Below are 127,485 nucleotides of genomic sequence, written 5' to 3' on the forward strand. Positions count from 1 at the left end.
TCCCCAGCTAGCATGTAGAATTCTGGGAGCTGAAGTCCACACATCTTAAAGTCGCCAAGGCTGAGAAACACTGATCTAGAACCAAGCCTTCACTGAACCACGGAGTTGATTCAGTAACATTGACCAGTCACCCTCTCTCACCTCAACATATCTCAAGAGGTTGGGACAGCTGGGATAAAAGCAAGAACCTCACATATGCTGACTTGAATTCCCAAAGGAAAGGCAGGCTATAAATGCAATACATTCCCATTATAGGCCATGCTGGGGCTATTAAAAGCTTCAGCAACTGAAGAGGCATTGCCCAGCCCTGAATCTTCAGGGTTCTTGTGTCAAATGTTAGACTTCATGCTCTTCAGGATAAGACTCCATGAGCCCTGATGTTCAGAAGCTGGGATGAGCATAGGCGCATTTTTCAAATGCAGTACAACTTTAATGTTCAGTAGTACAAAGGTGGGGACATTATCATCAATAACTTTGTGGCCCTTGGAGATAATTTGCTTTTCAGTAAAAATGTGGTCCCTGGCAAAGAAATTGCATTGTCTGGTCTGGATGACCAATAATCATGGATCTTCAGCCTTGTTCTTATCTCTTTGACAGGGAGATGTCAACAAATCCGACTGCCAATGGCTCCTCCTCCCATGTGCTCGTGGAGGAAAGCTCTGTGCGGGACATCATAAAGATTATCACAGGGGTGATTTTCAGCTTCATCTTTCTGGCTGGTGTGACTGGGAATGGGGTAGTCCTGTGGGTCACTGGGTGGAAGCTCCGATGGACCTCCAACACTGTCTGGTTCTTCAACCTTGCCTTAGCTGATTTAGCGTCCACCTCCCTCATACTTGTCACGGTACTCAACTTGGCTCTTGACCTGCACTGGCCTTTTGGCTCTGTGGCTTGCAAAGTGGCCAATTGCCTGTTTGGGCTGAGCGTATGCAGTGGTGTGCTGTTACTAAGCTCCATCAGTGTGGATCGCTGTGTGCTGGTGGTGGCCCCTGTCTGGTGCCAGAACTACCGCACCCCACGACTCACCTGGGCAGCTTGTGGATTCCTTTGGCTGCTGTCTTTGGCATTCTTCGTTCCCAGCTCATACTTCTTCACCCAGGTCTCTGTGGATAATAATAATCGGAGCTCCTGCAACAACCTGGACATCTTTCAGGACTGGCAGCAAGCTGAGGTCCTCACTATTTGTATTTTTCTCTATCAGTTCCTTCTTCCCTTACTGGTTATCTCCATCTCCTACACAATCCTGGTGGTGACCATGCGCAAGAAGAAGCTTAACAAATCCAGCAAACCCTTCCTGGTAGTCACCAGGGTGGTCTTCTGCTTCTTCCTCTGTTGGCTCCCCTACCATGCTTTGGCTCTGGCCAGGATCTCGATGGATCTTGTGCCAGAGACCATGCGTCTGGTGGCCATCCCGCTGTCCAAATGTCTGGCCATGTTCAACAGTTGCATCAACCCCCTGCTTTATGTCTTTGTAGGGCAAGAGTTCCAGGATGCAGTCAGGAGATCCTTGCTGCAGGTCTTCAAAACTGCTTTTGAGGAGGCACCTCTGGCAGCCAACGTCTGAGAAACGTGGCTGGTCTCAGGATTTCTCTGGCAAAAGGGGGCATTCTCAGACTACTACTGGGAGGAGCGGGGAGAGAGACAACGTGAAGGACTAAAAACTAGAGTTTTTTTTTTTAAGAACAGGAGGGAAGTGAAAATCACGAGATAATTAGTGCATTACTTTTGTGCAACGTAAGCATACAATTGCTGAAAGGACACAACCCTGCTAAATGAGGGTCTCTCCATTTTTGTCAATGCTGGCTTCCTCCTTTTCCTCACGAGTATATAGTGAAACTTACCTGTGTCTGCTCAAACTTCAATGTGGGGCTTACACTTTGGTAAGTGAAAAAAAATTGCTGCCTTACTTAACCTAGTACAGTTACACATCTGGCCTTTTTGCCATTTCTCAGCCTGACAGCTCCATCTTTGGAAAAGCTCTCCTGCTTATAAGCGTTCAAAAGAGGTCTCCCCTCCAAATTTTTTGGATCAGGCCAAAGACTCCTTGATACCTGTGGGAGGGTTGGGCGGGGGGAGGAATTGGAACATTCTCTACCTCCCTGCCTCCAAATGTAAAGCAAATGTAAAGCAAAACCTGCCAAAAAAAAAAAAATCCTACTGCCTGATGTATTTCTGTCATGGCTGTCAGTAGCTGGCCACCCAGCCACCTTTTCTAGGAGACTTCATTCCATTCCATCCATTCCCCTCCACCCCCTTCCGTTTTCCTTATAACAATACAAGGTTTCCCTCGAGCTGAGCCTGGGTCTGGGTGGCATAAATCCATCAAGGCTGTTTTCTGGGCATCAGATGGAAACGGTTTGCCACTGCTATCTCTGCAGATTTTTTTTTGGACTTCCCAGTCTAGCTAATAACCCTGGGATTCCCATAGGTAACAGCGTTTCTCAACCTCAGCAACTTTAAGATGTGTGGACTTCAACTCCCAGAATTCCCCAGATATGTGGACTTCAACTCCCAGAACTCCCCGAATTCTGCGAGTTGAAGTCCACACATCTTACCATTGCCAAGTTTGAAAAACACTGCTTTAGTGTGATGTCAGAGCTTTGGAACTGTAGAGTCAGAGCCCAAGGAATTATAAAAAAAAAAACCCTAAATGATCCCATTCTTTATCTAATTAATGCAAAGCATCCCTTCTCTGGGGATCCTCCCCCATGGCACCTCCTTTCTCTTATGTAGCATAGGAGTGTTTTTCTAAAGTGAAATTTTCAGGGGGCATTTTTAGGAAGCATTGATATATAATCAATCTTTTTTGAAGGCCTGCTGCAGGGTTCCTGCATGTACACCTATGGGGACTTTTTAGTTAAGCCATTTTTAATCAGTCGCTTCTATCAAATAAAATAGGGAACCCTTGTTTTGTGCTACTTGAGTAATTGTTCAGGGGAAAAACAGATAAATGCTCCTGGTTATTTTGAAGAAAGTCCTCTGATTGAGTTTAGTCTGAATGTTTCCCTTTGAGGCAAAGGTCTGAGCCCAGTGCATTATTTAATCAGAAACAGAGTTTCATCTGTTATCAAGGAAAGTTGCCTACCCTCTAAGTTAGAATTTAGATAGGATTATATTCCTGAAATGGTCAACTCTACTTTTAAGATAAATTAAGAGGATCCTTGCACCACCTTTTCCCTTTAAAAGAGTAGGAATTCTCCTTTGTTTCTTGAAGCTTCTTCTTGTCATGTTACTAGCAGAGGCTCTCACTTTCCCTGCCATGTTTTCTGGTTGTAAGGATCACCAACAAGAACCATGCAGTAGCCTGGCTATCATTATCCCATCTTTCACAAGGTCCTGGGGTGAATAACAGCCACTATTAATTAGTTAATTGAAAAGCAAGTGAATAGCCTTTCCCTAGAAAGGGTAGGACCACCTCTTCCTCCTGCTTTTGGGTGACCATCTAAAGACCACATCACCAAAATGAATTGGGTCAACTTTTTTTTTTTTTTACTTTTTGTAGAGTGTGGGGTGGGTGGGGGTTGGGGAGAGGTTTCACTTTTCTAATTTGCCTCTTGGAGAAAAACACCCATTGCACCACCAAGGTTGGGTGGCCTGTTCTTGAGGCTAGAGAAACAGGATTGGGAAGGTCAGTGTGACCCATCCAATGAGAAGAGCAGAATCTCAGATTTTTGAAGAAAACAGAGAAATATTGGTTTGTCTGGATTTTCTGCAGAAGCTGCAAGGAGGCTTCTAAGACCATTTATGGTCTAGAAAGATGGAGAGCATCTTTCCAGAGCTTTAAAGAAGAGTATTTGTTTTCTGGATGGCTACAGACTGGAGACTCTCCATTCAATTTTGTGGCTGATTTTAAGAGATCCATAATCTCCCTTACCCCAAATCAATTTTCCAGCTGGGGAAAGAATTGACATAGCGGTGCCATCTTCTATGAATAAGTTAGGAAAAGTAACTAAGTGGAAGTCTTGTATCCTTTGGAATGGATATATCACAGCAATTCCTGCGCCAGGAAAAATCTCAAGGCATTTACGTCACTTTTCATCAGTGATGAGGGCTGGAAATTTGATTTTTATGTAAGGATGGTGAGGACCTGCCCAGCTATCATGACATACAAGACTCTGATGCCCAAAATACTCTTTGGTCATTATACCTAGAAGTGTATTCCTAAATCTCAGTCCTCAGTATACAGCTTCCATCAACACCTTCACGAGGATCTGCAAGAGATTTTCTGTGGGCAAGGGAAAACTGTATGCCGATCAAATAAAACAGGTCTCTTAAAACACAAAACTTTTTTTTTTTTTTTTAAATCTGTAAGCGCTATTCCGCATAAATGGTCGAAAAACCCTACAAACATTTGATGAAATCCAGTTCTGACAGAATCTGTTTTGAACACCATGTCCGCTTCTGCAATTTGGAAAAGAGTATTAACCAGTTGAACATGTTGAGAAAAGAACCAGCACAGTGAGAAAGGATTCAAGATTCAACAAATACTTCAGAGAGTTGGATTTGCTTAGCTGGGAGACGTACAGTCTTCAAGTAATTGATAAGTTGCCACGAGCACAGAATTCCCCATTTTCCAGAGTGCATAACTAGAATCAACTGGACTGTGCAGGAAAGCTAATTCCAGCTAACCCACAACCAAACTGTCTAACAGTTAATGGTGCAGGATGTCTCAAGTGATGACTTCCTCTTCTCTGGAGTATTTCAGCAAAAACGTGGGTACATTTTGCATTAAGCAAGGACTCGGACTAAAAAGTGCCTATTCTACGGTCCCCCGACTCGCGATTGTGGTCCAGGCCCACAGCCAGCCCAGACCTCAGGGGTAGGCATAAAACAGGTAGAGAAGCTTATCTGCTGCTTGAGATGACTTTAAAAATTTAGAGATGGAGAATTTAGGGAGGGTAGCCCTCCCCTGCCATCAGCAAAGCTCCTACGTCTTACATCCTCATGTGCCTGGAGAAAATGAATCAAAATGCTGGGAGGAACCACATGGGTTTTTGGAAAAAGAATACACATTCACTTTTAAAAGGTTTTGTTTACCCACCACTTTTAACCAGACTGGTGTTAAGCCTAGCAGTGGCATTTGCCCAGCATGCAAAGCTGTTTATCGTCTTTGGCTAGTGTTTTATGGCTTAGTATGTTGTCTGAATTCAGTCTGTTCCGTTAGCTTGTGGTTTGATGTTTCATGCCAGCACAAATGTGTTTAGTTACCAGGGTCAGCGTAGCCTAAATGTAAAATTAAGTCATTTTGGGGTTGCCCTGACCTCATTCCTACACTTTTCTCAGAGTAGTTGTCAACAACTGCTTGAAGTCCAAGCACCATTCTGGACTCAGAAAAAAAGGGCATACCCTTGATTAAACCTCTTGTGTGACCTCTTCTAGCCCCATGTCAATGTTACCATGGACTAGAACTTCATCTGAGCAAATTCTGTAACTGGGCCAGTAAGCATCAACAGCAGGTATATTCTAAAGCAAGTCTTCTTGTGCTAGTTTAAAATATCATACCTCCCCCCCATTTATTTAGTGAAGAAAATGTTTTATCTGCTGTGCCCTTGTTTTCTTAACCAGGGGTATATTGCAGAGATTACACCTCTACATGTGGATTGTTCATCGTCCTTTGTATGTGATAATGTAGTTAGGGGCATTTTTCCAGGAAGAAAGCCTGAGATTTAGTGCAGAAAGGATGCTATTGAACTGGACTGTATCTATCTTGATTGGGTTCCAGGCATCACAGTGCTAAGCTTTTTAGATTGCCATGAGACAGAAGAAGAAAGGCAGGAAAAGGCACATTTTGTGGGGAAAAGGGCATTCACGTCCCTCAAAAGCAGTACCCCATGTGCTTTTTGGGGGACCTTTTCTGAATCAGCCAGGACGTTTCTGTGCTTGTGTTCCACAAAACATGGAGGTCTTTGTAACATGTCAAGACCTGACTGTCCAATCACAATCAGGCCGTCTGAACTGCTTTAGCAGAGCTTACATCAACCCACTGCAGCCTGAGGGGACTCCCTCCCCCCACTGTGAGAATTATAATCAAAATGGATCAACAGACAAGAAACCCCCCTCCCCCCAAAGCCAGACATTTTATCCTGTGTATCTATGGCTAAGTCCTCCTGGATTTTAGAAAAATGTAAGCATGCCTTCTCTAACCCATTTTCCATCCTTCAACTTATCAATATGTCGGTGTGGAGGGGGCAAGTATGCAGATTCCTTTCAATCACTCAGGAGCTTTGTCTGAGTCTATGGGGAGCAAAACTGGTGCCTCCAAACAAAAGGGACTTGCTGCCTGCCTTGGGAACAGCCAGCCTGGGATTCACGAACAGTAAGACACTCACTGATTGCCTAAAATACAGTAAAATTGTCTTGAGTGCAGGTTTAGGAAGAACAGATGGAGAATTCTAAAAGTGGTTGGTTGAAATCCAGTAGGAATCCCTGAAATGACCACACGATCACAGTTGTCGACACTGGGCTCTCTCTTCCGCAACTGAGGTCTATTGGCTGAAGCAGACCATTGGCACAGTCGAGGCTCATCTGATGTATATCTCAGCCATTGTATCTCCAGGCCTCTGGAAGGTCAATAGGACAAGGGTATCCCCTGCCAAATGCCTGTCCTGTCACTAGGGTCGCCAGTGCTGGACAGAAGCATCAGCATTGTCCAAGCAGAGTTTTAAACAGCAGTGATTTTGTGGCACTGCACATTTTAAATTTAGAGCTCTGCCTGATCTCTAGCAGACACTGGGAAAGATGTATAGGAAGGCCTGGGCAACTGCCACTGCCATTCTTTTACAAACCTAGCAGGGTCAGCCCTCTGCTGAGGCCCAGGAGACAGAGGGACTCATGGCCATCATCACGCTATTTCCCCTCCTTGGTGCTACTGGTTACTCAACTGCAGGGGAGAAGCAACGAGAGAGGAGAGGCACAGAGCCCCCATTCCCTTGCCTTGCCCAAGTTGCCTTCTTTTGACCTCTGAGCCCTTGCAGGCAGCAGCAAGAGGCACCAGGCAGATTCCAGGGATAGCTGTTCTTGGATGGTCTCCTTCTCCCATCATCTCTTGCTGCCACAGTGCCTCCCCAGGACAAGGAGTGAGGAACAACCAGCCTGATGTAAGTTCATCGTCAGTGCCGGCTCCAGAGAGGCACAATGTTCTCTGCAATGCAAAATCCTTTGATTAGCCCAGCGGCTGCCAATTGCACAGGAGGAACAAAGGACAGAGTCATTTTAGTAGCATCACCATTTGCAACTGAATTAGAGAAGCAGGCCAATCAAAAAAACCAGCACGGTAGCGAATTTTTTGAGGATGGACAGGAAGCTGCCAGAAAAGCAAAACAATGTTTTGTTTTGTTTAAAAAAAAAAAGACAAACTTAAAATCCTATTTCTGTAATGGACAGATTGTACATTAGCTTCCATTTCCAGATCTGGGGGGTGGGCGGTAGGGGGAATGGACACATGCCCAGACACCATTAGTTACCAGTTTTTAAAATTCAAGGGAAGAAAACTCTTAGGTTTTTTTTCCTCCTGGCACAACAGTATTCTGGCCCAACCTCACATCCTCAGAAAATATGTTCAGAGGGGGGGAAAAGCCCCAAACCATTGGATGATACCTGCCCTGTGTTTCAAACTTGGGTGTGGGGCTAGGTATGTTCAAAAAGCAGCAGTCAACATACTGTACAGATCAAATCCCATCCCTCTGCAGTTTTTTAGCTTGCAGCAAAGAGGATGATCAATACAGTCAATTAAGAAGATGGGTTGGGTTGCGGTCCTTCTCACAAGGGACATTAAGGGTTTCTTAATGGCTGTAGATGCTCCTGAGTGGGCAATTCAGGCACAAGAGGGAGGCACTGTGCATGGAAACCTTTGCAGCTGGAAGGAGCAGAGAAAAGAAAAACTGGCTATAAATAGCTAAGCTTGGATGGGGGTGGGATAGCTTTCTTGGACGACGTCTGCTTGCTTTGACTTATGCTGTTTGTATGTTTATAAATAAAGCAAATGCTATAAAGACATCACAAGTCTCCCATGCCCTCCCATCGAGAAAAACAAAAAGGCCTGGAATGGCTGGTGGGGACCTATTCAGTATGTTATTTCTTGAATAAAAATATGCCCAGGCTTCCGGCTGTTGATCCTGAAACCTTTGTCCTCCATATTGGTCATCAAAGGCACAAGTTAAGGGTTCTGTACACACCAGAAGTACCAATCGGTTCCAGGCAAACACCTGGGATATCCATTAAAAAAGCACCAGACCTTTTTGATTCAAGACCCTGTAAGGGCGGCACGCTAACTTTCACTGGTAACGCTAAGCCCCGCTCCCCTGCTACAAATCAAAGCCATTTTCTTCATTAGTCCAAGTCATTCCTACCTCTCCCAACCTCACCAGCCCAGCTGTTAGCACACTGTTAATTTTAACAACAGCTTTAGACCAATTAAACTCAACCACGTCGTAGGCAGATCCTTTGATTATCGCAAACAACGGAACGGGCAAAACATGCATTTTTTTGGTTTTGTTTTATCCTCTAAGCGTCTTGCCAAACGCATGACTGGAATAGAAAAAGCAGGCAGCATAAACAAATGCAGGCACTGAGGAATGCAAGTCCCGACTGAAATCCTTCCACAAGCTGGAGGAGCTGATCCAGCTCCCAGGCAGCTCAACTGTTCTCCAAGGAAACGCAAGACGCAAATTAGCCTTGGCGAGAGACCACAGCTGGACAGAACGCAGTGCTAGAGTTCCCCGGAAACACAAATGCTTGAAAACTAACATTTCAAATAGGAGCCAGAGGTTCAGCAAGAGAGCTAAACAGGAGCTGTAAAAACTACACAGGTGCCTGTGGAATGAGATAGAAAAGCAAGAAGTGCCCTGTTTATGCAGGCAGAGAAACCAATGAGGGAATCTGATGCTATTCAGGCACCCAAGTAATCTGTTTAAAAAGAGGAGAGGGATCCACTGTCTTTCTTAGACAAGGAACAACTGAACCTTAATCCAAACAATAGGTCATTGTTTAATGCAGTGTTTCTCAACCTTGACAACTTGAAGATGTGTGACTTCAACTCCCAGAACTCTGGAAGTTGAAGTCCACACATCTCCAAGCTGCCAAAGTTGAGAAACACTGGTTTAAGGAAAGGAGACCTTGCACAATCCTACCTATTACCTAGGCCTCCAGCAACCACCACTCCCTACTAAAGACAGGGAAGTGATAGTCCTCTAGATATTGCTGGATTATACGCTCCCTCATCTTTTGCTCCTGGTTGTACTAGCTAGGACTGAAGGAAGAGTGAGTGTCCAGGAATATCTGGGTGGCCACCAGTTCCCCACCCTACCCTCATCTCAAAAGACTCACCGACCCAGCTTCAATCTTACCAGCCTTGTTAAGTAACGACCGAGCATTTTATTAATCATAGAGAGGAGAAAAATAAAACAAGTGTACACAAAAAAAATTCTGACATTTTTAAAATGATGTTCCACTAATGCAGAGAGAGAGAGAGAGAGTGTGTGTGTGTGTTAGGGCATGTGTGGTTAGAATACACACTTCTTTCCCATGTCCAGTGCAAGAATTAGAGATGGCAGCAAGGAACTTGAAGGTGGAGAGGAGGAGGAAAACTGGGACATCATCAAGGCAAAGCTGGAAGGGAGGAGGAAGTTCTGCATCACAAAAACCAGAACTTCCATCAGTTAAGAGCCCATGGGATAATCCAAACATTGCTGGAGAAAGCCATCCACTGTCCCCTTTTCTTCCTGCCAACCGATGTGCCTTTCATTAAAGAGCATCCTTTCGTTTTGCACCATCAAAATTTGGGAAGGGTCCCAGTTTGGAAGTTCAGTGGGAATATGGGACTAAATCTAACCTGGAGGTAGCATCCCACTGTGAAGAGCCAAGCAACACATTTTCTATTTTTCAGTCCACGTCAACTGTTCAAGAGCTTTCTCTCTGATACACACACACTCACACACACTCACACACATACACACATACAGGTCCTCCGTGTGCCAAATAGCTACCTCCTTCCAGCAAAGGCCAGGGAAAGGAAACATATAGTGAACAGAAAGGGACACAAAAGAGAGTCATGCATAGGAACTGGGAAACACTGTATTACAAATCCTGATAAACCAAGAGATTTAGATCAAGGATTTAACTACCCTTCCACCTTCTCTGGAGCAAAAGAGAGGAAGACGCTGTGGGGCCTGATTTTGAGTCAAGGAAAACTTCTCATTGACTGATACTTAAACGCTAGATGGGGGAAAAGGTGGAGGCTTTAATCATTGGGATGGAAGAGGAATGGGAGCGACCGGGCTGAGCACGGATTGGGAGAAAGCTCAAATTGGTATCTCATGCACAGTTACACGCTGCACAGTGGTGGCATTCCCATGCAAACTGTGGCCAAGAAGTGACAGGAGGCCACAATGAACAGATTCTGCCCCCCTTCCCCCGTTCTGCCTCTCTTGCAAGCTTCACAGAACTGGGGCGGGCCACTTCTTGTCCCCTGATGGTGGAACAAAACAGTAAGTTGAACCTGACTAAGATGGGAAAGGGAGAAAATATCACAGCTGCCCAAGAAGGTGTGAAAACATGGAGCTAAGAGTAGAAGAGGGAGATGGGACTCCCGAGAGGACAACAGTCAGCCGTGGCTGATACCACCATGTACATCCAATAGGAGATGGGTGGGCTGGTCATACACATGCAGGGAAAAGGGAGAGAGAATGGTTGGCCCAACAGCATTCAAGTTGGAGAGACCACCGAACCAGTTCCTGGATTCAAGCTAGCGCCAACACTGTATGGGGAGAGAGGGAAAGAGAAAGTGTATTACATGTTAAGAGAAAGCTAATAATCTATTTCATTAACAACATTTGCTACAAATTTGGTTGTACAGTGCCCATTTGTAATTGTGTACACTATTACTCACAGCTGCTAGCACTAACTTGAAACGGAGTTCCAAGCCCAGGGCCTCCCACTGTACAGAGCTCATCAGTTGGTGCCTGCAGTATGCAAATGGGTCCTTCAGCTACAACTTCCACATCACCTCCAACATATAACTTGCCCTCAATCCCCAAATCCTGAGTAACTGTATACACTGTCCCCCTGTCCTTGAGAAGCTTGGTGTTCCAACAGTCCAGAGAAAGCCAACCTTAAATTACCAGGCAAGTGAGCTTTTGAGATGATGATAATGGTCTTTACACCTCAGCTGCTATGAAACTCAGCTCTGGCCTGAGGTTCTGCTCATGCACTTTCCACAAACATTTGGTTAGCTGCAAAGGGAAACTAGATGCTGACTATGAGTCCTTCTGAGCTGATCTTGGGAGGTAATTCTTACAGATAAATTAGCACACTTGTTGCTCAAGCTTGTGCCCAAGATCTCATATACCTCACAGATTTCCCTCTCTACAGTGGTTACTAAGGTGCTGATCAAAAAACTTCCCTTGGAGACAAGCATTCTGTTGGAAACAGCTCACAGCAGGAAAAACAAAGGTCTATGTGCATTCAAAGGTCAGGTTGAATGCCGAGTGAGCTTGAAGCCACCTTGGAAACAGAAATTCAAGGACAAAGCCTAAGAACAGAGAAGGTCGCCTTCCATCCTTCATAGGAGCTTCTCTAGTGGAGAACTAGGCAGAGGTCCAGCATGCAAGGGTTTCTCTTTAAAAAGAAGAAAGAAAAGGCAGGCTTGGCTCTTCTAGGGACAGCACGCTCACCAGTCAGCGCCTCCTGGGCAAAGTATTTGACATCCACATCAGGGTCCTGGGTGAGCTTCTCTAGCACTGGCTTCACCTCATTCTGAAGGGTGCTGGGGGGAAAAAGGAAAGGCAGGGAATGAGGGGGAAAAAGTAGGCAGAAGACAAAGCTAGTACTAAGATTCTCCAAAGCCTCAGTATTTCCACTGTCTCTTCCCTTCTCCCCCTTAACAACCAAGATAAGCCCCAAACACAGATGGCATCAACACAGTCATCATTCCCATTACCTATTATCCAAGATTGGTCCAATTTTCTGAAGTGACTTAGCTACATTGAAGCGGACGTTTGCTACTGCGTCGCCAGCCATCCGCAATACCGTGGGAAGCATGTGCTTGGTGGTGATTTCCTGCCCGCAGACCTCTGACAGCACCTAGCGAGGGAAGGACCATGGAAGCAGGTCAAGGACCCTGTGCCACTTGGATCTGAGGAGCTCTTAAGTGTTGTGGCTAGGCCTGCACTGACCTTGCAGCTCTTTGACTTAGCTGACTGGCAAGGCCCACTGCTCTCCCCAACAGAAAACCCCAAGTCCCACTAGGCAGGGCGAAGGATAAAGGACAATTCTTACTGATCACAGTTCATACACTGATCCTTCAATTTGTCCCACTGTTTCCTCTTGCTCCTCCCTTCCCCAACTCACATTGATGCAGAACAGCGTAGTCATGCGGTGTAAGTAGTTGGGGTCGTTGGACATGGCCAGCACCTTGGGGATGATGGTGGCATGAGCCCAGTCCTTGCCAAACTTCTCCACAAGCTTCTTAAGGTTACTGGTGGCTGCTTCTCGGATAGCATAGACTGAATGAGAGGAGTAGAGTGAGCCACAGAGCAGGGTAAAGCTAGCATAGCCTATTCCAGAATAGCACCCTATAGAAGCCTAAGGAAGCCAAATTCTGGTAGTTCTGCCACAATGCATAAGACTTGATTTGAGATATACCAGCAGTGATCACATGATATTTTGTTTGAATATGTGTCTTCTGCAGCACACAGAAATATTCAGGGATCTGGGAGAGTGTCAAAGGTCATGACAAAAAAAAAAAACCTAACCCGAACGGTTTTTTTTTTTTTTTAAATGCATGTCTCTGAAGTGGAGAGATACTTTGGGGCTGCAGAAATACTCTTAATCAGAGAAAGAGAGAGTCTGACTGATTGCACCGTATTATGATTTTGACACTGGCCAAATTACTGTTCTTTGGTGGAGTCCTATCTATACATTTTCTTGCAACACAGCATGGGAAACCAGTTTTATTTTATGCCACAGGCAGCACTACTAATTGAGCTGACTATACTCTTTTATAGTCTGTATTACCTATTTCCTATCCAACTGGAACTGATGGTAGATGAACCTGAAGTATAACTGTGAGAGCTCTGCTAGAGTTGGCTATTTATATCCTCATTTCATACAATATCTACTATATATACCTATCCCAGAAATAACTGAAATTGACAGTGAATTTCTAGGTTGAAAATGAGCTTTTAACCATGTTATATAATTATAAGTCAAAGCTTGATCTCATTGCTGGTAGCAAATTTTATTAGGCGAGGATGAGACTAAATAGCACAAATTCATTCTTACCATTAACATGCTCAAAATTGTACAAAATACAATAAAAATACTGAAAATATGTGAATGCCCCATGCTAAATAATCAAAGCTTAAAACAGGAAAAAAAAACCCAGATAAAAAAAGCTACACTGTTGCTAAGTTTTTCTAATGTGCTTGCATTAAACCTGAATTTAATTGCTCCATAGCTGGAAAAGATTATCCCATTAAACACAAAATTGTGACCCAACCTCTTTTACTTCAGCACTAAAAGCCTTCAATGATTCATTCTCTCAGCTGGAGAAAACTGCTGACACAATGGATCCCATTAATTCTGAAGTATACTTTCAGTGCTCTGGATTACTAATAGGGTAAAAGCACTCTGAATGTTTAAAATGTGACCCCAAAGCCAAATAACTACTTTAGCTTACATTCTCCCCTTCAGCTACAGCCCCCCTTTTTCTACAGATAATTGGGATGAATTGCATGAAACTCAACAATCAACTACAGTAGCTGAGATGAGGGAAAGAATGTTTCTATTCCTATACAGACATTTACATTTAAAAAAAAATCGGTTAGTAATTTCCAGTTGATACCTAAAAATAAGTTATAAACAATGAAATAGATCCACAAACTAAATGTCCTAGATCAGTGTTTCTCAGCTTGAAAAGTTTAACCTGTGTGGACTTCAACTCCCAGAATTCCCCAGCCAGGAATTCTGGGAGTTGAAGTCCACACAGGTTAAAGTTGCCAAGTTGAATAACACTGATCTAGGATGTTTAGAGAGGGTTTCCCTTGGCATGCGAAAGACCAGGAACAAGAAAGAAGAAAGCAACCTTTTCTAAATATATTATTCCAAAGCGTCAGTATCAAAAAGAACTTTATACTAAAGAGTTATCCACTGCATTGCACTTACTGGGAGCCAATGGAAGATGATTTCACAATTCAGTTTGGAACACATAAAAAGTGCTAAGCCTTCAAATATCCTACTCCATAATCTCATACAGAGTTTACCATATAATCCAGACCAGATTATATCCTCCACCCAGAGGATGGAGAATTGAGGAAATGCTTCCTGTCCAGGTAAGGCTGCAGCTGGCGTAATAGCAAAAACTAAAGATTCCCTGAGGCTACTAATGCTTCTAGTGATAAATGTAGAATTAATCACCACTCCAAATCCCAAAATTAGATGTTGGTAATTTCAACAGAAGTACACCCTCCTTCAGATTTGGTACTGAATCTTCCTTGACATCTACCAGGCTACTTAGAAGCGACGTGTACAATTATGGGCAAATGTTACAGGAGATGACAGGGAAAGGAGAACATCACCAAGATCAATCATCAGGTTCTGAGCCTTACCGTGATCCACCAGCCAGGCCATGCAAAGGGAGTTTAGCTTCTCATCAAAGAATTCCACACCCTGAAGACAGGGAACATGGCAGTGAGAGCAAGTTAATTTGCAAGATTACCAATTACAGAATTCCCAGAGTTAAACAAAACAAAACAAAAACAAACCAACAGAACAAAAACAGAAATCTGGAGAAATGGACTTTGTTCAATTAGCAGGCACTGCAGGGCAACCCAGTAGATCAGGGTTCCTCAACCTTGGCAACTTGAAGATGTGTGGACTGCAACTCCCAGAATTCCCCAGCCAGCCTGGCTGGGGAATTCTGGGAGTTGAAGTCCACACGTCTTCAAGTTGCCAAGGTTGAGGAACCCTGCAGTAGATGATCATTAAGCTGTGGAGATTTTGACCAAACAGCCCCAGCAGAATTAATCACAGGAACTCTACACTTTCACACAAGCACCCGCTGCTACCCAAGTTCTAACCGATTTAATAACATCCAGGTTGCTGAGTAAATACCTCAAACGTTTACCATTACTTTCAGAAGGCCAAAAACCCCACACTCACCAGCTGTCCAGCCAACAGGGGCATGTACTCAATAATAGCTAACCGCACACGCCACTTGGCATCTTCTGCCAACTCCACAATGGCTGGCAGCAGAGACTGGGACAATTGCCGGATGCCAATCACTTCATTCACACAGTCCAGGTTGGAGATTATGTTGAGTCGGACCTCAGGGCACTGCAGAAAAGGGACAGGTGAGAATGGAGAAGAGCCCCCCCCCCCCCAACAACTGCCATTTCTAAAATGGTGGTTCTTGTGCTAGTTTAAGGGGAATTTCCTAAGAATCTAGGTAAGATGAAAAAAAGGTACAGAAGTTAAATTTTCAACTTTCTGATTTGGTAAAAGATGGCAATACTACTGTAACTAGCCATAAAGCTTTGAAAAAAATCCTATGCCAAATATACTATACTATACTGTATAGCTGATACTATACAGGAAACTATTCATCCTAGTACTATGTGTTGGCTATGAATTATCCAAGATCATTTAACTAGAGGTGTACACACATGCCTTACCATTAACCAACTGGCTCTCTTTAGATAAATTCTTCTCACTCAACAATCTCAGGTTGACTTTACTGAGGAAAGCCCTGCAGTTAGGTTAACTGACATTTGCTGTGTTCAGAACTATCTCCCAACATTCAGGCTTCCCCAACATTAAATGAATGCTCCTCCAAAACACATTTGCTAGTTCTGTAATGGGGAGGTAGGGAAAGAATGAGCTGTGCTATGTAGCCATCTGGGCAGGCAACACTAGCTGCGCACCTCAACGAGTTAAAATGATCTCAAAAATTTAAAAAAAAAAAAGCAGGGGGAACACTCACCTCATCTTTGAGTTGAGCCAGGAAGAGAGGCAAAAGATGCTCAATTGTGTTGTCCTTGCCCAGAATAGGAGACAATCCCATGATCACGGATGCCAAAGCTGATTTCACATGTTGATTGGCATCTGATACCAGTTCCTAAATGACAAAAGAGCATATTTTAAAACATCACAAACTATTTATGCAATGCCTCCTATCTCACCGCCTCATACATACCACTGCTGCCATCTTATTTGTTGACTGTCTGCATAATAAACAACTGAAATATTGAAATATACCTCAATAAGCTAATGCATCCACACCTACCATAAAAGCACACATGCTCATAGAGGAAGTCAACCAAATTCCCTCTACATTTTGGCCACCTTGCGAACATCAATGTCTTGGAGGCAGAAGCAAGCAATCTCCTTCCCTGTACCATTCTGCTTCTTTAAGGATAACTCCTCCACACCTTCTTCAGCCTTACTGCAAGCAAGCTTCTGACTGGGCCAACTAAAACTATGAGCTGATGCTTACGAGACCTGCTCAAAAGTTACTAGAGAAGGTGGCTTTCTGGCACGTACCTTGATACAGGGCAAAATCTGGGTCATGATGATATTTTCACGACAATCAGGAGACAGATTCTCACAGAATTCTTGAGAAAGAAAGATGGAGAAATAAGAATGCACTGAATTTCACTGAACTAATAATTTCTTTTTTTCTGTTATTAACTAAGTACTTAAACTTCTCCAGCCCAACATCAGACTTGCTATACTAATCTGCAAAACTATACACAAAAATATTCCTGACCTTTGTTCTCAAAACGTATCTTCCTACAGCTGAACCCAAACAATTTTCTTATGTCACATCAAGTTACTTGGCTGCTTAAAACAGTTACAGAATGAGATTTATTTAACAAGTCAAATTCTTCTTTTCTCATCCCAGGTCCATCCCTTTCAGAAAGGCTTTATACAGGGAAATTCTACATAGTCATCCGCACAGGACTGACAGTGACTGAAACTCACCTTTGACTTTGCTGGAGGCAGCAGCCCGCACTTCAGCTTCACAGTCTTTCATGAGATTCTGGAAGGCCGGGACCAAGTCGGTTTTTGTGATTTCTGGCCCAACAGCTTTCTGGAGCTACAGCAAAGAAATGGCCCTAGAATTGACCATGCAAACATTCCAAACAGCAAAACATTCCTCCCCGCCAGAAAGAATTCTACCCCCAAAATGCCTGGTCTGCAGAAATAAAAGTGACAGGCAGAGGAACAAAACCACTCGTGCATTTTAAACATCTATTGTAACTTATACAATAAAAGAGAATATAATGTTCAAAATACACAAGCATTTATACAAACCTCTGTGAACTTCTCAGCCACCATGTAACGGACTCGCCAAGATTTGTCCTCTGCTGCTTGTCGTAACGTTGGCATCACCAAGGACTCCAAGTCCTCCTGAAGCAGGAGCTGAGCAATATTAACACAGGCCTCCACAGCCAACAAGCGCACAGAGTCCTGTATGTGACAGTAAAATGAAGATTTTCCTCACAAAGAGCAGATGGGGTAGAGAGCCCACCCCTCTGATTCAGCTAGCTCCCATCACCTCCCCAAATCCAACTTGCTGTCATACAGACCTGCTCATCAGAGGCCAGATTCGAAAACATGGGAATGATCTCACTTTTGACATTCTCCAGTTCCAAGACCTTGGCAAATTCACCCAGTTTGGAGGCTGCAGCTCGCCTCACCATTGGAGTATCATCTGAGCACAGGTTTCGGAAATATCTGCAAAAAAAAAAGGAAGAGTAGCAACTTATGAGTTGCAAAATACTGGGTCAGGGAGAATCCCTCCTCCTTTGATTTTTCACAACTTTACAACGGGTCCTAATCTTTACTGCAAGGCATCTAACTTACTGACGGAGGTCAGCTTTGACTGAACTGGAAACTCGGGGATAACAGACGCTGAAGAGGCCACAAGCAGAAGTGCGAGAGGTGAACCAGTCACCCCCCGCCAGGCGCTTTACCAGGGGCACAAAGTGAGCCTCAAGGTCAGATGGAGAATGTTCATTGGAGGTTGCTCTCAAGGACTCCACTGCCTTGTCCCGCACCACTGTCTCCTCAACTGTAGCGAGGCTTTCGAGTGGGGGCTGGAGAAAGAGGGAAGAAATGGCACTTCACATATGCATCTTGTACAAATCATCAGGAAGGAAAAAAAAAGAGCTTTCCAATAATTTAATCATTGCCTTGTTTGTTATAGATCACCATAAGAATTCAGATAATCCAGGTTTTTTTCAGGAAGAGAAGAAGGGAGGAAAGCCTACACGGGCAGCCAGAAATGTGCCAGAAAAGTGGGATTTGTGTGTTCAAACTGGGAAAGATTAAGTTCCAGTCATACTGTGCTATCTGGAGACAATTCACACATTCTGGAAAAAATTCCCATATACCACTAATCCACCTATGATATGGAGTCAAACAATGATCACCAAATATTTTAATGCTTTTATTAATTTGGTAGGGGAGAAACATTTTCTTTACTACTTAGCCAAACAATCTAGGATCCTAAGCCATCCAGGATAGAAGGCTGACTTCAAAGTAGCTTGGTCATCTCTGGGGATTTAACAACATGCCTACCCTAAATCCATCTTTTGGAAGAAACAAAAGTGTCTTTCATTTTCCCTCAGTGTTAGTCACTCTTCCCTAGTCCTTCACAGAAAGGGGCCTATAACTTACCAACAAGCAGTGGACATATTCAGGTCCCCCAACCAAAGCTGTAAAGGTTCCCAGCTGTTCTGCCAGAGCAAGTAACACCTCATCCTCATCATAAATAGTGTCTGCAAGAGGTAAATCAAACAAATAAAAAGTAAGACAAAGCCTGTATATTCTTAGAACAGAGAATGAGAAAGGGCCAACTGACAAATGATTTATTTTATTATCTTTCAATACGTATAGGGACAACTGAGAGGCAGCCAAACTGAGTCTCTGAATGGCTGTGACTGCCTTGCAGCTCCATAGAACAGATTCAGGCCTAATACAGAAAGATCCTGCTTAACACTCCATCTCTCATGGAAACCAAGCTGGCTCCCCCAAAGAGCAAGACAGTTTCTGTTATTGCTTTCAGACTCATGGAATACATGCCCACAGACAATCTGCATGGCCCCAGATTTCCAGAGAAAAGTTAAGACTTGTCTTTTTCACCAAATCCACAGTAACTGAAATCACTATTGTTCTTATTTGGGTAGCTCTGCAGAGTGATGGTTAGTATTAATACAGGACACACAATGTTAAAAAATGCCATCTTTATACCCCCTTGCAACAATATATCAAACCAATTAATGAATGGACAATAGTCAATTTCATTCATAGAATATAACTGTGGGCTAGGAACCCCTAGGGGGTCTCAAGCAGGAAAAGAGTGATATCATAATTTTTAGGAAAAAACCTGATCAGGCTTGTGTAAGGCAAAGTGGGAATACCGTCAAAACTTGCTCCTAACCTGCAGTGGGCAGTTGTGGTACCTCAAAATTTGAGAACCCTTTTGATATACACATTAAAAATTAGTTCTAAAAAGTGGTATGTTTATTCGCTCCAACCTGATGGAATGTCATACAAATTCACTTAGAGATTTACAACACCACCGTGTGAGAATCACTGCTGTAGAATACGATATTTCAAACACGAGGTTTCATTAAGAAAACAGCATGTTTATCTATCTGTTTATCAGAGCTGGCTTAATATTCAGCGAATTTCTTGAAATCAAATTGGTGCAGTAAACTGTATGTTAAAGAAGTTAATACTGTTTCACATTCTTCTACATTACTTGACAGTTGAAATGTTTTAAAAAGCAAATCCCCTGGAAAACACTATAAAGGTTTTTTACTATTACTAGAACTAACAAACTAACAAAGATAGTGTGGTGTAGTGGACACTTACTCTGGTTCAAGTAATTAGTGGTCAGATACAGAACTCATTGGTTGGGTTCATACAAGATGCCAAAACTTAAACCCTAGTTAATAAATCACTACTGTTATGTTCACACATGCCAAACAAATATACTATATTATAACTTAATAGGATGACCTGATTTATACAACATACCAAAACACTGTTTGGTTACCCATAACATCCTGAACAACAAACTACACAAATTAAAGCTTAGCCTCACATGTTATGCAAATCTAACATCCTTTTCAGCCTCTCCTCTCTTCCCAAAGTGTTCTAAAATTAGTTTGACTAGACAGGGTGACTGAGACTACAATCTTATATATGTTTATCTGAAAGCCTAAATTTACTCAGTGAGATTTACTTTTAAGTAGTCATAAATAAAACTGAGTTTAAATGCCTATAAGAGCATAGATTTTTAAGAGATCTAATGAGAGATTTGAAGCTACACTTGGAGAAGACCCTGATGCTGGGAAAGATTGAAGGCAAAAGGAGAAGAGGACGGCAGAGGATGAGATGGTTAGATAGCATCACTGAAGCAATGAGCATGAAACTGAGCAAACTCAGGGAGGCAGTGAAGGACAGGAAGGCCTGGCGCAATATGGTTCATGGGGTCACGAAGAGTCGGACACGACTTAACGACTAAACAACAACAACAAGAACCATGTCCTACCCAATATAACATCATCAATAGTTTCACATACTGTCCTGGGAATATTCAAGAATAATACTGGGCAGAATCTGAATACTTTGCTCTATGCAACTTCCAAGGGTAAAGCTCAGTGATTCACACACTGCTTACAGGATATGATTCCACACATTTTGGACTACAACTTCAATCAACCCCAGACCAGCATGATCAAGGGTCAAGAATGGAGCCATTGGGGAAAAAGGTCTGGAATGCCTCATGTTAGGTCTGGCATGATTTCATAGACTTGATTACTATCAGATACAGACACAGGTCCAGGAAAACTGTAACTAAAGTGCTAATCTTTCGGGTTTCACAAATCTGTCTTTTCTTGGGTGTATGAAGATGATTAACTTATTTAGATATTACTTGCTTCTAAAATTGCCAATGGCAATAGAAAGCTAAGGTGGGGAGGGGATTAATTGTTCATAAAGAGGAACATGTGACAATTGAAATACCCTTGAGTTAATAATGCAGCTCAGCAAAGAATTAGCCCCAGTGAAATTTCACTCTCTGCATTGCCTTTGGCAGATTCTATCAATGAGCATGGCACAAAGGATGTTACAGTACTCTGCAGGACTTTCATGCTCATGGAGCAGGCACACCGCAATCCTCAAAAAGGAATGACTGGAACAGAAATGTGGAATACAGCCTAAATTGTTTCTAGACTAGATCCAGATTCTATTTCCTATCTTACCAAGTATTGTCAATTACCTGTGAGAAAAGGCAAGAGCTCGCTGCGCGTCCTCTCAACGCCCAGGGCCAGTGCAATGGTAGAGAGTTTCTTGATGCTGTTCAGACGAAGCTGCATATGGGAGGGAGAAATTCCAGGAACAGATTCACACAGATGAACCATGAGAAGAAATCTGCCGGTTTTGCCTGAATGCTGGATACTGATTTTGCAGATAACTGAAACTATTAGTGTACTAATAAAGTACTCTATTTTTGTACTTATCTTCATAATCCACCCATCTGGCAGCAGGTCCCCTTTGTGTGTACTGATAAATTATACAAGCATACAAATCTATACTGCTCCATTTACCTACAATATATGATCACTCACACATACAGATAATAATGATATGTATGGCTAACATAAATCGAACTTTTAATACAAGGAATTAGTAGTCACCTCTTAGTACAAACTGCTAGAACTCCCCACCAGACTGAGTCTCAACCACAAAGCTACTCCTGCAGCGAGAGGGCCCTAGTCCTTTTTTTCTTTTTTGCACATCCGCAGGAGAGACAACGGTGGCTTTAGCAAAGGCTGTGCCAGCCTTCTCCCAAACGGGTACCAGAAAGCTGGGGACTGTGGGAGATGGAAGGGCCACATATCTGGAGCGCATCCATCCGGAAGCCAGAGGAGTGCGAGGGAAGCAAGGCTCCGCCCCTTCCTCAGCCCTCACGGACTACCTCCATCACGGCATCCTCTATTGACAGCCCCCCTCTTACCGCCTTTCATGGCCAGGGAAGGGGGGCTGGCTTAATACATCCCCAGCAAGAGAATGCCGGAATCAGAAACCCTCCCCAGCGGGCTGCCCCAGGCTCTTCACCGATTGGCCAGGAAGTCTCTGGGTCGGGCGAGGCACGACCCAATCAGAACCCTCCGTTCTCTTCCCTAAATACGCTTTGTAGAAAAGGACGAAGGGCCCCCCGCCCCCCCAGTTATCCCTACCAGAGAAATGGGCGGCCCAGCCAATCGCGCGGCTGCTTGCATTGCCGCAGGAGGGGGAACAGGTAACACGGACCCACTCATTAACCACCCCTTTCCTTTTTGTGTTCTTAAATGAGACCTCTCGCGACCAATCCGGCTCCGCTTCTGAGAGCTCCCATCCGGGTTTCTCAGATAAAAGACAGTCCCTGATTGGCCATCGTGCCGGGAACTGGGTTCTCGGGCCTCGAGGGCTCGAATATTCCCCCCATGGCTGTTTTCCTTCAGCTACAGCTGAGCGCCCGCCGAATCGGGCCGTACCTGAACGTCCTCGTTCCGCAGTTCATCGATCAACACAGCAATAGGATAAAGCGAGTCATCTCCGTCGGCGGCCGCCATCTTAGCTCCCGGCTTCTCTTCTGAAGGCTGCGCGGGGTTCACACTGCCGCCTTGCAGGGGCGGTTCTGATTCCATTGGTTCCTCAGGTTGTCACTCCCTCTTATATGAGAAGCTGATTGGATTCCTTCAGATGAGTCCCACCTTTCTGATCTTCTAATTTAGCATAGTTGTCTGTCTGTCATTGGCTTTGTTATTCTTCATTGGACGGATATTTCAGAACTGGACCACCCACAAAGAGATTTGGGAAAGTAGGTCGTCTACGCCCGCCTCTTTCTCATCTCTATTGGTTAGATGGACTATATTCCCGCCTTCTCCGACTCATAATAGGATCTTTATTCTCTATTCATTCTGTCACAGGGCTTACAAAGGACTATGGAATCGTCTCGCCCCCAGGGTGTAATCTTAACTCCGCCTCCCGATTTTGGAGAGGCGATTAGCCAGCGGTTTTGAGAGACAGCTCATAATATCCAATCCCAGAGTGGAAACGGCTTTTCTTTCAGCAGAAGAAGCAGAGGAGGGGGCGCGTGTGAATGGGTTGCCAAAGCAACTGTGCCTCTATTCTTGCCATTGGGGTGACGTCAGTACAACTTGTGACGCGAGCATACGACATAGATCTATGACCTCACCCCAGCGGGAAAGCTCGATGCAAAGGCATTTTAGTGCCCAGACATATGGTAATATGCAACGTTATGGCACCAAATCTCACTTTAATCCCTACATTTGCCAATCTTATTTTCTCCTAAAAGAGAATCACTGTAGATTGTGTGTGTGTATACATACATATATATGCAACTAAGAACTGGATACACACATGCAACCTTCATTGACTATTCATGGAATTACAAAGTTGGAGGGGGAGTTTAGGTCTTGACTCCAACTTTTTCCTTCCTGCAGGAATCCAGATTAAGGTTTTTCCTGTGGATGGAAATCCTGACTTGGCTTGGAAACATGCAAGGAAGGGAGCCCACCTCCTCTCTGGATCATCAATTCCATTATTAAATTGCTCTTACGATTAGAGCGTTTTTTCTGACGTTCCACAAGAATCCATCTTCCTGTTAAATGCAGTCCCATATTTCACGTCCTGCATCTGGAATGCAAGTGAACCAGTCCAACCTTTCTTGCTAGAAACTCATCACTGGAGAATTCAGTAAAGTTTGGCTTAAAGCTACTGTTGTGCTGTCAGTGCATACAGCAACCTGCAAGGTGTTTGTCCTGATAAAAGTATCATCATCTACTTCCCTTTTAGGACTGAATCTTTGCACAGAAAACTACACAGGAGATGTTGCATCCTTGTCATGGGAGAAGTGGGTCAGGTTCCCCCAACTGCTGACTGGCCCCTTCATCTATTTTCAGCCCCCTCTTCCCATTCCAACATGCACTCCTAGATCCTGTTTGTATCCCGCTTTCCCACCCAATAATCAAGTTCACAGATTATTTTAAGCAGCGTGTGTTTCCTTCAAAGGTTCCCAGTTGGAGAATGCAAGGTTTCGGCTGGCCAAGTTGGACCTTCGCATGGAAGTTGTCAACTCCTGCTTTATAGGGTGCGAAATTGAATTGCACCATCAAGAGTTCTGAGGATTCAGTCCGTTCCTGACATTTCTAAAATATCCTCCACCTGTTCAAAGCTTCCTGGCTGCTCCAGAAGAAACTAAGGTGCAGCAGCCAGTAGGGAAAAGAAGAGGTTAAGAGCTTGGGTCTTAGCAGGTTTCACGTTCAGAAAGTTCATAAATGGTGCTGGCTTGGTTCTTTCCTTCCTTCTGAATGAGTGAGAAAAAAAATCTTCATATCTGGGAAATACCCAGAGAGGCTTTTAAAATAGGAATTAGAAGTCACAATCCACAGACATTTCAGACATTTCTCCTTCAAGCCAGTTTAGACTTTTCAATTTCAAACTTCCCCATTCTTGATTTCTACTGTCTCTAGAGGAAACCACCCATCAGATGATTGTGCCTCTGCGGTATGCGGTTGGCTATCTTTCCATATAAATAAACCAGAACCTTTTAATCTTGTTTCTTGCTGATTTGTAATTCTGTGTAGAGGTGTTACCTTGTGTACAATCCAAATTCCAGCAAAACTCAGTTTTCTAGCATTCCTCTTTCTATGCTGACAGATAGGCTACGTGCCAAGAAAAAAAAAAGTGGGGGGAGCTTCTAATACCATTTTTTATTGTATGTGTTTGTAGGTTTCTAGCCCAGTTTCAATCATGTTATTCTGACAGCTTACAACCAGCAGGTAATAATGTAAGAAGCAGCTTCATACACGCACACATTTCCAATGGATGACTTTAGAGTGGTCATTCTTTCAAAGGCCAACCTACCTTACAGAACTGTAAAGTAAAAAAAAAGGATTAATTCCATATGCACCACTTTGGACTCTCAAGAGCAAAGCAAGCTATACGTGTTGTAAATGCAAATGCATAGTACTTCTGGATTCTTTTTTGCAAAAGTTTCTTCAGAAAAAGGAGAACTTCTACCCTATCTCAAGGGCAAGACTGAAGCACCATTACTGAAAAGTCCCATGGGATTTAATGGAAATACTGGAGACTTCTTGGTGGAGTAAGTACAAGAACAGTATGCTCCATCCTTACCATTTTCTCCAATGCGCTCTTCTCCTTTGATGACATTTCAGAAGCAAATGCTCTTTTCATTCCACTGAATGAGAACTGGTGGGAGAAAAAATGCAAGAACATTTCTCTAGTGAGCTTTGGCAGTGAGTGGTAGTCTCAAAGGTGATGGACAAAACTAGAACATGTTTCTCTGATTATAAACCTGCAAGGCAAACTGTCTTTGGAGCAAAGCATGTTTTCTGGCATACTTCGAAGGTGAAAGGAAGAAGGTGTCTGCAGCTGATTCTTGTCTGGACAATAAACAAGGCCGTGTTGGTCCCTCCCTTGCCATAATGCTTTATTCTGGGTGGCATGGAATGAGGTATCCTCCTGGGCCGTGACCGATCAGAAAATGTTTTCCTTCTGCTCTCCGGACCTCAAGCTGCTGAGTAACTAAACATCAGGCCTGCATTTTAAATTGTCAAACGAGGAGATTCTCAAGCCCCACATTTGACCAAGCAGAACAAACCATCAGCCAACCTCAAAGACTTTGTGTCCCACCTGACAAACATTGTCTCCCTCCACAAGGTGAAAGTAGAACCTTCATTTGAGTAGCCATGAATAACCTCACGCGTGGACTCCTTTTGGTTCTTAGCATTGCAAGCAGACTGCTCTTCTGTAGTCCCTGGGTTAAGAATGCCGGGGTTACGGACAACCTAGTTGAGAATGGAGCCCACTGTAGCAAAATGTGAGTTAAATATGCAGTGATTTGAGTTAAATACACAATGGTTCAAGTCCACAACATAATACTATTTGTACAGTATTATACAATAATACTGTTCGGGCTTACCTACAAATCCTTAAGGACAGCCTTGGGAACAGAGCTCATTTTTAAACTGGGGACTACCTGTATTTTGAGGAACTAAGAATTCTGCCGTCTGTCTTCTGTACCACACCTTCCACTTTCTTCTGTTTTATTCTCACAGGAAAAAAAAAAACCACATGCCCGTTATTTCTTAACGATGTGATGAGAAAGAAAAAAATCTGTGTCTTGTCAGCCATTTCATTTTCTCTCTGGTAGCACATCACTACGAGCATCTCAGGGAGGAACAGAACTACTGGTAGTTCTCAAAGCAGAGCTACTATAAGTGTTTTACTTCTGGAAACCCCCTGCATGCATATTGAATAGCTAACTGATTTCCCTGTAGCAGAAATACACGGCAGTGCAAAGCCTTTGCTTCTCTTTATTTACAGCTACTGAGCCCGGGTGGTCAGAAAATGCTTCTTTAACTGAACTTAGTTTGCTTGGATAATTGGTGCTACTTGGACTTAGAGTCCCTCATGTGCTCAGGTGGCTCCACGGACAAATGATTTGGTGGAACCTGAACAGACCAGTAGAATCAGTTTTTGCAGCTTGCATATGAATCTTCGGGCAGAATATGATTTCTGTGGAACGGACATAGTTTTCAGAATTAACCCTGGGAGAAGTTCGTTTCCGTCTTTAGGCTGAGCGTCCGTATCTGGAACAAGTCAAGAAACTGAAATGAATTAAAAGGGTAAGTTTGTAGATACCCATTGTCTCAACTGGTGCAACACATACAAGATTCTCATAGTTGCGTTCGTGCAACGTGCTAGGTTGGTTAATTTTAACTTTGTTTCATTTTTCTGTGCCTCAGTGTTCTGGGAATGCAGCCCATGTGGTTAAGCTGATGATTTGGTGGGTTGTGAGAAGTTCAAATGAAGATCCGTTCAGTAGCCAGGAACAGCCCATTTTGCCAACCCAAGTACAGTAGCAGCAGGGACGTCTGAACACCCCAATAATGATATTGTTATCGTTTGCATAATATCCAGTGTGAAATAATATTGTTGCAAATGCCTCAGTTCTCTAGTGAATAAATAGAAGGATGCAGCACTCATCCAGCTTTTCTTGGGAACGGGGTCAAAGGAAGCTTGCAAGAAGTTTGCAATATTTGCATTATTTTAAGATACATAGATTGAGCAATGGTTCTGTGTATCAATATTCAGCAGGTGTCTCCAAAATCCACTGTTTGTACATCAGATTTCTGGGGCAACAGTCAACTACCGCATTACTCTGCATTCTTCCAACAGATGCCATATATTGTCTAAAGCAGTGGAAAAAGGATGGATTTAAGGAGTATGTCTTAGCTACTCTGCCACCTTGATGTTCTGCTGCTCCTATTTTCAGCCCAAACTGGCCCGTATCCATACAATCAGTTTGTTCAGAACAAGGCTTGCATTATGAATCAGGGGTTAAGACAAAATCTGCGTCTCTGGCTCAGAAATTTCCTTCCAAACCTAGCCTCACTCAATGTCCCCCATGCTCTTCCCCAACAGCACACCAATCCATAATTATATGTGAAAGGCCCGTCCATCACATCTGAATTCTCTTGGCTCTGCTTTGTCTTATGATTTTCTGGCTCCTGGATGTTTCTCAGGGTCTGTTCATCGGGGTGATTATTTTCCTCAAGATCTGAAGCAGCCTGTCTCCCAAAGCCAGATGCTGTGGAACATGGATGAAAAAGTGCAACTGGAATTCTGACTCACCTTTTGCTCCCAAATGGCCCCCGAAGGTATGTTGTTCTCTTTGCTAAAATGTTTGGTGTTGTTTAGAAATTTATTGTACAAAGTGAAAGGAAGTAAGATCTAAGTTAAATGGAAGAGCATTAATATGTGGCCCCAATTTTCTGGATTTCTTTCACACACACAAACATACACACACACATTTTTCTTTGTCCACAATGACATCTACTATGATCCTCTTGCAAACAGGGGAATAGGTTGGGTTTTCTCACTACAAAGAAAGAATCAAGTAATTGAGAAAACTTCATCCCATCTTGCACATACAATTTTCACACACTTCTGCTTTTTCTGCACAACACTATCTCTTAATTTCAGCAAAAGTCTCCTTGCAGTTCAGTCTCACAGCTTCTGTCTCATAGCAGAATCAATTGATGGTGAGGAGAGAAAATAAAGTACTCAGCCAAAATAACAGAGAAAAGAACTAACGAAGGAAAGAAGGAAAGAAGGAAAGAAAGAAGGAAAGAAGGAAAGAAGGAAAGAAAGAAAGAAGGAAAGAAAGAAAGAAAGAAAGAAAGAAAGAAAGAAAGAAAGAAAGAAAGAAAGAAAGAAAGAAAGAAAGAAAGAAATCTGGAGCACGGAACCAAAATATAGTCTAGTGGTGAGTTTAAGTAACTTTTCTGAGGAACATCATGGTGTATTTTCATTTGAGTGCTGATCTTCTGGGTAACCACTGACTCAAAATAATTCAGAACATAAACCCTGATATTGGTATTAGAGAAAACTATTTTGTGTGTGTGTGTGTGTTTGTGTGCCTTTGAGTCATTGTTGATTCCTGGTGACTGCCTGAACTAGTTCCTGCAGTTTTCTTGGCAGGGTTTTTCAGATGTGATTTGCCACTGTGTTCTTCCTAGGGCTGAGAGAGGGTGATTGACCCAAGGTCACCCAGCCAGCTTTGTAGCTAGGGCAGGACTAGAATTCATGGTCTTCTGGTTTCTAGCCTGATGCCTTAATCACTACACCAAACTGGCTCTCAAAACTGGTTTTAGATGCTTTCTTTTGTGAACCAGAACTAAATCTGGATGTTAACTCCACCTTGAACCGGAAGCCAGGATTGCTGAACACAGTGGGGTCTTGTGTAAAAATAATACTGGCAATTGTCTTCTCACTCCTCAAATGTTTTCTTTTGCAATGCAAGAAGTCTTTGATTCTTCTACATCGTTCTAAGGATGCTTTCAATGTTTTTTTTATGAATTATTCCGCTGGTGTTTTAGAGGTTTACTGTCGAAGGTTTCAGAGCACGCAGCTGCTGCTGCATTCTATTATCTGTGTCTTCATCACTCTGCAAGCTTTTTGGCTCTTCTGGCTTCCTAATCTGAAAAAGATCCATGGAGGAATTCCCTTGGGACTTCATCCTTGGGTACTGAACCAAAGTACAGAGAGGCTGCAGCCTAGTTACAGGGTGAAAGAACATTCACATGGCCCTCTGCCACCTCATAACTGAGATAAGGGCGTAAGAGCTCCAGGGGAAGAGTTTCTTCTTCCCTTAGGACATGTCAGAGTTAGTTCTCATACAGCAACCAGACAGCAGCACAATCCACTGCCAAAATGAGGGACAGAGGGAAACCAGGCCTTGCACCCAAAAGGGAGTCTGTCCAATCTATTACATAGCTCATGCTAGAGAAAGAGGCACAGAAATATGATTACTATACCTCCACTATAAATAGGACTTGCTTTTGATACACAGCAGTTCCTGGGATTGTTTCTTAATGGCTTCTTAGTTTTCCTACAATAAATCACTTAACAGAAGTTCATAAATTCTGGTGCGCCTGTTTAATTGGTTTCAGCCCGGTTTTTCATGGACAAGCCTGACAGGGCAGCAGCACGGTCATGCCTTCTCTTGACAATGATTATGCTTGTCCTTGGAGTGGTATTCTGGGGCAACACTCCAAAAATAGTGGGTAACTGCAGAACAAAAATTAATTTAGATTTATTTTATTTATGTTTAATTAACCTTCAGCATAGTTTAAAGATTACTGTCCACATATGTGTAATCGTTTTTCCTTCTGTCATATTAAAAAAAAATGTAGTTCCATAACAACTTTGGGAACTTTCTGATGCACTGTAGATAGTCCTGAAGCTCCAAATCCTACACTTCTGCCTTAGATTTAGCTGGAAGCTCAAGAGGCACCAGATCTGAAGTTCTTGAAGGCTGCCTGACCTTCAAAGAAAGATTCTTTCAGAGTTTCTTTACCAAGAGGATATTGGAAGGAGATAGGATAAAGCTACAGAAGTCACAGCAATTGGATTGTTTTCTTTTCTAAAATTCAGTTGATTTCCCAAGTTCTTAGTCTCTTTTTAATGGCTACTGTATGAGTTGGTAAGTAGGCAGTTCTCTTAATTTAACTTATTATACAGGAAAATCAGTTACTTAAAATGTGAATCTCCAGTTGTAAACATACCATCACAAATTGCCTGGGAAGAGGATTGTACAATGACAAACAGGATACCCACACACCTTTCAGCCACTCTGCAAGTCAGTGGAAGAAGGTGCACCTTACCTATTAGAAGTTCACCCACATGATCTCCTTTGAGCAAACATTCAACAGCAGTTCCTTTTCCATGTAATTGGAAGAAATTGTTGAAAAAACACCCAAAGATATTTTGAATATAGCATTACTCAAATAATTCAGGAAGAAGTTCGAGAGTTTGTTTCGATGAAGTAAACCAATTGAGTCTATACTTCCTCTTTTTGGCAGTTATTTTGAAGAGAACCAGAATCTCACTAAGGGGAAGTGGGGAACCAAGGCTAAGCTGTGCTGTCTCTTTATTTTGCTTATCCACAGAACAAAATTTTCTCTGACCCTAAGGCTAACTGCTTCAAAGTTATTAATAGTAATTGCAGTTCAGTAAAACCCCTTTCCCAACTAAGTTACAGTAAGCTCTTGCTTAAGGTAAAAAAAGAAAAAAGAAAAGAACACATCACTTCTTCTGTAGACCAGAGTGTGGTATCCAGGTATGCCAAAATATCATGCAGACACAGGTTTGGAAGACAACAGTGTCAAATGATAATTGTGATCAGGGTTAATACAGGTAGTCCTCAACTTACAATCATTCATTTAATGATTGTTCAAAGTTATGACAGCACTGAAAAAAGTGATTTATGACAGGTCCTTGCACTTATGACCGTCGCAGTGTCCTGACGGTCATGTGATCAAAAGTCAGGCACTTGGCAACTGTCATGTATTTATGATGGTTGCAGCATCCCGGGGTCACATGATTGCCATTTGTGACCTTCCCAGGGGGCTTCCAACAAGCAAAGCAAAGGGGGAAGCTGGATTTGCTTAATGACCATGTGATTCGCTTAATGATCACAGCACAAAAGTTCATAAAATCAGGCGTGACTCAATGACCACATTGCTTAGCAACGGAAGTTCTGGTCCCAATTGTGGTCACAAGTTGAGGACTACCTGTAATTGTGACTATTGTTATTGTTTAGTATGGGATCGTACACAAAGTCACTTCTTAAATCGTCCATCTTACTACCAAAATACTTCAGGCTGTTAATGTGGCCCTGCATTGCTACCCCTTCTGGTTATGAGGTGGTCTGCTTAAGATCATTGAATGAGTTCTTCCTCTGGATGCACTTGTTCTTCAAAGATCTGTGGTCTCCAGGCATCTCTGTGACCCTTGCAATCAGGGAAGATATTTCTTTTGCTTCTTGTGAGCACACCAGATCACACTGCTTCTCTTTCTATTACAGAACTCATCCTTTCAAATAAATAACAGGTTAAAACAAGATGCCAGGAAATGGGAGTACTTCGTGGATGATGCTTCTTCCTTGTAAGAAAAAGAAACTGTTTCTTTCTTTGGCAATGCAGATCATCCTTATCCTGACCATTCTCTGCAGAGGTAGGTGCAACGTACTAAAATAAGAAAAAAATATGGAGTTAAATATTGTTTGTCCAGTTGACATTGGGGATGATAGGGTTCAATATATCCGTTGGACCCCAGGTTAGGGAAGGTCGCTCTACTTTGATTTCAGTTTCCTTTGGAACGGTGGTCTCCACTCTCCTCTCCTACTGGAGACCTATGATATTTCTATTCCGTTTGGTTTATTTACAAATGCCTAAGTTGAACAGAAGCACCTGGGCAAGCTTATTTTCAGAAGCTAAGAAAGATCAGGTTTGGTTAGTATTTGGATGAGAGACTTCCAGAGAATACTAGGGCTATAAGGTAGAATGGGAAACCAACATCTCAGAAGATGATGATGGCACACCAATACTGTATTGCCAACAAGAAAACCTCATGGACGTGAGCCACCAGGAGTTAGGTGCAGGTTGAGGGAGACCTTACGGAAGTTGAAAATAGGCAAGCAATAGCTCACCCGGGTACCTGCTCCCCTGCCTTTTACCCAGTCAACACCCGATTCCAAAAAGCAATAACTGAAAACAGCCAACATTCTACATGGATGAGCTGAGCAGAAACCAATACTGCAGGTGGAACCCCAACGGTGTGACCAAGGCACAAATGCAGAAGATTATGTTCTTTACTCCCAGGCAGGAAGATCAGAATATGGTCCATCAAGAAGGATAGTGAGAGATCCAGAGAATTCAGCACTTAGATAAATCTCCAAGAGCTGGATGCTGGATGCGTTTTGGCTTCAGTCTTTGTACACCTCTTGATTCTGCCTATCCTTTCCAACAGAGATGGTCCAACCATTCAGCAAAGTTCTCTTAGCTTTCTGCCTTATAAGGAAGTGACCAGTTATTTTTTTCCTTGCATTCTCTTAAACAACAGAGAATCCTTTCATTGTAGAGTTACATCTATTGTTTATTGTATTGGATACTATGCCTGTATCGGACATAACATACTTAACCCTAAACCTGGACTAATAACAGACAATTGCTGTGTTCCTGTTACATACAATTCCCAAACACCAAAACTACAGCATGGCTGAGCACAATGTTCTGGTCTCAATGTAGCCAGATAACTCCACAATGTAGAGAACCATAAACTGCTGAATCCCATTTTCTCTTTCAATCTCTTGAGCACACTGTTATTGTGGGGAGGGTGCACAGGGGATGCATGGTCTCATCTTCTTGGGGCTTGATAACTTGTGGTGCTCTCCACTTTATGAGGTAGTGCTGGAAGAAAGCTTAGGAGGGACTGTGTCTTCATTTAGGCATTGCGTGTATGCAGACTAATTTCGTTTTTCTTTCTTGGACCAGGAATCGGAAGTCAAGCAGGGGTGGATTATACTGTGACCGTGCCGTCTTCTGTCTCCGTGCAGCGCGGTCTCATTGTTCATATTCCTTGCCAGTTCACTTATGATAAGAACCACTTGTCCCGGAATGACTATGTTTTCGCTTATTGGTTTAAGTCTGAACTGCAATGGTTCTGTTTGGAAGCATTTGCTCAAGACTGCGTTCAAGGCCTTCTTGTAGCTACTAGTGACAAACGTCAGATAGTTCACAGTTCGGCCAAGGATCGCTTCTATTTCATAGGAGATTCGCATCAAGGAAGTTGCTCAGTCATCATCATAGATGCCCGAATAGAAGATGAAGGGCAATACTACTTGAGAATTCAGGGATCTGGTCGAATAAAATTCTCTTTTGTCCAAGAGAAGGGACATACCTCACCTCGTGTTTATGTGATAGGCAAGTAGTTTTCTGTTGATGGATTATTTATTCATTTTGCTCTTTTGGTCTCTTTTATTTGGGGAAGGGATGAGAAGAGATCTTTGAGAGCAACAATTGGGAGGCATCTATAGGTTGGGTCCAAAAGTCAAGATGGCAGGTGTGTGTGATTGAAGCCTCATTTCTTTTAAAAGTGCATTACATGTTATGAAAAGGTGAGGCTTCAATCACATGGTTGTGCCAACCATCTTGCTTTTTTTGACATTCCTCCTCCCCCCCCCCCCGTGTAGCCCTGTGCCTATAATGATGCGCAAAGGACTGCTTTCTGTCTTTCCAGTATCTTCCAATGTTAGCAGAGGAAATAAATTAGATTATATCCTGCCAACATTAAGAACCAAAACACAATCTGCTGTTGAGGTCTCCCTCGATGCTTTAAAGCAGGAATATACTACCTAGTGCCTTCCAGATGTTCTGGATTACAGTTCCCATCACATGTGTTGACTGGGAATTATGGGAGTTGCAGCCAGAACTATTTGGAGGACATCAGGGTGCCAAGCAAAGCATCCAAAGAGCAAATCAATCACTTTGCCTCTTAATGTGGAAAGGAGGGGGTGGTAATGATATCACTACGAAGGAAGAAAAAACCAAGCCAAGCTGAGCCAGAATTAAAATAGATTACTTTGAAAATGGCCACCAAAGGAAAGCAGTGACTGAGAAATCAGCCAGATAATATTCAACAGTGGAAAGAAAGAAAAGAAAGAAAAAGAAAGAAAGAAAGAAAGAAAGAAAGAAAGAAAGAAAGAAAGAAAGAAAGAAAGAAAGGTGGAGAAATAAGAATGTAGGGAAACAACAAACAATTCTCTTCCCCACCACACCATGATTCTCACAGAGTTGTAAGTACCCCTTTACTTAAGAACAAGCTTGCTACCTTGAGAAAGGAAAACTCTACTTCCTCTCTGAAGGAGGTAAGACAACACTTGCCCACATCCGTATCACCCAGTAAGATTAGTTATAGTCCTAGCTGCCAGCCACCGTGAAATATTGGAAAGGATGTCATCATATATTCTAGACTTCACCAGGAGAGGAACTGGTGGAGTAACTTTCTCCAACCAGTACTAACAAAGGACAGCACAATTTATTATCCTGTTTTTTGTTCAGTAATTCAGATGTACAAAGGCAAACCGATCTAAAGTAGTTTAAGAAGAGCAGTTGTTTTTAAATTAAATAGAAGTATTGTGGTGCTGGTTTTGAGATGTTTCTCTTGGGAAAAACAATACCACATACTTCTTCTGTTTTAAAATAATTAAATCCTTGAATCCATTACCTCTCTTCTTCCACATGAGAAAATAAGATTTTAGGAAGAAGCTGGATGGTGTGTATGTTCCAGCCAGATCTTTTCCACCTATAAAAGAGATTGTTGCTAACTTTTATTTTTAAGGACAGCATGCTTTATTCTGCCCAGCTAGGTCATAGCACCTAGCTGACCTCAGCTGATCTCAGAAAGCTAAGGGTTGAAGCTGTTTGGTACTAGCCTGGGAGACCAGTAAAGAACCCCAAGTTTTAGATTGGAAAATTGACAAAGCATTCATGAAGGAAGCAATGGCCAAACCTCTTCTATATCATTGCCCAGAAAACGTTATGCATATTTCTGTGATGTCACCAGGAATTGAGCTTGACTTATTCTTTATTCTAACCTCCTACAAAGCCATCAAGGTGGATAACAGTATAATCTAAATATTTATGCAGCAGTTAAACCTTCTGTTCCTCTCTCTTCCATGAGGTTGCTGACCCTTGAGCCTCTTGGTATGGAACTCTTACTTTTCCCCTTCCTATGTTTCAGAACCATCTCAGAAAGTCAACATCACAGTGGACATCACAAGCCCAGGACACTATGGTGAGATTTCAAATGCTGAATGTTTTTGCAGATCCCTCCAAGCACGGTGCGAGAGCCCTGATTCTCCGCTCTATTCCCAAGTGTTTTTGCAAGCTTGAAGAGTTCTCCCCCAGTTGGATTAAGCAATTTCATCCCATCTACAGCAACTTTGTTTTGGGCCAAAAGCCAATTCAGGAGCCAGGGTGACAGGGGCCGAACAAAAAATCAGTTTGAATTAATTTACATTTAAGTTGAATGAAAGTTGAATATAACTGTTTTGGATGAAGTGCTTTGGATAAAGTCTTCGAAAGGTGCTTCTGCAGGGGCAAAAGGAGGAAGTGGCTGCATTAAGGTGTTGTAGGCAGCTCCCGAGCTCTTTTGAGAGATCAATTCTGGGGCGTTGTCCAGCCTTAGTAACAAATGTGATCTTTCTCCTATCAGGGCGTTTAATAATTTCCTTCTTCTATTACATGGAAAATTACAATGTAGGAACAATTCTGGAGATTTCTAGGGGCTACAAAGCCTTGTGGGAGTAGCGGGAGAGGTGACATGCAAGTTTGGGACTCTAGATTGTGCACTCTTCTTTATCACAGCCATTATTCACATGCTCGGTTGACTTGAAAGCTAAACCAATATAAATCCATCACTACCACACATATTTTTGAGATATGTCCACAAGTGAACTGGAAATATATGGATTGTAGATGTTTAAAGCATCTTTTTTCTTGACTCTACTTTCTTTTGCCTCTAAATCCCATTCTGAAGATCTCATTTCTGTAACCTAGGATGTTACCGTCAAACAATTCCATGTAACCTACCCTCGTTAGGTTCCATCTGTCCAAAACAAGGAATCTGTGTCCTTGGAAAATAGTTGATGTCAAGCAATACAGAAAAAATAGCTTGGACTATATTTTACTAATTGTCATTATAACAATTTATTCATTGCATTCATCTCAAAGTCAAGCCATGTTTGGCTTTCAGACCAAATACATTTAAGCACCAAATAGAAGATTATTATATAAACCAGATCAGTTTGACCCAATCCAGCTACTATTGTTAATCTGGTTATGCAACTTTTTGTGAAACTGGCAGGCCAGGACTCCTGGCTAGTGGACTATGTTCCCCTTGCTACAAGGGTGAATGCCCTGAAGCTTTGGGGCTACAGAAGACTTCTAAAAGCCTTGGATTCAATCCCCAAAGCCTTTCTCAAAGATTCCATCAACCTATAAATTTTAATGTCTCAGAAAAAAGAAATTAGCCACACAGTCATATAAATTGTGTTTCATTTATCAAATTACTGCATTATCTGCATTAAACATAATATTAACTGTTTGCTTTAACCTCATCCATTTGGTTTCCCTGTTCCCACCATCTTTTTGGAGTGCCACTGGAAAGGGAAGAAGGAATGGCCTTGAAGGACAGGAGGAAGGGCCACTACCAAGACAACCATCAGATAAGAGTGGCTTGAGCCCAGGGCCAGGAAAGTAACTTGAGACGATGTCTCAGACCAGCCCCTCCCTACTTCATATGAAGATAAAGGGAGGGAAGGGGAAGCACATTCAGACTTGCAAGATTCTGTTACTAGAGCTGTTACAGTAAAAGTAATCCTGACCTACATGGCATTGGTTACTTAGACTGGTGTCCCTTGTACAGCTGACAGCAATACTTGGCAAGCCATAGGAAGTGTCAGCCCTTCCAGGTAAGCCTGGTCAAGGAACAGACATAGCAGGGACTCCAGGAATGCTCTTTGTGGTAATAAGGCAGAATAACTAAATCTTGAAAGCCTGCTGAGTTTCTCTCTGTCCCATCTTATACCAACAAAAACAAGGCAGAGTTATTGTATCTTTCTCATGCTTCCTTCTGTCTCAGGATTGTGTAATCTCTTCTGCAAATCCCTCCCCCTCCTTAATGGCTCATTCCTTCCTTCCCTACGCCCAACATCAACTCTACATTCCTTAGCAGAAAGACAAGTATTTCCTTCTGCACAAAGGGGGTGGGCACTCTTCTCAGATGTGCATCTCAGGATCCAGTACCAGTTCTCATACATTTTATTTTATTTTAGGCTTTCTCAGCCTATAACACAGCAATGAAAGTTATCACATTTCATTAATGAAGCCAAGCAACAAAATATTGAGTTATCTTGGTTTTCTGGAATTATGCCAATTTTTGGGAGGGGCTTCTAATGTGGGCTTCTGGGTAGTTGTCTGATTGTCACTCCTAAATGCTTGCAGACTCATCTGGACAGCAAAGGAAAGAGGCATTAGACCATGTTGTGGCCCAAGAAGGAGACACTGTCCACCTGCTCTGTACTGCTGATGGTAGACCACATCCCAACCTATCCTGGATGAAGGGGAACAAGACAATTGGTCAGTCCAAGAACAGCACGAAGAATTCCTTTCAACTGAGCAGAATTGGACCAGAGGATGCTGGAGAATATCAGTGCCTGGCAAATAATCAGCATGGCTCAGTCAAGACGATGGTTAAAGTGATTGTCCAGTGTAAGATTTTGATGTTGGGTTCTGTAACTGAAAACACTCATCCACTGTGGCTTGACTTGTGATGACCCCAGCAAACATTCCCACTTCATCTGGGGCAGTGCATGGTCAATACATCCTTACCCAGATGAATCTTCCATTAATGGGAGTCTCTGTAAATATGTATGGAAGTGAGCGCATGTTGGCCATCTAGCTGAAATATCAGAAGGTGTTCAAGCCTGCCCAATTAATTGTGGCATATCCCTTAATCTAGTGTTTTTCAGCCTTGGTGGTTTGAAGATGTATGGACTTCAACTCCCAGAATTCCCCAGCCAGCATGCTGATGCTGGCTGGGGAATTCTGGGAGTTGAAGTCCATACATCTTCAAACCACCAAGGCTGAGAAACACTGCCTTAATCCTTTGTAAACTACAGCTGCAATCTTACAACTACACAAAAGCTAACAAGTGATGAGAGCCCTTTAAGAATGTTGCTCAGAAGCATCAGTGGTAAAACTACATATTTCTTTTCTCAAAAATATTACAGCTGGATCTCCCTTTCACCACAAAAGGGCAGGATATATATGTTTGAGGGGAAGTAAAGATTATGTAAACCAAGCAAGGGAATATGGGTGGAGGGTCTAGTTTCTAAAATAAAAGTGGAGGAAGGAAAGCTGGACCCACCCCATGTTACATTTCTGTGGTCTGCTGGTTCAAATCCTTTTCTTTCAGCTTTTGGTGTGCTTCACTTGGAGGAACAACTATCCCAATCTATCCTATTAATCTTGCAGGCTGGGGATGATGGGAATTGTAATCCAAAGTATTGGTGTGGGGGGGGGGAGATACAAGATTAGAAGAGGCTGCCTCAGGGGAAATGAAGATGATTTTCCCCCCTAAAGCAGGTAAGAATTTCTTGCCAATAGAGCTTTTGTATTGAAATGCTACAGCTTGTACAGTTGCATCTGTAGAGTTGCTGTAAGAATACAGAATCTGATACTGGCTCATTTCTCTATGAGTTGTCACTTTTGATCCTTTAAAAAAAATCTAGATTCTTGGAATGCCAAAAGGAAGTATACTTTAGAAATTAGTCTACATCATTCTCTTTCCTCACTGTCCTCCTGCAATGCTAAGTCAACAATGATGTGAAAGGAATACATGATGTCCCATTCAGGAAATGTGTGCAATGCAGAATGCAGGAAATATATTCTGAAACTCAGAAATGGGTACTTTATTGTCAGGGTGCTGGGTTGAAGAGTACAGAATTCACACAGTCTGGATCCTTTATTTTGAACTTCTGACGCCCCACTCTGCTGTTGTTTAGAAGAGCCATGAAGACCTGGCTATTCACCCAGGCCTTTGATGAGGGAGAGAGAGACCTCTCACTTCATCATACTTGCCATCTTTTATCTTTTATTGATTTTATTGTAATTTCTTTGATTGTTGTGAGCTGCCCAGAGTTATTAAGAATCAGATGGCGTACAAATAATAATAATTGACAAAAATGACCGTCAATAGCAAAAGGCAGCTTTACTTGGAACAGCTTATATCCTGCGATGATACCTTTAACATCATCAAACAACATCTGCCTACCCCAGGTCCTTGGGAAGGACTTGATAGGTGGATAAAAATGCCAAATCCAGTCTAAACATCTGGCTGACTGAGCGACCAACAATAATAATTACAAACCAAAGTTGTATAGAATCTTGCCCTGACATGATGGAGATGGTTTCCATAGTGAGTCACTACTGACCATAAACTCTGAAACAATCTTTAAGAGATCCTGTCTTGCGGGCCAAAGGTTCTATCATTCTTCTCCATGACGGCTCCTTTCTCACGAAGGTTGGTTGTCTCTTTCAGATCGTCCAAGGACAGTGATTTTCAAGGTTACCCAAACTCATAGAAGAGGCTCCACACTCACTCAAGGTACTTTAGGATGCAACCATGAGCAGGATACCTCTTTTCTGGGATGCCACTGGCTGGCTCAAAGAAGGCTCTCTAGCTCTTTTATGGAAATGATGCTGCTTTACTCTGGTTTCAGGTTGCTCCAGGGATCTGGCCACTGACTCTGAGTTGACAGCCCAAGAAGGTGACTTACTGGGGCTGTTCTGCAAGGCAGATAGCAATCCTCCAGCTAAGACTAGTTGGGTGAAGAGTGGCAGCCACTTGCAGAACCCTTCAGAAGATAACCAGTTGGAACTGACCAATCTGACCATTGAAGATGAGGGTGTATATGCGTGCAAAGCTACAAACTCATTAGGCTTTGTTCAAGGGAACATCCGGCTCAACGTGGCATGTGAGTGAACCATGATCACTGTTAACCTCTGGCAGTCCCTTCTAGATGGAAGATATTAAAGCTGTTGACCCCTTGAGCTATAGGACATTACTCATCCTTGGCTGAAAGCTAGCCAAGATTCAGTTCTGCTGCACTGGTCACCAAGAGAGATTGCTTGCTACCACAAGCCAAGCAGGACATTCATAACAAGGGAGGCCAAATGAGGGTGGAAGGCTTATAATAGGACAGTGAGACTCTTATCAATGATACTTTTGCCACTATGGTAGCCCTATGATTGAAAAAACCATGGCACCTCATTTCGTTTCATTTAGAGAAGCTAAAGTCTTGTAAATTTGCTAGAAAGTCTATTCTTACTTTTGAATTATATGGCTCTTTTGCTCTTTTCCAGATGCCCCCAAGCTCAGCAGAAGCCCACAGAAAAATACAACATGCTGTTATCACAACCATGGTTTCCTGTGCAGTTGTTCCCTGCATGGTCAGCCTCCTCCCCAAATTGAGTGGGAGGTGGATGGGGAGAGGATAACCAAGGAGAGCAGCAGAAGACAAAACCTGGTAGTCCAAGCTTTGATCCAGAGGAATGAGGTTACCAGTACCTTAAACTGGACTGGCAGCCTAGATAGAGCTCATAATATTATCTGCTTCGGGAGCAATTCTTATGGAATCCATACCATGCAATTCCTGTTGAACGCCCTGAGAGACCCAACTTCAGAATCTTCTATAGGTAAGGGGCTCCACCAGGATGTGTATAATGGTACAGTATGTGGGAATGACCTTGGGAGACAGGAAGAGCTGCAACCTAGCAGTGGTCCTAAGGTGGTCCTAAGTGGTCCTAAGTGAAATCTGGGTCCTAAGGAGGGGTGGAGGTGGAGAAAGCAACTCCCTAGTTTTTGGGAGAGTAAAAGTAAGGGAGGGGAGAGGTACTTTCAGACTTGCAAGATTCTGTTACTGTAACCTTACAATAAAGATAGTGTTAGTACTCATGGTTGGTGCTTCTTGTCTGGATTTCCTTGAAGGGCTGACGGTGTGACATCTCATGCAACACCAAAAAAAATCCAAAGAGCTAGATTTGCACTTCATCTCTAGGAATAATTGACTTGTATCAGCCTCACTAGGTAAACCAGACCAGGAAATCAACTTCACAGGAAGGCTAAAACTACTTTTATTGAGTTTGACTATACCTGATTATGTTGTACCTCCTCCTCTTCTTATACTTTAACGAATCAGGAGGTGTCTGCCTGAACTGCTTCTAAATGTTATCTTGTAGTTCTGGACTTAAAAAATGTTTTAGCCCCTTTCGCCTAGGTAATGGGCCTTGCATATTTCCACCAAGGTCATCTTCTGTCAGTTTCCAGACTAGGAAACCAGTGTTAGGAATGCTAATACTACTTTTATTATAGGGTTATAGTAAACAGAATCTTGCAAGTCTGAATGCACCTGCCCCCTCCCTGCCTTTATCTCCAAGAGAACTAACTTTCTCAAACTACATTTCTGCCCCAGACTCAAATTTCTTTTATCTAACCATTGGCTAGGCTGTGGGCTCTTCCTCCTGTTCCTCAAGATTATTCTTATAGCCCATTACATCTTTCTTGCTCTCAACAAACCCAGGGTCAATTTTGAGCTAGGGAGGCCTTATAAATCAATGTTATAAATCAATTACAAATAAAGACTTTACCTCCACCCCCCACTCTAACTGCTTCTTCATCCTGGCAGAAAGGAAAGTCACTTAAGGAGATGTTTTATTATTTACATTCATGAAGATTACCGTGCACGCTCTTTCTCTCTTTTATTTTATTGCATATCGAACATTAAAGGAAGAGAATTCCTGTTATTCTTTGAAGCAGTGTAGACATATTGTCTCTGAGTTTTAAATGGCTAATTTGTGATCTTTTGTCAAATCTTGTTTATGAAATTTGCTGGAGGGCTCTTGCAGAGAAGTAGTAATGAGAGTGACTCTATGGACGAATAGGGCAAGAAAGATGCCCTCTCTGATCACCTCTTCCTGACATGTAGGGGTGCCCATAGAATGTGGTCAAAAAAGTCAAGTTGTGATGCACATAAAAAGCAGGTAGAGCTTCAATCACACCATTGTGACTGGTATTTTCACTTTTTTGACCATGCCCTGCTGACACCCCTGCTGATGTCTATCAGCTTCCTTCTTTTATCTCATCTTAGTTTTCACCATCAACTAAGGGGGAAGTCAAGATGGAAGTTGCTCCTTCATCTTGTATTTTCTGCTGCTTCATGGTTGCAAGAAAAGAGAAATGCGGAAAAGGAATGGCAGGACAAGGGGGTGAGCTTCAGAGGGAAAGAGTTGGAATGTGGGTCATGTAGGATACTCTCTGGCGTTAGCCACAAACTGCAGTGGGCCTGCCAGTTGAGCTCTTGAAATTTCTCATTCTGCTATTTGTACCTATCCATAATGTCCCCTGGGAAAAGCTGGGGGAGAAAGAGAAGAAAGCTCTCCAGAATTTGGGAAAATAAACACTTTACAATAGGAGCATTTTTTGAAAACTTTGCCATCTCAAAAGATGACAGGCTTATAGCAAAAGCAAAACAAAAAACAAGAATGGGCTTTGTCATCATAGCAGATCTGTTTTTGTAGAGAATCAAGGAGGTGACCTTGACGGAAATAGGCAAGAACTGTTACATATGCAAAGAGGGTTGAAACAGTCCTGACATCCCTTGAAACAAGATAATATTTGGAAGAGATTCAGGCAGGCTCCTCCTTGATTCACTGGGATATAAAAGGGAGGGGAGGTAATCAGGCTTGCAAAGATTTATGTCAGCCCTTTGGAGTAGATCCAATCAGGAAACTGACTCTAGAGGAAGACTTGAACTACACTTCATTGAGATTGGCTATAACAGAATCTTCCAAACCTGACTGTGTTTTACTTCCTTTCCTTATATCCCAGTGAATCAGGGAGAAGGCTGCCTGAGTCTCTTCTGAACACTTTCTTGTTTCCCAGAACTGAAGGATGGTTTCAGCCCTCGTTGTTTATATAATGGTTCTTGCCTGTTCCCTTCAAGGTCATCTCCTTGATTCTCTATAGTTTTGGGAACAGAGGAGCAGGAGGGTTACCTAAAATTTCCTAATTTTCTACCACACTGTTACCAGGCTTCCTAATTTCCAGGCCTGGTTTTCTCCAAAGTTCTTGGTTTATTGTTGCAGGAAGATCTAATACAGCTTTGTTCATTGCTGCACTATGTGGAACTTTGCTGGGAGCTGGAATCATGCTGGGCTTATACCTGATCAGGTGAGTTTCTCTCTCTCATTCTTTCCTTGGATCTCCTCTCTCCAGGCCATTATATTGTGGCATGATTAATAAAATCACAAATAACTAGCATCAATATATAAAACTCAGTATAAGTTGATCATAGCCAGCCCATCACAGATTTTACAGATCCTGCCCTGGTCCCACCTTCCAGATTCTAGGTTTTCAATACATAATGGTGAAATTCAGAAGCATAATTAAATGTGGACAATCATTATGTTTCAGATCTAGTTGATTTCAGCGGAGAGTTACGATGCTGAAAAAATTGCTAATTGTTCTATTGTCCACATGGTTGCAGAACTGGGCCAACATACTAATTACTATCATTTATGTGCATTGATACTTGACTGCAGAAAGATGAAAGGGGAATGTAAGTAGTGGAAAAGATAGGGAATACGTGTCGATGGATGTGTGTGTGTGTGTGTGTGCTTAAAAATGATTCAGATGAGGTATTTCAGTGCATGCAGCAGCATTGGTACAGCATCTCTTTAAAACAGCCACTTTTTCAGGCTTTGTCACAGAGCTGCTTTAATGATCCACATTAAATTTGCAGCTCCCTGAATCAATCACCTGCTTAAAGCAGCCACATCTCTCTTCAGGCTTGTGTAGAAGCCTGAAAAAAGATCCATACTTTTTCATGCATGGAGTAGATCCAGTAGAATAAATGACATCTGCCACTAATTTTAATGGGTCTACTTTAGACAGGACTAAAGTTTGGATCTACCCCAAAGTAGGTAGCAGCTAGGTTTGTATTGTTCGGGAATTTGTTTGAAATCTGATTGATATCACTGGGGCCTACTCCCAAGTAGGGGTATCTCCAATATGGTCATGTATGCTTGACTCCAGATGCTCAGCATAAACTACCCATCTGTCATTGTCACATTTGGGAACAGCCAAAGTATGATCCGCCCCACTATGGTGACACTATCTGAATCCTTAGAGTTTATGTAGTATATGCAAAGACAGTGAGCTTCCACCCAATATGATTAAAATTTCAATTTTAATGGAGTGTTACATCATTAATAAGAGAAAGAGACAGAAAAATAATGGATGTAAACATATTAGGGAATGGACATAAGCAAAAAGTTGGGGATTAAGACTTAGCACAAGAGATCAGCTTTAGGAGGAAAAAAAAAGAGAAGTTGGTGGCTTCATGTTCTGGAATAACTATTGCTGTAGTATTGGATTCCTGTAGTAGCAGAGGGTTGGACTAGATGAGGGGGTCCCCAAACTCTTCAGTTCATTGGCCTCTTCATGAAATTTCTGATTGTTCATTGACCCCCAAACATTTATTGTATGAAAATAATTTAATAAACACTACTATAATTAATAGCACTACAAATAATAATAATAATGACCCCTTGGATAATCCCATAGTGTTGTTAGTTAAAGTAGTATTTATTACCCCCTGGATCATCCCATTGACTCTTGGAGGTTGATACTGACCACTTTGGGGAACCCTGGACTAAATAGTCTCCCTGGTCCTTTCATCCCTTCCATTCTATGATTCCATGGATGTATAAGAGCCTAACATTCTCCCATTGACTTGCTGCCAGGGTTTATAAGCAGAAAGAAGCAATGTCAAAAGTAGAACCTGTCGAAGGAACCCTTTCTGAAATAGGACATCGTGAGAGACCCAAGAACCCCAGTCAGATCTACAGCAACATTTTCCCTATGGTAGGTTTCATATGTTGCTATTCTGTGCCCCCGCATCTGGAAAATGAAGGCAGTGGTCAGTTCAAGCTAGACCAAACCAGAATCAAGGCCTTTCTTCTCAAACTGGATTTCATTACCATCTTCCGGGACTCTGTTCCAAACCACGGATCCATCTTAAGAATGCAAAATGACTGTTCAAAGGTAGGTGCCAGGGATCCTGTCAAAATCAAACCTAACCAAAGCACATCTCATCTCTATGGCTGGATTTACTCTTCTGTTCATATAAAGTCAGTCCTTGCTGTCCTGGAAAGATCCTAGATGAGGGAGTTGCAAAAGGTAACCAAACGGTGCTTCTATTTTACCGTTATTATTGTAATCCTTTCAAAAGCCAACACTGCATGTCTTTAGGTCAAGCTGTAACCCTTCCTCTCACTGTAGCTGGCCAGAAAAGTGATCTTTGTTGCTTTTGTAAGAGAACCTTTATATCAGTGAAAAGAACCTTGCACAAAGATACATTAAAAAGCCAATGTATTGAAAAGTGACCCAAAATATTGAAAGCCTAGATCAGCCAGCCTATGTCCAATAGTCTTTTGGAAACCATCAAGCCCCTTCTGAAATCAGGCAGCTTCCTGGTATTTTAAAAATGTTTTCTAAATCCCTTCAGGTTTGGAAGCATTGCATTGAGGTAATTAAAAGAAAAAAAAAGTTTTTAAAAAAAATTCTAGACATTTCAGTTCTAACCTCACCCACTTTGGGGAAGGTGTCTCCTTTTATGCCACTGAAACTCCAGATGTGGCCCAATCTTCAGGAAAGTGAGGCATTGACACACATTAACATGTCAGGGAGTCAAGCGCAGTTATGCTTTTTTTCATTGCCATTTTAAATATGCTGCTGCCAAGCCACTCTCAGGAAGGGGTGATGATGATGATGATGATGATGATGATGGTGTAGTTGAACACCATCGACATTGACAAAATCACCATCAGTCAATTGCAAAAGGCAGCTTGACTTGGAACAGCTTCCATCCTGTGACGATGCCTTGAACACCATCAAACAACATCTGCCTATCCCAGGTCCTTGGGAAGGACTCGATAGGTGGATAAAACTGCCAAATCTAGTCTAAACCTCTGGCAGACTGTGCAACCAACAATCATGTATTAAAGTTATATGTTGCTCCACTCCCAGCGGCTCAAGTCATCAAGGAAGCAAGAATGACAGAGACTTCGATGAAGTGTTTTTAATGCAAGGATCTGTGGAAACTTCACACCCTCATTTATTAATGAGTTCATTAAGGCTGAGTGTCTTTAAATATTCTGAATTTCGTTTTGCAGCCTGGACTGAGCTGCTGTTTATGAGATATTAGCAAATTTCTCTCCTATCTCTTGGTTGTTTATGTCCAATAATCACTTAGAAAATAAGATGATAATAAGGAAAAGAACTGGTTTTTCTTCCTCTCTCCCAGAACGTTGTTCCTTTCTTTCAGGGTCCAAGATTACACCAGATCGATCAGCCAAAAGTTGCTGGAGAAAGGAAGCCAAATCCAGCCCAGGTTCCCAGTGTTCCAAGGAGAGCTGAGCCAGATGAATTGCAGTACGCAACCCTAGAGTTCAAGGTGAAAAGTAAAGAAGTTCCAGTCTCAAGAAGTGACAATGTAGAATATTCAGCAATCCAAAGAAAATAAAGTCCTTGGAAGTGAATGCTAGCCTTCAAAGAAGCAAGAGAGAAAAAAGATTGACATTTTTGAACTTTGGTGCTGGAGAAGACTCCTGAGGATACTGTGGATAGCCAAGAAAATGAACAAATGGATCAACAAACAAATCAACCTAGAGTTATCATTCAAGGTACAAGTGACCAGGCTCAAATTATCTATTTCAGACACATTATGAGAAGACCTAGCTCTCTGGAGAAGCCCGTAATGCTGGGGAAAGAGAAGGATGACCAGCAGCAAGGGGGAGGGACTCCGTTACAGCGGCAATGGGGGCACTGTTGAAAGACCTAAAGGACCAAGTTAGGGACAGATCATCCTAGAGAAAATCTACCTATGTGGTTGTTAAGAATCGACATGGACTTGATGGCACATAATCAGTCCTAAGAAACAGCACAGTGTAATGAAGATAGGGCTACTAGATCAGAACTGCAATAATCCAGATGATTACTAGATGGTAGAAAAGAAGATCAAGTCTCTGTCTGCTGCCACGTAGAGATATCCTAATCACCAGAATATGAATATGAATACACACACACATATACGTATATGCACATTCATACATACATTCATATACTAGAGAGAGAGAGAGAGAGAAATCTCTGGGCAACTTGGATTCTAAAGATGATGAAGCTGAAAATAAACTAAATAAGGGACCATTTTTTGTGGGAAACGTTCCATTTGGGTCATGAATCATGGCAGGTAATATACAAATTCATTAAAAGGCTCAGAAAGAAGAAAAGTGATGCTTATTTGGTGGAGAGCCAGTGTGATATGTGGAATAATGGTTAAAGGGTTGGGCTGGGACTGGAGAGATCCAGATTCAGGTCCCCACTCTATCATGGATCTGAATGGGTGACTTTGGGTCAGTCACTGTCTCATCCTAGCTATCTCACGGGGTTGCTCTTGTAAGGACAAAAGGGAGGAGACACTTCTCTCTCCCTCCCGCCGCCAATAAGCTAACCTGAAATTGTGATAGACATAGATATAATAAACCACAAAGCAACAGACATGAAGTATCGCTCAAAACATAACTTTTTATACCATCCTGTCAGTTGGTACACAACCATGGTCAGTTGTGTTTTACTAGAAACATTTGACAACAGGGCACTTTTACAGCAAACAATAAACTTTCAGGATGCCAAATTTCTCTCATCATAAAAGTTTCCATCTCAGCCAAGAATAAACCCATGACATTAAATAATCCACGGTGAGGTATATATTCTTTTAGATCACAAGCATCCTTTATTAATATTTAATAACATGGAAACAATTTAAAATTTTTTATGCCTCTTGTTTTAAAATAAAGCCCCCCCCCCCCGCCGAAACACTTAGGAATAAGGTGGGTTATAAATCTGATTCCATGGATCTTTCATGGAAGTGATGGCTAAATCCATTTTTTCCTTGTCAACCTTTCATTTGTTTGTGAAATCCTATCTCTCTCCACAAACATATGAAAGGTTGACAATGAAAAAATGGATTTAGCCATCACTTCCATGAAAGATCCATGGAATCATCTCTCTCTAAATGTTGGGTTTTCCTGTCCTCCTAGATGTCCCTCTGCAATCTCATAGAGTAGGGTTCCTCAACCCTGGCCACTTGAAGATGTGTGGACTTCAACTCCCAGAATTCCCCAGCCAGCATGGCTGGCTGGGGAATTCTGGGAGTTGAAGTCCACACATCTTCAAGTGGTCAAGGTTGAGGAACACTGTCATAGAGAACTTGCCAGAGACAAACATCCCAACCTTCGCAGGTGAAACCATGGCCATTCTCAAGCTCTCTTGTCCTAAAGAGAAGGACTCAGACTGAGGCCATTGCATATATTCCCCAGAAACCTTGAATGCAACCTATGGAGACCTGCTCAAGTAGTTATCAAACCGTAACAGAAGTAAAACCAATATTAACTCCATGGCTGGAGAATAAGCAAATGAGCTCAATTTTGATTTCATTAATTCTCAATGTAAACAAAATGCAATTTAAGTTTTGCCCTGGCTTTGCTCACTTGTTTTCAGAGTGTAACCTTTGATAGATTTTCCAAAGTCCAGAGAAATATTATTGCATCCATGGATTAAAGGTGCAGAGTTTCCCCAGCTACTAGAAGATGAATGGGACACTTTTGTCATGCCAAACACATTCTCTGTCCCTACGCTATAACAATTTTGTGCTATTTTTTCCATGCTTTAATGAATACAAGGAGACTTTAGAATACGAGCACTCTTGACTTCCACCTCTAGATCATGAGCAAGTTCTATTAAAGAAATTCCACATTACTGCCAGTAAAAAAAAATCTTTGGGTACAGTACTAAAACAGGAAGAAGCATCACATGGTGAGGCTATAAAAGCTACATCTTCTTTCAGGCTCCCATTGCTTTTTGAAGTGCAGTCTCTAGCCACTCAAAAGCCAAGTATGAACCTCATCCTGAAAAAAAAAGTTGTGTACCCCTGCTTGGTAGAATAAAGATAACTGAGGAGGAAAAGATAAAATAGTAGTACAATGTGTTTTGATGGATAACTCTGGGGACCACCCATCTGGAAACATCAAGTTCTGGTAGAAGAGGGCAAGATTGAGAGTAGAGTCAGTGTTAATAACAGAAGCCAAGAGCTTTGATTCCACTCAGAATCATCTTTGGATTTTCAGTGATAACCATCTTCTCTCAGCCTGTCACTTCAAAACATAACTGTGACTTAATGAGCAATGATCAAGATTACACAGCCAATGTCAGCTTATTCTCAGCACTAGCAGGAAGCTTTTTAAAATATTAGTCAGTTGACATAAGGTTCCTCTTTAGGTGAGCCTGGGTGGTGATGGGAAATGCTTTCAGCTGGGACATCCCCTACATTCCCCCGTTGGAATAAATTCAACCATTTCCAAATGAACAAAAATTGAGTTAAGGAGCTGGTTCAGGTTATTTCATACTGGGTCTTCAATATATCCAGGTGAGAGCTGAAATAAAGTGCTTCAGGATTTTAGAATCTCTGAGGAAAGGTGTGATCCAGATGTTCTCCTTCAGACACTGGGATTTGGGATATCCTCCTTATGCTTCCCTGAGCACAAAGCATCCTGAAGCAATACTATCCAAGTTCAGGTTTCCTTTGAAGGAGAGATCATCAGACACTTAAGGTGTCATAGTTCAAATTTATTTCATTCCCATTACGCAAGGAAAATGTAAGTGAAAGCAAACAATAACTTCACTTTAAGACAGCTGATTTGCTACCCTATAAAAGATTCCTGCACCTGCAGAATCATGGGCTATTGATGAAACCGTAGTTGGCTAATTACACCCAACTTCAGCTTACTGAATCAAAATCACATTACCTGTGTGATGGATATATGTATCTCAGTGTTGGCATATTGCTGGAGTTCTCCAAGCTTGGAGGGGTCCTTTTTTTTTTTTGAGGGGGAGTGTTGCAATGTAATGAAATGTCTGCAACCCAAAAACTGAGTTCAGAGAACTCCAGCAACAAACCATTTTATAGTCTTGCATGTCGTATGAACAAGGGCATGTTCTGAAGTTACTTGGCTGGTATTGATAGGACAGAAATGTGGTAGGAGCTCGAAATATTTCTCAGCAGTTCTTTGTTGTTGAACATTCTTATCTATCCCTTCCCTAATCTATATCATGAACCCTGACTCCACTGGTTTCTATTTAAGGAGAAATGTGTTCCATATTGGTCTGGTTCTTTCCTTCTGGCCATAGCACAAAAATGCCTCACTGACTACTTCTGAAGGACTTGTCTTCATGATATTGCCTCCATTTCATCTCCAGACCACTGTGAAGTCAGTCTAGAGCAGTGTTTCTCAAACTTGGCAACTTTAAGATGTGTGGATTTCAACTCCTGGCTGGCTGGGGAATTCTGGGAGCTGAAGTCCACACATCTTAAAGTTGCCAAGTTTGAGAAACAGTGCTCTAGAACATCTTTAGCTGTTCTAATCTGAAAGCGGTATTTTCCTTATTCTTCTAGCTCAAACCCTGCATGAACAACCTAGAGCATTTCATGGAATGAACCTGGGAATTAGATGGTCAGGGCCGGTGCTCTTCTCAGCTCCAGTTGGCCTGGTAGGATTGCTATAGAAATGACCCCTCCTTGCCCAGTCACAACAGACTGTGCCTCCATTGTGCCTCCTGCTTTGGCTGTGAGAGGGTTGGGACAGCCGGTCTTTTCCCTTTACACAGGAATAGCAAACTCCCAGAAGACTGATAGATCTATCAGCCAATTATCCTGCTATTGTGTGTGCACCTGTGTGCTGCGGAGATGGTACAGAAAACATGTGAGACACTCACACAAATCTGGAATGGGTGGGAGGTGTGAAAGAGAAGAGGCTTTTTGTCTGACCCAAAATGATTCATAGGGGAAACTGGATTCAGGAGGGAGAAAGGGAAGAAAGAATCAAAACAGTACTCTCTGATTCGGGGTTTTCTGTTTTGAATTCCAAATCAGCTCTTCTGAGCTCTCATACATCCTCTTGGGGACGTGGGGTGGAGGGAGACTGACATAGATATAATGATCTTCAGTTGCTCTGATGGGGATCATCATGCAGTAATCATCATGCAGTGATTTTGACATCCTCTAAGAAATTATTTCATTGGGGCAATGCTGGGAGATCAATGCTTCGGTCAGAAGATGCATGAAATTAACAAAAAATAAAATAAAAAATAAGGCTAAATAAATATATAAGGTAAGATATAAGGCTTGTTTTCCCACTGATAGGTGACGCTGGATGGCAGGGGAGAGGCAGGCAGGGAATTCACCAGTCCTTAAAGCCTTGTTGTTTCAATCCTGGTCAGCAAAAGTCCATTAAGGAGTTTTGTCCATTAAGGACAGAGAGAACTGCTCCTGCCTGTGCTCCTGCACTCTGAAGATGCTGGTCACAAGTGCTGGCGAAACGTTAGGAAACAAAACTTCAAGACCACGGCCACACAGCCCGGGAGACCCACACCAGCCATCCATTAAGGACTACTAGAGATAACAACATATCTATTTTAATCTTGATCAAATAAACCAACTTTATATTCCTTCCTTTTACTTTTAACAATCTTGATCTTTAATCTCTTCAAATGATGTTCTAAAACCTGATTTCTTTTCATTTTTTCTTTGTTCCTTCTCACAAAATTCTTCAAAACTTTAACAGGTCTCTTTTGTAAATCCAGTATAGGAAAGTTATCCAGGTCACTCTTTTGCTTTGTTATTTGTATATCCCTTTTAATTATTAAGACATCAACCAGCTTCATTTGTATATCTAGTATAGCATTTTTTCTCATATCATTCTTGTAGCCTGTCATTTTTAAATCCACTTTTAGATCAGTCTCAGTCCAGTAAAACGTGTTCCTCTTCCATAACATCTTTTAAACACAGTCCATCTATAATGGCAGACACTCTTAAAATTAACTTTTGGGTCCATTGTTCACAAATATCCCTCAATATATCCAATGTATTTTGGTCCATTCTATATTAGTAAGTCAAATTTAAGTGTTCTTCTCCTTTAATTGTAATCTTTAGTTCCTTCTGGTTCCCTCTAGTGTCCAACTTTCAAAGTCCCATCCTATCATTTTTTAAAAAATTCAAAATAACAGCATTTTCCCATGAGAAGGTTTTTTTATAATTAATTTCAAAATCTTATTTCAAATCCATCTGGACCCTTAGTCCATTTGTAACTTTCTAAAATCAATGTTCTAGTCACTCTTTTGCTGTTTATTCCCAAAAAAGATTTTTAAAAAGTCCTTAAACTTGTATTTAAAACTTCTTCACTAAGGACTGAAGGAAACTCACCTAGTGCTATAAAATTTGTCATTCCAAAGGTTCCTAATAGCTGAAAAGCAATTAACAAGCAATTTCCAAAAGTAATTATAAAAGGAAGTATGTGAACCCTGTGTCCATAAAGGCACTGACTGTGGTTTGAGTGAAGATGGCATTCCCTCATCTCCCAGAGCTCTAAACCTGCCAGAGACCACTGTCTTGCGGTTTCCTCATGAGGAGAAACTGTCTGGAGCACTTGTTGCTGATCCCAAGTTCTCTCCTTGTCCGGAGAGGAATCCTGAAGAACTGGTCCACTCGCCGGCTCTTCATTCCGCCGCGGTCGTTGGCTCGACTTCCAACAGAGCCATCTTCAGTTCGCCATTTCTTCCCCAAAAGTTGAAGTCCACACATCTAAAAGTTGTCAAGGCTGAGAAACACTGCACTAAGTCAAAATCAAACATTTTTATTGTTTAGGGCAATGTACAATTCATGCCTTTGTAATGTTGGTGTGCCAATACAAGATTTTGGAGACTTTGCATAACTGTTAATATTAGACAGATTTTGGACAATTGTGTTTTGGTTGCTTTGGCACCAGAGCCATCAGATGAGAGTGTATGATAGCCACTATGGGGCAGAAAAGTTGCCAACCGGAGCCAGATGTCTACTCCTTCAATGTGATCTTTTCCAAGGACTGAATTTCCCAAGACACATGACAGGTCTTTCCAAATATTGGAGTTGCCAAAATACCCACAAATGAGTCTTGAGGCCTAAGGGCGCATTTTTATTATCCCACAAACAAGGATAAATTCCTGCATCACCCAATCAAACCCCATATCTTTTTTAATTCATTGAGCAATGATGTTCCAATTGACTCATGAGAGCTATAACCACTTCTGCTTTTTGTGAGGATAGATTTCTGTCAAAAAGCCTTTTCTGGCACTGCTGACTGTTCAGAGAAGAGCACAGAAAAAACACAGGAACACAGAGGCTCCCCAAAGACCTAGAGAAAGGCAGCTTTCTACACTGAGAGGTGAGACGGTCCTTCTTTTCAATGAATGGGGATTTTAAGGGCCATCAACTTCAAACTACTGTTGCTGAGATCAAAAGGAGCTTTAAAGCATTTAATTTTAGCTTTATTGGTCATCAGCCACTTTCTTTGCAGTTACTGTATTTAGTTGACTCAGCTGGAGGACCACAGTAAGTTATTATTGCTTATTCTGGAATTTCTGGGTTATGTGGAACATTGTTCACCCTCTTAACACCATGACTGCGGCCAACTTTTCTTTCAGCTGGTGCTGCTGTTGTTCTTAGTATTTTGGTCCTGTCTTTTCAGTGGAAGAAATATTAAATAAGGTGATTTTCTCTACCGGATGCTTTTGCAGAGCTGGTCCAACCGCTAGGTAGAGTGTGGGAGCTGCCTGGGAGCACACATGTTTTTTCTTTGAAAAAAGAACTCTCTCTCACTCTCTCTCTTCATGTACATAGAAAGGACCCCAAATAAGTCATGCTTTATTTTTCACCCTCACCCAGCATGTACGCTTATAAGACTGGTATGTTATAAATTATATATTTAGAATGTTTATATATAATACGATTAGAATATGTAACAATATAAGTTGCAACAAAGAGGGCAAGCTTTGTTCCTTTAAAGAAATTTTCAAACCACTTATGAAATCTGGGCATACGTACAGGAAATGCCTCCCCCAAACAGACACCCAATTTGTAACATCGTAAGGAACTTCAACACAAGAACAAGTCAAGTTCTCCCTTGCAGTGTGTGAACGCAGAGCGCATGCCTCTACGTTCACTGGGGCTTGGCCTGCATCCAGCACGTTTGCCAGGGAGCAAGCCAAAGACAGTGGGTTTTTCATCCAAGTAGGTATGTTTAGAATAGCAATCGGCTTTAAAAAAAATCTAAATCATCATAATTTGATTGATCTTTGTTTTATGGCATATTACAATGACCACCAGTGACTCTGCTCCTCCTCCTCCTTCTCCTCCTCCTCAAAAAAGAGAAATTGTGTTCAGGAAGTTTGATGGTTATGACACCAAAACATCTGAGAGCAGCTTGCAACATGGTAGTGCTGGGAGATTCTGAGTTTATTCAGCAGGGTCTGCACATGGACGCATCTGACCGAAACGGTAGAGGTTCATAACATTTATCGTGGTGACTAGAGAGAAAGGAAGCTGAATGGTTCAAGGTGACAAAACCAAGCAGTCCATCACAAAGTATGGACTCACATTTTTGGATTCAGTGTTGCAAGATTGCACCAGATGTTGGTGAACCACAAATATCAGCTGCCCTAGAGATAAAGTATGTGGGGAGTTGCAGGTCTGCAGTGACGAGGTCCACAGATCCTTCACCCTTGACCCAAGAGGGCAGTTTTAAAAGGGGTTAGACAAACTCGTGAAGGAGAAAGCTACTAATGAAAACCACCATTTGACTTCTGATATGACGGGTTAAGTTAGGATCAGTAGCTGGGGACTAAAAGCAAGGAAGGATTATGACCCTCACGGCTTGCCTGCTGGCTTCCTGATTCCCCTGCGGGACTCCTCTGGAATCTGGATGAGGCTCGTGGCATGAACCAACAAGGGTCTTCCTACCATTTGTAAATGGGATAGATGATACCTCATCTGCCATTGTCAACCTTGTATCATTTATCATTCCTAAATCACACATTTAGTTCTGTCCCCAGTTCTGAAGAAGTAAGAGTCGAAAGAGCTCTTTGAGAACTACAGGTTTCTCCTGGGCTTGTTTCCTGAGTCACTCCACAAAATTTAGACACTGTGCAGCAGATGTGGACACAGGGCAGTCTTCATCGTGGCCATCTACACCTCAATTCCCTACTTTAGCAACAGTTCCTATCATATAAAGGGGGTAAGCGGGAGAGAAGAATGGAATTGTCTGAGATCTAACTTAAATGGTGGGATTTGGAAGAAAAAGCCTAATAGTGGTCAGCCGCTGTTCAGAAATCCATCCAGTCAAGTTCCTTATCCCCCCTTTGTTCACCCCTTCAAAGGCATTCGGAGGTGATTCTGCACACTCAGTCTTTGAGGCAACTATGGAATTCCCCCTAAAGTCCCTTATGCTTTTCCTCTTGTGACCAGAAGCTCTCATTCTGGCTACATAAAAATGGAATCCACCGTCTGCATATTGGAAGCAGAGTAAAGATTTGCATTTGGTGTTAGTTGCACCTCTCTGAAAATCCTTGAGTATGAAGAGTCTCTTAGATGAGTTGCTTAATCGGGCACCATTAAATCAGCTCTCTTACTTTCAGAAGGAATTGGTTGAAGGCGGGAAGGTGGCCCAAACACAAACAAATAGCTGACAGTGGTGATAATCATGCAATGAAAGAAACTTCTAATCTGATCCCAAACTTCATAGTAACAAACTTGGATTGCTGAAGAAAGTCTTACACATTCTAAGGCAAGATCGACTGATCCTCAGCAAGCCTCAGATCCCTTAATGGTGGTCTTTTGGTGGCCATTCCAGGTATTAAGAGCTTCTCCTCCTCAAAACGCTTTATCCCACCCTTTCCCACCTTTGGTTAGTTCTGCTGGATCCAGAATGTCTCTCTGCACTGCAGTAGGTATCTGTTCTGATCTACTTTATTTGGAGAAAAAAAAAAGTAATTACATAAACGAAACTCCAAAGTCTTTGCTCCAAAGTTTTGTTCTGAGTAGCCACAGTCTGCTAATGCCCTGGCTTCAACACTCTACCCAGAGAGAGCTCCTCATCTCGCTTTCTGTACCCAGGTTTGCCCCCTTAGGCTGCTTGGGATCCTGTTGCTGACCACAAAGTGCCGAAGAGGTGCAGTTTCAGGGACGGATGGAGAAAATGGACTGTCCCCTTCAGGTCTTGATCCTTGAGCTAATTTCAACACTGCTGTTCTGGGAAGGTAAGAGCTGCTGGGAAGGTTAGAGGCAGCCCTGGATTAATTTTTTTTTTTTTAGTTTTTTTTTATTCCGCCTTTCTTATTTTTATAAAAAACTCAGGGCGGCAAACATACCTAATACTCCTTCCTCCTCCTATTTTCACCACCACAACAACCCTGGGAGGTGCGTTGGGCTGAGAGAGAGTGCCGGGCCCAAAGTCACCCAGCCGGCTTTCATGCCTGATGCAGGACTCGAACTTACCGTCTCCTGCTTTCTAGCCTGGGGCCTCAAGCACTAGACCAAGCTGGCTCGGATTAGTTCATCTTTCCAGTGATGAAATGGGATGGGATGCCCATTACTTGGGTAGTTGAGCTTCTTCTCTTCCACTCTTTGCAGGTGCGTCACCTCTTAGACTCCCAGGATATGACCTGAGTGCTCCTGCCAATGTGGTCGTAGAGGAAGGGCTCTGCACTATTATCCCCTGCAATTTCACTTATGACCCATCAGATGCCAGGCAGACTGCACCATTGTATGGATTTTGGTTTGGGAAAAGAGGCTTTCCTGGGGAGCTTCCTTTAGTGGCCACCAACAGTGATGAAATGGTAGCAAGCTTTGCTGTCAATCGCTTTCATCTCATTGGGAATCTGAAAGAAGGAAACTGTTCCCTCCTCATCTTCACTGCCGAAAAAAATGATTCAGGGAGCTACGTTTTCAGAATGGAAAAAGGATACAGAGCAAAATTTACCTTTAAAGACGACTACCCCGAGCCATTCCTGAAGGTGACAGGTGAGTATCTGGAAAGAGGTTTGGCCTTTGGCTGAAGCTCCCAGTTTTCACAAGCCATTGGATTGCGTTGGGGCCGCAGAGAACAGCCATAAGATGCAGAAATAAACCCATGGCCAGATTAAAGAAACCCCCCCCCCGTCTCTCTCTCTCTCTCACACACACACACACACAAAGACAGAGATAAGGTTGCAAGCAATATGACCCACAGAGAGCCAGGGGCTTAAACCGAGAAGCAACTAGGGGTAGTGAAATGCTTCAGGACAGCATCCTTTAGGGACTGATGGATAAAGAGTTGGAAAAAACCCCATGGAACCTTGTTTTATATATGATCACAGCAGCGAGGATTTTATGTGCACAACGGTGGGTGGAAAGCTTTGACATTACCTACAGTGGAAGAACGGATGGTGAGGTCGATGGAGCCGGCTGAGATGGCAAAACTGACGGCTTTGATTAGAGAAAAGACACTGATTAATTTTCATGCTGATTGGAAAGCCCCTTTGGACTTTTTGGGTGAAATGGAAGAAAAGGAACTCATGATATATGGATTTGACGATTTGGAAATAATAGTAGACAATAGGAAAAATGAAAGTTACGTTGTAACCTTAGAGTAAGAGTTTAAAGCAAATTTATACTTATATCTGTTGTAAAAGAAAGTCAGAAGTCATTTGTCTTTTGTATTTCTTTTTCTTTCTTTTCCTCTCTGCACTTTTGATCTTGTTTTCTTTTTTATTCTTTACCTTTTTCTCTTTTCTACTTTCTCTTTTACTTATTAGTTCTTGTTAGCTTTTATTTATTTATTAGATTGTTATCCTACCTTTATTATTTTTTTATAAATAACTCAAGACGGTGAACATACATAATATTTCTTTACTTTAAAAACCTAATAAAGTTATTTTTTAAGAAAGGACAGCATCATTCGGATGTTTCCTCAGCAATAGACATGGATCCCACCTTGGCCTTGGCCTCACACATTCCATTAAGCCGTATTTTGGGTTCTTTCATTTTTCTAGTGGGACGTGTGAACCAAGTTGGCGTAATTTATAAACTACGATATAGGGATTTACAGTGTACGAAGCCAACCAGTTGTGGCTTATCCAATAAACCATGGTTAAACCAATTGTGACTTAGCATGAGTGGGGACCTGGTAGAAATCAGCAAAAGAAGAAAAGAAGCACTGAGCCTTTTGATCAACAGCCCACCACTGAGGATCCTCCTGAAGGGTCTTTAGTGATCTGCTTCCCTCGCTCCCTTTGCATTTCCTGGGCTGCTGGATCTCTAACTCTGCCCTTGTGGATGGAGACACCAACGTTCTCCTGACTCAGATGGGTCTTCAGAGGTGTTATAAATTCATGAGATGCTGGCAAACATGGGATTTATGCAGAGATTTTCCCCTGAGCTAAAATCCTAAAATTTTTCTCAAATGAAATGTTCAATGAAAAATAATGTATTGAGGAGTTTTTTGTTTTAGTGCCAAGTACCATTCACTGACAATCCTTAAAGGCAAGTAAAGCAATTCCCATTGAACAATCAGAACATCTTTAGTTCTGTTTCTTGGTCATATCCTATAGACCTCTGTTTTCTTACATGCAGAACAGAGAATTTAGAAAAGAAAATGTAACTTAAAATGAATGAACACAATGGATTAATATTGCATTGCAAAATTATATAGGGATTTCAGATCTGTCAGTTAAAGATGCTTGAAATATAGAACTTCTGTGGCCACATCCAGTTGCATAAAATCTTGCGCTTCAAGATAGGGATAAGATCTCGATGGGTCCATCTTGTTTGAAAGGGGAAGGAGTCTGGAGATGAAGCTGAGTGAAAGGGGGAGAATATAGGCCTGGACTAGCTTTCTCCTGACCCCTCCCTTCTCTTCGTAGACAGACAAGCACCAGAAATACAGATCCTGGGGAAGCTGCGTGTAGGACATCCAGCAAACATCACTTGTGCAACCTTCAGAAGCTGCAGTTGGCAGCCTCCAAAGTTCACCTGGAAAGCCTTTTCCAAAAACCTCAACTTTCATTTGTGGCTGAATGGGAGCCAGGTTTACAGCTCAGTGCTGGACTTCTTGCCTTCAGTAGCAGACCACAACCGGAATCTCACCTGCAAGGTCACCTACAGAAATGGGTCCAGTTCTGTGTCCAAGGAGAAAACTGTCCAGCTGGATGTTAACTGTGAGTGATTCGTTCTAGATCCGCATAGGATAGAATTAGCTCCAGCAGTGGGAATGAGTCCCCCGGCAATTCCAGCTCATTTCTGTTTTGAACAACTGAGAGTCATGTCATTGGTCCTTTGCATCAGAGAGCCGAGTCCCACAGTTGGCTGTTCTCTCGGCCACTCAATATGGCTGCCTTTCAGAGGTGTCTTTCTTCTCTAGCTTGTGGGGAGAAGGTGACGGAGACATTCTAGCGCATGTAGGGAATTGCTTCTCCTCACAAACAGGGGAACTGAGGGCAAAACTGGTGCAATGCCTTTAGCTCAGTTGGTCAGCCTACCTCTCCACATGTCCTTGAGGTGGTGAAGAAGTGCCTGCCCTTACCTGGAAGGAACAGGCCTTCCTTTGCTCCATGTGCTGCAGAAGCACCATAAAGCAACTTGCATGAAGCAGCAGCAAGAAAGATCGTATTTTATTTATTTATTTATTCATTTATTTAATCAAATTTCTCCCCCGCCCATCTCCTCCCAATGGGGGACTCCAGTAATGACGGCTGCTGCTGCCACAAAACGCAGCATTCATCCAGGGCTGGCACTTGTGACCCTTCAGCTAAGCAGGTGGATGTTATCGCATCAAAATGGCGGCCAATCCTTAGTATCTGCAGCAAAGAAATGTTATAGGAAAAAGAGGGGGGGCATTGAAGAGAAGAGGTTGGGGGATCAGCTCCAGGGAACAGACATACGTAATGTGGGATCTGATTCTCTCCCGATCTCTGTTGGAAAGGATTTCTCAGCTGGAGGATTTGCTTTTCTCTTACAGTCCCACCTCAGACCCCAGTGATCAGCGTGGCACGTCTTCGCCCAAATGAAAGTAAGTTGCGTGACCCTCCCAGCAGCCTCCGGTCAGGGAGGAGCCCCCAAAAGAGGAGGCAGATGAAGGGAAGGTCTTTGCTGACCACTTCACGGGACCCCCAGAGGCATTTCTACGCCATAAGGACGAGGCAGGATTAGAGGAGAGGATGTCAGTTAGTTCCAAGCTGATTTTGGCCAAAGACCAGTGCGGGGCAAGGCAACCAGTGCACTGTTTAAAAGGAAAAAGAGGAAGGCCAGAGATGTCAATACAATGTTGAATTCCATGCCAAAGCTTTGCAGTTTGACTGCTTATAAGGATTGTGGTTGTGTCGAGCATGGGGGTGGCTAAAAGAATTACATGAAGGAATTGGACAAGGGATATTATTCCAGATGTCAAGAATGGTTGTTGGAAATGTGTGATTTATCTGTTTTGAAAAAGGCCATATTTTCTACTAATCAAAGGGTGCGGCAATATGTGTGAGTATGGCAGAAATGTTGTGATACCTTAAGATGAAAGATTGTTTTGTTAATTGTGCGCATAGAAGCTAAACAAGTAAGCTAATTTTTTTTAAAAAAGAGGCTGGCTGGATATAAAGCACAGGCTAAAAGGATACTGCGGAATAGTGTTGCCACTACCGTTACCGGCATAAACTCTGCTTGTAAAGATAAGAAGCGGAGTGTTATTTATCGAAAACTAAGAAATAAAATAAAATTCTAAGACGGGGGATGTGTGCAGCATTAGGGTTGCCCAGAATTGTTCTGTGTGTGCCTTCGAGCCAATCTTTTTGACTCCTGGCGACTGCCTGGACCAGCCCCGGCGGTCGTCTTGGCACCATTCAGGAAGTGGCTTGCCGTCGCCTCCTGCAGAATTGTTACCTGGGACAATTTTCGTTGTGTGACAGAACGGCAAGGGGCATTGCAAACCTAGTATATGCGTGTACATACTTGTATAGATTAAGTCCACGGTATCTAAAGTATTGCCCTACATACCAACATCTCTTCATGTGACTCTGTTTTAGCTAAGCTATTAGTTTACCAGTTATCAAGCACGCATTATGAATTTTTGTAGTACACTGTTGAATTTCAGTGTGATGTACACCTCCTGAGTTTTAAATGCATCGTGCTTATGTTTAAATCATTCCTTGAGGCAATAGGACAGTTTTCTACCTTTTCTTGTGCATGTTAGTCTTATAGATTAAAACAGACTAACAAAACATGAAGAGATTACGGAAGTAGGCTGGCGTGGCATACCATTCACCTAACCAAATCCCTAACATTTTCTATATCAAGGTTTAGAAAAACAACTGGTTATAAAAAGCTTACAGGTAGTCCTCAACTTAAGACCATTTGTTCAGTGACCATCCAAAGTTACGGCAGCACTGAACAAATGGTACTTAGTCCCTGAACTTATGGCCATTGTAGTGCCCCCGTTCATGTGATCAAAATTTGGGTGCTTGGCAGTCTGCCCACACTTACGGTCGCAGGGGCGCTTCCACCCCCCCCCCACCTATCTTGCCCCTGATATCTGCCCTTTTGGCTGCCCTGCAACCTGCCTTGCGGGGTGGCAAGCAGTCTCAGAACCGCACAGCTCTGGGGCTGCTTGCCATACTGTGGCTCAGGGGCTTTTTGGTGTCCCGTGGCTCTGAGGCTGCAAGAAGTCCCTGAACCACAGCACAGCACAAAGCTGCTGCCACCCCAGCTTGCTCCAGCAAGTGCCAGCAAGCATTTGTTCACCCAGCTGCCTTCTTTCCCAGTTCCCCACACCAACCTTTGCCTTTTGCGCCCGGCGCCCATGCCTGAAGCAGAAGCACCTTGCTGCCTTTGCTGTCTGCTTTCCGGACCTGGCTTCTCCAGCAAATGTTTCCTACATGAGGCTCCTGGGGCCTTCGGAAAGCTGTGCTTTTGCCTAGATTTGCTTTTATACTTTTCCTAATCTAATTATTTATTTAGTAATTCGTGTCTCATGTTTAGGAGTTAGTTACAGACAAACAACATGAGATAACATTAGTTTCTTCTCCAAATTGCAAAATATCCTTACTTCAAGGCATGTTGATCTAAGTGTCCATTCTGGAAATAGATGTATGTTGGTAAGATCATCCGAGCGAATGGTGAGATCTCTCTGCATTATTTTCTGACTGTCCCTCTGGAACCTTGCAGATCTGAGAAACTTCACAAAAGCTTCCCGGATCATGATAGAAAAAGGGGATTCCATCGTGCTGCGCTGCAAGGTGAAAGGCAACCCTTTGCCCAATGTGACTTGGGTTAAGGGATCCCAAATCTTGGGGACACCTCTTCAGCCCAGTAATGCCCTGAACCTTTCTGATATGAAGGAGGAGGATGCAGGCGAATACCAGTGCCAGGCAGCCAACACAGAAGGCTCTGCTGAAGCATCCTTTGAAGTCTCTATGGCACGTAAGTGAGGCAACACTGACATTTGCTCAGAGGAATGCAGAACCTGGAATTATTGAGGGAACCTGAATGTAGAAAGCATCAGGAAGGATCCATGGAAATACGTTTACTTAAGCTGGAATTTGTTAACACAGGATATATTAGCAATAGCACCAGGTTTTGAAAGGGTGGCAAATATATTCACAGAGGGTGCTATTGTTGGCTGTTGGGTGCGTGTGCCGTCCAGTCAGCATTGACTCCTGGCGACTGCCTGGACTAGTCCTTGCATTTTTCTGGGCAAGATTTCCAGAAGTGGTTTGCCCTTGCCCTCTTCCTAGGGCTGAGAGAATGTGACTGGCCCAAAGTCACCCAGCTGGCTTTGTCCCTAAGGTGGGACTAGAACTCAGCAGTCTCTGGGTTTCTAGCCAGGTGTCTTAACCACTACATTACATTGGCTCTTTTTGACTGTTAGCTTGAATAAAAATGCCAGTCATTGGGTAACCAGAGGAAGAGAAGGCTATTGACCATTTGTCCTTGTGTAGAACACCAACTTAGACCAGCTACACTTTGGTTCAGATGCACTGATGGCCTTACTAAGCAAACTCTCATTTCAAGAGAGTTACTGGGAATGTTGGTATTTACACAAATGCTTCTTGCACCAATGGGCCATTCTGGTAATCCACAACAGTGGAGACTATTAGGGTTTGGCCTGACATATTACTACCTAGGATACCAGGTTTCACCCTGAAATTTCGAAATGCATGGGGAATATTACTGTTCCTTGTCTTCCTCAAGCAAAGATTTTAAAATGATCAGCTGCTCCTTTCTTCTCTTTCATAGCACTCACAGATCTGGGTTGCAATCATTAGAAGGTGACAAAGAGACAGAGAAAACTTTAATCGTTTGCTACAATTTAGTGGTCCCACCAATTTTTGCAGCTCGTATCTGGTAATCCGACTCCCATTAGACCATGCCATGTCTCCTGAAAACAAAGGGGTTATATTTTTTGTACTGCTGAATGTATTCTGGGTATTTTGCAGCCAAGCTAAGTTCTGGCTGGAATGAAGAGCCAAAATAGCTCTGTCTCTCCACAAATTTTAAAATTAGGATTTTTTAAAAATCCTTTTCTCTTGATTCTCTAAAAAATTCCCAGAGCTGTATGAGAGTGCATTTGAATAACTTTAATTTCAGAGATTAATAATAATACAGTGTTGGACTGTTAGAAGATTATTTTTCATATATAGTGTGTGTATGAATTATTAACATCAGTACTTCCATATATTTACTTTTCATTGTAGAAATATTTCTTTTTTAAGAAACCACCCCAGTAATCATTTCAATTGAGTAATATCTTAGAAATGACCACTCATTTGCAAGAAAAACCACTGGAAGATTGTCAATATTTGGAAAAGATATGTTGCCCTTCTTTAAACCTGGAAAAATTAGGTATAGTGTAATAGCAGAGGTTGCAGTTATCTCAGGGGAACTAAACCGACATGCTCAGAAACAATATTAACAACCTGTCTTCAGATTACAAATGCCCCTTTCACCCACTTAGTACAGTCAATATCGGTTGGCTAGACTGCACTTCAACTGTTAATTCTTTATCAGACGGACAGGAACGGTTGATGCCAGACTGCCACGTCTGGCTAGACAAATAGAAATCCAACAGCTAGATATCTAAAGAGGTTGATGAGAGCCATGGACTACTTTTGGAAGTGATGGGACCTCCTTGGCTGAAAACACTGAAGTATTAGTTAGGCTGATTGGAAATACTGTAGCTGTGTTCTGTATTGAAGTCCCTGCACTGAATGATAGATTTCTAAAGTATCTAAAACTTTAACATCAATTAATCTCCTGCTGATTCTCGGACTACAGCAGTAGTCTTTGAGGTTTGATAAATGGGGGAGGTGGTATAGATTCAGTCCCGGAGCAGCTTCTCTGATGGCAAGGAGCATGAGTTGGTTCCAACCTTTGCACCCCCTGAGTGGTATGTATCAGAGGAACACCAGAGCACTTATCTCTAGAGCAGAGAGAGAATGGATTTTCTTAAAATGTTGGGATAGGACTAGAAAAACAACAATATCTATTGAACTCTATCTGTTCTTCTATCCAGCGGAAGACAAAAATAATTGCCTGCTTAGCATGGTGACTGGTGCCCTCTTCATGCTTGCTGTTGTCATACTAATCACTGGGGTTATCCTTGTTTCTAAAAGGTAAGTAATTATGAGGATTTGTTTCTGGATTGATTGATGAAGGCCACGGTTGAAGATATAGGTTGGGAGATAAAGTCTTCTTCTGGGACTCCCAGTGTATCCTTGTTGGAAGGGATAGAGACCTTTATGGCCATTCATATCTCCTGCAGGATTCACACTCACTTAATGGTAACTGAAGACCAACCACTAACCATTCACTGCAACTGGTCCAGAATATAGCAGCTTGAGCAGTTATTGTTCTCAGCTGATTTGCCCATGTCATACCTCTGCTTTGGTATTGGTACCTTTGTATTGATTACCAGTCTCTTTCTGGGTGCAATTCAAGATGCTGGCTGCTCTTTAAAGCCCTTCATGGCTCAGGACTTGGATATCTGCAGGATCTTCTTCTTCATGTGGTCTCTGCCCCTCCACTGAGATCTGGCAGAGAGAGTTCCCTCTGGGTCCTGACCTTTAAGGAGGTTCTTCTGCAGGGATTCTGGAGTTGGACCTTCTCAGTTGCTGCCCCTCTTCTCTGGAACCACATTTCACTGATACCAGATGGGTCCTGACTCTGTTAGCATTTCATAAAGCTGTTCAGAACTGGCTATCTGAGCAGAGTTTGAGAGGCCGTTTTGTCTCTCCTAGAGAAGGATCAAGTATATAAGCTATGGTTGTTCTTTAGCACTTGCAAAACTATATAGTTATTCTGTTTATACTGTTACAGTGTTGAGTTTCATTTCAATCTTACTACTGTTTTGGAGGTCTTTAAGCTGCATGGAGCCACACATGACTTGAGGAGCATAGAAACCTTGTAAAATTGATTTAAATGATAGATAGATAGACAGACAGACACACATAGACACAGACACAGACAGACGATAGATTTGTTGAATAGCTTTTTTTCAGCTCCCTAGGGAAAATTTCTGCTTTTGCAGAAACATTTGCAAATTTGTACAGGCCATTTCTTAGAACCTTTCCAGACACTTGTTTTCTCCCAGGGAAATGTGTTCATCTAGATGGTGCACTCTAACAGCATCAGTGCTTTGATCAGAGGCATCAAGATATTGGTAGCACAAGACTCAACAGCTGGGAGCCTTGATGTGAGACCTCCTGCCAACTTTTATAGCCTCAGCTCTCTTGCATGATACTATTACTCTATGCATTGGTAATTCCTTCACCATCTCTCTATGCCATTAAGATAAGAACTGACTATAAAGATTCTCTCTCTCTCTCAAAAGTTGACCTACAAGAAAGATAGATAGATAGATACTGTATATATAATTTTCCTATTATATTTTAGAAGATTCTTAAATTTTTATTTTGTTCCTATGAGTTTATGTACTATTGTTGGTGTTTTATTGTCACTAATATATTTCTCTGTCTCTCTGGCTGTTCTTCTTTCACTCAGTCATGAAGAAATCTATTCATTCCCCCTTGTGTAGGCTTTATTAGTTTCTCACATGCTTAGTTGATTCATCTCTGGAGTATTATTAAGTCTGAATAATCTCCTCCATTCATAAGTACACAACCTTTCTTTTCTGACAATAACAAATTATTTAATTTTCTCAAGCAAAGTTGCACTTATTTATAATTGAACAAATTAAATATGCTACGTTAGAATCAAATTATACCAAGGAAGCTTAGATGGGGAAGAAGCCTATGAAATCTGCTCCTACAGACTGAGTTTTCACATTTGACTTTAAACCACAATTTGGTTTGTTTGGCTTGGTATAGTGCGGGTGTCGGCAACCTACGGCTCCAGCAGGGCCGATAGCGGGGGCGGCGGGGAGCTGTATCACTTACCTCCGCCGCCGCCCGGCCCTCCCGGCGCTCTGTGTGGCAGGTTGCCGGCGACTTGGCGTAGAACACGCCTTCTATCCGCCCAGCGCAGGCCACGCCCTCCTCCGCGTCGCATCCGCACCCGGCATCCTTGGGACTCACCCTACCTTGCCCCGCAGCATCCGCGGCCGAACGGGCCTGGAGCCGCATCGTCCTCCACAGGCAGCCGCAAATCAAGGCCCCGGCTTCGGCCTAGCTCCCGTCGGCGGCCCACGCGAATGCGATCCGGGTGCCCCGCTTTGCATCCTGCTTCCGCTGCCCCTGCTCTGTTGGGTGAGTCCTCATCTTGGGCTGGCCCCCTGTTTGGACTTTACTAAAGACTTATTGTACTTTAAAAGTGTTGGTCTTACATAAAATGCACACATTTACTTGTATTTAGTTTTAAACATATTGTATGGCTCTCACGGAATTACATTTTAATATATGTGGCGTTCATGGCTCTCTCAGACAAAAAGGTTCCCGACCCCTGGTATAGTGCATTTATGAAGCCAGGTTGTGCATTTCATAAAACATGATTAAAGACAAGACGGCTTATTCAACAGGTCATGCTCTCATTTACAATTCCTTTTTAAAAGGTTGGAATGACCAAAAAAAACCCCAAAACCCCAAACCCCAACTTCAAGGTATATTTTCTTCCACTGTGCTCTGTAAACTTGCACATCTGTTGACTGGGTCTCTAAAATAGTCAATATATTCATGATAGTCTGGAGTCTGTTGTTTTCAAGTATGAGTTAGCTCAGAAGCTGTATATATCTACCCTGAACGTTTTAGAGATTTATTTATTTATATTTATATTTATATTTTGAATTTAGACACCACCCATCTCATGAGGAAGATGGATATTTAAATACTGTAAGATTCAATCTGTCAAAATAAGCTATCCTCACTCCAGTGAAATATCAAGCAAGATTTTTGTAATATTTTTATTGGTGATTTATTGCTGCTGTGAGAAGGCAGGGAGAAGTGAGGGCCTCAAACGAACCATGTTTGCTAGGGGAGAGCGCGGTGCACCATGGGGCAGCCTTGGGGGGGGGCGGCAGGAGGGAGGATGGGCAGAAGGCACACTCGCACCAGAGTGAAGAAGGACGGCAGGGGGTGGCTGTCGGGTCAAGTGGGTATTGCAGTGTGCATTGCGCTGATTGGATTCGGAAAGTGGAATGTCTGCGGTTTTGCGGTTAATTAGCGGCGCTCCGGGGCGGTAAAAAAAGGTGAGATTGTGAGCCAAGCCCTCTTAGGAGGGGGAGGACAGATAGGGGGTATAAAAAAACCTGTCAGACCTTGTTTCGGGGTTCCTCCATTGCTGCGGGAGGGACCCACCTTTGCAAACGTGCCCAATAAAAAAACTTCTGTCTACTGGACAACCGAACCCGTGTCTGTCGTTTTCTGACACTGCCATTTACTCAATAATATTATTTTCCTGAAAGGAACAGGACTCTGTTATTAACATCCTCAACTCCTTATTACCGTATTTATGAAGCCATACAAAAACTAAGTGTGTTCATTTTTTCCATGTACATTATTTGATACAGTGGTAAATGGAGTCCTACAACAGGGCACTTTCCCTTTTTTGTAACGTTTCTGATAGTTTTGACTTAAATCAATGTATTTCCTGAAATGTGTTTTTGTTCCAGTCTTTCCATATTATTTGAAAAGATGATTTATTCTCTTTTATCACATTATAGGTAATCCTCAAGTTCTGACAGCAACTGGGACTGGAATTTCTGTCGCTAAGTGATGTGGTTGTTAGGTGAAATATCACGTGACTGCATCGTTTAGCAAATGCAATCCCAGAGCTCCCCATTGCTGTCGTTAACTGAATCCCACTGGTCATTAGGAAAGGACCCATCCGATCCAAGCCATTCCTGGCTTGGTCTCTCCCAGCCCCAAGCCTCAGTAGGGTAAGGGACTACCTCCTCTGCCTCCTCTTGAACTCCCCCCACCCACCTATCTCCCTCCATTGCTGCCTTTCTGGCCGCCCTGCACAGTGGCACTCCTCAGCGGTGCTGGTGGTGCTGGGGCTGAAGTAGAGGCCCAGGGCCTTCAGCAGTCTCAGCCAGCCACTACCACCCCCAGGCCTCTACTTCAGCCTCAGTGCCGTCACTGAAGAGTGCCGCTGTGCAGGGTGGCCAGAAGGGCAGAGATGGGGGAAGATAGGCGGGTGGGGGGAGTTGAAGTACCCCTGCGGTTGTAAGTGCAGGCAAGCTGCCAAGCACCTGAATTTTGATCATGTGACCGCAGGGGTGCTGCAATGGCCATAACTTTGGGGGGCCAGGCGTAAGTACTATTCATTCAGCACCACCATAACTTCGAACAGTTGCTGAATGAATGGTCATAACTCGAGGACTACCAGTATAGATCAGCACAGTTAGGATACTTTATTGCGGTTCTTAACTACAGGGAGTCCTTGTAGATCGCAGCAGTGTAGAAAAATAAATAAATGAACAAATAAATAAACGGGCCTTTCCACATCCCTGGACCCCATATTTGCAAGGAGTTTGTGTTCCTTGTGACAGTAGGGCTGCTGGGGGGCAGGGTGGTTCCTGGGATTGTTTTATTGATTTCCTGTTTTGAAAGATTGTGGTCATCCATCTAGAAAGCCTCGCTTACTGGGAGGGTTAGAAAGAGGCAATGGGGGGCGGTCCAGAAAGTCAAAATGGCAGCTATAACCAAACCCTGTAGGGCTTTGATTGCATGGATGTCTTGACTTTTTGGAGTTCCTCCCTGTGGATACCACAAAAGGCACAGAGGTTGTTCCAAGGCCTCCTGGTTGCAGTGCTGAAAAGAGGAGCGTGTGAAAGGCCTAGACCAGCATAGTATTTTTCAGGAAATCCTCAAGATTTTGAATTTTTTTTTTTTGAATCCATTCATCTCTAATCAGAATTTTTTAAAAAAACTATCATAGCATTTTGTTTCTCTTAGCTCTTTGGTTAAGATTTTTTTCTTCCCACAGATGCTAATCCCTACATTGATTCTTGTCACTGTCAATATGGGTCATCATCATTTTAGCCGGTATAACCCAAGAGGTCTCCATATGATAATACCATCAAAGTCAAGATGGAAGCTGCAACCTTGCGATCAAAGCCATGCCCCCTTTTAATATGCATCATGATGGGGTGCAGTTTGGATTGCTTGGCAGTAGCTACCATCTTGACTTTTTTGACCCCACCCTCCCGCAGAACCCCCTGCATCACAGCATTTTTGGATTTGTGGTTCTTAAACTAAACCCACATATACTTGGATGCATTATGTTTAAAGGAATATGCATTGATTTCAAATGTTGCTGATAGCGATAAGGTTTTCTACTGCAATAGGCAAATGGTTTTTCCAGTGTTTCTTCTAAAACTTCTCCTTCAACCTGCTCGCGTAAGCCTCTTCGTGCTTTGTTCTTCTGTGGTCTGAATCAGTGTTTCTCAATCTTGGCCACTTTAAGAAGTCTGGACTTCCACTCCCACTTGATTGGGAAACACTGGTCTAAAATACGATTGTTCTCTTTTCCTTCAGATGGTCTGTCTTCATTTCTTACCGTTTCAGCTATGTTCCTCTTCAAATCAGAAGAGTCAAATGATGCTTTTTCTTTTAATTATATGCTAGCTACATATCTAAGGCAGTATCCAGCGAATGACATCTTTGCATTATGCTCTTTTAAATTCAATGTTATTCACTTTTGAATTCACGCATGGGGTGAAACTTCTGTCTCCTTATCCTTGATCCCAGCTTTTCTAATTTTTTTTTCTCATCTTGCAATAAGTTCATTTCATTGTTTGCCTTTTATATACTCTTGGTGTTGAATGCTTTATACCTATTGTTCTTTTTAAAAACCAAGGTTTCTCCATCTCCTTTCTTATATGAAAATGAGAATATTGTGTCTTGTTTGTAGAATTAGTATAGGGATAGAATCATCTACTGGGGAAATTCTGAATGTCTGGAAAAGCCCTTATAATTCAGGTTTCTTAAGCAAGCACTTTCCATCATTGTATAGTGACTTGGCTTCCTTAATGCACATCCTGTTACCTCCCTGCAACTAATTCCAGTCCTATGAATCAACACTCTCGCTAGTGGTGTGTGTATGTGGATGAAAGGAATATCTGCAGATGCTTATATTAATTGCGATAAAGTACTTTAACTGAGCCCGGACCATCTGCTCTCTGATCATCATGTAAAAGAAATGATTTTTTTTTTTTTTGGCAGATGCCTGAGGAAGAGAAAAACGGTGACTAACTCGGAAACAGAACCAAAGGATTCTGCCTTGGCTCTGGGCAAAACTTCACCAAATCTCAAGGTTTGTAATGCCTCCTTTTCCATTCCCACTTGAAGCAAGGAGCAGTTGAAGCAGTTTGGTATCAGGCAGCCAAACTAGAACATCTCGGATGGATGACTGGACAGACAGGTGGGCCTAAATGACTCACTGTTTCTTTTCTCTCACTCCTCTCATGCAATTCAATGACTTGTCAGGGGTTGTTCAAAGCATGGGAGGTTCAGCTTTGCAACCCACTAGGCCACACAGCAAGATGTGCTCTTCCTTCAGCATTGGCTAGACTTTGGCTGAACCTCTCTTTAGCCAAAGCTATTGCCTCATTTCTTTCTGACCTGCCCTCAGGAAGTCATGAGATGTAAGGCATTTCCTCTACCAGTTGGGGACACTGTCATCTTGCTGGCAGTTAGGACATGGCCTGTGACTCTTGGCTTCTGCTTGGACCTATCACATGTCACAGGTTCATCTTTTGGTGAGATGAAGTTGATTTTGCATGATGGGACCAGCCCTGAATTGCAAGGGGTATCAGAAGAGAAGAGGGCTCCATTCTTGGCCCCAGAAGTTGCAATATCATGAGAGTCAATGGAAATTATTGGTGAGTTTGAAGATGGATAGTCAAGGCTATAATGGTTCCTCCTAACCTATGGGTGCTTTGGAGAGTGCTTATTCTTAGCTGATGGGGAAATTATTGGTTTCCATTGACCCTCCTGATGTTGTAACTACTGGGCCAATAGTGGAGAGAACTTTTCTGAGCCAGTTTCCAATTCAGGACTGATCCCATCATCCATATGTACAGACAGATAGATCAGTAGTTTTCCTATGATATAAGCAAAATCAAGTTTGCTTTTAAGTTCAAAGTTTCTAATATGTTAGGGGACAAAAACTCAGTAAGGATATGACTGAGATTGTAGTGAGTCAGATTTTCTTCCTGTAATCCTTTCTCAAAATTCCAGAACTCGATGGGATTGATTGCAAACAGAATTAATTCAGGGAACTCACTGCCACCAATACGTACTGAAACCCACTGACTTTGGAGATATAAAATGCGGGTAAAACAAATTCTGTGAAGGAGATATATCCACAATAGCTAAATTATTCCATATATTCAGAAGCAGTATATCTTTGAATACTAGATGCTAGGAACAAATAGTAGGGAAGGACAGTTGTCACGTTATGTTTGAGGCCTTCCTGAAACATCTGAATGGGCAGTCTTAGAAATAAGATGCTGGTATGGACTAGTAGACTCCAGCAAGATTCTTCCTATATTATTATTTTCTAAAAAGATTAACATTTGATAATGAAGCTCAAGCTCAGATACTTTGGTCACGTAATGCGAAGAGAGGACTCTTTGGAAAAGACCCTGATGCTGGGAAAGATGGAAGGCCAAAGGAGAAGAGGACGGCAGAGGATGAGAGGGTTAGATAGCATCACTGAAGCAATGAGCATGAAACTGAGCAAACTCAGGGAGGCAGTGAAGGACAGGAAGGCCTGGCGCGATATGGTTCATGGGGTCACGAAGAGTCAGACACAACTTAACGACTGAACAACAACAAAAAAGATTAAGACAGATACACTGCTAAAGGATCTCTCCAACACCTGTTCCCTCCCCTCCAGCCATTAGCCATGAAAGTAGGAGTTGCTGTGACCTGTAGCTTAGAAACATCTGGAGAGCTATGTTTTCTCCACTCCTGGATTAAGAAGTATGATTATACTTCTGTGCCCCAGTAAAATGCTTTAATCCCAATATGCAGGATTTTTAAAAAGCTCTTGATGACAAATCTCAAAAATGAACTTGGGGGAGGGGGAGGGAAATGAAATGCTCAAACCATCCGAGTTCAGTAGATTTTTTTGTTTATATAAAATGTTATCTCCAAAATAAGGCTAAACAAACTTTCTTCCCCCCAATTTGCAGAACTGATTTTCTTAGGGTGCAAAGGTGGCCTGTTTCTGCTTATTCTTAAAAAACTGCGGCCCTGTTTGTGGTAGACTGTAAAATAAACTCAAATTTTAACTTGTGTGTAATGGCGGCAGTTTCTCCTTCCATTCAACTCCTCTCTTCAAACAGAATCCCAGCACTTTGGACCTTGCTGTATGGCAAATGGACAGAATTTCCCTCAAACCAGAAAGCGCTGAGGAATCTGCTGGCAGAAACCCCAGAGACCCTGAAGAATTATATTATGCAACTCTTACATTCAATGCACCGAATCCTATACCAGATGCAACTTCAAAAGAAATCCAAACCGATTATGCTGAAATCAGACGTTACAATTCTCAGGGACAGCAAGACATGAAGATTTAAGGGGATTCTTCTATTCTGATTAGCAGCTAAGTCCTCGGAAGACGCTGGCTCCAGCATCTTGCCTGTTTCTGTTTCTGTATTTAGAGATATGGACTGCCTGTTGTTTTCTCCAGCTGTTAAGCCCTGAACAGCACAGCGTGACCAGAGAAGCAAGATTCACTTGGAATTTCATTATTCACATTTAATATCAAGACATAAAGTGCTAAGGTACAGACTCTTGGAAACCGAACAAGTAAAACTCCCACCCTCATTTATGAGTGGAGTCTCTGGGAGGTCTTTAGGCCTTTTTTTTTTTCTCCCAGAATGCAAAACTGAAGGACTCCATGCCCTTTTTTTCCAGACTAGCTTGGCACTCAAACATCCCTCTGCTCTTTGTTTCTGACATTTGAAATGCTCCCCCCTCTTTCTCAGCCTCAGTGAGTTCTCTTATCAAAGTGCTCCTATCCAACTTGAGACACAGTGGCCTTCCATCCACCTGAAAGCTGCTGAGAGTTTCTGGGAAGAGACACAGCTGCTTTAAGGAGCTACATTCCAGTTCCTGTGCCCTCTGAAGCCCCTTTTAGAGACTGAATCCAAAGCTCTGCCCTGGCCTAAAGGATATACCAGTGATGTCCACTGGTCAGCAGGAGACTAGATCTAATCCGTGAAATCTTTGCCTTGTAATGTTCTGATGTATCTTTGTGCCTTCGAGTCATCGTTGTCTCCTGGCAACTGCCTGGAGCAGTGGCCGCAGTGTTCTCGGCAACATTTTTGGAAATGGTTTGCCCTTGCCTTCTTCTTCCTAGAGCTGAGAGTGAGAGATTGGCTCAAGGTCACCCAGCAGGCTTCCTGCCTAAAGCAGGATTAGAACTCGTGGTCTTCTGGTCTCTAGCCTGGTGCCTTCACCCCTACACCAAGCTGGCTCTCAATGTTCTGACAGTACCTCCATTTTTTATTTTTTTTTATCTGCGCTCAGTCGTTACCGACTCTGCAGTGACTGCTTGGACGAGTCCTTGCAGTTTTCAAGGCAAGTGTTTCGGAAGTGGTTTGCCAGAGCCTCCTTCCTAGAGCAGAGCCCAGCTGGCGAGCGCAGGAGGCGGGGTTTCCGTTGCTTCGTGCCCTTTTTGGGTGCGCGTGGTTTTTTGCGCTTACCGGCAACTGCTCCCAACTCCTTTTTTGCAAGGCGCTGCCAGCATTTTTCCTCCCACCGGAGTGAGAGTACCCATTTATCTACTCACGTGAGTTTTCGACCTGTTGTGTTTACAGGAACTGGGGAGGAAACAGGAGCTCACCCTGTTTAACGCGAAGCCTGGACTTGAACCGCTGAAGCGTCAACCATTTCTGGCCGGCAACTTTCAGCGTCATTAAGCCGCTGCGCCACCGCATCCCCCTTTAGTACCTCCATAACCTCATTGTATTCTTAGTACATTTTTCTTCCCCCTAAGAAGTATTTTTATCATGTAATTTATGCATATCATCCATTCTTGGTTATTCTTTTTTAACAACTGTTTTTAGTAAAATTCCTAATATTGGGGCAAAAGAATAAAATGTATGTGCGCTTTGCAGGGGTGCATGTGTGTGTATGCCCAGACATAGACACTTCAACTGACGTGACTTCTGTGAAAGACTGATGCAATGGGGTATTGGGTAAGAGGGAGTAGAAAGATAGCAAAACAATAGTTTTTTTATACACCACTTCCTCCTTGCGCAGGAGAAGTTTCAGGATGAGGCACTTATTGGCCACACATTTCTATGAGCCACTCACAGTGTGAAACATCCAGGAGCAAAAGCACCCCCAAGTCTGGAGAATAAGTCCTCTGCCTCCTTCTGAAAATAAACAGCCACTCGCTGTTGATTCATCTGAAGGAACCTGCTTTGTATGCCCGCATGCTGTGACATGGCGCAAGAGATGCACAATGCCAACTGCCACAGCAAGATGCTTCTTTCAGAAACTGTGACAATAGCGTAAGTCGGTGGGAGAAAGCAAACGGCAACAGTGACATCAGCTGGCCGAGACAGGCAAGAGAACGCGTTGTCGGTGAATAGCGGCAATGGAAACGAAGCGAACATGATGGTCATTTGTGCTGAAGTAGACCCACCCTAGCAGTCATCCTTTTGTTTAAATTGGAGAGGCCAGATATCGAACTGGGGGCTTACTGTATGCAAGCCAGATGTTCTACCAGTGGCCAGGAATGTTTGTGGCTCTCTCTTGGGTAAATGGCTGTTTTCATTCCAGATGTATTGGAATTCTTCGAAGCAATACTAAGGCCGCTGTTTTGCAGGATCAGTGTCATCCCAGCCAAGGGTTTTCACATCATTGGCAGCCGCGTCAGCAAAGTCTCCGGGGCTGAATTCAGTCCATTGGATGCTCACGTCACAATCAGAACCAGAGATCAACATCCTGGCACATGCAGACAGAGTATTTCCAGCAGGCTGATGTAGTCAGAACAGGGCTGTCATACTCAACTAGGTAAGCAGATCAAAGCGAACTCCTTACAGAGGCAATATCCATAGCATTCAAATCTTCATGTTTCTCACAGCTAGGATGGCGCTACACATCTTGAGCATGAAAAGAGGTCGTTGTCAGATTGGGCGAGGCTATTAAAACATTGCTCCAGGAGACCAAGGAGCAGAATGCATGATATCATCTCAGTTTATGGGAGGGAACACTACTCTACAATACAACATTGCTCTAGGAAATGCAAATGAGATCAAATTCACGCCCGCTTGTACAAAGATTTAACTCTTCAAATATTCCTGCTTATAAATGAGCAAGATCAGGCGATCGAACGACAGATAACAAGTTCCCTCCTCTAGCACAAATTCTTTAACTCAGTGTTTCTCAACCTTTGCAACTTTAAGATGGGTGGACTTCAACTCCCAGGATTCCCCAGCCAGCTGGGGAATTCTGGGAGTTGAAGTCCACCCATCTTAAAGTTGCAGAGGTTGAGAAACACTGCTTTAACCTAACTTGCTGATGTTGCAACACACTCTCCATGTCCTAGAAAAATCATTCACCTATACACTGAATGTGTTTGTGAACTTTTTCGCCACGTATTTCTTCCCTCAGCACACATTTTTAAGTGTGGATCGTGGGTGAAAAGTACTTAACATGCAAGGTTTAAAAGCAGCCCTTAGAGAGCCATGGTGAATATGTAACCCAGTGTTATTATCAATAATACTGTGAACAGTGTTCAATTTCACCAGCTTTCAAAGCAAATAAATGCTGAGATTAAGCTGGATCTCTCTCTTCCTGTGGCTGTGAGTACAAACCTGTTCCTGTTTAGGGATTAAAAAAAAAATTTTTTTGGCATCAAATGTGCCCTAACCAAACACAGACTGCAATTTTAGGCATTCATACCTGAGAGTAAACTCCTTTGCACACACATTTTTGCAGACTGACGATACCTAGGATAGCTCTGGAGGTCTATCTAACCCTTTCTCCATTCCATCTGAAAATTACAATCAGTAAACCAGGACTTTCTCATCATGCCCAGGAATGCATTTTTTTTTTTCATTTTGTTTTCAACCACCCAACCTGATAAACAAATTTAATGAACTCAAGTTGTGGAATAGTGGTAAATCTGGAAGTTGGTGGAGATGGAGAGCTACAGGAAACAGGCTGATCACGTTCCAGTTGGTCATCTCCACCTATCATCTACTACCGGGGGTGGGGGAAGCAAAATGAGGATGGCTATCATCATAATTCACCTTTATACCCATCCTTCCCCATCTTAAAAAAAAAAAATCACTATTTGAAGCATGATAGTATCTAGCCAACCTTGGCTGATCTTAAACAGGCTAAGATAGAACTTAGATGGGAAACCAAGGAATCTCAGGGCTTGAGGTTAGCCTGGGAAATTGGGTGGGACTTGAAAAATAGTTCTGCATTGTGGCCAAGAAGAACATCTGGACAGGTACATGTAGTCATTAGGAATCAAGCTTAATGGGAGGACATCTTTACCTTTATTGGAAATCTGAGAGTTTATTGTGAAAGTCCACGCAAGACACCCAGTTCCATTATCAAGCCCAACCACTGGCAAAAATTTATTTCTTGAAAGAAGTAACTTTACTTCCCTGTGAAGAGAGCTAGATCTGTAAGATGAAGGTAACAATGATAATGATGGCCTCTTTGGGTTTTTTCTGCAGCAACTGTATATGATTGGCTTACTTACTTGTTCCACAACAGTGATTCTCAAACCTGGCAACTTTAAGATGTGTGGACTATAAGTACAATTATAAATTTACCTCTTACTCTCTGGTTACAACATGACTTTCTTTTTTCTATAATCTATCCTGTCTAATCATCAAAACCATAAATCATAAGTTTACTTTTTTTCTGTTTTATGCAAAAAGTCCATAAGGGGTTTCCAGTCAGCAATAAATGTAGATATCAAAGAAGTCAATTTAGCCATCCCAGCATGTTCCATCATCTTCCCCAACCATTCCTTCTTTGATATCTAATTTATTGCTGACTGGAAAGCTCTTATGGACTTTTTGCACAAAACAGGAAAAAAGTGAACTTATGACCTGAGATGTGGGTGGCACGGATAAAAATTTCTCAGCAGCACCCACTCTTTCATCCAAACCAAACAGCCAGCTGCAAAATACAATTTCAAATCAGGTAAACCCAATCCTCCTCTTTCCTTTACATCTTGTAATACTATATATTTAACTCGTGGTCTTTTTCCCCTGCTGCACAAATTTAGATATATCCTTCTGCCACTGTTTAAATGGAGCATCAGTTGTCCAGACAGGTATTGTCTGAAAGAAAAACATCATTCTAGGCAAGACATTCATTTTTATCAAACTCATTCTCCCCAGCAATGACGATTGTAGTTTCTCCTATCTTAACATGTCTTCGTTCCATGTCTTAACATCATTATTTTGAAATAACATACAATTCATATTTGTGCTATGTAGTGACATGCAGAACTTTTACCTGCATTTCTGAGTTTCTCAGGTCTAATAAATATATTTGGCAGTTTGGCAAAGATGGAGGGATCAACGTGGCACGTTTGGCAAACTTTAATCCTTTCTAATTATAAAGCAAGGAATACTCCAGCAGAGGGAGCTCTACACAAGTTTATGAAGTCCTGAGCACAGCTGTAGTAGCTACTACCTCCTTTTCTCCTCTCTTTCTGCTTCCTTCTGTGTGTGCCTGAAGCGTGCTTGCCAATCTATAAATGTTTCGTACGAAGACTGGGTTGGAAAGCATTTGATAGGAGAGTTGGGAACGCCTGGGGTTCCAGGCACAGAGCGAGCCTCAGGGTTTGACCTTTGCTTGCGTGTTCATTTTCTTTCTTTTTTAATGGAGAGGCCAAGAACATTTGACAGCTTCTCCAAACGTTCATGCTGCTCTTCGTATGAACGGAACTTTTTAAGCCTGCTTGGGATCCCAGAGCTCAGCTATTCACTCAACTACTGAAAGTATTAATCAGAAGTGCCCCCAAATGTTTACACAGGATGAATCCATCATAAACGAGGCCTCCATAATTCAAATATACACTGGCCTACAATCCTGGGCTTTTCCTATTGATTTGGCACGAACAAATTCATCCCCAGAAATCTTTTCCTGAGCTTCAGCATATCAGCTTGTCTTTGCAACTATGGTTCAAAGCACCAAAGAGGATAATTTTAAAATATGGAAGCCTTTCCAGAAGCACTCTTTGTTATCAAATCTCCAATTGCAACATAGGCTGTAAAGATCTGGACGATTACCAGAGTACAGCAAAGAGAAATTTCTGTATCTCTTCGTTGCCATCTAGTGCTGGTTCCCAGGTTTGAAGCCCAGATATCACGCATACAGAGCCTTCAAAAGTATTCAATTATCATCTAAGGAAGTTTATATCTTTTTTATATGGGGTGTGTGTGTTTATGTGCGTGCGTGTATAAAAACGATATAAACTATATAAAAAAGATATAAACATATAACTTGAGTAAATAAATATAAAGTTACCTCCAAGTTATTCAGAGATTCCTAATGCACAAGGCCTCACAAAAGAGCAAAAGAAGGTCTGTTTCTTCCATCCATGTGTCCTGTCTCATGGCCTCCAGTTAAGGTCCAGAGATGCTCTTTTGAGTTCTGAATTCGCTACTGAGTTTGGACCAAGCCCCTTCCACACACAAGGCTGCACAATCTGAGATGGGTACCATGGCCCTCTATCTCTATATGTAATGGTCTGTGGGAATGACCGTGGGAGACAGGAGGAAGAACCGTAGACTAGACAATAGTCAGATAAGAGACAGCTTAGTGGGCAAAGGACCTTCTCTAGTTTCTTGAACTGTATAGCCGAGGGGAAGAGATGCACTTTGAGACTTGCAGGATTCTGTTAATGTAACCTTACAATAAAGTTAGAGCTAGTCCTTCTGGGTATGCTTCTTGTCTGGACTACCTTGTAAGGCTAAAATAAATCTTGCAAGTCTGAAAGTACATCTTTTCTCCCCACTCACCTATACAGTCTAAGAAACTAGGGAGGGCCCCTTCTGAGTCGTTTGCCACGCTCCCATTCCTTTGCGGGTTCAGCTGCCTCTTATCTGACCATTGTCTAGCCTGTGGCTCTTCCTCCTGTCTCCCAAAGTCATTCCTGCACATCATTACACTATGACACCATGGCGTTACAAAGGTCTTCGCAAGGTGAGCCAGCAGTGCACCTGTTACTCCAGAGCAATCCTGGGGGAAGATAGTTTTGTAAGGTTTCCTTTGGGTCTGCAGATGGTCTTTCTCTATTGGCAGAAGCTCCTACCTCATCTCAGTTCTCAAAGTTCCCCACTATGGCCACCTGCCCACCTGTTTCTGATGAATTTGGCAGATGCCTCAAAGCCAACCCAGACTTACAAAAATGGTTTGCCGGACAAGGTCACCCTAAGCAGAGACCCTCATCATCATCTTCTGCCCCATGACTCTCAGGGAATGTCTTTGCCTGAAGCTCTGGTATCAGGAGTGTCGTGGGGTGATATACGTTGGCTCCTAGCCCAGTCTCTGGGTCGCAGTTTGTCCTTCTTCCTCATTTCAGTATGAAATAAACCGAGACCAGCATTTCTGTTCTATCCTTAAGGGCCCCAATTTGTCTTTTATTCCGTAGCTGCTCCAGGGGGAATGCTGCATCGTGGGGAAAAAGGGGAAACAGTTTGATCTGATGGCTACTAAGTTCTAATCGTGGTTCTTTCCCCTCTTTTTTTTTTTTTAAATTTGATCATTTATTCATGAAGGCATTAAAGCTGATGTATGACTCGCTCGGGATCCCTGCCTTCATTCCCCAAACAAAATCAAAAGCACGTCATCGGCAAATTTATTAGCCCTCGGTGCAGTCCCCAGAATTAGCCTCAGGGGAGCTGTAGCAAATTTGACTGGCTCCTAATACAAGAGTAAACTGGAGATCTGTCAGCCTGGATTTTCCTCAGAGACAAGCAGCCAGATGGGCAAATGTTAAGATATTTTAGGAGATTTCATGTTACGTTGCCCCTTCATTAAGCTGCATTATAGGACGACCTGCCCATGGGCGGAAGCTGACTTTGAAGGAGAATCCTTCCACTCAGGGACATCCTTGGGAGTGGTTGAAAAAGTCAAGATGGCAGCCATGGCCATGCCATTGAAGTCCCGCCCCTTTTAAGGCCCATTGTGGAGACTCTCTTGACTTTTTTGACCCCTGCCCTGCACAAATGTCCCTGCTTCAGTTCAAGGGATTCTTGAACCAGATCTTCATCCCACTGTGTGGAAATCGATGCTTGATGCTAGGTGGGGGGGTCACACTCCTTGCTAAGCCATCCTTTGGTTTCATTTTGGCTTAGTGTATCCTGCACTGTGATTTCTACACAACGTAAAACCTTCACGGTTTGATGAACCATAACTCTTAGAAGTACCAGACAGCAAAGCTGGTAATGAGAGAAGCTGGGAGATGTAGTTCATCTGAAAGGCTATACACTGTGTATCTCTGGATGGCGTAGTATGATTTGTGAAGCCTGCATTGCAGATTATTCAACAAATCACTGTTAAAACAAGCCATGGCTTAGCACCATGCATGAACCCAGTCACTGACTCAGGCCCTTGACCAATCTATTATTTTGATGGGGGGGCAAGCATTTGGGTATCTTCCAGATGTTTGAATGTTGACCTCCAGAATTCTTGCCGTTGTCCATGCTGGTTGGAACTCATACAATTTGTGATCCAGGACATTTCAAGAGTACCAGGTTACCCATCCTTGTCCAGACTAACTGACAGAAGTTCTTTAGGCAGATGTTTCCCCCCAATCCTGCTTGGAGATGCAGAGACTGAACTTGGATTTTGTCCATGCAAATCATCTGCTCTACTACCAAGCCCCAGCCATTTTCCACAAACAGCAAGGTGGTAGGAATCTGTGGTTGGCTTGGACTGGACAGCATAGAAGATCTCAAGACCTGGCTGCTGAACTGTGCAGTCTCTCCCAACTAACATTCTCTAGATGCCTTGGACTATAACTATCACAGCAATGCTGGCTGCCACTCAGGGGAACCATAATCTAATGCAAGGCTTCCCAGCCTGAACAGTTGTGTGAATTTCAACTACCAGAATTCTTATCCACCAGGCTAGAGAAGTCTGGTACTTGAAGGTTATCATAGCAGGATTTCAGGCACCCAGTTGGCAAACACTGATCTTAACACACTTGTACCTGACTGGGGAAAACTGGTATAGACAAGCAATCTGCATTCCTGTATACACTCCCACTTATACCACCCTTTTCTGGTTGACCTGGTTGATGGTGCTTCTAAGAGGCTTTTCCATGACAGCCCCAATATTTCTGATTTCCAATGAACAGGGTTACCTTCCTTCAGTGCTCAAGAGGTGGGACACGCGACGTAAAATCAAACCCAAAAGCAATCAGGTCCTGAGATGTGAAAAGTGTCTGGTTATCCTACATCCCACAAGCATGACTGTCTGAGTGGTGATTTGAAGGGTTCCCCCCCCCAAGTCACAACCATCTTTCCCCACCTCAAAGTGGCCTTGCCTGATGACAAAGCACACCTTCTATTTCTTCTTCACTACTTACTGCTGGCCTTCTGTCTGCCGCTCCTTCTTTCCCAACCTTCGACACCAATTTCACAGCAAGCTGATTCCATCATCTGGGGCCTTTCCAGGCCTGTTAATCATCCTTCCTGCCTCCCTGCGCTGCACGGTTTCTGGTCTTGGGCCAGGCCACCTGGGTCACCAGGGAAACTCCCAATGCCTGGGTATTGCAACAATCTGCTTTTGCTTTATTAGCCCGAGCCTCTTTTGTTGGCAATGGGATCCATGGAGTGATCAATTGGTTGGAAAAGAGAAAGCTCGGGAGGAGGGGGCGGTGCTAGGTAAAGACATGATTAGATTAGAATGGGTTTGTTTGATTAGATGATATGGATGGATGGATGGATGGATGGATGGATGGATGGATGGATGGATGGATGGATGATAGAGCCGTTCTGGCCAAAAAGAATGGGCTGGAGGCAGAAGCCATAATGACCACCAATCCCCTCACACACTATTCATCTCAGACATGGATCAAATGGAAGCAGCTTTTGGGCAGCTCCCATCCATTTGAATGGGAATCCCATCAGTGCATCTTGTTTAGCCAGGCAGGCAGCATAGAACAGCACAGTGGGCTTGCATCCATCTACCTGAGGCAGGTAAGCCTTGAAAAATACCCCTTAGGGATGGAGAGACATCTGAGGTTGAAAGTCTTCCTCCAAAGGTAATGGCACAACCCCTTGATACCCCAGCATGGCCAGAGCTACAATTGGACCCAAGGTTTATCCTCTCCCATGGTGGCTATTTTGTCTGTTCACAGAACTTTCCTCAAGCAGTCTCACCCATAAGTCATAGTGTGTTTAACCATGATATACTGAGCACACCTCTGGTAGCTGGTTACATACACCATGTTTGACTTAGCACAACACCAGAACACCAGACCCTCTGAGATTCAGTTGGGCCCAACTCTCCCAGCCAGCTTTCACAAAGCACCGAAGACATGGATGTCCTTTCAAGCATGGGGGTCAGGGAGTTATAGGGAGCCCATGTGCTTGTGGTTCTGAGTTGACTGTGGATTGGTTTTGACCTCAGCTGTCTATAGGGTTTTTTATGCTGTTTTGATATTATTTTGGATTGTGTTTTTATACGTTGTTGGCTGCCTCAAGTCACTCTGGCAAGACGGCCAGCCGTACAAATCAGTCGATCACAAACAAACATGGAAATGCTCCCTTCTTGTTGAAAGTGGATGTGGGGAGGAATGTGTAGCCTCAAAAAGGGGGTGAATTCTTCTTTTAGCTCCCCTCACTTAGTTGCATTAGGCGCAGTCTCCCAGACTGACTCATTTCTAATTTGGGAACTGCATTGAGGAAAGAAAAGGTTTGGGCATTGAGCCAGGATATATTTATTTGTATCTTCCTCTCAGTTATTTGTATACCTTTAAATTTATTTATGTAACACTTCAGTTATTTATATATGAAGAGCAAAACACTCTAGTTAAAAACTCCATAATGAAAAAAATTGACTTTCCAAGCAAACGTATAAACCAAAGTCTTAAAAAAAAATCCTTCTGATGCAACACTCTAGATGTGCACCTTTTGTTCCTGATGTTCAGGAACGGTTCAACACCTCTTTTCTAAAGAGCATCTGAGACGGTGAAGTGATGAGTGGATGGCCCCATTCACAGGGGTGTCAGAAAGTCAAGATAATGCATGTAAAAAGACATGGAACTTTGATCCCATGGTTGCAGCTGCCCTTTTGACTTCTTTGACACCCTCTCTCCCCCCGTGGATACTCTTGCAGCTTCTGATGTTGTGTGAATGTAGCAACTAGGTTTGTAAGTGACCTAGTAAGTTGTTGCCTGAACGCATCCTGCAATGGTATGCGGGAATGACCTTGGCAGCGGGGCAAAGAGACGCAGCCAGGGCAACGGTTGGATAAGAGGCGGCTTAGCCCGCAGCAGGAATGTGGGTGGGGCAAGAGGCTCAGAAGAGACACTCCCTAGTTTCTTGGGCTGTAAAGGCGAGGGGGAGAAATGTCCTTTCAGACTTGCAAGATTCTGTTGATCTAACCTTACAATAAAGTAGAGCTAGGTCATCTGAGCGTGCTTCTTACCTGGACTACCTCACAAGACTGACATATCCATTGCAACATCTTCTTCTCTCCGTCCATCGCTTTCCCTTTCCAGCGGCAATGCATCTTTTCAAAGCAACAGCAAAGAACACAGACTTAGGATTTCTACGCACCAGCACTTCACTCTCCTTCCGTTAAAGAAAATAAATAAATAAATAAAAAAGCCTAATTTCCAATTCCCCTCCCGTCTCACCAGCCTGCACAAATGCTTAACCACTAGACCTCACTTCTCCCTGCCAATTAAATTCTCCGGCTGCTGTAGACATTATGGGTTCTAAATTTTTATTTTCCTTCGGAAATTGCCCTGTAATCTGCTTTGTAATCGCCATGGTATTAATTATGCAAATTGGATGCAAACGATTGCGGGTTATAGGGGAATGTCAAAGAATTTGAAGGGCTGGGGAGCGGGGACAACAAGAGGCGATGTGCGAGGGTGAAGCCCTCCATCTTGTGAAGGTGTCAGAAGGTTCAGACGGGCAGGCCATGCAAGGAGACAACGTTCTATGGCTCTGCTGGTCCTTCTGCTCCATAACCAGCTGACCCCTAAGAAATATCAGAGGCGATAAAATTGACTTTGGAATGATGAGCGCCTTCTGCATGTGTATGTGTGTGTTAGTGCACAAAACACGTATCCAGGGCAGATTATTCCTAAATATGTAGGTAGACCCTTAAACAGGACTGCTGTCTGTCGGGAAGTAGGGGGAATAATAACAGAAGGGACAGAACATAAATCCAAGGTAACACTGAAAGTCTTTAATTACTTTTTAGAAGCAATGGGATTGAATGCAGAGTGTGCACTTTCCTTAATATTCCCTTCACTGTTTTTCCAGAAGAAAAAGGACTGATGCCTTGTCTCAGTAGAGATCTTGTGTCATTTAGGATTAAAAGTTCACCCTGTGGTCAATTTAAATCCCATTATTGAGAGGGGGAAATGACTAACTCTGGAATGTGTGGAAGTGGGCAACTGAAATATCTCAGGTGCCAACAATGAATGGCCACCATAGGATTTGCATGTGTAACTATTTATTTGTTCCATTTATTTATTTGTTCCATTTATTTATTTGTTCCATTTAAACCACTGCCCGTCTCACATAGTGTGACTCTGGGTGGCTTACAAAGTTAAAAACACAAAAAAAGTACAAAAAATAACCAGAAATGTAACAACAAAAATCCATTAAAAAACAATTAAACCCTCCCCCCCCCATTAAACCCTTAGAAAAACATAAACTGCAGGAGAGCATAATCAGTTTCACTAACAATACAGCCACTTTGCAGGTCCCGTACCCATGTTATGGGATACCCAGGCTAGATGGCACAGCCATGTCTTCAAGCCCTTCTGGAAGGCCAACAAGACTGGAGCCAGTCTGATCTTGGGGGGATGATGTTCCAGAGGGTGGGTGCCACGGCAGAAAAAGCTCTCTTCCTTGGTCCCATCAGATGATCTTCTTTCATAGATGGCACCTCAACTAGGTAATAATGATTTGTAAATCGTGACTGTAAGAGAGAACCATGGTGCTGGGTCATGGAGTCTTAGTATGGATAACCTACCAAAAGCTAATGAAATGTATGGAACAATGAGACTCTTCCGTGGAGTCTAATAGCTCAAACAGCTACCTTCCTTCATAGCTCTCCTTGCAGACTGAAGCGTAAGGATTTTCCATAAAAATCCTTTCTTCTTCCTCTGAATTAAGTGTGTCTGTACTCTTGGAATGTTCCAAACTGGGTGAGAATTCCTTTGTTTAAGGTTTTCCCTCCGTTGGCTTGTTCCAGAAGGAGACTTCTGAGAAATTGCAAAGCAAATGGTTGCACAACGTTCAACACAGAGCCTTATGCTCCAGCAAGGCTGTTTAACTATAATGTGGACACACTTGTGCATCCAGTTTAGTTTAGTTTAGTTTAGTTTAGTTTAGTTTAGTTTAGTTTAGTTTAGTTTAGTTTAGTTTAGTTTAGTTTAGTTTAGTTTAGTTTAGTTTAGTTGTTTAGGGTCAATGACCAGCAAAGTAGCTACAGCACTAAAACAACACATAAAAACAGGCTCAAATAAAATAAGAGCAATAAAACCACTATATAGACCTGCCGATTAAAATGTACATGTCTAAGAAGTAGACAAAAAAGAATGGCATAAAACAAAGCAAAACCAAAATAAAATGAAATAAAAGTAAAATTTAGATAAAATAATAAAATGAATTCCTTGGGACTTTGTTCCAAGTATAGGACATCTTCTGTTTTCTAATGGTAATAGCTGCCAGTAAGAACTTGGCAACTCTGTAATAGCAAGGATCTGTGTGAGAGTAGAAAACAAACCACCTCTCTCTCATTGAAAGCTTGATCTCTACTAGGAGGTGGTGTAGGTATACTAGCACGTAACTGCTTGTAGAATGGACAATGAAGAATTATGTGCAGGAAGGTGTCGTCTTCATTCTGGCCACAGGGAAGATGGCATCCTCTCAATTTCATGTCCCAAACCCAAAGTACATGAATTTTCAATTCCATTGAATTTCCTTCAGCACTGATGGTAAGATGTTGGTTTCTTCTGTACCTGAAAGCATCAGGTTAGTTCAGACAGGGTCTATAATACACAGCTCTCTGCTTTGCCACCTTGCATCCATCTTTCAAGGTCAACTACTCAACTCAATGCTAGAGCTGACTCTGCTACCTTATCCTGAGTCCATCCAGCAGCCTGCTTTACTTCGATTTTCAGCAGCTCCAACTGGAAGTGCCCAGAGCTGAGCTTCAAACCACCAGTATGCAAACTAGGAGCTTTCCAAGGAACCACAGCCAATCTCTGAACATACATATTATGGAACGCATCATGAATTTATCCATTATTCACTGTTATAGGGCCTCTAAATGGCTGAAGTGGAAATGGCAGGGTTTCAGCCAGAGTTGGCCTGAGACTTTCTGTTGCCCAAGGCACAAGAGAGGCCAAACAATAATACATAAATTGGAATAGTAATGATGTTAATGCTGCTGCTGGGCTGAACCTGTTTTTTGAAGTATCTGGTTTCACCCTGCCGAAATCAGCCTGGGGATGTTTAGTAGTTCTGCTTGTAAGGTGATGGTTAGATGGATTGTAGAGATCTAGGATCAACTTCTTGTTTTAACTAACAAAAATGACTGCTTTGGGTCAGCCGTTGAAGGTGGATCTATGCAACATGCTAAACTTCGATGTAGTTTGGGTGGTTATGGCTTAATCCGTCAGACAGACCCTGGAACTGAGATTTGTAGTCATATCTCAGGATTATGAACCCAAGTACGGTGATTTAACCCACACTTCATTTGCAAATTAGCCATAGGTTAATATGAGAGCCAGTTTGGTATAATGGTGAAAGCATCAGGCTAGAGACCAGGAGACCATGAGTTCTAGTCCCATCTTAGGCACAAAACTGGGTGACCTTGCGCCAGTCACTCTCTCTGAGCCCTAGGAAGGAGGTAATGGCAAACCACGTCTGAAAACCCTTGCCAAGAAAACTGCAGGGACTAGTTCAGACAGTCACCAGGAGTCAACACTGACTCAAAGGCACACACACATACAAAGGGTTAGTATAGAGGAAAAACCCTGTGTAGATCAGCTGGCCTTATAGGATTATTGTGAAGATAAAATGCATTTGTTTGAGAGGGAAGAACCATGTATGTCATCTCAACCTTCATGTAGCCTAGAAAGAATATAAACAACCCCTGCAATAGAAAAGAGGGGTAACAATGGTGCTTCTGAACATATACAGCACCCATTCTCCTTAATGCAGAACAGGGCGAGCCTGATGCTCAGCTATGGCAACTGATGCTTTACCGCATTCAGCTTTCTAAACCAGCAGACTTGGCAGTCAGCTTGGCTCCCCATCTCCCCGGTTTCCAGGAAACACAACAAACCACAGGATGGCTTCTTCTGCTCATTCAGTCATTGCTAGGAAATCTCCGGCAGCTGTCAATGAGCCCTTCCAGATGTTACATAAGCAGTTAGCCTCACTGTCAACACCTTTAAATTGGTTCAAGGCTTTCCCCAGTGAGTTTGGAGTCTTCTCCTTTGGGTGTGATCCAGCAAAATTTAGTTGGAGGAAGCCTAGCTGGCACACATGGAGCATGTGGGCGGGATGCATCAGTTCTGTTTGCCCTCTTCTGCGAGGCATCCATAATGTCAGCTCCATCCCTCTGCCATTCATTTACTACATTGATATTCTGCTCTTAATTCAAGATGCTAACAAAAATCTCTTCTGGTTTTAATTCCCCAACAATCCTGTGCGGTAAATTAAGTTTACATGGTGCTTTGTTCAACCATTGCTTGTTGACTAAACCACAGTTCTCTGGTTTCACAGATATGAAGCCATAAATCAAAGTTTAGAAACCACAGTGGCTGGGCTCATGTAACATGTTAAGCCAAAAGCAAACAAAGCACAGGATGGCTTAGCATGATGTGTGAACCCTGCCAAATGTGACTTCTCTAACAAGGTCACTAAGTTAATTTCACAGCTGATTGGGGATCTGATCTTGGATCTCCAGAAGCCTAATCTAACATGACATCCTGCTGCTTATATTGCTCACCCCAACTCCATCTGTAAGCAATAGGCCAGAATATCACAACTGACCCAAATCTGATTTCAGCAGTATATAGGTCTAGTTGATCTAACTATGTCATTTTGCATCATTTCAATTTTGGTCCAAAGCCCATATGACTGGATATATCCAAGTACAGAATGTTATCTATGGAGCTGAAGCACTGGTAAGAATCTGCTTTTTGCACAATACTCTAGGCTAAAACCTGGTAAGCTAAATTGGATCTTGGTGTGTTCCGCAAACCCAACCAGCATCATAGCTTATACTCTGATATGTCATGTGAGCCCAGAAAATTGGGTTAATTGAGTCATTGTGGTTCAGAGAGAAGACAACAGCCTTGCTCAAAGGCTACTTTGGATGGGAGGCTGAGAAGTACATTCCAGCATATTTGAAGACCATGTTTTGATCCCAGTAGCTAAAATAGAATAAGCAAAGATATATGGTGATTTGCAATATAATTTAGGGATTCTTAAATACTCTGTTTACCCTCTTTCTTAAATTGCCCAGAGCTACAGCTATGCTGGTCAGAAAGGCCACAAATCCTCCCAAGCTAGAAAGTAGTCATGCCTGAAAGATAAGTGCATTACAAGGCAGGTAATGTAGGTTTTTGAGACAGAACGTCTGTACTTAAGAGTAGGGAAGAGAAAACAGAAAAACTTCTCCATTACATGCACACAATACCCAGGATAATCATGCCACAAGAAAATGCACTTGTCTGCATTCATAGCCATCTTTTCAAGTGAAATGGCTCCAGGTATCTCTGAAAGCCAATTAATTAGTTGACAAATGAGTGTCTAATCCAATTAAGACCCATTTTCCAAGGTGTAATGAAAAGGGTTTCAACACAGGGAACGGTAGCAGTGGAGTTAATTTTTTAAATGGTCAATTTGGCCTCTGAACAGGAAAAATAATCATAACATCTTAAAAAGTGTTTATTCACAAATTGGTCACCCACCACCGAGAGGCAGCTGTTCTTGAGAAGAACGGCACAGAGACCCAAATGTGAGATCTTGTAGACTCTGAGTCATAGGCATCAGGGTCAATGACTGATGTGGGGAGCTGTGGAAGATATTTACCCTCCACATTTCAGTTCAGATAAAATGTGTGTGCCATTTTTACACAGCATTTGTGGTTTTACTGGGGGTATAACCCACAATAATGTGGCTAGGGTTTCCTTTGTGCTTGGAGACAGGGATGCAAGGGAATGTAGACTTGGCCTTGGGAATGGGGAAAGAATCAGCAAATAATTTGGGGGGGGGGGCTTTCTGAATAAAATTACTCAATCCTGAGTAAGAGGAAAGGGTGAAAAGGAACCTCAAAAATGACTCTGTCTTGATTTTGTTTGGTATAAGATGGAGTAGAGAAAAACTTCAACAGGTTTTCAAGAGCCTTGTTTTTCTATCCTTCCACAAAAAAGAGTATTCTTGATCTTGCCTACCTTGAAGAGCTGACAACAAGCTTGAAAGCCTGTTGGATTTTCTTTACTCCATCTTATACCAAACAAAATCAAGGCAGAGTTCTTTGGAATTTCTTTCTTGCACTTTCTACTTTCTCAGGACAGAGTAAACTTTTATGACACCCCCGCCTTAACAGTTCATACTTTCCTTCCCCTTTCCTATAGGCCAGGTCTAGGTTCCATCACAAGGGGTGCCCTGTCCATATAGGCACTAGTAGGCACCTGCCTAGCACTTCTGGTTACTTAGGTGCCAACTTTCCAGGCAAAACAAACAAATTAAAAGATGCTTTTTTTTGTGGAGGTAGGGAGACACCCCAATTGCATGTTTCATTTGAGTGACAGTGGCTGGCAGCTAATTTATAGCTACCCTACCTGGAAATGAAACTAGGGATGACCCTCTGTCCCTGTGTGTGCTTTTGAGCAATGACATTACAGGCTGCATTCATGCAAGACATGTAACATGATTACAGAATTGATCCATGTTCTGAGTTTGCACAGTAGACTGGATGATGGATTAGGCCAATACACGAAGCCACCAAAAGCAAACAACCAAGTTAATAAACCAGGGTTCATAAACCAGTGTGGTATAGTGGTGAAGTTATTGAGCTAAGAGCAGGGAGACCCAGCTTCTAGCCACCTTTCAGCCATGGAAGCTCCCAGGGGGATTGTGGGCCAGTTCCTCTCTATCAGCCCAAGAGCCAAAATGGTACACTGGCTGAAGAGTTGAACGAGGAGCAGGGAAACCTGGGTTTAAATCCCAGCTCGGCCATAGAAACTCCCTGGGGGATTTGGGGTCAGTCCCTCTCTCTTATCCAAACAGCCAGTGTGGGGTACTGGTGAAGATGGTAATCTAGGAATGGGGAGACCCAGGTTCTAGTCCCCGCTCAGCTACAGAAGCTGGGAGATTTGGGGCCTGTTTTTCATTTCAGCCCAAGAGCCAATGTGGTATAATGGTAAACATCATGATGTAGATCTAACAAAAAAAAATATGGAATAATCCTTCTTAAGGCAGGCATGGTTGTAACTTCATGAAGCATACTGAGGGGATACAACCTTTATTGGGCAAATTTGGGGGAGATGAGAACAACCCGCCTGTCTCCTTTTCCAACACATATTTGTGCCTGGCAAGTGGTAAATTCCTCTTTAATGCTTGGGTGGATGGTACAGGCAACTGAATTTCCACATGGCAGGGGTGGGATCGAGAACCTTGGACACCTGGCAGTTATTTAGTTAGGGTGCTCAACCGGTGCCTCCTGTATGTAGCCCATTGCATTCCTCATCATCTACACGGCCTTTTGGTGATAAAACAGCCGCCTTCTCCCCCGTGTTCCCCAAATGTGTTGGAATCACAGCTCCAAGGATTCCCAGCCAGTGAACATAGGAGTTCCTTCTAATACTTTAAAGGCAGAATTGTTTGGAAGCTGTATAATGTAAAGATCTTGTGACGATTTCTCTAGACGCTGTCCTCCATTAAGTAGGATTCATTTATTTAGCTCAGGGGCTCAGCTGTTCTGGCAAAAGGAGCAGGTATTGATTTGGAGGCAAGGAGATGGAGGTGAAGAATTTACAATTTTGGCATCTCATTGCAGGTTTTTGTGTTTTCAGCTGGGCAGCTGCCTGCAAGAATGCCCACAATCATTGTGAAGTCCAAACCTTGGTGCAGCATTGGCTGAGCAATATTGAGCAGGGTTCTGGTGGCAACTTTTGCATGCGATGAACCAGCAAAAATGCAAAGGCTTTAAGCCTACATTCTTAAAATAAAACAATATTCTCCTGGTTTTACGGAAGCAATGTGAGACCCAGGGCTGAAGACCCTGAATCCTATTTTCTCCACCAATCCCTATGTGTGAATAGGGAAGGGAAGCTGGCTTGCAAAACATTTATTGATTTCTTTTGTAAGTCTGGACTGGTTTTGCAGCTTGATTTGCAAAACCAAGCAGAGGAAGATTCTGAATGGCGGAAGGTAAATATTATTACTTGCTAAGTGATAGTGATTAAGGTCCCTTTACAGGTTCAGAGATGATTAAATCAACAGTTGTTAAACCTAGATGCAGTGATTGAAATGCTCGAGTGTATATATTTCATTTAGCTATTTTATTTCTGGGCAGGTGGAAGTCATGCCCTGATTTACACAGGGCATGATTCTTTTATCACTGTGGCTGGGTTCCCACAACATGCTAACCAAACTGCAAACAAACTACAGTTTGGTTTAGCACAATGCATGAACTAGGCTACAGACCCAGTGTTCTGCTCTTAGTCTTCACTGGAGAAACAGTGGGTGACCTTACTTTTCCAAAAAGAAAGAAAGAAAAAAAACCCCCTCTGTGTTCGTGTGTGTTTTCATGCAGGAAGAAGGGGAGTGTGAGGATTTCAATGAAGAAAATTTATTCAGAAGGAGGGGAAATACTCCACCTTCCAACATTGTGGTTACTAGTTTTCTCCTTAGCTGAAGCAAACAAAGCTGTTTATCTGTTGTGTAATTTTAATTCAGGATGATAGAGAGGGTTTTTAATATTCTAGCAGTATGCTCCCTTCTGAACACAGAGGCTGTGCTCCTAGATAGCCAGCTAATCGTTGTTTCAGACTTATCTTTCATGCGTTTGTCTGCTTTTAAAAAGTCATCCAACCCAGTAACCCTGCTGGCTGCATTTTGCAGTAAGCAATGTATTTTACATAGGGAGGATTCTGGCATTGTTAACACTTCCCAACCTCCAAGTTGGGGGAGGTGATTATACAGTCTCTAAAATAGGAACTCCCTCAAGTTGTGCTCAACTCCTGATCCCTGCATGTCTGTGGAATTGTCTTGAGCAGGGTTTCTCAACCTTATCAACTTTGATGTATGGACTTCAACTCCCAGAATTCCCCAGCCAGCTGTGGCTGGGGAATTCTGGGAGTTGAGGTCCACACATCTTAAAGCAGGGTTTCTCAACCTTATCAACTTTGGGAGTTGAGGTCCACACATCTTGAGCAGGGTTTCTCAACCTTATCAACTTTGATGTATGGACTTCAACTCCCAGAATTCCCCCCCCAGCTGTGGCTGGGGAATTCTGGGAGTTGAGGTCCACACATCTTAAAGTTGATAAGGTTGAGAAACCCTGGTCTTGACAACAATGCAAAAGCAGGTTGCCATTTCCTTCTCCTGGGAGACTTCTTCAACTTCTTAATCTAGCCTACAGTGCTGAAATTTCTGGCAGACCTCCCATCTAAGTACTAACCAGGTTTGACTCAGTTTAGCCTTTTTGAGATCAGTCAGTGTAGAGGCGTTCATGGGGGGAGGCAAAACGTTAAGACAGTGGCAACAACAGCCTGATTGAAACCCTGCCCCCTTTTCACTTGCATCCCAACCACCATCTTGTCTTTCTTGACAAACACCCACACACCCATGGACCCTCCTAATCCTGGGTCAGTTGGGTGATGTCCCCTTTTGTAATATAAAGTCTCTACCTCATGCTGTCCCATTTGGCCTAAAGTGACCTCATTCGATGGCCTGTTCCCTTGCAAAATCCAAGGGACAGATCAGCACCACTCTTTCACCTGGAGACACTGAATTTGAGAACTTTGCACTGATTTATTCCTGCGTTCTCATCGTCCTCATTTTGCTGATGGAATCCAGGAAATATGTATAATCCCCAAAATCTTTTACAAGAATGTGACATCATGCTCTACTTCTAGAGCTGATAAAGGTCTCAGGGAACTTGACTCTAAAGATACCAGCTGTGACCAGTGCAGCATGCTGTCTTACTATGGATCAAAGATCCCCCCTCCCTTTTATGCTTTTTGTAATCTTATAAAGCCCAGAATAAGTTATAGTTTAATGACCCTTCTGTTCTGTGCTTTGCTTAACGGTGGGGAAAGGAACATGTCTCTTTGGAGCTGTGATGGATCATCCAATTTACACCCAACAAAATGAAGTGTGAGTGAAGCCGCTGACAAACTAGTGGGGAATTAATTTCCATCAGGATTAACTAGTGGAGCGCTATGGCAAGGAGATTTTTAAGGGAGCCCATGCAAGAGAGTCATGCAATGCAGATCAGTTACCCCTTAGCACCCTTTAAGCAGGTTGTCACACTCACAGAAGTGACGGGTTGCACACAGGGGTGGAATTCCTCCCTCCCAGTTTTTCAATTTGGCTCTGATGGTGATTCGCACCTGCATTAGTAGCTGCAAAAACTGAAATGGGGGATAGTAGTTATTCCTGGATAATTAATTCAAAATATTATGGGTAGAATCTAGCCAGCCATATGTAGGGCTAACTGTTGTGTGTGTATATATGTAGATATATCTCACAGAAAAAAAAAAATAGGCATTCCTTTGGTTGTTACTTACCATAATGCAATTGTGCATTGTCTAGAAGGACTATTTTTTTCTTCCCATCTTCATTCTGCTCCAATGTTTACCACAGCCATTGTCAAGCTAAAGAAATCTGAATTGATTAATTGCATGAGTAGATTTGATTATGGTTTACATTTCCCTACATTTTGGGAAAGGACAATCACCTAGTTATTCCCTGCCCACCCCCAATATATATATATATATAGAAAATAAAAAGCAGAAGTAGCTCTGTTAATATAAAGGAGGGACATCCATATTATAGCAATGCCTTTATGAAGTCAACTGAAGGTTATAACACACTTGCAACCGGTCAAGTTTCCAACCGTGCCTCGTCATCAGTAGTCATGAAGATTCCTTGGAAACTCAAAAGCTTGCAGTTAATTTGCACACTTTATTAGTTGCTCTAATTAAACACACCCACATGTTCCATGATCTGGCTGTTGGGGGAACCCAGCCATTTCTGATAACAGGGAGGAGCCTTAAACCTTCTCCATCAAGGCACTTGGAGTGGAAGCTGCTTTACCTCTATTAATATTTCTTCATCTTTACTGAGCAGTAATCAAAGTGTTGTCTTCCTGCAATGTACGTGGGGCAGGGAAGAGACCCTTTTGGTTGTTTTAACATTCTTGGCTAGCCTCAGCTTGTTTTCAGCTCGTTTTCCTGGCATGAAAGTCTAGCTTATTCATCTGTATTCATCTTTGGTGACCTTTCCAGTTCTAATGCATATCCTTTTACTATTATTACTTTTAGCTCATCACTTCCTTTTTAAAAAAAAAAATACTTTCAATGTACGCTTCATCTTGAGAATTGTTTGTGACTGAAACTCTTTCCACCACTGTCACCCACCGCATCTCAGGCACCACTCTTACTGGTCAAGAGAATGCAGCTAGCATACACATTTGATGGCAGCAGGACATGACTGAGAGCGAGTTTAGTGTAGTGCACTGGACTAGAAACCAGGAGGCTGTGAATTTTAGTCCTCCCTTAGTCATGAAGCCAGCTGGGTGACTTTGGGCCAGTTACTCTCCCTCAGCCCTAGGAAGGAGAAGGCCGTGGCAACCTCCTTTCACAAATCTTGCCAAGAAAACTGCAGGGACTTGTCCAGACAGTCATTGACAGTCAAGAATAACTCAAAGGCATCGTCGTGATTAGCTTTCTCAAACCCTCCCTCTCATGAGTTCACACTTCCTGGAGTGAAATGCTGCTGTTTGGGCAGGGGCTTTGGGGTACAATACAGTACTGACCAGAAATATTATGCCCAAGGTTAAGACACCGCTTTGCTTAAATGTTCTTCTTTTCCTATAAAGGCCAAACCAACCAGCTCTACCCTTCAGGATTGTTTGAAAACAATCTGAACGAATCCAAGCATGAGATTTATGTCCAAACTCAGGGCAATTCAATGTTATGAAAGAGATTAATAGTGGTCACTATTGATACTCACCCAGAAGCACTGATCCAGCAAGAACTATGGAGTATGGTGGATTTTTCCAGAGACCAGTGCACACGGGGCTCCAAAGCCTCCATCCCCAACATGAATCAATTTAGCTGTCCAAAGACTTATCCAAATGATGTTTATATTTTACATCTTTTACAGCTTTCAGCAAATTCCTTCATTTACAAAGGACAAAACTTTTTCTAGAGATCTTGGTTTCCCAGTTAGCTCCTCCTCCTCGATGGGTTACATTTCCAGCTGACCCCCCTTTGGCCCAGTTCCTGTCTTTGCAAATTTATGATCTGTCACTCTTGGCCCTTCATCTATCATCTATAAATTTCCCCCCTCATCCTCTTTAAATTGCTTCCATGGCATTTGAGTTACGCTACAAATAACCAACACGTGTAATTAATGAGTACAGATATTATGGTAATAATGAACAAGGAATATCTGTGATTACAGGAATTACAACCAACCAAATAACTACTCAAGCACTGTTAACCTGATATGAGTGATCCAGATTATTTCCTTGTCAAGTATGCATGGGTGTATGCAACGAGGAATTGGAAAGCTGTCTTAAGCTAATTCCAAATGCTTTGGCAGCTCCTGTGCAAGGCCAGCCCTACCATTAGGCAGAGTGAGGAAGCCACCTCAGGGAGTAAATAGTGTGTGCAGCAACACAGTTCTCTAGTAGCTTCTTACTCGGATGACATAGCTGGGTGTCCTATGTAGCTTCTACTGTACCCCTTAAACTAGCCTTCAGCTGTCAAGGATGAAGAAAGTCTCTTTCCCATTGCCACTGCTGAAGTGAGATTTAACTGCCAATCCACTCTACTTCTGTAATTGAAAGGGAGAGAGGTGCCATCTCATCCGTCTTGGGCAGCAACATGATCATGCCTGAGAAGTCCCTGGCTTCTTTCGTGATAAGGTTCCACTCTCTCCTCAGCTACTCAGCAGCCAGAAATTCAACAAGGGTGGCATCTTTCCCCTTCAGTTTATTCTGTCTAAGAAAGGAGGACCTGCTGAATTTCATTGGGTGTTAAAAGATTAAAGCTTTGATGTTCAGGAAGGCAGTGGTTCAAGCTTATGTGACGGGTGGATGCATCTTCACTGCCATCACCCTCAATGGCCCAACTCAAGTTCAAAACTCGGGATGGGCAGAGAGGAAGATTGGAATTGATTTGGTCTGGATTTAGAAGTCCTTCCTATTTCCCAAGCCCCTTTCTTTTCTTTTTGGTACCAGCCTGGCATAAAATGGGTACCATATCCCTATTTTGTATCTGGTTTGGTTCCAGCCTCACACTTCTTTAATCACCTGAAGCCACCAGAACTTTTTCTCCTGCTTGTCCACCTATCCTCATCTTTCCTGCCAGGAGAGGGCAGTTGGCAATGGAGGATTAATCTGAAAGCTGGTGGCAGTTCCAGTTGACCCTAGCAAGCTTGGAGTTCACTTTCGTTGAAAATACCTAGCACCTGTTGGTGAATCCCAAGCATGTCCTATCATGCATGTCCAAGAGAAGGCACGGCTTCTTTAAGGAGTCATTGATACAGTTGTGTGCATGGAGGCAGTGAGGAATTAAAGAAGTCAAGATGGCGGCAGGGTGATTGAAGCCTCCCCATTTTGGATATTCATCAACATCACAGCCATATACAGAGGGGTGGAGTTCCATTTGTGCAGCTGCCTTCTTCACTTGCTTGATTCCCCCACCCCCAGACACTGCAGGGCTGATAGGTACATCCAGCATGCCCACCCTGGATCCAAAGCACTTTCCTTCCTTTGAATCTATCTGAATCCACAGCACACTTCTAGTTTTCAAAATGTTCCCTCCCTTCGCATAAACTGAAACGTACACACACCCTTCCACTATGCTGAGAAATAGACAACCTTTTGTCTGTCTTAGTCTCCAAGTGTTCAGCTGCCCAGGGACCACTTCTTTTCATTCTTATTTTCGACCTTGAGGGCCCACAAAGGACATGGGGGCAGTGATGTAGCAATGTCAAGCAAACTCTGTTTGTCTTCATAGTGTGGTCAGGGGGTTGAATGCTTTGTTTTTCTTCTAGCATAGAGGAGCTGAGTTGGTTGGCAGTGGCAACTGTACAAACAGCTTTGCCATAATAACATGATGAGCTCCAGGTCTCCATGTGAGCCTTTCCTGGCTGGGACTGCCATCTTAATGATGCAAACTCCTACTGGCTGATCAGCAGTGCCATTACTGGATGGCGACCACCCAGTGGTGGAATGGGATTAGCTGTTGTTCAAGGCATTGAATGTGCACTGAGACCTTGTCCAAAAGAGGTGAAGTCCACTATCTCCCTCTTAGCCAGGGGGACAATATGGGGAGAACCCAGTAGCAAATGAAGTTAAATACCCTATTGTCATGGGGAAATTAACACCTTATAAATCACCACGACAGGCGCTGGTTAAGGACAATTTTCTTCCTGTCAGGACGCCTGGCTCATGATGTATTGGACAATATTTCCCAGGCTACGTGGAGAGGTTTCGGCCTGAGGTGTTGCCATAACAACATAATTTTGGTCAGAAGTTTTTATCTATATCGCTCCCCCCTCAATAGGGATATAATAGAAATATTTGGGGATAGGGTGAACCTTGAAGAGAAAAAGATGCGGCTGCTTCTTGACACAGAAAGGAGGAAAAACAGGTGGAGGCCATGGGTCACAACCGATCGCAGGGTTTGAAGTTAATACAGTTGTGATTGTATGTTATGGTGTATGTGTATCTTTGTGTAGAGACACACAAACACACATACAGAGTCCTTTCAGCTGTCAGCATCGTTCTCAGCCTTTACTTTCTCCATTTTGGCAGCAACTCCTCAAGCTGAATCACTATTACTTTCCCCAATTTACTGATGGAGAGCTGAAGATGAGGGACAGAGAGGTTTGTTTTAGGAAAGGCCCTCCCTGATGCTTCCTTTTGGAATGACTCATGTCTCTGGTGGTCCTACCATGCAGAGGTGAAGATAGGACTGGATGGAGGGGGGAAGGAACAAAGGTCATGTGAAGAGAAATAGGGGTTGAGTTCAGACCAGCTTCCCACCAAAGGGAGAGCAAAGCTGTTCTTGACTGAATTTCTCCATGGCTATTGCTTTGGGTTGCTGTATGTGGAGGGTCCCAGTTTCAATACCCAGATAAAAGGACCAGGTAAGAGATAATAAGAAAAAGCTCTTCAGGTTAGATCATGTTATCCTTCAGAATTGACCACAGAGTACCAGTATGAACATCATGGCACATATGGCAGTCACAGATAGTCTGTGGAACCTCAAAATGCAGTATTGATATAATTAAAACTTTTTCTTAATATTAACATCTCATGGGATCATCAAATTCTGGTATCATAATGATGAACACCATGAGACTTTCAGATGAGAACACCAATACTTTGTTTGATCTCTGCAGTATGGTTGCCCCAAATCTCTGAAGATGTGGCCCATTTGAAATTTAATTTCTGACAGCCTTAAAGTGGTACTGACTTCTTATTAAGCTGTGGTTTGTTCACCCCTAGTTTGCTGCATACATCACAATTAGCTGGTGGTCTGGCATCACACACCAAGTTGGAGCAAAACAAAAACCGAACACATTATGGCTTAGTGTGATGCAGGAATCCAGTCATATATTCCCTCTTCTAGAACATAATTTTTAAAGGTTAAAATAACAAGTGCCCATTCTGCTTTGAAGCTGTCTACCCAATAACTCTTGGCATAGACCCTTTGTTTCACAACCACACAGAGTTCTTTCTTAGTCAAATTTCATCTTGTGCTAGATTGCTCCTCTGTGCAGAATCCAGACAGTAGAGGTCCAGATCAACGGAATAATTCACCAGGAATGGCGCCTATTTGTTGTTAAAGACAATCTTGGGAGTTGCAGAATTCCCAACATACAAGTCGTGGGTTGTTGGGTGGAGAGGCAGACACAGATGGCTTTTAGGTTTAAGCCTGAATATCTTCTCTTTCCTTTCTTTAGCCTAACACTGGGTTAAATGGGGAAAGAACCATGGCATCTTATGCCAGTCCGTCCCTGATCTTTTCTTCCAATACCCAAGATCAGCAAGATATTAATAGTTTTGAAACAGAGTTTTGTGTGTTTTGATTGTTTTCCTCAGGGATTGAATGAAATTGTGAGAAACTAAGGAGGCTGCAGGGGCACCGTCTAGTGAAAAATATTTTTTCCCACATATCTCTTGGCTACCTTGTCACTAAATGTGCAAGAACACCACATTTTACCCCTGGGCATTTCTCTGTGAAGCATTTTTGCAATGAGGAAAGGACATCAGTGCAGTGAAACCAGCAGAGTATGCAAAGTGTGTGTGTGTGTGTGTGTGCGCACGCATCAAAAATCAGCAAGATGGCAGACAGTGTGTAGAGATGCAAGACCTCCCATTTGAACATGCATATGACCTTCCTACAACATGTCCACCATCTTCTGATTTCAACCGCTCTCCTGCCACCCACACCTACCGTGTGGATACCACCAGTTTGAAGAGCAACTCTGGTTTCTTCTCCTTCGGCCATGTGTGCTTGAGTTGTAGTGCTTATCCATGTGTGCCAGAAGTTAGTATCTCTATACATGCCATGTTTATTAACTCCAGATAATTTCTGCTAATATTAGCTTGTGAGCCTCATAATAACTTCTTCATCACCGCATCATAAACCTTTGATTTTCTCCTCCGGCATCTTCTAAGCAATAATAATAATAAAAAAGGTGGTCCATAAATACTCCACGCTGAGGACCGACTGGTCAGCTGTTAGAGACTGTGGCTAGAGCAGCAGCTTAGGGACTATATTTTTCCTGGGTTTTTACAACTGATTCTTTTCTAGTGGTGCTTTGATGGTATTATTCTTGCTTCTGTTTTGTCCTCCGACGGCCATTACTCCCCGCCATGTGCCTTACCTGAAAGATGGAGGGTCTAAAAGTTATAAACAACTAGACTTCAAACTTATATCCCACCCCACCCCCCTTACAGAGATGTTAGCAGTTCTTCTTCTCTGGAAAAGATTTGAGGACATATTCAAAGACAAGGGGACAGAAGATGGATCTACACACTTAGCAGTAGATCAGTGGCAAGCAAAATGTAGACTGCTGACAAGATCCACTGGTAGATCCATGAAGGAATTCTGCCAGTGGCTTACCGTGAGCTACGACCCAAATACTTGTCTTTCCTCTTCCACATCGTAGCCCTGACATGGTGAAATTAGATAAACCCAGTTTGCATGTTCTGTACGAGATTTGCTCCTTGGGCTGAGCTAGAACATGGTGTGGTTGGCTTTGGAGTAGCGTGTGGTGCCAAACCAGCTTTGTTGTTGTGTGAACCCAGCCAGATGTGGTTCAAGTCCCAGATTCACAGCCATGGATGCTCCCTGGGTCACTGGGGCCAGTCACTCTCTCTCAGCCTGGCCTATCTTGCAGGGTTGTTTGGGATTTGGACTAGGGAGACCTAGGTTCAAGGCAACCTTCAGCCATGGAAGCTGCCTGGGTCACTCGGGCCAGTCACTCTCTCTTGGCCTGGCTTACCTTACAGGGGTGTTTTTATGGAGAAAAGAAGAAGAAATGCTAAGTAAATGCTACTTAGAAGGAGGAAGAAGGAGGGGGATAGAAATCAAATCAGTAATAATAATAATAATGTAGTAATAAAATATATTTAGGAGTTAGAAAAACAGCCCCTACATCCATTCCCTCTTTGGTGCAGAGTCCCTTGCAGCTGGTTATCCTGCATCAGCGACATGCTGTGTTTCAAATACAGGACCAGGTGAACTGCAAAGCAGCATATTTTGAAAAAGGAAAAGAAAGAAAGAACGAAAATAGAATTGGTATCCTTCAAAGCAGCTGTTAGACACACAGATGGAGAAGGGGCATGTAGAGAAGGGGTAGGATTCTAGAGTGGTGATCGATTTGGGTGGGGGGTATATCAATTATGGAACCTGTTTGCTAAATGTCTGTTAATTAGAATTGAGGACGTCGATGGGAATTACGCTCCTGAATAAATACCCCAACCAAACATATGGCTTTGTTAGACTTAACAGGACAATTACAGCTGGCTCAATACAGATTAATAATTTATCCTTGAAATTATTTTTCTCCAAGGTTTAAGTAATGCTGCAATCAAATCTATGCACTAATATTGATGGGCTAAAGGACCATCAGCTCGCAGCCAGAGGAAGGAAGAGACAGACAAGCACTGAATTCATTGTGGCAACCCAGTCTTTGAGCAAGTGTAGCAAACAAGGAAAAAGGATCTCAGTCTGGTTTGTGGGTTCTCCCTGGACTTTCATATAAGTACTTTTTAACTACCATTAGAGTGCCGTTTAATTATTTCACAAATTAGGGTTTTGTACCACCCTTCATTAAAGATTCCAGGTTGATTTCCAAACTGAAAAACTAAATATAATTACAACTTGTTAAACCATTATGAAGTAGCTGTTGAAATAGCAGGAAAATACCTTAATAAGCTAAAGACTTAGTGGGTCAAAACCTTTTGCTGTCACTAAAAGGACAAGTCTAGTTAGCCTTCTCCATTACATGAGCATTCTCTAGATCTGTGGACTTCACCTTCCAGAATTACCGGTCATGTAGGCCAATCTAACCAATACTTCTGGAGATTGACCATTTCTCTTGGCAACATTTTTGGGGAAAAGAGTCACAGGGGTGGGACCCAGCTGCTATCCCATCATTTCCAGTGGTTGGGCCCTTCTGTGAAGTGGACTCCTTCACAAGCTACTTCTGGAGGTTAGAAACTGTAGAAGTTCCTTTAGAAGCAGATCAGGAGATTTGTCCATCTAGCCTAGTATGGTCTATTTGGGCATCTGCTCTAAGTTCTCAAATGTTGAAGGTCTTTCCCACCATCAGTCACTTGACCCTGTGTTTTCTGGAGATTGAATGTGGGAATGCCAATTTTTATAGGAGGTATCTGGCTGTAGATGAAGTTTGGAGTATCTCACTCCCTACCACTGAAAGAAAAGGAAAAAGATGTCCCCATAGAATCTAATGGTAGATGGACTTTAAGCTGGGTTTCATTGATCTTTAGACCATCCTTACTGACAGATCTGGAGGTTAAGGAATCAAGGATCATGTCAAAGGTGGAGCCTTAGAAAGTGAACTCCCATGGATTGTGTAGGCTTCACCCAAAGGTGCATAATTCTCTTTTTTAAAAAAATTAAAAATTATTTTATTTGCTGAAGTACAAAGAAAAGGAAACATATTAGAAATAGAAATGAAAATAAAACAAGGCATATCACAACACTGTATAAAATACAATCACATAAAATGCTTTTCTTTTTGAATCCATTGAACCCTGACCACACAGTTATATTTCCCATCTTTTCATTACATCTATAAAGGACCAGCTGAAAGGGTGAAAGTCAATATGTTTCTCCAGTCCACAATTTAATATATAGAGATGCACAATTCCAATTAAACTTTGAGGTGGATGAAATTAAATCCAATTTAGTTTCTGCATTGACCTTTCCCACTTGTAATAGTGGGTTCCCAAATGGATCAAGATTCAGGAGATAGGTAGGTAAACAAGCAGCAGTAAGCTCCTTCATTATCAGTGAGAAGACTTGCCAATTTGCTGGTTTCTAGAAAGACAGTTAAATAGAAATTAAAGTCATCTCTCCCTTATGCACTTGGGGATATATCGGTTATAGAAGGGAAATAGTTCAGTTGCTGGAATTCTTGTATCCCCATTCCATTCTCAGTAAATCTTGCTAAAGAGAACCTGTGAGAATTATGCCTGGACAAGATCACTTTTGGTTTGAGGCAGCTGTCCAAAGTCCCAAGGTTACTATTTTTGGAAGTGTGATCCCAAGATACCTGCAAAAAGTTAAATGTGTTTTCTCAGCTCATGAGAAGCTTTGCACTGGTGACGTGGACCTATCCGAGCCCTCGTAGAAGCTCTTCAACCACAGGTTGGTTGAATGAAGCTTTTGGATTGGCTGGGTCAGATACAAATGCAGCCTGCTTACCCAAATACAGTGGTACCTCGGTTCACGAACTTAATCCGTTCCACGATTCTGGTTGCGAGCCGAATTGGTCGCGAACCGAATCAAATTTCCCCATAAGGTTCAATGTAAATAAGGTTAATCCGTTCTGACCCCTACGAACGTGGTCGCCAACCGAATTGGTCGCCAACCGAATCAAATTTCCCCATAAAGTTCAATGTAAATAAGGTTAATCCATTCTGAACCATATGCATTTTTTTTTTAACCACAAAAATATGAAACAAAGAACAGTACAGTACAGTATGAAGAGAGAGAACACTAACCTTGCTTGAGGTGACACCAAAAAGCTTCACAGCAAGTGTCTGTCTGCGACCGCGATCTCACCTAGAGGAAGCCACGACCACGTGTTGGAGCAGAGAAGATGGCCGCAGGTCGTGTTCGTCACCCAATGCAGAGTTCGCGAACGGAAGCAAAAATTTGCGAACGCTGCTGTTCGCGAGTCGAATTGTTCGTGAACCGAAGCGTTCGTGAACCGAGGTATTACTGTACTGTAGAATTTTTATTGGTTTCAGCTTTCAGCACAAGTCCCAGAGTTCTTGAACAGGGAACTATCCAGACTCCTAGGCAGCAGAGCTAGCTGTATCTCAGGCACGGAGATCAGCACAGATTTGTGTTTTTAGGAGTGGGAGGAAGAGTGGAGGTAGAGGAAGAGAGAGGTGGTGATTCCCTTGTATGATTAGAGTGGCCAGGATAACCAAGTGCCATATTTCACCTTGAAAGTCTTCCTTTTGAGTGGGAGCAGTTCCTTGTGTTGACGAAGCAGTCCGAAGCATTCATCCTGCTGCTGGTGGCTTGGCAAGTAGAAAGGAAGCATGAAAATCAATGAGAATATCAGTGCCTGTGGTTTGAGAGACAGAGAAATGAGCCTCAGCAGAGATACATCATTCTCGACAAGCGTAGCTGGGTCAAGTTGTTGTTTTTTTTTCGCTTGCCCACCATCAGAAATCTAACCTGCTATAGCGGCTCTTAAATTTGGCCCCTTTGATAACAGTTGCTTCTAGTTCTTTTTAAACTCGTTTTTGCCCTTCTCCTGTAACAAGGTACTCGGAAGTCATCTTTTTAAACGAAAGCTAGATTTCCGAGCAAGTCCACTAACTCTGCTGCGTAGAAAGGAAGCTAGCGTCGAAGCAGCAGAAGATTTGCAACCCTCGTTCTTGAAGCAATTGTCCTGCTTAGTAATACGCTCAGCTTGTTTTGCCCTGCACTCGCTTGGTTCTTACAGCAAAGCTATCAATACACGATGTGACTGATGGATTCTTTTTCAGCTGGCCTATCACAAACCCTGACACTGATGAGGGCTGAGAGGAAGTGAATGGCCTGAGGTCATCCAGCTTGGCTTTTGTGACCATGGAAAGGCTAGGACTTGGGCCTCCCGATTCCTAGTCCAGCCCCTGACCGCTAGAGCACGTTGGTTCTCATTACTGGCAAACACGAAACAAGCTCATTTCTCCTGTCATTTTTTTTAATGCAAATATTCAAATTCATCCCTCGTATTTGCATTTGGCATTCCATTTTTTTCCTTAGGGTTTGGCAATGCATGGTATTGTGGAATAATACCCACAAGGCTTCAAGGGGAGCCTCTGAGGTGGGCCACTGGTGGAGCTGGTATGTGGTCACAGTTTCTGAACATTTCAGATCCTTGAAGGGAAACACTCAGTAATATAATCTGACAAACAATGTGGACCATAACTGATTTCCAGCAATGTTTTTTAGAGTGTTGTTTGTCAACACTTGAATCAAGATTTATTTTTACAAAGCATTATACTCCCCAGAATTAGACCATATTGCCTGAAAATCATCTTCCTTGCTCCTGTGTGGGAAAAAAAAAATTAGAAAGTAATATAACATCAAAATCAACAACAATGATTTTAGCAGAACTGGATCTAGATTGCAAACTTTTCTTTTTTCAATTCCCATCCTGATTATTAATGTTGAAACCATGTAATAATAGTCGTAGGAGTATTTCTAGCAATCAGCAGTAGCATGGAAGTTATAATGTTCTGTAAATACAGTTGTATGTGTTTATACTTCTGTTAATTAATTTAGCATGCTAACAGGAGCATCTGCAAGGGATGGGCTCAGAAAAGTCCAGATGGTAGCCACAACTGTGCAGTTGAATCCCTGCCCCTTTTCACAAGTGTCAAAAAGGAGGCGGGGCTTCAGTTACTCAGTTGCACTCACCATCTTGATTTTTTTAAAACATCCCCCTCTCCCCTTCCAATGCCAAAATATTAAAAAGTAAGGAAAAAGAACAAGGCAACATTTGTCTGAAATTCTGTCAGGGTTTAGGAAATGGGCCGTGTGAACTGAAATGGGTGTTACATCAATTATGCCAGTACGTATGAGCTCACACCATGCCATCTGGGATTGCAAAATCGTAGACTAAAACTTTCTACAGCAGGGTTTTGGCTTCTCGTTGTCACTTTGCCTTCTAGAAATGGCATAGCCAATGCATAGGAATCGAACTTGTGAGTGACCGGGATTTATCCCCCAGCAACGTCAAGTAATTTAGAGTTAATTTATCATCTGCCATATTGAGAATGACAAAACAACCCCTCAGATGGAATTTATGCCAGGTGGGAGATATAGCTAAGCGATGCCACTCGAATTGACGGATGTACCCTCTGCAGGTTCAGTCTAGGAGGAAAATAAAAGCATATGGCTGGAAAATGCCAAACGGGCATGGAAATTGGAATGGAGTGGACCTTGGCAGCGGAAGAGACCTGCCAGTCATCCAAGACAGGGTCCTGTAATATGAAGGGAGCTTGAGTGGAATGGCTGGAATGAAGTGTGCTGCTGTGTGTGTGTGTGTGTGTGTGTGTGTGTGTGTGTGAGAGAGAGAGAGAGAGAGAGAGAGAGAGAGAGAGAGATCTTCTCTGATGAGATTCTTGCTAGAATTCTAGGTTGGAAAGCATTCACTTTCTCTGTATTGGATAGACCTGGAAACACCTGTTAAACTAAAAATATATAGACCTATTTTAAAAAGTGCAAAGCCTTGTGCAAACAGCCCTCTTGGTGGGTCAAAAATCAGGAGGAGTCTGGTAGTATCTTTTCAAGCTAACCCATTTTATTAAAAAGCAGAAGCTTTTGTGAGCTACAAAGTAGGTGGAGAGCCATGTTCATCTACGGTTAATTATGTTAATCTGGGGTATCCAAAAAACAGGAGGCTGGTAGCACCTTTTCACACTAACCTAGTGATGGCAAACCTGACACGTGTGTCAAAGATGACATGCCACAATGTTTTGGGTGACACACCAGGGTTCCCCAACACCCGACGACAACTCTTCTCCCAGTTTGAGTTACTAAAGAAACTGAGTTTGTTTTACTCATATTTCATTTTTGTAATTACTTGATGTGTCTTTATATAATACATAGCACCACACATGATTGGACTGTATTTTTTAAAAATAATTGAATAGGTAAAGAATTGTTTCTCTTTCGTTTGGGGAGGGGTGGTGTGACACGCCAGCAGAGTCCAATTAGGCATTTTCTGAATTTTTGACATGCTGAGCCCAAAAGGTTCGCCACCACTGGACTAACCCCTTTTATTAACAGGGAGTTTTTGAAGCTTCTGATTTTTGGCTACCGTAGACTCACACACCTCTCCTACTTGGTGGGTCAAATATCTTTTTTCTCTCCTCCTTTCTCCATCAGCAGAGCGCCTTCAGGAGGGCTGGAAATGTACTTGAGATCTATATGCTCGGCGTGCCATGATTGCGTGCTAAGCCGGACCGCATACTGGGCCAACCTGTTTGTCAATATGGAACAGCTCTCAATATGTCACAAAATATGCCCTAGCTGGAGTTGAATATGGCATAAATCTGTTCCTTCTCATGGATGTGCTGCCCAGGACTCTGCTCTGTTTTGGCTCTTCCGTTGGCAGAGCTTTGCCAGCAGAACAGATGCACTGGGAAACTTACCTGCCAGTGGGACCCAGGAATCGGGTTACCATCTCGTTCATGCCAGCCATGAAACTGCTTTCTCAACCATCATCAGGTTTAACAGGGTTTCTGCCAGATCCTACCATGCTTGGCTGGTAGATCAAGAGGCATGCGCCTTGGTTGAGTTTCTGCACATGCAAATGCCTCTTCTCAATGTATTTCTTCTTGGAAAATGGGGCAAGATCAAGCCCTCCAAAAAGATTATTGCCGAGAGGTTGAAGGAAGCTTATGGTAATGTACAGTTTAATAGAAAGGAAATGCTATTCTTTCTGCTTATAAAAAAAAAAAGACTAGAATAAAGCAACTTAAGTTTTAATTAAAAGAAAATGTATTGCTTGTGAACAAGAAAGGCTCGTTTTCATATTTTGTTTTTCCATTTCTTCTTCCAGACTCCAGTTGCTGCCTCCCACCTCGCCCAGAACGAAGGCCTTACATTATTCCCCATCGATTTCCAAACAGTTCTCGCCCCATTAATAAATAATTTATTTCATTTCCCTGCTGCCTTTTTTTCCCCTGTGCTCCAAGGACTTTAGGACACTGAGGCTGAGAGGGTCTTCTGTCTTTTGAAACCAAATGGTGAACGAGTTAAAAGAGAGATCCGCAGCAGGGACCTGCAGTCAAGGGCCAGTCTAAAACCTACTTGGAAACGGATGGTATATTGAAGGAGGAGGTGGTGGTGGTGGCTGGGAAGAAGATGGGAGGGCTGGAGAAAAGATGTGTTAAAAAGAGAAAAGGGAGGAAGGTTTGGGATTTGGATTTTGGAATTTGGATGCAGTGATGGGTATTTCTTTCTTCTTTTAAGATTTTTTATCCCGCCTTTATTATTTTTATAAATAACTCAAGGCAGCAAACATTCCTAATACGCCTTCTTCCTCCTATTTTCTCTACAACAACAACCCTGTGAAGTGGGTTGGGCTGAGAGGGAGGGGCTGGCCCAAAGCCACCCAACCAGCTTTCCTGCCAAAGGTGGGACTAGAACTCACCGTCTCCTGCTTTCTAGCCTGCTGCCTTCACCCCTAGACCAAACATAGTTCTGAATCCATTTTAAAAAGTTCCCCTTTTACAGTGTTAAAATTCTAGGGTGGCTTTCCCCAGCTTGCGGTCCTGATGCTGCAGTCGATAGCAATGACCCCCAAGCTGCAGAAGATTCTGTGCTTCCTACCACAATAGACTCTCCGGTATCGGCTGTCATACCACAGGATGGGAGGGGGGATTTTTCAGCCATCCTTTCCCCAAAGGATCCCATCAAGGGCTGTGATGGCTGGAGAGAGTGGGGCCATCGGCCAACCCATCTGCAGGACATCAAGCTGGAGAAGACAATTCTCCAGAAACTCCTCCCGTCTACAAAGTTGGCACGAATCCTGAAAGAGTTCTTGCTCTGTTCGGCTCCGAGATTTGGAATGGGTTCATCTGCCCCTCTGGAGATTTGATTGGTGTTTCTCTTTCCCATCTTAAAATGTATGTCTCCTGCTTCCAGAGGCCTTTGCTGACTGGTTTTTCAAAGTTGGTGTGAAAACTCAGACACATTTTCACCTCTCTTTCTCCTCATTTGCATATTTTGGTGCTCATGTTTTCCTGATAGGTTCCTCTCTTGCGCCTTTTCTAATATACCCATTATTTGCAAGCAGTTCCCCCTAATGTGTGTTTATGTACACACTTGCCCCTAATAGACATAATTTCATGAGTGCTTCCCCGTATAATATATGCACTTGGTAAGCCTTTCTTAAGTGTGCAGGCTGTGGGAGTGGAAATTGGAGAAGGAGAATGCGTTTCTCTCATATCCCCAGTCCTGACACATTTACCTTCTGAGTTTGGTTTCAGGGAGACATTGCAAGATGGAGCTTGGTGCAGACCTTGTCAAAGGTTTAGCCAGTCAGCCCTCTCAAGGGCATAAAGGTAACATCAACCTGCTCTTTTTCATTGATCCAAGCACTCTACCAGCTGCATCAATAGGGGCCAAGTAATCTAGAAACCTCTCAGGGATCGACTTCACAGTAAACCGGCCCATTGATTTCCTATGGCAGCCAGATGCAGAAAGGACGGCAGAGATGAAGGGAATGAACCCATGTGAGGTCTAATGCAGTTGGGAATATGTACTTCAGTTGCATAAATTCCTTGAAGTCATGCCAAAGGATGGGGAGAAAGGGACTCCTTACAGCTTCCAACTGTGTTTTGGGATGGACGAGGTGAAGGACCAACCATCCTTCCGTGGATCTCCTTGTGGTTACTTACATGCTGGCTGGGGAATTCTGCGAGTTGAAGTCCACATATCTTAGAGTTCCTGTGATTGACAAACGCTGGATTAGAGATTCTTCAGCAAACTACGGTTACACAAACTGTGACTTGGTACAATGTGCAAGCCCAAATTCTTGGTGCCCAAATTGTTGATTTCCCTTGGTACATGGCGGTTCTTACCTGGTAGGGCAGCAAGTCTCTTAGGCTTTTAGTAAAGGAAAGTATGTATTCTTAAATCACCGGACCATACAGTAGCTTCCGTAAGCCAGTCCGAAACTGAAATAAGGATGGCGCAAAAGAAGGAAGGTGCGTTCTGAAGGTAGAATTTGTCCAAATTTATAAAAAGAAATTAAAGCCTGGGGCAATTGGGTGGTGAATCATAAAAATAGGAAAAATAAACATTAACATGTGCAACCATTACAATTTATCCTCATTTTTTATCTCCCTTTGATCTCCTCTTTCCCTCTTTTCCCTCTAACGCTCAAGTTAATTGATAACGCTTAATTTTATAACTTTAATGTGTTTGAAATGATCTTGCTAATCTAACCTCTTAATCTCCTCAAATCTAGCTAAGCCATTACATTCTGATCCTTAATCTGTATACTGAAATGTTTTATGTATTCCTACCTACCAGCACGTATCTTCCATTTGTTTAAATGTCGCTGAATCATGGTGGTTTACAGCAAGAAAAATATATGAATTATGCAAAGTGCATGCAAATGAGGTATAACCTCTACAAGTGTATTTAATCTTGGCCATTTTGGGTCACAAGGAGGAAAGCTGAGAGAGATCTCCCTTCTGTCATGCTGTGAAGATCAACTGAAAATGTTCTGTATCAACCTCTTTGAATAAACCAACCTGTAATGATTAAATTGCTGAAGTTTGGAGCACCAGCTTGAGACTTCTGCATTTTACACCCTGTTGGTGAATGCAGTTATACTGGACTCAAAATGAGCCAGAAATTGCCAAAAAAACCCCCCACATATATCTAATGTATGGCTTTTGTGTATGTGTGCATGTCTAAAAATTCTCATTCTTTGAATGTATAAAGAGGCCGAGAGATATTGTTATGTCAAAAATAAATTCTAGATTATTGGGTACAGAATTTCAGTGTGGTTTTTTTTTCCTTCATTCTGTTGGGTTGTTCTTGTACTCTCTCATCCTGATCCCCAGTGAATCAAATATCCTCATTCCGTTTTAGTGAGGTCATTTGTCCCTGCTAAAAAAGGGGGAGAATATTCTAAGAATTTTGCAACATGGAAGAATGTCACAATTTTGGTGGAGGGAGGTCTGACATTTAAAAATGAGGAGGCTCCAGTTGTGATTCAATCCCTATCTCCCTTTATTTAATCAAGAGAGAGAGAGAAAAAAAAAACCCCAAAAACTGATTCCAATGCTGGCTTGACCATACCGTATTCTTCTGAACAGAATACCTTTGCGAATAACAAAGAAAAACTCTTTTAAAACCTTAAACTGTGTTGTTTTTTGAAGAAAAAACTCAGCTCTGAAAACAATGTTTAAAATTTGCCCAGTGCCTGAAGTTTAATATATATTTCCAGGGTAGCATTCTTGATTCATCCCTGCTGGAAAAGTAGGTAATTCAATCTGCTCTAATTCATTGGCCCAGAATCTAGAGTTCAGCTCTTTCCCCCTAATTTCATCATCTAGGGAAGAAAAGGGGTGAATCTATTGCACTAAACCATGCAAGCTGCCATTCGACTCCCTAAATGACTTTTTTCTAGATTTCCGCAGCTATGTGGGCAAGTTCTGAAAAAAGGTGTACATTCACACCCCTGTAGTCCAAGAAGCAGTTTGCTCCCTTATCCCCTTTGGCAGTAAATTCATTGCTCCATTACTGTAGTGCTCCCTTCAGTGGGCTGTAAACTATTAGTATTGTTTTGCGGCTAATCTAAAACCCAAGAAGAAAAATAGTGCTTGTAATTTTTTACATTAAATAAGGGAGTATGAGAACACAAGAATGCAAGACCTACACTGGATCAGGCCAAAGGTATCTCTAATTCAGGGTTTTGTTCTTTTGGGAAGCGCATAAGCCGCCTGTGAGCGCATTAGTTGTTCTCATTCACCTTTTGCACCCAAGATGCGGCTTCTAACATTGGACGCAATATGTGGCAATCATGAATTGTAGTTACGGATAACCTCTTGGAGACCTCGATTTGTCTCATGTTTAAAGCTGTCGGGGGGGTTGATTGTCACGACTAAGGCTGTATGGATCATGCAAAATCCAGTCCGAATGGAAGGCTTGGTCAATTGGACCAATCTGACGATTCAGATTGTTTTAGACAATCGGTCTGATTCGTAATGGACATTGGAAATGAATGGCTGAATCTGGATTTTTCACTTGATTTGGGGGGGGGAACGTTGGGTCAGCACAGAAGCATCTGAAATTGTCTCGTTTGATTTGTAGGCATTCAGCTACTTAGGCAAGAAATCCAAGAACTTCTGGTAAATAGGATTTCCTTAAGAAAGTTAGGAGGAGATAGCCAAAAGATTTTCAGCAAGCGATGTAATTCAGGAAGCCGTATCTATAAAATCAGCATTCAGACTACCTTGCTTTTCTTTTTTCTTCCCACCCTGTGAGACAGCTTGACCCCCTCTTTTGAATGGGCTGGTTTCTGTCTGTTTTTGCAGCAGCCGGATTTGCTCTCACCTTGTTTTTCACTGGCGGTGTGAGAACTCTCACATCCAGTTTGATTCAACATTTCAGACTGGAGTTCCCACTCAACTTGGCAAATTAATTCAAATAATAGTTTCCCATCCAACCTCTAAAGGGAATCTTCACACACAACCTTAATTGCTACTTTTTTCCCCAGTGAATTCCAGTTTAGTTCTATGCCTTGCCTACATCTGCAGGCTCTGTTAAGCTGTAAAGCGGTATGTTGGGTTTGAGTTGAGTCGGTTGGGTAACCCCAGACAACATGGTTTGTAAGACATGGCTCCTGGGAGCCTTTTGCAGCCCTCAGAGCACCTCCAGATTCCGCAGTGAAATTTGGCAACCAAGTTGTCCCTTTTTAAAAGTGTGGTTTCCAGCCAGTTTGTGCTAAAATATTTTTGCCCCTTAAGATCTCTCCAGCCTTCCCCCAAGACCCACACTTTCTTCATCCATTGGGGACCCTTTCCAAAGATGATGGTCCCAGCTGCAGAAAACTACACACCCACACTCACACCCAACTTAACACTGCTGAAACCAGACAACTGTGATTGGGGGTATACCATAACCTCAGTAGGTACAGAGATCCTGAATCTTCCGTGTTCGGTTTCCTTGGATGAGCCCGGGACCCATTTTTCTAAGACAAGCACAAAACCCACTTCATTTCCATTTTGTCCACATGACGCCTCGTTATATATAACGTCCCTTCAACCATGACTCCCACCCCCAAGCCAAAAAGTCAACTGTCACCTAGAACAAAGCATGTTATTTGGGGGATGGAGTTTCTGCGGTGAAGGGCCCTTTGATGGGGAGTTACAGAGGGACCAGTAGTCAGCCGCCATCTTTCTCCTCCACTTGCTCCCCCATTGTTCTTCTTGGAGAAAACCTGAGGGAGAAAAAGGACATTTGCACATCAGCCTTCAGCAGGAAGCCCCCTCGGCTTATTTCCCCTGTCTTTGCTCCACTTCCCATGGTTAACCTTGGCCTTCATGTTTGCTGCCACAACCTCTTCCTTTTCATCACCGCCGCTTCTGTGCCTCGCGTCTGGTCCGAAAGAGGCTGCGATGGCTCCTTTATACCTGTTAACCATCTCGGGCTCATCATCCATGACGCCTCTTAAGACTTTCATTACTATGTGGAGCACGACTTTAATGAAGTGCCGGCGCTCTTCTGCTGCATAATGAAGACTCCGCAAGGCTCATTATAAACATTTCTCTTTTTGTGCCGATTCTGTTTCTACATTCCAGAATACAAAGAACAGTTGTCAGGAACGCCCCCCACACTAGATGGATGGATGGGGGACTCCTTATGTGTCTCTTTTGAAATGATCACCTTTATTGTCAGGACCTTTTTTAAGACTTGAACAGGCTTGGGGGACAAAAGGTTCATTTCTGCTCACCCTCCACACTTACTACTATATCTTTTTTTTCCCGCCCCTTTTTTTCCCACTGAAGTCCAGGGCCCAGGAAGCAGGATGGTGTGGGGAAACCCGAATGTTAAAAAAAAAAAAATCTTGGCGTTAGATTGCAAATGATTTTAAATTCTGCCTCGAATGGAAAGTAGTCTTCCTTCTCATAATTTCAGAGGGTGAACCATACTTTGGATGGATCCCCCATTCTTCTGTGTGTATGACATAGGATGATTATCACCCCACCACCCCAAATCCTGCTTATAGTGACTCCCTTGGAAGCTCTAAATCAGCTTTCTTCAATCTAATGTCTTGTAGCTTCATCAACTACAAAGAGTTGGGAATTGGAGTCAAACCATCAAGTGGGCTCTGGTTTGGAAAGATTGACTTAGAAGTTGAGTTTATACAACACTCTCTAAACCAGTGTTTCTCAACCTCAGCAACTTTAAGATGTGTGGACTTCAACTCCCAGAATTCCCCAGCCAACTGGCTGGGGAATTCTGGGAGTTGAAGTCCACACATCTTAAAGTTGCTGAGGTTGAGAAACACTGCTCTAAACCATAAACCCAGGTTAACAAGAAACAGTTGCAGTCTTGGGCAAGTGTACAGATCTGCTGCAATTTACATTCTTGGATCAGACATTGCGACGCGGGGAGGTGATGGTGGCATCTGCAGCATGATATCAACCCAGTTATCCTAATCTTAACACCATCATGGTTTGTTATGGATGCTCCTGGTTGCAATATTGACATCATACGCTATACCCAAAGAAATATGCCATATTATGGCTTAATTTGAATTTATGACTTGCTAAGTGAATGGCTGGGTTCCTACCACATGCTGCAAAATAGACAACCCAACCTTATTTTAGCCTAGAGTAGCATTTTGTGTGAATCAAGCCAGAGTGTTGCTATGGTTTTCTTTACCCAATGACTTAATGAATCTCAGTTCATCAGAAGTTGAGTTGCCACATTTTCTGCCCATATTAAATGATCTGATGGAGATATATTCAGTCAGAGGTGTTTCTCCTATTACACAATGCAAATTTATTTTGCGTGCAGAAGTTTCCAATTAAAAGAATCAGTTGAGGAGAAAACTCTTCCTCTTCTTTGGCCCAGGAGAATCAGAATAGATAACACTGGGTTAGCTCAGCCTCCCTTAATCTGGTTGCCCCCCAGATGTGTGGTGAGTACACATCCCTACTTAGTTTAGATAGGGATGGAGAGCCCATTCAACCCTAGAGACACAGATGGAGTCTTGGTAATTATATCAGGGGCAGCATGCCAATGGTGGGCGTGGTGAAAGTCCGTGATGGATGGAGACAACCTACTGCAGATATGTTGGCTCCAAAATACTTTACAGCACAGACAGACCAACACATGCATGCACACACATTCCATTCATGCATAGACTTGCTTCTCATTCATTTATGCACATTCCCCCTCGCCCCCCCCCCCACATACACATTCATCTGTCTCACTGATTTCCTTGTGTCACAGAAGCAACCAAGTGAAGATGGCCACCACCCTACAGGTCCCAGCACATTGTTTCTTCATGGAGCCACCCTTCTCCAGATCTTATTTCCACATTATGCAGGAGCAGAAATAGGGGGACTTCCCAGGCCACATGATTTGAAATAAGTCATCTTTTCTATAGCCAGAAGGAAGAGCACACTCTGAGTTTTTTTTTTAAACCTACAAGACCACAAGGGACATGGTGGCAATTCTGGTGAGAAATCTGTGGTTCTGCTGCCACATTTTGGTGGCATAGCCTGGGGATGTTGGTGGTGGTGGGGAGGGCTGCAAAACCAGGGCTGCGTTATTGCAATTGTTCTATATTACAATAACAAGGACATTCCTATCATATTTTTTCAGAACAGTCCATGGGAATTCCCCTTCAGATTTATATGTTTGGAGGCCTGAAGAGGCTGACATCTGGGCGTATCAGTATCTAGCTCCAGGGTCATTATTGGAGGAACGGAGGAACTGTTATCAAGGAACTGGGGATCCGATTACAACACCTGGAGGTAGTCTTGTTTGCTTAACACTTGCTCTTATAAAATTCTCTTTTAATATTGCAAGCTTGTATTTTATTGTATTTTTAACCCGTAAGCCACTTCGAAGGCCCTTGGGAGGAAAAGCAGCCCAAAACAAAAAATATGAGCATGAAACATATATTTATACAGAATATAAAATAACACATGCACAGAATAGATTCCTAATGTGAAAAGCAAGGAGCTGAATTGAATTCTTTCCTCAGAAGAGAATGACGGAATGTGGGTAATTTTTAGATTGCGCTGATGGGTAAATTATACAATTATACAGTTTGCCAGTGAATGGCATTAACAGTATAAACACATCCTATCAGTCATGTTGCCTGTCCTGTGGAATAGCTTCCTCTCCCTCCTCCTGAGATTCAGGTGGCTGCAACGTGTCACCCTTTGGTAAGCCGCTGAAAACTTCACTTGGTTTTTTTCCTCGGATGTTGGGCCATCATGCTGGGTGAGCCTGTCTTTGGGGTTAATTGGTTTGAATGAGAATTTAATTGTTTTAATCCAATGGAAGATGCCCAGATTTGTACTGTGTGAGAAGCACGTCCATACCAGTGGAATGAATGAATGAATGAATGAATGAATGAATGAATGAATGAATGAATGAATGAAGTTGATCAGGATATGGGGCGGGGAGGGAGGGAGAAATGGGGTTGGCTAGCCCCTTAGCGCCCTGTTGTGGCCTCTATTGGCCTCTTGGATCTTTTAATCTCTTTTTATCCCTGTAAGTGTGGTTCTTTTTATAACTTTTAATCATGTATTTATGATTTTAATTTGATGTAAGCCGCCCAGAGTCCCCCATTGTGGGGAGATGGGCGGGGACAAGTTTACTAAACAAACAAACAAACAAACAAACAAATAAGTAGCCTGTGATGAATTTTTTGGCTGACTTTCTGATTGTAGATGTGTTAGGCCTCTTCTATACCTTGCACATCTCCTTTGGCTTCAGGAGCATGACTTCAGGAGGGGACAAAGGGTTGGAAAAAGAATCTCCTAGGGACACACGATCTGCGGGTTGTCTTTGTCTAGAGATCTTGCTGTTTGGAATTGCGGTAGCCTACTCTTATCCAGCACCAGATAAGGAATGTGGGTTTGCAAACCCAGGGCCCAACGAATCAGTAAGTCTCCTGGATTGTTGCCCCTGGAAAGGAAGAAGATTAAGTTTCCAGGGTCCAGCTAAGCAAGCAATTTCATACGTGTGCCCAACTAGAAAGGAGGTTGTGGTTCATGCTGGCAGCACAAAACTTTGACTTAAAGTCAGTTTGGTCAAATCATCCCTTTCGAGTGAACTTTCATTTATATTACTCCATTAATTAAGGGCTTTGCAACTGATTCAGAGATTTCCCAGCATTGTAGAATTGGAAGGGACCAGTGTTTCTCAACCTTGGCAACTTTAAGATGTGTGGACTTCGATTTCCAGAATTCCCCAGCCAGCCATGCTGGCTGAGGAATTCTGGGAGTCGAAGTCCACACATCTTAAAGTTGCTAAGGTTGAGAAACACTGATCTAGTCGAATCCCGTGGTCAGGGCTATATCTACTACTACATCTCTGGCAAATGCTTGTTTGATGTCCTCCGGCAAAGGAGAACTCACCCTGTCATGTGGCAGCCTGTTCTACGGGCTGACAGATCGTAAACTCAGGACTTTCTTTTGGGCGGGTAAATCATTTCCAAATCGATTTGAATCAATTAGAACGGATTGGATTCCGCTTTTCCAATCAAACTGCAGATTCGAAGCAAATTGATGTAACTCATCCGACGGCAGATTTGGGGCAGATCTTGATTGCATTGCCCTCTTCCATTTTTATTCTCTTTTTTAAGCCTTTATCTTGACTGGCTTTGTTAAGCAAGTCTTTACCCTCAAGTCATGAAATCTTGCACTGCATACAGTGTTGTGAACTAATGTTATGGAATGCACATATTAGCCCAGAATAGATTACAGAGAGCTTGCTGTGCTAGTTCAAAGGCAGATAAATAGCTTTTTTAAAAAAAAAAATTGTGCAGAAAAGCCTTTAATTAATGGAGGTCAGCTTTGCTAAACCTGAGCTGCTTAGAAGGCTGACACTTGAATTCTTAGAAGAGATGTTAGTCTTGCCAAGAGTGTTTCACTCACCGTTGGAATGCAGATAAATTTTTAAAATCCCAATAATCCGTGAATAATTAGCCCGGGGAGAGGGACAGCAAAATTTTCTCCTTGCCATTTTGTAGTGTAACAATTTGTCTGCACTTTCTGTCCTGACTCTCCAGCCATCTATTTCCCACCCCCTTGGATGTCTTATGCCAGAGCGATGAGCCCACCTAACCTGGCACTCTTGCCTTGCCCCAATAGATCAGACCAAAGGCCCCCATCTAGCCTTGAAGCGTGAAATTCGATTACCACGTCCCCATCATTAGCCTCATTGCTATAGCAACAGATGTTATTAGCAGTCATAAAATTCCCCAACCCCCTTATTAAATCTAACTGCAGAATTTGTCTCCTTGACCCATTGTGTCTCGAGCAGCTGTTGGATGATCAGAGTCCGGGGGAGGCGGGGGGTTAGAAGTTGTATCTCTTGGGCCTTTTAGCTGATGGGGGGGGCACCTAGAGATGGGCTCCTGTTCTCAACTTTAGGAAGGAGTGGGAGATGAAGAAGGAAGGGGTGCAGAAGTGGCCCTGCCAGGTTCATAGCTGTCCCTTGAAAGCGTCAAAATGTTTTGAATGGGCCCCAACCTCTTTTTCATCTTCTGTTGGCGATCCCCAAGTAAGGTAGAATTCAACAAAGTGGTTTTAAGACTTGATAAGCAGTGAGAGGATATAGGAAGAGGATTGGACATCAACTTGTGAAAACCAAGTTGACTGCATTTTTTGAAAGTTCGTTAGTATTGCAGTGATGGTGGTGATGCTCCTCCTCCTCCTCCTCCTCCTCCTCCTCCTCCTCCTCCTCCTCCTCATTTTCTACCTGAACTACACCCATTTTCCCCTTTGCCCCCAAAATATGCTACCCTCAATGCGTCCACCTTGGAACTACCAGCTCATGCTCCATCTCCTAAAGGTTCTGTATTTCAGAGAAGAGGGCACCTGTGGCTCTCCAAGTGTGCTGAACTATACTTCCCAGCATACTTCATGATTGGCCATGCTGGCTGGGGCTTCTGGAAGGTGTAGTCCAGTGACCCCTGAAGGACCACACATTTTCCATTTCTGTTTGAAGGCTCTTAAGACTTTTTAAAGTTTGTGAAAGGACCCGTGGAAGAGTAAATGAGAAGACATCACCATCTGTGCTCCCCAGGATCTTGGAAAGAGGGCGTACATTGTCACATTTCTTTTTTGCCATTTGTCTATTTTCTTCCTCTGGAGCAGAGGGTTCTGTTTGTCTACCTGATTCTCAAAGTGCTTGAGAACTTCTTCTGGATTTCCCTTAGCGTTGTTGGTGGAGGCAGAGGGGCTGTTCTTGGGGTTGCTGCTTCCTCTTATGCATCTTTCAGTCACTCGGTGGCCTCGCTGACTGCTCACACCTCCCCATCTCTAAAAGTCCAATGGGAAGAGATTCCTTTTGATTTCTCCCCTTGAGATTTCACAGAAGTGTGGGAAAATAAACCTCCCAAGAGACCCATCACTTGGCCACTTGGCAGCAATGTCCACGGAGAGGGGTGGGCTGCGGTCAACATGGACACGATAGCAGATACGTCATCGCAGTGCAAACCCCACACCTTTCATGCACGCACATCTTTGCATTGTGATGCTGCGTCTGCCACCTTGCCCATTTTGATCTTTCCCCCAGATGCGCTGCCAGCTTATAATTCAGAAAGGACAAGAACAGAGTTCTCCACCCAGAGAATTTCTCCCAAACGCTCTTTTCCCTGGAGAGCAATTTTGAAAGCAAATTCTCTTCCCCTCCAATTGAAGGAGAACTGTTGGGGGAGGGCAAAAAAAAAAAAAAAAAAGACGGCAGAACAGCTTTGCAGAGCACTGAGGCTGAACGGGCCAGCCCAAAGCAGGGAGCGACGTCAGGGTGCCTGGCTGCATTCTAAAAGGCCTTTCAAAAAAGTTCTTGATTTTATTTATGCAGTTGTACAATGTAGAGGCTGCCCGACGCCTAACAACTCTGGGCAGTTCACAATTAAAAAATAAGAAAAATACGAAAAGCAGAAAGAAACCGTGAGCGTCCCAAAGACAAACATATAACCACCGCCAACAAACCCTCATCCAACAGAGGTTCGGTCATCACCCTGCCCCGCCAGGACCTGGGAAGATAGCCAGCTCTTTAATAGCTTCCTGGACATCAGCAAGGCGGGAGCCATCCGGATCGCTGGGGGGATATTATTCCACGGAGCAGGCGCCTCCTGAGTCCCGGAAGACGGCTCTGCTTGATCAACAGAACCTGAAGCTCTGCCTGACCTCAAACCAGATTGCTGCCCTCCTGATCTCAGGTTGCTCTCATAGGGACAGGGGGAAACAAATCTCACCCGGGGAGGTCTTTATTATTTATCGGTGCCAGGTTGATCCTACCTGCCTTTAATGCAGGAGTGGGCAAGCTGTCTAACCCCAACGGTGTCAAATTCAGGTCTGCTTGCTCATGCATTTATACAGGCCTGCAAGTCGGGCGCATGGCCAATCCAGGGCTCACCGCGGGAGCATCCACCTACCCTCAACAACTGGCTCCCGACTGAAACAGGTTTCCCCATCATGAGCGGGAGCTACGCCTAGACCAACCCTCTGCAAATTAAAAGCCTTGGATAATCCCCTCCCCAAGTATCTGAAGCGGATGACCATCTCACAGAGATAAAAGGAAATTCTTGACTGAGTTATGATTGCAAGCAGGAGGTTGGATTAGATGACCTCTGGAGTCCCTTTCAACCCTACAATTCTACAATACGAGTAGTCCTCAGTGGGTGCCCTTATGGATGCCAACTCCATGGCCAACTGCTGTAGCTTGTGCCTTCAAGTAGTGCCTTGAACTATTGGGAACGAGATGGGCGTCCATCTGCAGTGCAGAAAGACCTCCCCGCCAGCCTTGTAGTAATATAGTGTATTAATAAAATAAAGCCTTTTAACATGAATATTATTTTTTGTACTTGTTGCATGTTTTTTAAAATTGTGCTTTATGGTTTGTTTGTACACTGCCCAGTCATGTCTCATGAGACACACGACCATATAAAAATGACTGATAGATAGATAGATAGATAGATAGATAGATAGATAGATAGATAGATAGATAGATAGATCGTGCCATTCAAGCTACAGGTAGTCCTTGCTTAATGACCACAATTGGGACTGGAATTTAGGTTGCTAAGTAATGCAGTCGTTAAGCAAGTCATCACATGACCGGACCCGATTCTACAACATTTTTTGTGGTGGTCGTTAAGCGAATCATGTGGCTCCCCACTGATTTTGCTTGCCAGAAGCTGGCTGGGAAGGTCGCAAATGGTGATCATGTGACCCCAGGATGCTGCAACTGTTGTAAGTGCGAATAGGGTGCCAAGCGCCTGGATCACAAACACGTGACTGTGGGGGCACTGCGACGGTCGTAACTTTGAGTGCTAAAGTTTTTTTAGCGCCGTTGAAATTTCAAACAGTCGCTAAACGAACGGTCATTAAGCAAGGACTACCTGTACTGTGAAAGGTAGAATATCAGAACCACACTCTCTCTATGGATCTGTGTCTTGCTCATTTAGCAGGACTTGTGCAGATGGGTTTCCCTGAATGATGTAGCTTTCCTTGCCATTTAATATCTTGCCATAATTGTTTCCTTTTAAAAAAATGGTGAAAACATCTGTCTTTCTGGATCTCTCTCTCGTATTTCATTCCCCTCTGCCAGGAGACGCAGGGAACGGAAAGAGAAGCTGCTGCTGAAACTGCAGGGCACGCCCTGAGTGACAACAAGGGAGGTGTCAGATCTTCTCTAAACCATGCCCTCTGACCTAATTTCAAAATTAAAGGATAGGTTTTGAGAATATTTGCCAGCTGCTGCAGAAAAAGACCCTTCTGTGCATGCTCAAAAACACAATTGTCTTTGCTGGCAGTGCATGTTACGCCGCTGGGGCACCATTTCCAATTTGAGTCAGGTGGCCACCTCTTTACAAGGTCTTTACTCTTGTGCCTTTAGGAACAAGCTGATCTGCAGAGATTATTGGGTTTGCGTGGTTATCGCTAGGTAGCAGGAGCTGTGCCGGCTGTTTTCTGCAAATTATTAGACCCTTCAAAGGCATTTCCCTCACCTCTCCTTAGTGTTCCACTCAGGGTCTGGCTTCACACAACATGCTGAGTCTGGAACAACGGAGCCTCACAGCTGGGTTCACGTGGCCTGCGAGCCTCAAAGAAATAAACCATTTCATGTCTTAGGGCAGTGTTTCTCAACCTCGGCGACTTTAAGGGGTGTGGACTTCAACTCCCAGAATTCCCCAGCCAGCCAGGCTGGCTGGGGAATTCTGGGAGTTGAAGTCCACACCCCTTAAAGTCGCCGAGGTTGAGAAACACTGGTTTAGGGTGAGTGCCTGATTGGGACCCCATGCTAAGGCAATGGCTAGAATCTCAGAACATGGCAAGCCATTAAGCTAGTCAATCCCATTTGAGCCTAATCCAGCGTCTTGTGTGAACCAGCCTCTCTCTCTTTTTTTATCCCGCCTTTCTTATTTTTATAAATGTCTCAAGATGGTGAATACACCTAATACTCCTTCTTCCTCCTATTTTCCCCACAACAACAACCCTGTGAGGTGGGTTGGGCTGAGAGGGAGGGACTGACCCAAAGCCACCCAGCCGGCTTTCACGCCTAAGGCAGGACTAGAACTCACCATCTCCTGCTTTCTAGCTTGGAGTCTTCACCCCTAGAGCAACCTGGCTCTGTCTTTTTTTTTTTAGCAGAATTTGGAAATGGAAACGAAGATCAGCCTCAGTCGGTTCCGTGATATTTAATTATTGTTTTAAATTATTTTAAGGAACAGCTGCTGTCATTATCCGAACGCCGTGCATTCTGATCAATGTGAGACAGAAGTCATATGGCTTGTTTGGGATTAAGAACTAGACGGATGCACTTATAACAGAGTTTTGTTTCGATCAGTGATGGCGAAACTTTTGGGCTCGGCGTGTCAAAAATTTGGAAAACGCCTAACTTGACTTTGCTGGCGTGTCCCCCCCCCCCCCAAACGACAGAGAAACAATTCTTTACATATTCATTTATTTAAAAATAATACAGTCCAATCATGTATGGTGCTATGACCTATACAAAGAAACGAAATACGAGTAAAACAAACTCAGTTTCTTTGGGAACGCAAACCGGGAGAAGAGTTGTTGTCGGGTGTTGGGGAACGCTGGCGTGTCACCCCAAACATCGTGGCGTGTCACCTTTGGCACGCGTGTCGTGGGTTCGCCATCACTGCTTTTGATTGCAATCCTTCAGCACTCTGATTTGGGAGCGTGCCCCGCTGGGGTTATGAGGCTGATGGAGTAACCTTGCATAAGACAGCACGCTCGCTACCGCTGGCTACTCACCGGCCTGGGAAATCCTCCTGCAATTTTGTAGACAGAGGAGCAGGAAGAGGGACGTTTTCCCCAAATTTCTCCGGGGACAGGAGAAATTCACCATTTCTCAAGGGCAGCTCCCCTCTTAATGAGGATGGTTGCTCTGCTCCCTACCGAGCGCCACTCCTAATGAATCCCCTTGGGGTTGAATGGAAATCTGGCAAGCTGCAGACGGCTGGACCGAGAGTTGTGCGAGGAAAGGCAGGACACTGGTCACCCCAGGGGACCAGCCTCTAAGACTCAGGGATCTGGGCTGCAAAAATCTGGACCACCATCCCCTCTGTAGCTCTCTGCTGTGGCTTAGCAGGCATCTGGGTTCTTGCAGCCCAAACCTGGCTGCCCTAGGTTAGGTGAATTGAGCCACCGTGGTTGGCAAAGCATGAAATACGGCTTAGTATTGTGTGAAACCCAGGCAGCGGTGGCTTGTTCACTACACCACGCTAAGCCAAACCTTCGTTTATCACCATGTGTGAATCCAGTTACTGAACCAGACCTGTAGACCAGCATCTTCAGACTTTAGGTCTATCTAAGGCAGTGTTGTCCAAACTTGGCCACTTTAAGATGAGTGGACTTCAACTCCCAGAATTCCCCATGCTGGCTGGGGAATTCTGGGAGTTGAAGTCCACTCATCTTAAAGTGGCCAAGTTTGGACAACACTGATCTAAGGCAACATCTTCCACATCAAGGGTGGGGAACGTGGGTGTGTGTGTGTGTGTGTGTGTCCAACTATTCTCAAAGTGCAGTCCCCCACCTGATATATCTTATGGTGAAGGATGCTGGGACTTGTAGTTCAGCAACCCCGGGAAAGTGACTGGGCTCCCAACTCAAGAGAGTTTCAGGCAATTTCCCACCCTTCCTGGAAAGTGGAGGGTGGAACTGAACCTGCAGGCCCACGCATGCCCTTTAGCAGTGAGCCCTGGCCCCCTCCTCTTGGTTGGTTAAGGAGCAGCAAGGTATGAAATGGGCATCCTGCATACTGGAGAGCGATGAAGTCGACGGAGCAGAGAGAAGAGACGGAGGAGAAGACCAGGGCTCCCTCCCCTTTGCAATTCAACTCCTTGGAAATCGCTCATATTAATGACCCTCTCCCTATCCCAGGAGCTGAGTGCTTCCTCGTTAATGGTGTAAAGAGGAACAATTAAATCCTTGGTAATTAGCATCCATCAGGAGCTCGCCAGCATCAGTGGGGCTGCAACTATCTTCCCAAGAGGCCGGAGAGCCAGCCTGGCTAGGGGGCGCCCTTGATGCGGCTGCCCTTCACCCCAATGGCCACTAGGGGGCTTTCCCTGGAGGGGAAAGCTTGCAATGGGGCAATTGCTGATGGGGAAATAGGTTGGGGGAGCAAAATGAGGTTTGCCTTGGGCCTGAGGTCATGGGCCATGTTGCTGCCTCCTGGCAGCGATGCCCTGATATCACTCTCCCACTGGCAGGAATGGAAATGTTTAGCTAGGCAGCTTTAGGGTTGATGAAAGGGCAAGGCTGTCTTCCTGGAAGATGGTCTGTTCTCACATTCACAGAGGGTGGTTCTGAGTGGGCGCGTGATGTATGGATTTCCTCAGGGGCAGGCAACTGTTAGCCATGGTCAATAGTCCCTGTGGATCCTGGATAGACAGATGGACAGGTGGATAGATAGATAGAGATAGATATGTAAAATGTGAAGCTGACATTCTACCAAACACCAGAATCTAACGTTATTAATTGTTGCTGCTGTTGATTGATCCTCTGCCTTTTCTCCAGGAGCAAAAAGAGGCTTCGCAAGACAGATTGAGCTGCGAGAGAATGATTGGCCCAAAGCCGCAGGTTGTCCCAAGTCCTAGTCCAATAACTCCACCATTGCCCCACAATGGCATCATATTTCTTTCCGTCTGGGCCTATTTTATTTTATCCAGTCAACAGATTTACTGCATTTCCCGTCTTTTTTTCCAGCAGGAGTTAAAGGGCTGTGCAAAAGATGCCCATCTTTTATTTCCCTCCACCACAACAACTTTGTGAGGTAGGCTGGGCTGAGAATAGAACCCTAGTCAAAGTCAACCTGTTGGCTTCTGCAGCTGAAGATGGACTTGAACCCAGGCCGCGGCATCCAATGATGTCAAAACAGCAACATGAATTGATGTTGTCATCACTAAATGCTACAATTGCATCCTTCCATCACAATGCCTAAGTACGTCAGTTATGGCGTCTGTGTGACGACATCATCCTACTTGTGTCATCCTTGGCCACGCCTCCTCGGACCCCCTACCTCTGGGCACCATGAATCCAGGTCCACCTAGTTCTTCTCCCCACCTTAACCCTTAGGCCAGAGTTTGTGGGCCACCTAGATAGACCAAAGGAAAATCATGTTATGGAAATGGGAAGCATTGATGCTAAGGCCTGGAGAACATGGCATGGAACTCACCTTCCCACCTTGCTCAGGTAAATTCTGAGTGGCCACGGTTGGCTGCCCTGGTAGTCACTTTGTGAATCAGAAAACCTCACCAGAAAGAAACTAAGTTTGGGGAATGGGTGTGTGGGGAAGTGGCATAAAACGGTCAGGGACTCCAGAAAACTTGCGCAAAACTGGTTTTTCAGACAAAGCTGCTGTGTCTTCTAGGAGATCTCCTGTTCTCAGAGCTCCCAGATGTGCATTTTTGCTGGGGAGGCAATCAAAGAGACAGGTGATAAGTCTACAAAAGCACCAACGGCCACTCAGGCAGGGACCTTTGGAAGCCGGATCTCCAAAACACTTGGAGAAGAACAGACTGGGTTTCTGTGAGAGTGCGATGCAGAGATTTATCCTCCCAAGGAGGGTCAGTCTTGGCAGCATCTGTGTTTAAACACTATGCTGTGCCTCAGTTGGGGTAACAGAGTTTGCTCAAGCAACATTTGTGCAACCTCCAGCTACAGTAGTCTGGTTTTTCAACACATGATTTACAGCTTGGCTAAGCCCAACCAACAGTAGCTTATTCAATAAGCTATGGTTAAGCTAACCAAAGCTTGTGGACTGAACACCACCAGTCAGGGTGTGGCTGGCCAAAGGGAAGCCTCACAAGCTGCCTGGCCTGACCAGAACATCAAACCTGGTTTTTTCAGCTGAACTCTGTGGCTCTGCCCCCCCCCCCCCCCCCCGTGAATTTGACTCGCTATAGGGGAACTTCGGTGAGTGTGTGTTAAGCGACTTAGCAGCACATCCTGGACATAGGACCAAGCTTAGCAGGATTGCATCATTGCAGAAACTTTGCTTGTGTGAAGAGAAGAGGTTAGAGATGCTGGTTAGCCGAATAGCAGGCAGGGAAGATCCCAGAACAGGGATGGGCAGTAAGCAACGTCGGAAGCAGAACATCCAGCTTCAGTTCTGCCTTCGGGCTCCCTAGCGTCTGGAAGAAGGGGCCCACTGCCCTCCCGCGTTCCGCTCCCTCGCCCAGCGGTAACACCCAGAGGCCTCCGAGCACGTGCAGAGTGCTTTTCCGCCTCAGCGCACAGCAGAGGGGGGACCGAACCCCGCTCCCCCGCAGCTCTTTCTTTCCAGCAGTCGAAGGGAGCAGGACGCAGAGTCGGCGGGGTGGCGAGGCGGAGGAACCCGGGATGGGGAAACGCTGAGGGGGGCTGAGAGAGCAGCCACGGGGCGGGGGGCGGAGGAGACCCCCTTGGAGGCGATTGGGCTGGGAAAAGTAAGGACGGCGGAACGGAGGCGAGGAATGCGAAGAGTCACCCCCTCCATTCCCTCTTTCTCCTACGGGAGACCCCCCCGACAGTTTTCGAGGGGGGCTCGGGGAAGGGCGGCAGGGGGATCTCTCTGGGTTTCCCCAGCCGTTTGCGTGGACGGGGAGGGGGCGCCCCTTCCTC

The 127,485-nt window shown here is 43.2% G+C and overlaps 4 protein-coding genes and 1 long non-coding RNA gene across 9 annotated transcripts; 4 read left to right on the forward strand and 1 right to left on the reverse strand.

Moving 5' to 3' along the window:
- Positions 1–601: 601 nt before the first annotated feature.
- Positions 602–1,564, forward strand: LOC112542370 (chemerin-like receptor 1). The gene has a single exon (XM_025175039.1). It carries the CDS (start codon positions 602–604, stop codon positions 1,562–1,564), a length of 963 nt encoding a protein of 320 aa, XP_025030807.1.
- Positions 1,565–7,340: 5,776 nt separating this feature from the next.
- PPP2R1A (protein phosphatase 2 scaffold subunit Aalpha) lies at positions 7,341–22,715 on the reverse strand. The gene is made up of 15 exons (XM_007441222.4): positions 22,548–22,715; positions 21,290–21,380; positions 18,679–18,779; positions 17,863–18,095; positions 17,586–17,733; positions 17,311–17,466; positions 16,978–17,092; positions 16,537–16,607; positions 15,977–16,111; positions 15,157–15,330; positions 14,604–14,664; positions 12,346–12,500; positions 11,936–12,078; positions 11,670–11,761; positions 7,341–10,753 (listed from the first exon to the last, which is right to left on the reverse strand). The coding sequence occupies exons 1-15, from the start codon at positions 22,698–22,700 to the stop codon at positions 10,737–10,739; spliced, it is 1,845 nt and encodes a 614-aa protein (XP_007441284.2). The 5' UTR covers positions 22,701–22,715; the 3' UTR covers positions 7,341–10,736.
- A 3,626-nt stretch (positions 22,716–26,341) lies between these two features.
- LOC148216117 (uncharacterized) lies at positions 26,342–28,304 on the forward strand. Of its 3 annotated transcripts, none has more exons than XR_015795989.1 (3): positions 26,342–26,726; positions 27,526–27,761; positions 28,131–28,304. It is a non-coding gene; the product is annotated as an uncharacterized LOC148216117 (long non-coding RNA). The 3 variants fall into 3 exon arrangements; XR_015795988.1 differs by having other exon boundaries at positions 27,627–27,761; XR_015795990.1 differs by having other exon boundaries at positions 27,627–27,761; positions 28,134–28,304.
- A 3,255-nt stretch (positions 28,305–31,559) lies between these two features.
- On the forward strand, positions 31,560–47,391 carry LOC103059610 (sialic acid-binding Ig-like lectin 13). Its single transcript, XM_007441224.4, has 10 exons — positions 31,560–31,620; positions 32,940–33,368; positions 35,188–35,241; positions 37,452–37,718; positions 39,550–39,615; positions 39,731–39,985; positions 40,374–40,706; positions 43,155–43,239; positions 44,814–44,934; positions 46,397–47,391. Exons 1-10 carry the CDS (start codon positions 31,584–31,586, stop codon positions 46,592–46,594), a joined length of 1,845 nt encoding a protein of 614 aa, XP_007441286.4. The 5' UTR covers positions 31,560–31,583; the 3' UTR covers positions 46,595–47,391.
- Positions 47,392–53,319: 5,928 nt separating this feature from the next.
- Positions 53,320–108,459, forward strand: LOC103056774 (sialic acid-binding Ig-like lectin 13). Of its 3 annotated transcripts, XR_015795991.1 has the most exons (10): positions 53,320–53,384; positions 56,111–56,253; positions 56,627–57,016; positions 58,897–59,190; positions 59,991–60,041; positions 62,180–62,434; positions 64,527–64,626; positions 70,633–70,723; positions 72,762–75,444; positions 108,198–108,459. XR_015795991.1 is itself a non-coding variant. In XM_088139965.1 (9 exons), the coding sequence occupies exons 2-9, from the start codon at positions 56,184–56,186 to the stop codon at positions 72,993–72,995; spliced, it is 1,485 nt and encodes a 494-aa protein (XP_087996091.1). In that variant the 5' UTR covers positions 53,320–53,384; positions 56,111–56,183; the 3' UTR covers positions 72,996–75,833. The 3 variants fall into 3 exon arrangements, 1 of the variants encoding a protein (XP_087996091.1); XR_015795992.1 differs by lacking the exon at positions 108,198–108,459 and having other exon boundaries at positions 70,633–70,831; positions 72,762–72,894; XM_088139965.1 differs by lacking the exon at positions 108,198–108,459 and having other exon boundaries at positions 72,762–75,833.
- The last annotated feature ends 19,026 nt before the right edge of the window (positions 108,460–127,485 follow it).

Source organism: Python bivittatus, unplaced genomic scaffold (assembly GCF_059951505.1).
Source record: "Python bivittatus isolate LINGU-HERP-01145 unplaced genomic scaffold, Pbiv_v1 ctg000310_np1212, whole genome shotgun sequence".
Classification (NCBI taxonomy): Eukaryota; Metazoa; Chordata; class Lepidosauria; order Squamata; family Pythonidae; genus Python; species Python bivittatus.

Coding starts and splice junctions, on each gene's coding strand:
- LOC112542370 (XM_025175039.1), top strand. CDS start 602: ATGTCAACAAATCCGACTGCCAATGGCTCCTCCTCCCATGTGCTCGTG.
- PPP2R1A (XM_007441222.4), bottom strand. CDS start 22,700: ATGGAATCAGAACCGCCCCTGCAAGGCGGCAGTGTGAACCCCGCGCAG. Junction 18,096..18,678: donor AATATGTCCACTGCTTGTTG/GTAAGTTATAGG, acceptor CTCTTTCTCCAG/CCCCCACTCGAAAGCCTCGC. Junction 16,112..16,536: donor AGATTTTGCCCTGTATCAAG/GTACGTGCCAGA, acceptor TTTGTCATTTAG/GAACTGGTATCAGATGCCAA.
- LOC103059610 (XM_007441224.4), top strand. CDS start 31,584: ATGCAGATCATCCTTATCCTGACCATTCTCTGCAGAG. Junction 35,242..37,451: donor CACAAGCCCAGGACACTATG/GTGAGATTTCAA, acceptor AAATGCTTGCAG/ACTCATCTGGACAGCAAAGG. Junction 39,986..40,373: donor CATCCGGCTCAACGTGGCAT/GTGAGTGAACCA, acceptor GCTCTTTTCCAG/ATGCCCCCAAGCTCAGCAGA.
- LOC103056774 (XM_088139965.1), top strand. CDS start 56,184: ATGGAGAAAATGGACTGTCCCCTTCAGGTCTTGATCCTTGAGCTAATT. Junction 59,191..59,990: donor TGTCCAGCTGGATGTTAACT/GTGAGTGATTCG, acceptor TTTCTCTTACAG/TCCCACCTCAGACCCCAGTG. Junction 60,042..62,179: donor ACGTCTTCGCCCAAATGAAA/GTAAGTTGCGTG, acceptor GGAACCTTGCAG/ATCTGAGAAACTTCACAAAA.